Here is a 121,148-nt window from a genome sequence, read left to right as displayed (position 1 = left end):
TTGATTAATTAGTATCTTAGTGTCGAAAATTGAAAACTTGAAAGACTTTAAAATACGATCCTTCTTTTTGTAAAAACACTCGAATGTTAAAGACCTTCTCGTCTCCAAGTAATGAAACGTCACATCCAGTAAGTTAGGACACGACATCTCGAACTTTTGAGAATGAGCTTGTCTTTTATTTGAAATTCGTGTATTTTAACTTTTTTTTAAAAAGAGTATTCGATTATTTAGAGTAAATGAGAAAAATCGAAACCCAGCAAGTTAGGGCACGATATCTCGAACTTCCAAATACCGGATATTGCCTTTGTTTGCAAAAACCTCATCTCGAGGTGACAAGATGTCATATCTAGCAAGTTAGGACACAACACCTCGTATCTCCGAGGATAAGTATTTTATTCAAAACTCGTGTTGCGATTTAAGAAGATTATGTCGTTATTTAGGTTAAACGAGAAAAATCGAAACCCAGTAAGTTAGGGCACAATTTTCTCAAATTTTCTAAATACGAAGCTTGTTTTATTTTAGAAAATACAATTGTATGCGTCGAGTAAAAAATTAATGTAATCATAATTACATGGTGAAATAAGAAAACAAATTGCAGCATTAATATGCATAATAAAATAATAATAACAAAGGTGATGATATAAACACAATAATAGTAACGAATAACATAAACTTGCAGATATATAGAGACATATATGAATAAATGAATAAACATAATGAGATAATGATAATGAGAACAAAACGAAATAAAAATGAAATAAATACGATGATAAATGAAATAATAAAGCAAATTATAGTGTAAATTTAATTTTAAATCGGGATAAGCAAATGAACATATGAGTACGTAAATAGTGAGTGGAATTGTTTTTTCTTTCTTTCTTTCTTTTTTAAATAATAATAATAAGGATAATAATAAATATTACGTAAAATGTGTAACGAAACTTGTAATTTAAGTAAAAATGATAAAATAATAATAATGGTATAAATATAAATAAGTATTATATGAAACAAAATAATGATACAAAATAATAATAAAAATTCAAAGTTTGAAATTACATAAAAGTATAAACGAATAAATAATAAAATAATAAAATAGAAACAACATATTATATAAAAACGTAAATATATAAAAAACTATAATAATAATAGTAGTAGTTATAATAAAAGTAATAATAATACTAAATATAACAATAGTAGTATTAGTAATAAAATAATAGTGATAAAAATAAAAATAATGACAATGACAATAGAGAGTAATGGCAATAATAATAATAATAATGAAAATAAGAGTAATATTAGTAATACATTAAATTACAATAGTAAAGTAGTAGTAATAATAATAATAATAATAATAATAATAATAATAATAAGTTAAATTAATTAGTAATGAAGTAATAAGTAAATAAATATAAAAGGAAGGTATATGATATAATAACTATATGAAATTAATTAGTTTAATAATAAGATGATAATAATAGGGATAATAATAAAATGAAAGTAATAACAACAATATGTTAAGTTATAATAATAAAGTAAGAACAATGGTGATAATAATGTATTGGGTAATAATAGTGGAATAATAACGATAAATATAATAATATTAAACCAATTAATTTAATTAAAATATTGAATATATCGAAAAAAGGGCTAAAATAAATTTAAAATAAAAATTCGGGGCCAATTTAAAAATAAATAAAGACGAAAATGACCAAATCGAACCCTCAAACAACGAAGAGGGGCCAAATCGGGCAATAGACCCTTTCTCCAAAACGCTTAGGATCAAATAGGACCTGATTGAAATCCAAGCACAAATTCGGGGCGAATTTAAAAGGAATCAAAACTTAATTGCAAAGTCATAAAAAAACGGAAGGACTGCGAGCGTAAATAACCCAAAAACCAAAAACACGCGGATCCCTGGAGCGGGTCGGGTCAAGGCACGGGTCCTAGGTGAAACGACGTCGTTTTGGGGCTTTGGACGCCGGCCAAAACGGCGTCGTTTTGAGTAGCTATTTAAATCAGATTTTTTTTTAAATTTCATTCTTTCTCTGCTTTTTTTAAAAAACACCCCTCTTCTCCTTTCTTTCTCTGCAGCAGCCCTTAATCCGGCGAAAGTCCCGATCGTTGGCCGTCGCGTCGGCGACCGTTCGCCAGCGAACGGTGCCGCCGTATGCAGCGGCAAAAATGCCATAAATCCCCCCTTTTCAACGAGATCGAAGGTAAATCCCCCTTTTTTACTTTTTACACACTTTATATATATACGTATATTTATTGAAAAGGGGATTCAAAAAAAAGAAGAAAAAGAAAAAAAAAGAGATGAAAAAAGAACCTTTCTCACACTGTTTTGGGTCTTTTTGGCAGTTTTCTTGTTTGTTTATTTGAATCTATTTTGGATTGTATTCCAAAAAAAAAAGTCCTTTACAATGGATTTTTGAAGGCTTTTTATAGCCTTCTTTACACGATTTTTTTATTGTTTGCTATCTCTTCTTTTTTAAATCCTTGCAAGTGCAAGTAGCGGTGGTAGGTGGCTGACAAGCGGTGGAGCAGGTGGCTGACAAGGCTAGGGCGGCGGCTGTAGGCAGTGCAAGTGGGGTTAGGGTTTGGTATTTTTTGTTTGACTATGGTTTGGATATTGGGCTGCTAGGGGTTTTTTTAATTTTAGGTTTGTTTTGGGTTTTGGTTATTAGGCTGTAATGGGTTAGTTGGGTATTAATGGGCTCGGGCAAATTTGGGTACCTACATCATGCACGTACAAAGCATATCGATGTACGATTCCATTTTGTGCGGGAAATTATTGATGAAGGGAAAATTCATCTTCAGAAGATTAAGACTGCAGATAATCCCGCAGATATGATGACCAATGTGGTAACAGCAATCAAGTTCGAACATTGTTTGAACTTTTTCAATATCCTGCAAGTTTAACAGTTAAAGAAGGCACTATCAAGTATTGTTGTCAAAGGCAGAAAGAATTGTCTAAGATAAGATTATCTTAATCAAATCTTCAAGGTGGAGATTATTAGCAACTACCCATATCTTTGAAAAGTCAAAGATATGAGTGTCAGAAAATTTGGCATCGAAAATCAAAACAGTTAAGGCACTGAAATTTGGTTTGAAATTTAGCATGGGATAATTGCAATTTTGGTCCCAATTGTATAGGGATTTTTGCAAGTTGATCCTTGAACCTCAACTATAAATAGGCCTAACCATTTCTCATTTTCTTCATCTCATATTTGTTATTCTCTACTTAAGGCATTATTCTCTCTCCCTATTTGTAAATTTCACTTGTATTTTTGGAGTGAAATATATTTGGTAGTGCCCGAGGATGTAGGCAAAATTTGCCGAACCTCGTTAAAATTTTGGTGTTCTTTATTATTTATTTTTGCATATTTTGTGAGTGTGATTGTAGTGATTTATTGTGCTATTAAATTACGATAGAAGGATATTCTGGCTAAGAAAGACCTGGTACTTAAGTGATCCTCGTGATTCTCGTGATCCACCTCTCTTTCCTGGGAATTGAACTTAGTGTGATTTTTTAGTACAATAATTTTACTCTTTTACACGCTTCCGCGCTACAAGAACATTTACTCAAACACTTGGTGTGCTATTATTTCTTGTGGTTTTTCTATTCGATTCAACTTCATTTGTCTTTTCGAGTTGCTTCCATTTAGTTTCAGTGCCTTACAGAATTTTCTATGTGAATTCTCAATTTTCAAGAATTAGGCTAACTTAAGTGGATTTGAATTAAAGAAATTGCCTAAAGCCACACGGTTAGCCATACTAAAGTTCTAACCCTGTGACACTTGCATGAAAAAAATAGTATACTCAAGAAGAAGCTCTTAAAGCTAAGGTAAATAAAGGTGAGGTTTTTTTTTTTCATTTATTTGATAAACTACACCCAAGGTCATTAAACTATTAATAAGTTTATATTTTAGTCACTTAACTTTAAAAAGTTACAAAATCGTAATTGAAATATTCAGATTTTTCATTTAAGTTATTTGGACTATTAAAATCATTGTTGTATGACCTTCTCCATTCGTAATGCTGGCCTCAATCGGAAGCTCTTCTTCCCTTTCTCTTCTACAATTCAATTTTTTTCAGAAAACATCTTTAAACGTCATGAATTTGTGAATCAAAATTTTAAAAAAAAACTTACTTCTCCATTCTTTAACACTGACAGTCAAATCAACTCTTCTACTCGACAATAGATATTGATCCATTGTACTAATCATCAAATCATTACTTGAAGATCATTAGTTGGATTTCTATTTAAAAAAACACTTAACAACACAGTACTGACTTAAAAAAACTTTCAAACAATTTAGTAACTTAAATGAAAGTTTTGAGTAGTTCAATAACTATTTTGTAATTTTGAAAAGTTTAGTGACTAAAATATAAATTTACTAATAATTTAATGACTTTAGATATAGTTTATTTTTTTGCAAATGAATGAAACAAAAAGAGGTTCGGTTGACACTAGAAATGAAAAGAAAATGTATATTTTTTATAAAAGAATACTAAGTGGCTTTTTTTGATTGGCCACCAATTTTTTTAAAGTTAAAAATTGGATTAAAATTTATAAGGGATGATACTTTTAAGTACTAAATTAAGTTAAAAAAACTTTAAGTAGCAAAATTACGGGTGAATTAGACAAAAATTATTGTGAGAATGGAGGTTTAGAGAGAAATAATGCTTCATAATTTTATTCATTACCAATAAGCATGGATATGTAATCATTACATAAATTAAAGAAACCGCAAATGCCAAAATCACTCAACACGTATAGCCTCCTAATTCAGCTGATGCTGACGCTTTTAAGGTCAACAAGGAAAACAATTTCACAAGTATGGCGTAATAGACTGTTTTTTTCGCTATATAACTTTAAAATGTCTCACGAATATGTCTACTTTGAACGAGAAAGAGGATTGCAAATGCAATTTTGCTCCTTCGCCACTTTTGGACTGTTCCTAATGATGCTATTATGAATGGGAAAATGGTTAAAGTTTAGAGAAGAAAAATGAGTGCCTTGATGGAGCTTGTAACTATTGTCCCATGTTGTTTCTTCTTCATAGCTTTAATAAAGTTCCTTTATGATTACCTATGGATACCTCTCCGTATACAGCGTATGCTGAATTCACAGGGGATCAAAGGACCTCCTTACAGATTTATCCATGGCAACAACAGAGAAATCGCCAAAATGAGACAAGAAGCATCAAGCAAACCCATGGCCTTGACGCATGATATATTTCCCAAAGTGCAGCCACATATTTACTCCTGGATCAACAAATATGGTAAGATCCATGCATGTTTTTCACTATGGTTTCAATCTTCTAGTCCAAAGAAAAGATGGACCCCTTTTTTGCTTTTTGTTTGATTAGGGAGAAATTATCTTCATTGGGACGGTGTTCGAGCTGAACTTGTGATTTCAGAACCTGAACTAGTCAAAGAGATACTAAAAAATAGTGAAAAAACTTTCCCGAAAAGGAAGCCTACCATTTACCTTAGCAAGCTACTAGGGAACGGGCTTGTGACAGTTGAGGGTGGAAAATGGGCGAAGCAGAGGAAGCTGGCGAATTACGTTTTTCATGGGGAAAGCTTAAAGGTAAACCCCTCGAAACATGTGATTAGTTGTAAACTAATGTTAAAAGAAATTTATATTGTTTTGGCAGAACATGACACCAGCTGTAATTGCTAGCGTTGAAACACTGCTAGAGAAATGGAAAGGCCAAGAAGGTAAAGAGATTGAAGTGTTCAATGAATTTAGATTATTGACTTCAGAAGTGATATCAAGAACAGCTTTTGGTAGCAGTTACTTGGAAGGAGAGAAGGTTTTTGCCATGTTGAACAAGCTGTCAATAATTATGAGTCGAAATCTTTATAATACTAGAATTCCTTTAATCAAGTATGTTCCCTCTAAGCTTAATTAATCCAAGTTTTTCCTTAATTGTGTTTTCAACGCCCATGGATTTATTTTTCTCCTTAGATATGGCTAACATTAGTTTTCTCTTCTAGCAAGTTATGGAAACCTGCCGATATGCTAGAGTCTGAAGAACTTGCAAAAGAAATACAAGATTGTGTGATGAAGATTGTTAAGAAAAGAGAAGACAAAGTTGTGAATGGAGAAGCTGATAGCTTTGGCAATGATTTTCTAGGATTACTTGTAAATGCCTATCATGATTCGGACAAAAATAACAAGCTTTCAATGGAAGATCTGGTAGATGAATGCAAAACATTCTATTTTGCAGGACAAGATACAGTTAATGCCTTGCTTGCCTGGACAGTCTTGCTTTTAGCAATCCATGGGGATTGGCAAGATAAAGCAAGAAGGGAGGTGATTGGCATATTTGGTAACCAAAATCCACAACCGGAAGGCATTGCAAAACTCAAAACTGTAAGTAGACTTTCTAACCATTTAAGACCGCAAGCATTGTGTTACAGTCAATATTTTGTAGTTTCAGCTCTTTCTACATTGATATTCATTGCTAATATTTACCACAATTAATTGCGATAACATCCATTATATACAACACTGCCATAATTTAAATCCCTGGTGTATGCTAGCATGAGTTTAGAACATTAGATTATGTGATGTTAATCTTATATATTCTTATTCTGTAAACAGATGACCATGATCATTAATGAAACTCTAAGATTGTATAGTTCATCAAATGGAATGTTGAGAAGAGTTGGAAGAGATGTTCAAATGGAAAAGGTAGTCCTCCCTGCTAATATAGATCTTCTAATTGCAAATGCTGTACTTCACCATGACCCTCAACTGTGGGGAGAAGATGTGCATCTTTTTAAACCAGACAGATTCGCGGAAAGGATTGCCAAAGCTACCAATTACAACGCGGCTGCATTTTTACCCTTTGGATTGGGACCTCGAACTTGTGTTGGTATGACCTTTGCAACCACAGAAACCAAGATTGCTCTCTCCATGATCCTACAACGCTACGCTATTACACTTTCCCCTGCCTATGTCCACTCACCAATACCTGTAATTAGCCTTCAACCACAACATGGAATTCAAGTAATACTCAAGTCGCTGCATAGCGATGCTTGATGTTTCATCGTTGTTGTTATCAACAACCTGGAAAAGATGGGTTTGAATGCACTTAGCACGTATTATCCTTTATTTTTAAGAATTCAGGGTTATGAATGCTTTAGGCATTATATAAAATAATCTACATAACCATTAGAAATTTAGAGTTTAATAAAAATTTTCTATTTAATAAGTCTATTCTCTTCTTTTACAACCACTTTCTCCATTTCTCCATCAAATATGTGATCTAATTGCAAATACATACCAACCAAGTCCCCTTAATTACGTACGCAATTTATTATCAATTTAATCCCTTTATTTAATTTCTTTTTCCATTCAACACATTTAAGTTAAAACAGTAGTGCTATTTAAATAACACGTTTTATATTAATTTTAATTCGTAAATAAATTCATTATAAATTTTTTATTACATAATAAATCTATAAAAATTATTTTTATGTAATAAATAGATATATATTTATTGCAAAATTAATATAAATTAATAAAATTAACATTACAGGAAAAAAATTTATTATAAAATAAATATAATTTTAATAAAATTTAATTATTTATTACTTTCATAAAATTCTAATAAATTAAAATTTTATTATATAAATCTAATTTAACATTCTTAGTGAATTTTTTTCTCTTTATTCTCACTTTATTATTATTGCTGCAATTAAACACATATTTCATTATTGATTTTAATCTCGTTTTCTATAATTTTTATATCAATTCTGTCCTTCTTAGTCATTTACACACCATGGGCCGACTCACACTTCTCACTCAACATTTAAGAACTAAGCAGTAAAAAGGACAATTAATAACACCATTGAATAATAATAATAATAATAATGATAAAGTGCACTTTTTTAGTTGGATGTAGTGTTTAACACCGCTAGTCATAGCTGATATAGTTGATAGAGTGAAGTTGGCCGGGCCGAGCTGGTTCCAACAAAAATTCTAAATCCAAGCCCAGTTCGAAAAATAAATTTAAAATATTACACAAATCTAATTTAAATAAAAATATTAAAATTCAAGGCCGGTTCAATCTTTATGTATTTATATATATATATTTAAAATATAATACATCAAAAATATTAAAAATATTAAAATAAATGTTTCCAGTAAATTGAAAATAAATTTTAAAAATTGTGTATACTTGAATAACACTAAGATAGATACAACTTAACAAAGATTTGTGAAATACTTTAAAATAGTAACAAAATTAGCAATAAAATGAAAGTTATACAATATCCAAATAATAACAAAAATATAGTAGCAACATAATTATGAAATAGTAACAAAATAGTAAAAAGAAACAAAAAAAATAGCAAGAAAACAGTAAAAAAATAGCAGTTTCTTTTTTACATATTCGGGTCGGGCTCTGGCTAAAAAAGTCTTACCCGAAGCCTAGTCTGTTTTCTTAACAAGCCTTATTTTTTTACGTAAACTTATTTTTCGAACCTATATTTTTACTCAAACCCTCTCACTTTTCAAACGAGCCTTTAAGCCCAACTAAATAACCCGACTCATTAATAAATCTAGAGTGAAGGCAAAAAAAAAAAAAATAAGAAGGCAAATTTGAGACTTTAAGGAGGGTGAACTATTGAGGGAGGCAAAGATTATATACTAATAAAATTTCTCTTCATCATAATTAAAATATTTATTATTAATAGTAGTGATTAATCTTACAATTAATCATGGAAAATATTTTTTTATGAGCTGAAATTGACCCTCAAATCACTTAATTAAAGGTTAAAAGTCTTATGATTGGATACAAAAAAGATAAACCTCACAAATATCCAAATACAAAGTAGAAATCCACATCATCAACAAATATCATACAAGGGATGTTGAAAGGAATGAAAATATTAGTATATAATGAATAAAGAAATGAAGGAAACCGCAAATGCCAAAATCACTCTATACGTACAGCCTCCAAATGCAGCTAATGCCAACACTTGTGTGTTGATGAGATGGTAAATGATGTCGACAAATATTGGCACTTTGGATGTTTACGTAACTATCACCCTCTACAATACTCATTCATAAGAAAATGTTTTTTATTTGAAAAATCATTAAATCCTTTAATAAATTTTTATATAATTTTTTAAGTTTTGCACCATTATTGATTATAACGGTGGAGTCGATTATGTCAATTAATCAATATATTTAGACAAATAAACTTTTGAATTATTATGTAACTTGGTCATATTAATATATATGTACGTAACAAGTTACAAAAATAGATGATTTCTCTGGGCTGATTGAAAACGAAATATATAAGTTGTTGAATAATGAAAATAAAAAGCATATAATATATAATATTAATTATCTGTCTTCCTAATAAAATAATAAGTCAATAAATACATATCTAGAACTTCAAAGATCATGAAAGTCGCCTTCTGCAGTAGTTGACTTTCACAAATTAATTAGTTGTTTACTCGTTCAAAGATGCTTCTTTTTAAAATAAATAAATTTCTAATTATTGTATAATGATGGTCTCAATATATTAATTCTAAAAAAATGGGTTTAAATATTTTAGGATAAAGTCACGTAGTTCACCATGTTATGTTGGTAAATAATCTTGAAGCTATACTATTTTTAAAATTGTTTTTATTTTATATTATTTAAATAAAAAAATCAAGAGTTTTAACCTTTTAATCGAAAAGGGTGCCTTTATTGTCTAAGAAGTGCACAGATTTGTAGTAATTCCTTCACGTGAATCGAGTAAAAAGGTGACGTAAAATGGGGGTTCGAATCAATTTCTTCAAAGATGAGCCAATTCAATAAAGAAAAAGAGATGGTAGAGTATAGGGTATGGCCCAAAAACCCCCGCGACAGGAAGCCACTAATATATATATAGTTATAAACATAATGGTTCGTAGTTGTTGGACACTCAAATCTTATCATCTAATTTTAAAATGATAAAAACGAAAAATTAATTGTCAAGACCCTACAATTTGACAGGTCAAATAAATAAAATAATTCTAAATATCTCTTTTACTATGCAATAATCGTCAACCTAAACTCACCATAAATAGAAAAGCTAAAGGAGCATTTCAATTCATTGTTGAGAGAAGATAAAAATGAGTGCCTTGGTGAAGCTGGCAATTCTTCTCCCATGTTCTTTGTTCCTCGTAGCTTTGATAAAGTTCCTTTATGATTACTTGTGGATACCTCTCCGTCTACAGCACATGATGAATTCACAAGGAATAAAAGGACCTCCTTACGCATTCATATATGGAAACAACAAAGAAGCTACCAAAACGACAAATGAAGCCTTAAGCAAACCTATGGCCTTGAGACATGATATATTTCCCAGAGTGCAGCCACATGTTTACTCATGTATCAACAGATATGGTAAGATTCCATGCATGTTTTGCACTATGGTTCGATCTTCTGGTTCTAAAAAAAGATTGACCTTTTTTTTCAAAAATTTGATTAGGAAGGAATTATCTTGCTTGGGACGGTAAGCGACCTGAGCTGGTGATTACAGAACCTGAACTTGTCAACGAGGTTCTCAAACATAGTGTGACAACTTTTCCGAAAAGAAAGCCTACTTTTTTTCTCACTGGGATATTTGGGAACGGGCTTGTGACAGCTTTGGGTGAAAAATGGGTGAAGCAACGGAAGTTGGCGAATTATGCTTTTCATGGGGAAAGCTTAAAGGTAAAACACTCCAAACATGTGAATTAGTTGTCTAAATCTTCTTATATGTTGGAGTATTGACTGTGCAGAACATGACACCAGCTGTTATTGCTAGTGTTGAAACAATGCTAGAAAAGTGGAAAGGCTATGTAGGCAAAGAGATAGAAGTGTATCATGAATTTAGATTATTGACTTCGGAAGTAATATCCAGAACAGCTTTCGGTAGCAGTTACTTGGAAGGGGAGAAGATTTTTGACATGTTGAACAAGTTGTCAATAATTAGGAGCCGAAATTTTTTCGAAACTCGAATTCCTCTGATCAAGTATGTTCCCTCTAAAAGCTTAATTGATCCCTCGGTTTTATCATATTACTGACCTTGGTTTACTTTTACAGCAAGTTTTGGAAATCTGGTGATGTGCTAGAGTCTGAAGAACTTTCAAAAGGAATACAAGATTGTGTGATGAAGATTGTTAAGAAAAGAGAAGACAAAGTTGTGAATGGAGAAGTTGATAGCTTCGGCAATGACTTTCTAGGATTACTTGTAAATGCCTATCATGATTCGGATGAAAATAACAGGCTTTCAACGGAAGACTTGGTGGATGAGTGCAAAACATTCTACTTTGCTGGACAAGATACTGTTAATTCCTTAATTGCATGGATAGTCTTCCTTTTAGCAATTCATGGAGATTGGCAAGAGAAAGCAAGAAGAGAAGTGATTGAGATATTTGGTAACCAAATTCCGAATTCTGAAGAGATGTCTAAACTCAAAATCGTAAGTAAACTGACAAACCCTTTCAATATAATATCTTGTTGCAGCTATTATTTAATTTTTTTAATGCAATGTGACACGTTCCTTTTCTGGAAATAGATGACCATGATTATTTATGAAACTCTAAGATTGTATGGTCCATCAAATGGCATGATGAGAAGAACTGAAAGTGATGTTCAGCTAGGGAAGCTAATCTTGCCTGCTAATCTCGATCTTCTAGTTATACATTCGGCACCTCACCATGACCCTCAATTATGGGGAGATGATGTACATCTTTTTAAACCAGAGAGATTCGCAGAAGGGATTGCCAAAGTTACCAATTACAATGCAGGTGTATTTTGTCCCTTTGGATTGGGACCTCGAAATTGTGTTGGTACGAACTTTGCAACCATGGAAACGAAGATTGTGCTGTCCATGATTTTACAACGCTACACCATTTACCTCTCCCCTACCTATGTCCACTCACCAATACCTTATATCACCGTTCAACCACAACACGGAATTCAAGTAATACTCGAGTCATTGCATAACGATGCGTAATGTAACATAGCTGCTAAGAATTCGGGGTTTAATTTAGTGAAAAAAAAATTATTATATAAAATTTATATGTCAACAAGTAGTTATATTATGTGGCTAACATAAGCTCCTTTCAATTGGGAACCTGCAAAGCTACCAAGTCACCAAAATTTTGCTTAGCAGGGTCTAGCGATTTAGTTTTTACTTTACTAATAACAACACCAACTTATAACCACCACTTATAACCACCATTAAAGTATATGTAGATAACAGAAGTATTATTTAATAATAATTTGCTAATATTATTTAATAATATTTGAAGTTCTTACAATATGTCGAAGGAAGTCTTCATCACTACGACAAAATAACTTATCATATTTAGAAAACTTAACAATTTATTGAATATCAATTCCATTGGATCGAAGAAGTTTGATAGAATCAAAATATCTTTATGTGTCGAAATATGTCTGTCCACAAATTTCAACAAACTTCCACCATTTTCACAGTATCTGAATTTTATCTCCACAATTTTTTTAACATTAATTTTATTATACTTAAAACTATCCATAGTCCCTCTTTAACCCTTAGATAGAAGGATAATACACTTCAGTACACTCGGACCCATGCCCTCCTGCACTAACAATAATATCGATGCCAATCGAGCTAAAACTCTGATCACTAAAATATCACCATAAGCATAAATCTATAATCAAATTTATAATTAAAATACAAGTTTTTACAAATACTTTATAAAGAAAACCATACTACAAAATTAAAACAAAGAAAAAGAACACATAAAAAGAAGAATATAATAATATTTAAACAACTAGTAATAAAATATATATTTTCAAACACTTAAAAATAATATATATCAATATAACTAACAATAATATAAATAATAATAAACTAACACTAAAAATATTTTTTTACTTTAAAAAATCTTACAATGTCTTAAAAAACCCTAAAACCATAAAACTATAAAAAATTACAAAATGGACAAATCATAAAAATATCTAACACTTAAGGTAGATTTTGATACATCTATATATATGTTGTAACTGAGAAAATAGAAAACGAGAGAAGATGAAGTTGGGAGAATGAGCAGTTTGTGCATTTATATATACAAAAATTTAAAGGATTAAATTGCATAAGAATTAAAACTATTATTCAACAATAATAATATACCCAATTGCTTACTTACCACAATTATTTGGCCTGCATGATTATTGTTTCAAGACCATGCATGCTTGTTGCCACCTTGCTTTTATTTTTCTGCCATGCATGCTTGCTGCCGTTATTTTTCTGCATGCCATGGTTGTTGCCACCCTTGCTGCCTCTTATTTTTCTACCATGCATACCATTAGAATCCAAATGAAGTGCGTTTTAAAAATCTCTTATATTGGATCTTTACAAGCACCTGTCGAAATCAATCTTTAATCCCAATTTCATTTACTCTTTCAAGATTGTCCCTTTAGAGATTTTATGAAGAGAAGGAAAAACAATGGAATTGTAAAGATGGCACCCATAGAAACCTTAGAATGGTGGACGGTGCAACAGGCATAGAGCGGGTCTCCCTTGTCAATGATGAAATCACCTATATACTCTTTAAAGATTTTAGGGTTCTTAGTCTCGTCCCCAGAAGAAAAAGAATGAAAAGTAAACAGATTGGTTTTAAGGTATTGGGAAAGAGGAATTAGTTAATTAATTAATTAGAATTTAAATATATGTTCGTTTTCTTTAATTTAACTTTTTATTTGTAAATTTTAATATATTTTATATTTATAAAATTTTAATATTTTAAAATTTATATTACTTTTATACTTTTTTTAAAAATAATATAATGACGTCATTATGAAATCACCATTTTCACATGTCATGATCTAAGATTGTCACGTGTCTCGAATTTAAAGCTATTATAAAAAATCAAAAATATTGATAAAATAAAAATTAAAGTAGTAAATTGAGAAAAGAATAAATAATAGTTTAGGAGGAAGTGAGAAACACAAAGGCCAAATAAGCCTAACTAATATGATTCCATACATCTTGAGGTTAAAATTGAGGTTTAATTAAATTTTTTATAAAAATTATGTTAGGTCTAGTTGAAATTATAAAAAAAATTAAAAGATTTAATGAGATTGACAAAATTTTAGAGGGATCTATTAAAAACTTTGAAAGTTTTAATGTGAAATTCCAAATTTGGGACCTAATTTAATTTTTTTAAAATTAATGGTCTAAAAAGAATTCCAAATTTTTTTAAGGCCAGGTCCTGTTTCGCTTTGGGTTGATTATTTGTTTTTCAAAATTATAAAGAAAAAATTTTAAGGTTAAAATATGATCTAAGACATTATACACTTCGTATATTTAGATTTTAGTTTCCATACTCTTAATTTTAGTAATTTAATCATCTTTTCAGATTTAAAGATTTAGGATCCATTATTACAATTGTTAACATTCTTCTGTTAAATTCATTGGTATGACGTTTTGGAACTTAGCCTCCAAACTTTTATTTTTAATAATTTAATTATCTATTTTGAGATTTAAAATTCAAGACCTATTATTACCACCGTTAAAATTCTTCTATTAAATTTATTGGTGTGACGTTTTGGAATTTAATATATATATATTCAATTGGTCATCATGTAATAATAAAAATAACATTGAAAATACTAATTAAAATTTTTTCTTAAAAACACTCATTCAAACTCGCCATGATAAAATAATTTTTGGTGGGAATAGTTTTCTTAAAAAATTGACATCAACATTTTGATTGAAGTAGATCATAATATTACTGATTTAGACTCAATATTAACATTATAAAAATAGATGAGTCAAATTATGTTAAAATTTAAAAGATATATTATTTCTTAAGTTTCAACATAGTATAGGGTCAAACTGAAAATTGACTATAATATATAAAAAAAACCCAAGGCAAACTTCAGTCTCTAAGATGATTAGTATTCCAATTATATACAACCATTTAATATTTTAATAAAAAATTAGTTATATTAACTATTCGAACTAATTCATAACGTTATAAAAATATAAAGAGCAAATCAAGTTAGAAATTAAAGTATAGAGTTTAAATTTTAAATTTAGAAATAATAGAATCAAAAATGAAATTTAATCATTTTATAATAAAAAAGATGATGATGTTCCTGAGTTAACAAGGAAGTCCCTATTTATTTATATATATATATATATATAATCAACCCTCTATATAATAACCTCTCGTTATAATAACCAAGTTTTTAGTAGAACTAATATTTTATGTTTTATTTTAACATTTTATAATATTTTTTCACGTGTAACAACAATAACCATAGTTTTAAAGTACATTATTTATTAAAATTTTAAGTAAAATTAGAGCTATTTTTATAAACAATTCTTATTAATTATAATTTATTAAATAAAATTATCTTAACTAAAATATTATTTTAATAAAATATTTAAATTTCACATGAAAAGTCTATCAATCATATTTTATTAAATGAAAATAATTTTAATAAGTGGAATTAAATATATTGTATGAACAAACTATCAAGTTTTCTCGTTCATTTCTTACAATAAATTTTATTTTTATTGAATAAAAATTTATTATATGAATTCTTACCGCTCTCTATAATAAACAAAATCTTGACATATAAACGAGATTATTACAGAAGGAGTTAATATGTAACCAAAAATCTTATCGATTAATTTTAAAATGTTAAACACCAGAAAATAATTGCCAAAGAACCTACAAATTGGCAGGCAAATAAATAAATAAAATAATTCTAAATATCTCTTTTGCTATGCAATGATTTATGATTGTCAACCTAAATTCACCATAAATACAAATGCTAAAGGAGAATTTCCATTCATTGTTTAGAGACGAAAAATGAGTGCCTTGCTGAAGCTTGCAATTCTTGTCCCATGTTGTTTCTTCATCGTAGCTTTAATAAGGTTCCTTTATGATTACTTGTGGAGGCCTCTCCGTCTACAGCATATGATGAGTTCACAGGGAATCAAAGGACCTCCCTACAGCTTCATCCATGGAAACAACAAAGAAGCTACTAAAATGACAAAGGAAGCATTCAGCAAACCTATGGCCTTGATGCATGATATATTTCCCAGAGTGCAGCCATATATTTACTCATGTGTCAACAAATATGGTAAGATTCCATGCATGTTGTTTTCACTGTGGCTTCGATCTTCTAGTTCTAAGCTAGAAAAGATTGACCTTTTTTTGTTTATTGTTTGATTAGGGAGGAACTATCTTTCTTGGGACGGTAATCGACCTGAACTAGTGATTACAGAACCTGAACTTGCCAACGAGGTTCTCAAACATAGTGTGACAACTTTTCCAAAAAGGAAGCCTACTGTTTTTGTCAGTAGGATATTTGGGAATGGTCTTGTGACAGCTTTGGGAGAAAAATGGGTGAAGCAACGGAAGTTGGCGAATTATGCTTTTCATGGGGAAAGCTTACAGGTAAAAATGCTCTAAACATGTGAATTAGTTGTCTAAATCTTTCTTATATGTTGGAGGATTGATTGTGCAGAACATGACACCAGCTGTAATTGCTAGTATTAAAACAATGCTAGAAAAGTGGAAAGGCTATGTAGGCAAAGAGATGGAAGTGTATCATGAATTTAGATTATTGACCTCAGAAGTGATATCCAGAACAGCTTTCAGTAGCAGTTACTTGGAAGGGGAGAAGATTTTTGACATGTTGAACAAGTTGTCAATAATTAGGAGCAGAAATCTCTTCGAAACTCGAATTCCTCTGATCAAGTATGGCCCCTCTAAAAGCTTAATTGATCCCTCGGTTTTGTCATATTACTGACCTTGGTTTACTTTTACAGCAAGTTATGGAAATCTGGTGATGTGCTAGAGTCTGAAGAACTTTCAAAGGGAATACAAGATTGTGTGATGAAGATTGTTAAGAAAAGAGAAGACGAAGTTGTGAATGGAGAAGCCAATAGCTTCGGCAATGATTTTCTAGGATTACTTGTAAATGCCTATCATGATTCGGATGAAAATAACAGACTTTCAACGGAAGACTTGGTGGATGAGTGCAAAACATTCTACTTTGCTGGACAAGATACTGTTAATTCCTTACTTGCATGGATAGTCTTCCTTTTAGCAATTCATGGAGATTGGCAAGAGAAAGCAAGAAGAGAAGTGATTGAGATATTCGGTAACCAAATTCCAAATTCTGAAGGCATGTCTAAACTCAAAACCGTAAGTAAACTGTGAAACTCTTTCAATATAATATCGTGTTGCAGTTATTGAACTTCTTTAATGTAATCTGACATATTCATATTCTTCAAACAGATGACCATGATTATTTACGAAACTTTAAGATTGTATGGTCCACCAAATGGCCTACCAAGAAGGGCTGCAAGAGAAGTGCAGTTGGGAAAGCTAGTCTTGCCTGCTAACATAGATATTCTGGTTCAAAATATTGCATTTCACCATAACCCTCACCTGTGGGGAGATGACGTACATCTTTTTAAACCAGAGAGATTCGCGGAAGGGATTGCCAAAGCTACCAATTACAATGCAGGAGCATTTTGTCACTTTGGATTAGGACCTCGGAATTGTGTTGGTATGAACTTTGCAACCACGGAAATGAAGATTGTGGTCTCCATGATTCTACAGCGCTACACCATTTCCCTCTCCCCTACCTATGTCCACTCACCAATACCTTATATCACTGTTCAACCACAACACGGAATTCAAGTAATACTCGAGTCACTGCACAATGACGCTTAATATACATAGCTGCAATCCAATAAATTCATCTTTCACCTTCAACTTGTTTTGAGTTTTGATGTTTGCGCAAATGATCCCGATGAGTTTAGAGAATGTTAGGTTGGGATGGCTTGGTTTAGAATGTTTTCTACTTATTGGGTTTTTTTTTTTTTTAACTGTATTTTGTTATAGTTTGAGTTGAAATTTCTCTAAAAAAAAAATTATCTACTAAAATAATATGAAATCTACTATGAATATGAGTGTCATTCTTGTACTAAATAATTATATCCAAAATATTTTAGAAATAATTTTAAACTCAAATTAACACTTTGATAGAAAAGTTAACCATATTATCTACTTGAATCAATTAATAACATCAACAAAATTAGATTATGTAACTCCAACAACGTGGATGAAAACAATTATATAATATATTTATTTAAAATAGATGCCATAAAAATTATAAAATTGGAAGTGTATACTTTATTTTGTCTTATGTTCAAATCCTATTATAAGTTTGTATTTTTTTGGATTTTATGTTAAAAGATAAAAATACCTTCAAATTGATATTTATTGTTTTATTAAAATAAGAGCATTTGGATAATTTAATAATTGGGTTAGTGAATATAAATACTAACAATATGGGGGAAAACTTTTGTGTAATAATATTAGCTAATTGATTGTCTAAGAGTTTGAACTGATGATAAGTAGTACTATAAGAATGTTTACATTGCAAGAAAGACAACTTACTTCAGTAGATAATCTAAACGAGTTTGTAATCTCGTAAAAGAATCAAAGTGAGAATTTGCTTCAAATACTTAGAAGAATTATTATGTTGTCTACAATTTCAATTGGTGAGATGACTAGTCTTGACTATCAGAGCAACTAACTCCACGAGTAGAGACATATATGTACTAATTAGAAGAATGATACATTGGACTGGACCCAAGTTGAAATACATCTAAATTTGTTTGTGAATTAATTCACTTGTGACGTTCATTGTGTGACTTACCTGAATCTTGAGACTGACCATGCGTATGTAACTCATGTGCTTTAATATAAATGATGGCTTATACTCTAAAGATGATCGAGCTGATAGTCAATATGTTGGGTACATGACTTGTATATGGCATGATTTTACAACAATGGAATTCATAGCTCTATTAAAAAGTTAACGATATCCTCTCATTGGTATTGTGTGGATTGATAAATATGGAACGTGGTCACGGGTTGCTTGTTCTCTAACAAGTAATTTATCACAGTCATTAGTTACACAATGATCATATTAATCATTAAGAAAATACAATGGTGACAATGAGACAAAATATGATTGTATTGGGTGAACAAATTTAACTTAAAGGAATCAAAGATATCATATGAGAGTAACACACATGCTGAGGTCATTAGACAAAGTAGTTTGATGAATTGCTTTCGTAAATAGTATACAATAAGGAGTTTTCAATCATGGTACTTATTGTGGACTAACTCCATGATTAAGTAAATTGTAAATTATTAAAACGATACTTCAGAACATATTTGCAAGTACTCAAACCTAATTGTATATATATGTATGATTGGTCCATTCGCTAGCTCAACAAAAACTCAATCAGACTGCATTTGAATTAAAAGAAAATTCCTCGACTTTGGAAATAATTTAATTGAGTCGATTTATTCGATAAGGTATTAAATTTGATGGTTGTTTGAATTGTTCAATTGGAGAATTTGATTAAATGATTTTCTTGAAAAAATAATATGGAAAATCTTAGTGATATTTGAGAAAATTAATTTTGATCAAGTAAAATTAAATTAATCAAATTAATTAAAATAAATATAATATTTTTAAAAATTAATTTTCAAGTCAAACAATTGGTCAAATGGATAATTGAACTTAAAAATTGGACCCAAGAACCAAAACCAGAGACTGAAACCCAAAAATTGGTTGAACCAGACCCTGTGTATGAAACTGGATCAACAGTCCAACCGGTGGCTAGACCGAATTGGTTGGACCGTCACTAGCAAGAATCAAATTGGTAGCAGCCGAACCGGCCAGGCCCATTCAGGCAAAATGGTGATGGTTCGGGGTGCCGGGGAGACGTGGGATAAATAAAGGCACCGCCGAGCACAAGGGCAATCTGGCGGTCGGCGATCGGCAAATGGTAAGCAGTGGTGGTTCTTTGGTGGTAGAGCAGTGGAAAAATTAGACTCCTAATGGGACTCTACTAGACAACTTGATTTCAAATTAATTTTTCCAAAGATAATATTATTTTAATGAATTTAATATTAAATTTAATTTAATATTTATCTAGATATTAATATGATATTTAATTTAGTATTTATCTAGATAATATTTTATTAACTTAATATTAATGTGATTAATTCTAGTCCTAATTAAACTCTTTTAAACTCTCCATATATAAAGAGAGTTTGGGTCGTTATAATCACAAACTTGAATTCAAAAAAAGTAGAGAGAAAATTATTTGAAAAAATTATTTTAAAAAATTTCTAAAGATATTCTTGTTATTTACAACTTGACTCTAAAAATTTAGAGAAATTACAAAATTGTCCCACTAGTAATTTTGTGAAAATTTTTCTAATTCGAACCGAGCCCACACTCGACAGACTTAAGCTTGAGGATAATAGAGAAAACTACTCGGCCGAAGTGTACATCTTAGACGAATCATAAATATACAATTTTGATTAAGTGTTTATTACTTTAGATAACATAATTAAGTTCTTGTTTTGGAAAAAAAAATTAAAACTCTAATTTTCCCTTAAACCTATTCTCCGCTGCGTTTTTTGAACATGATTTTCCAACTTTTTGGTGTTGATTTAAGCCCATCAAAATTTGATCTTCAGTCATTTCGAAGATTTGAAATGTTGAACAAATCTTCCCTCTATCTTGATGCTTTGAAGTGTTAGGCGAATCTTGCCACCATCTTGAAGCTTTGAAGTGTTGAGCGAATCTTCCACCATCTTGATATGCTACTAAGGGTTGACTAGACTTCCCACCTTATTGATGCTACAAAGAGTTGAGCAAATTTCTTCATCATCTAGATGCATTAAATTTGGGGTGAATCTTCCTTGGTTGCCAAAAACGATGAGTGAGTTATCTTTCACCATCTAAGTGCCTTAAAATCTAGATGGATCATCTTTGGTGTGCATTGGTCATCTTTCACCTTCTTAGTGCATCTAATTCTTGGGTGGACTTTCCTTATAACATGTTGTACCTCTTGTCATGCTGAAGTTGCAAAGTTCGAGATTGTTCTTCATAGGTGTCACAAGTTCTATCTATGGCCATGTTGATGTTACAAAGTTTGGAATATGCCCTCCTCTTGTTGGATAAAATCCAGTTTTAAAACGATTTTCTGTCACAACGAAAAATTAAAATTTTTGAAAATTGAGTCAGTTCGTGATATTTATAGCAATAGAATTTTCTCGAAAAGTACTTATGCTTTATGCGAGACAGATCCTAGACGTTCTTGGCTTTCAACCGAACAACCTTCTCTGTTATTCTAGTACCACAAATCGCTTTAGGTGTAGGGCTCAAACAATCACGAATCAAACATAAAACCAGAAACAATTTTCTTTACTTTCAGTAGGAAAGTAAATATTTCTTTTAATAGAAATTGGTTGAATTTTTATACCTAAAAAATATAATTTATACTTAGAAATAAATTCTTACTATTTTCAGACAGAATAACAAAATTGAAAACTTCTTTTATTTTAGTCCTACCAGTGTCATCTATTTATGGGGAAAGATAGAAGAATCTTGGTTGAATTTTTAGAATACAAATAATATTTGTCTGAGAGAAAAACTAGTCCCTTAGTTCTACTAGGAGAGAGGGGTGGCACACCTCAATATTTAATTTGGGTATGCCACCCCATCATACATATTATGAGGAATTTTGGATCTCTCCTGTATTGAGTTAAATTATATGTGTTTCTTAAACTTTTAACCCAACACTTTATAATTTAATCCAACTCAATACATGTTTTCTATTTTCAAAATAAATACTTTTTATTAAATTAATTTAAATAATTTTCTCAACTTAATTCTAGTTCATTAAAGTCATGACAACTTTACCATAAATAATCTATGAGAAATATATTTAATTTTCATATTCAATGGATTCATTATGATCAATTAATTTAAATCCATTTTCAAACTTCAATTATTTGAAAATAATAATTCAAAAACTTAAATTAATTCTCAAGTAATTTCCATACTAAGTGAGAAATCACATGCATTTTCGAATGTAACACATTCCTCTAACTTTATCATTTCTATCCATTTCTGTTTATTTGATTCTAAATTCAATTCATTTCTGGTTTCAACGAGCTAATAGAGGGACTGATTGAGCATATATAATTAGGGCTTCAAATGATTTATAAAGTTCCAGCTTTTCCCCTATTAATTATGAACTTATTTAGGCATGAAGTCATTTCATTATAGTATTGTGACTGAGTTCTCCCTAATTACATACTACTACTAAAGCTACTTGATCAATACTCATCCAATGACCTTGTCATACGTGTGTTACCCTCGTAAGATATCCTTAATCTCTTTGGGATAAACTCGTTCTCCAAATATAATCCTATTTAATCTCATTGTAATCATTACATTTTCCTTCATGAAAATTTAATTACTATCAAATAGTAATTAAGTCATTCATCATAAAGACAAATGACTAGTGACCACGTTTACTTTTCATCTATCATGTAATGCCAATGATAGGATATCATTTACCTATTTGTTGGGCTTTAAATTTCACTGTTGTGAATTATACTAAATAAGTCGTATATCCAGCACATCAGCTTTCAATTCTTTATCTATTTGAATCCAGGCTTTTACTTACATCAAAATATATGAGTCACACATACATAGTTCATCATCCATTCAAGATTAAGGTTTGCCACACTATGAACATCACAAGTGGATAAATCTATAAACAAATTTAAGATCTATTCTACTTGGGTTTTGTTCGATGTACTGTCAGCTCAGTTAGTCACATTTATGTCTCTATCTTCTAGGAGTCATTCACTCCAATGCTCAAGACAAAGCATCTCCCCAATTGGACTTGATAAATGACATATTAATCTTTCAATTGGTTTGCTCATTTCTGATCAAACAAATGACATGTTTATATTCATCTACTAATACAAGTTATTTTTTCGTATTACGATCCAACCACGTAATATAACTTAGTATTAGTTAAACGTTAGACCAACAATGAGTCCAGTGGCGGAGCCAAGGGGGGCTGGCAAGGGCCTTGACCCCCCTAAAATGGAATATTTTTATTTAGGCCCTTTATAATTTATTAAATTTTAACTTAGTAGTGGTAAAATTATACTTTGGCCCCCAAAAATAATAAAAATTCGATTGAATCCTTTAAAATTATAAAATAAAAACTATTAAAATGGTGAAATTATAATTTTCACTATTGTAAAAGTATACAATTTAATTCCACCAAAAAAAAAAATTCTAGCTCCACCACTGAATGAGTCAATATTTGCTTTCATTTTACTTTGCATGCAAAAACAATTGATGATAATATAGAAAAGGTATTAATATGATTTATGAATATTTTTATTAAACTATTTTATTTAAAAAAATATAAGTATACAAACGAATATAATACAATTAGGGCTTCAGATCCAACACTTATTACCAAGTAGAAGTTGCAAAAGTTACTCCCCCATGTTGATGTTACAAAATTTGGAACGAGTCCTCTTTCCATGTTAATATTGCAAAGTTTGGAATGGATCGTCCCTCACCATGTTGAAGTCTCTGGCCATGTTAAGGTTGCAAAGTTCAAAATGAGTCCTCCTCTTGCCATGTTGAAGTTGCAAAAGATCTTCTTACCATTCAGAACAGATCCACCTTGGTCATCACAAATGTGGTTCACCTTACCACGCCAATCTTGAAAAAATCAAACCAATCTCTATCCCGCCATGTTGATGTTGAAAAAATCAAAACAAATTGGCCTTACCACGTCAGTGTTAACAAAATGGGAATTAATCTCTACGTCACCACAATATCATATGCCTCAGCCATTGCCAAAACCTTGACGAATGATATAGCACATCTTTGTGTCACTCCCAATATTTTCCGATGTCTCCAAAAATCTTGAAATCAACTCTTTCTCTCGTCCTAACGGTGCACCTTCGACTTTAATGGTTGATGAAGCTATTTTTCGTGGTCTTTAAAATACATGGTTGGTGGGCACCTCATTTTTTGCTTTCTGATGGCTTCGAAATCTTCAACGGATTTAGACTGTCATAGTCGATGCCTCTTTACCAACCGCAAATCTGCAACATAACTATGAAAAAAAACAAGATGCAAATCTCTTTCATGAATAGAAAAAATGCGAAAAAAATGAGGAGAGTCGAATTGCGTGGCGTGGTACCAAATTTTCCCCATAGAGTTGACAAGTTGGCATCAGCAGACCAACTAGCGGTAAGAGGGGTATAACACAAAGGTGGCCGTTGGATTTGGTGCTAACTCTAATCTCCATTTTCGCAAAATAGAGTTGTAGAGGAGTTAGGCCAGTTTGATTTAATACAAAGAAAGTCGACTGTTTGTTGAATTGTATTTGCTTTGCTGTTAATAATAGAGATATCTTCTCATTAGCCGCATTTAATTGTGAACAACCCTCAACCCAACGGAAATTTTGAATTAATTATTTATTTCCTGTTTAAATTATAATGTAAATACTAATTAAAACATTAATGATAGTACAGTGTATTTGTTGAATATGGAAATTACAATATAAATACAAATGAAATATCTGGATTCAGTGGTAAGAGAAGAAAACAAGAGTGGCTTGATGGAGCTTGTAATTCTTGTCCCATGTTGTTTCTTCCTCGTAGCTTTAACAAAGTTCCTTTATCATTACCTGTGGGTACCTCTTCGTATACAGCATATGATGAATTCACAGGGCATCAAAGGACCTCCTTACAGATTCATCCATGGCAACAATAAAGAAGTTACCAAAATGAGAAAGGAAGCATTAAGCAAAGCTGTGGGCTTGACAGATGATTTATTTCCCAGATTACAACCACATATTTATTCCTGGATCAATACATATGGTGAAGTGGATGCTTGTTTTTTCACTATGATTTATTGTAACTTCTGCTTATCTAGCTTTAAGAAAAAGATGGACACTTTTTGTTTTGTGTTGTGTGATTAGGGAAGAATTTTGTTTATTGGAATGGCGTTCGAGCTGAAGTGGTGATTTCAGAACCTGAATTGATCAAAGAGGTTATGAAAAATAGTGAGAAAATTTTTCAGAGAAGGAAGCTTACAGATGTTGGTGGGAAGCTCCTGGGAAATGGCTTGTGTTCATTGAGGGAGAAAAATGGGCAAAGCATCGAAAGCTGGCCAATCATGCTTTCATGGGGAAAGCCTAAAGGTAAATCCTCCAAATCTATAAATTAGTTGTAATTAATTTATAAGAATTATACATAAATGGCATGTAAAGTTTATTATTTAATATGAAAAATTTCTTTTTTTATCACCCAACTATGAAAAATTATAAAATAGAATCCAACTATTAGACTTTTTCATTTTTGGTCATCAATAGTTAAATTACTAGTAGGAAGAAAACTTGATTGCTTTTAAAATTAGTATAATAACAACTTTAGCCATCAATATTTATACATGTGTAATTCAGTCCTTTTTGTAGTTTTTATTTTCTTTGTGACATTAAGAGTTAATTTTAAAATAATAAAAAATGTGAAATTTATTATCTTGAATTTTTAGTATTTTTATTTTGATATATTTTCAATCAAATTTAACTAATAAATTTATTTTCTAGCTTTGTGAAAGGTTCACAAAGAAAAACAAAATTACAAAAAGATTAAATTACATAATATGTAAATATTAAAGGTTTTAAAATTTTTAAAATCAAGATTAAATTAACACAATGTAAAAATATTGAAGGTTAAAATTACTATTCTACTAAATTTAAAAGTTGTCACCCTATATTTCCGTTAATCATTTAATGGTGACTAAAAATATTTTTCAGTAATTAAATAATTATTTTATAACTTTTATTTGTGAAAACGAAAATTACCCATATTTAAAAAAAAATTGAATAGCAATCCCACGTGATAACAAAGAAAGTACCCAAAATATGTGTAGATTATGGTCCATGAAAATAAAAATTGTCAAAGAGCCCAAGACCGTACAAATTGAGAAATAAATAAATAAAGAAAAATAAATCTAATTATCTCTTTTACTATGCCGTACCTGTCAACCTGTCACCATAAATGCAAAAGCTAAAGCACCATTTCAATTCATTGCTGAGAGAAGAAGAAACATGAGTGCCTTGACGAAGCTTGCAATTCTTTTTCCATGTTGTTTCATCCTCATAGCTTTAGTAAAGCTCCTTTATGATTACTTATGGAGGCCTCTCCGTCTACAGCGTATGATGAGTTCACAGGGAATCAAAGGACCTCCTTACACCTTCATCCATGGCAACAACAAAGAAGCTACCAAAATGACAATGGAAGCCTTAAGCAAACCTATGGGCGCCTTGAGACATGATATATTTCCCAGAGTGCAGCCACATGTTTACTCATGTGTCAACAGATATGGTAAGATCTATGCATGTTTTGCACTATGGTTTGGATCTTCTAGTTCTAAGAAAAAATGGACCCTTTTTTGTTTATTGCTTGATTAGGGAGGATTTATCTTGCTTGGGACGGTAATCGACCTGAACTGGTGATTACGGAAGCTGAACTTGTCAACGAGGTTCTGAAACATAGTGCGACAACTTTTCCAAAAAGGAAGCCTACTTTTTTTCTCACTGGCCTATTTGGGAATGGGCTTGTGACAGCTCTAGGTGAAAAATGGCTGAAGCAACGGAAGTTGGCGAATTATGCTTTTCATGGGGAAAGCTTAAAGGTAAAACACTCCAAACATGTGAAATTAGTTTTCTAAATCTTTCTTATATATGTTGGAGGATTGATTGTGCAGAACATGACACCAGCTGTAATTGCTAGTGTTGAAACAATGCTAGAAAAGTGGAAAAGCTATGTAGGCAAAGAGATGGAAGTATATCATGAATTTAGATTATTGACCTCGGAAGTGATATCCAGAACAGCTTTCGGTAGCAGTTACTTGGAAGGGGAGAAGATTTTTGACATGTTGAGCAAGTTGTCAATAATTAGGAGCAGAAATCTCTTCGAAACTCGAATTCCTCTGATCAAGTATGTCCCCTCTAAAAGCTTAATTGATCCCTCAGTTTTTGTCAATACATAGCTGACCTTGGTTTGCTTTTACAGCAAGTTATGGAAATCTGCTGATATGCTAAAGTCTGAAGAACTTTCAAAAGGAATACAAGATTGTGTAATGAAGATTGTTAAGAAAAGAGAAGACAAAGTTGAGAACAGAGAAGCCGATAGCTTCGGCAATGATTTTCTGGGATTACTTGTAAAAGCCTATCATGATCCAGACAAAAATAACAGGCTTTCGATGGAAGACTTGGTGGATGAGTGCAAAACGTTCTACTTTGCTGGACAAGATACTGTTAATTCCTTACTTGCATGGATGGTCTTCCTTATAGCAATTCATGGAGATTGGCAAGAGAAAGCAAGAAGAGAAGTGATTGAGATATTTGGCAACCAAATTCCAGATTCTGAAGGCATTTCTAAACTCAAAATTGTAAGTAAACTGTCAAACGCTGGTGTATATTAATATGCCTCTAGTACATTAAATTCTTTAATGTAATCTGATTCATTCTTATTCTGCAAACAGATGACCATGATTATTTACGAAACTCTAAGATTATATGGTCCATCAATTGCCATGATGAGAAGAGCTGAAAGAGAAGTTCAGTTAGGGAAGCTAGTCTTGCCTGCTAATCTAGATCTTCTAGTTGTACATTCTGCATCTCACCATGACCCTCAACTATGGGGAGATGAGGTACATCTTTTTAAACCAGAGAGATTCGCAGAAGGGATTGCCAAAGCTACCAATTACAATGCAGGTGCATTTTGTCCCTTTGGATTGGGACCTCGGAATTGTGTTGGTATGAACTTTGCAATCATCGAAACGAAGATTGCACTCTCCATGATTCTACAACGCTACACCATTTCTCTTTCCCCTGCCTATGTCCACTCACCAATTCCTTATATCACCATTCAACCACAACATGGAATTCAAGTAATACTGGAGTCACTGCATAACGATGCGTAATGTAACATAGCTGCTAAGAATTCAGGGTTTAAATAAGTTTAGCTGCTATGAATTTGGGGTTTAAATAAGTTTATTCATGTATTCACCTTCAACTTGTTTAAGTCAAAATTTAGTGGAAAATAATTATTATTCTATAAAATTTATATGTCAACTAGTAATTATATAATACGATCAACATAAGCTCATTTCAGCCAGGAACCTGCCGAGCTAATAAGTCATAAAAATTTTGCTTAACAAGTACATTTTTTTGCAGAAAACTTATTAGTGAAGTTAACGTTTAAATCAAAACCTTCAAATCGATGGTACCATTCACCCTTTTAAATGCTTCCTAATCCTCCTAAAGAAGCACTTTGCTTATGTCTTTTCTTTGACATTACCTGAAATCATACAGCTAGAGCAATAAATTAATGGTGCTCATCTCAACATCTTCAATATCTTATGTTTATTTTAAGGAACTATAATAAATATCCTATAGAGTTGATCATGTAGAGAGTAAAAGAGCACCTTAGAAGATGGAGGGGGCAACGGTGCCTGTGGTAGAGCCTTCCCCGACTCGGTTAATTGTTGTCTATCTCGAAGCTGAGTTGCAATATCTTCCATTATTTGCAACTCAACTTGTTCCCTTCCCTTCTGGCCTGCAGGGAAGTTGAGCCTCTCTCTTCCCAGTTGTACAATCTTTAGCCTTTCTCTGAGCCACCCAACTTCATTGTCAATCTTTAACCTTTCATAATCAAAAGCCGACTTCGATTTTCTATGCAAATATTTTGGTTGTGAAGGATGAATTGGTGGTAATCCTTCCGATCTCTCTAAACTGTTTCCTTTCCTGCCAGGCTCAATTTCTACCCAACCGGGGGTTTGATTATCACATGCTTTAGGTGAGTTTGAGGAAACACCGATCAACTTCTTCTCGATTATTTTTTCACCCTCTTTGTTCTTCACATTTGATGCGTTGTTAATGACATGAACATCGAGTACATGGAAATCAGAACCAGAATCTGATCTATGTAAACCTTTTCCGAGTTTCTCCAATTTTTCGTTGATGTATGGGAAAATCATCTTAGCCTCAGTTGTCTTCAGTGCCGAATGTTGGTTTGGATTGGTTTCGTTGCATTGCTTCTTATCTTCTACCATGGTATTAATCTCATCGTCACTTCTAAACATATGTGCATCATTATTTTCAATACTCGAACTCAAAAAGCTGGCAGCTTTATTGAGTTCGGTGACCGCTATCCCTTCCACAAAATCGGTGTTAACTTTCGTCTTGTCCTTCTCTCTAAACAATTCATTGACCTGCTGAACTTGCAGTAGCTCCCACTCACTTGACATCTCTTGTTCCTCCGTGGCTGCAGTATCATACATATCAGCATCCAGCTGCTCTTTCCCGTATAATATTTGCTTGTAAGATTCAGTTTCCTTCTCCAAGAAATACTTTTCCTTTTCTCTCCTTAATAAGATCTCTTTGAGAATGTTCATTTCTTCAGCATCATATGTGAATTTCGCCTCGATCATCCTCCGGTATTGCTTAGCTTCCATCTCAATGGCTGCCTTCTCTTCTTGCAAACGTAGTATCATCGCCATAGCCTCATCAGCAGCAGTGGCAGCGGCGCTTCTCTCTTTCTCGAGCTCAATGTAAAGAGCAGCACAAGCAGCGTGCTCTGCATCGAGAGCTTGTCCCAAGACTCTGCCGCCATCAAAATCTTGAGCCGATGCCGAGCGCTTGATAACCATTGCTATTTCCTTTTCGTCCACCGATTTATTCTCAGCAAAAGAGTCATAATCCATTTGTGAACCCTGAAAATTTTGTTTAGGCCCTCCAATATCTTTTGCAGTTTCCTTACCATCTAAAAAGTACAGAACTATGAACACATTAGATGTGACATTAACATAATAAAAAAACCAAAGGAAGGTTTCGTAAAAGATCATCACCTTCGGAATGAACCAGAGTCTTACTCTCTTCGGTAACATCTTTGCCAAGTTTAACAAAAGTAGCAGAAGAATTGAAACCAGTTGGTGTCGTAATGGAAACCAATGGATCATTTGGAGAAGATGAAACTTTTCCACCAAGAAAACTATCAATTCTCTTGCGTCGCCTAAGACCAACTTTAGGCCTCCCTTTCCACTTATGAATTTGCCCAAAGTTTCCATTTTTCACACCAACAAAAGTATTCTTCTTCCCATTACATGAACTAGAAGAAGCTTCCCCCTCCATTTCTACTTTCCCATCCTGCCAATAATCCGAATTCAATTGGCTATCGCGTTGCTCATCATCATCGTCATCTTCTCCATCATCATAAAAGTTGTTCCAGATAGCATCAAAAGGGAGTCTTTTCATAATAGAATATTGAACGGGTGAGATTTTAAGACATGGATCATGAACTAACATGGCTTGGAAACGATTTTTCTTTTCCAAGTACCCAAACAATCCATTACAAGGACAAGGCAAAGACAGTCCAAATAAACCCAGAAATCTTGAAGCCAAATAGGCCAGAGTTGATCCACAAAGATATAAATAAGCTATGAATAGATCAAGGAACGCACCCACAATACCAGTGAATGTCCATGAATCCATCACATTGCACGCCATTGAAAAAGTACCAAGTTTTAGTATTTGGAACAGATAGTTAAAATCCGGGTAACTCACCCCATGTTGGTTTTGATTAACTCAAGTCATTTGAGACTAAAAAACACATCAAAAATTTGGTCCTTGAATCAACATAAAGCTTGAGGAAGAATAGGAGAGAAAGCGGGCTTCTTTTCTGAAAGTTTCTATTTTTATTTTGACCAATTGAATTGGATGGCATTTATGGTCGAATTATAATTGAATCGATTCAGTTCGAATTTTAAGGTAACCCCATATTCAAATGGATCAGCTCTTAGCATATATATATATATATATATATATAGGCCACTGATAATACAGTTGAAAAAAAAAACTACATTTTAGATTAACTAGAAAGAAGAGTAAAACAAAAAGGAAAAATAATAAGAGAAGGTACCATTTCTAAGATGGAAATGTCTTACAACTCAACTAATATTAGGCATTACCCACTCTATTTCTTGCCTTATGCCACCCAAGGGAAAAGAGTCACCGATACCAAATGGGGGCCTTGGCCTTTTCATTGTAACAGCCTGTGACCCGACACCCGTTTGTGACAAAGGGCTTCTGCTTGAAGTCAAGAAGCTTTCGATGGAGCAGTCACCAATTCGGGTTGGCATATTGGAAGCAGTTTTGTTCTCTAGAGCTGCAGTGAATTCAGACAAGGAAGGCAATTTTATGTTATCGAGAGGGATCATCCCTTGACAATCGTTAGAAACCTTGATAGCCAATTCGGAAAGTTCTTCTCTGGCTGCTTCTAGACCAGTAGAAGCAGCAGCCTCATCATTCAGTGCTGTACAAGCTTTCTCGAGTATTGACTGTAGGTATTTGCCTTGTGCTTCAATCCGGAGTTGAAGACGACGTTGTACCTGCTAAGTGAAACCGTTAGTGTGCAGAAAAAAACATGTGTAACTACAAGGGTGACAAACATCATTATGAGGTGACCAGAATTCTGACCAACCTCCAACTGTTCATGTAGTTTTCGTTGAACTTCCATCTGCACTCGAAGAGCTTCAGTAACCTGGTAACCACTGTTCGGAAGATGGAATCTAGTATTCATATGAAATTCAAGAAAGCTAACGAGATCATCAAGCAAGAGCAAAAAGAACATACTCATTCACGTCTTGCGCAATCATTCTCGAAGATGCTGTTGTAGATGAGCCAGTGTCCTGTCTTTCTGCAATTGAGGAAGCTGAAACACCAAGAAATATATCTTTGTCAGTCAACTAAGAATATGTTTAACAATTATCTGCCATCTATCAGTTCACATGAAATAATTCTCTGGACCTCCAACGAGAATCAATATACCACGTAAACATGGCAGAAACGAGAAAGTCATATAAAACCAAGTTCAAAAACAATTTCGGAAATTTTATGAAACCCTGAAGAGCACATAACTAAAAAAGTTCTAGTACAAAATTTGGAAGCAAAATTTGATGATTTATCAAACCCATGCCTATAAGTACCCCCGAAAGGAAAAAAGTTAATGTCTTCCTATGTGCAGTTTCTTCACTTTGTACTAAACCGGGCGCATATGATAGAAACATTTTGTCAACAGTCTCTTCTTGACAGAGTTGAAATAGTCAAATTGTCATAGTACTTGCTCATGACTCATTGAGCCAATCAAAGGTACAACACTAAAATATGGTAGAAGGAAGAAGTTACCATATTCATTAATGAATAAATTAATTAATAGTTTAAAGAGAATGAGTCTCCTACCATCCTTAGAGTTATCAGTTGATTCCTTGGCAGATTGTTTCCCTAGTCGGTATTTCTGCAAAAACAGAGGCAACGGTTTTTCAATTAGCTTAGCCGGTAAAGCCATCTCCTCCCAACAAAAACACATGCAGATATAAATGGGTGCACATAAAAGTTCAAACCAAGCAGAGGCAGGAAAGCACTAATATAAAAAGGGAACAACTTCATGTCGTGACCATTGATGAGGGTAACAACGAACCTGAAGATGTGATTTCAAGTGATAGAGGGTAAGGCCTTTTACTCCCATTGTTCTCATAATAGTCTTAGGGGTTGCTTCTGCAATGCATTTCAAGACAAACGAACTACGTTAGGTCAAGATTCATAACTTTATAACAACAAAATGCCAGTTCATACAAGACATGACAGAAGGGGGCATGAAGGTCGAGTCTTAAAATGCCATTGTTAATCAACTAGGTTGGTTCACATAGTATCACTCCAAGTTACAAACAGAGAAGCATGTATGATGTTTTTACAATTGTTTTTTACAATGCTATAATCCTATGGCATAATTTTAAAGGAAGAAAATACTAATACCAAGATTATTCTTGCAGACCAAGACAAAGAACCACAGTTTGCTCAAGTTTGTCTTCCAACAGGAAAGTATGGAGACCGAAATTATTGAACTTAATGGCTCCAAAACTATGTTTTGTCCTATTGGTCGTATTGTATGGCTAGATAAGTACCCCCAGAAACATAACGTGGGCACAAGAACCTACGTGTTTATGCAAATATATGTGGTTCATACAAGTAAAAGAAGAAAATCCATGGCAATAAAATATTAACAAGAGGCCAAAAAATAATAGAATTGGCAGATATATGATAGAAAGAACAAGACAATGGCAATGAGATAAAGAAAGTTCCAAGATGTCATGATCCATTTTCCAACGATATTAAATGGTGTGCCAATAGAAAACATGACTGTTAAATCATTACCAAACATTACAAAGAAAAAAACAATTGTGGCTTGTAATAAAAATCAAAGATGACATGAACAACATGGTAACAACACATCTTTTTCAACAATCAACAGGAGGATCAAAATGAAACTAAATTTAAAGACAATATAGAAACTAGAATTACCAAAATACAAATTAATAACATGTATCAACTTTAAAACCCAAGTGTTCGAAAGGCCAGTTCTCAAAAGCCAAAAATAATGCTATCAATGTCTCAAAGAACATAATGACTAAATCTCAAAGAAATAGGTTTTTTAAAGAAAAAAAAAGTAACCCATATTTCAAGAGAGAAGAGATACTTAAAGTACCCAAAATCCAGAAAGTTGATTTTTTTATTTTTTATTTTATTTTTTAAAAAGGAACTTTGATTACCACTAATATAACACATTATCATGACCAATCAAACAAATAAAAATAAGCAAAAAATCACATTTTTATAGCAAAAAGTAAAAGGAAAAGATAACCCAGAAACAAAAACTTACTGTCAGGGCCGCCGAGTTGAGTAACAGCATCGACAAAACGTTCATGGAGCTCAGCCGTCCATCGGAGTCGAGGCTTGGGGTCGGTTGTTAGGACCAAACAAGCATCACCGGGCAAGTTGGTTCCATCAAGCGACCCTTGATAATCCCCCACACATCCATCTAACGATAACGACCGCATACCCGAGTACATTTCTTCTGAAACTTCCTTTTTTTTTCCCGAGAAAGTGATGGAAAATGCAGAGGAAAATCGATGAAAACAATATGAGCTGAGGCCTTTACCGCGGTGACCCAAAACTGGTCAGAGAAGGAAGAAGATAGGAAGAGATGGAGAGAGAAAGAGAGACAGAAATTTAATAGGGAAGTGAGTGAAAATTGAGGCATGCAGAGATTAGGACAGCGATGTGTTGTTGTGTCTTTGTCGTTGTCTTTGTCTTTGTCTTTGTCTTTCACTTTCTGACTCTCTCTCTCTCTCTCTCTCTTCCATTTTCTTATTTATACTAAATAAATACATTTTTAAATTCATCTAAAATTTAAAATAAAAAATTCGTTGTTGTTATTTTATTCATTCCATGTGTGCATAAATAATAAGGCTGAATTATTAACAAGTCTATGGTGAGAAAATTCATATCTTTTAATTATTAAAAGTTAAAACAAATTTATTGATAAATTTTAAATTTTATGTAATTTTATATATTAAATATTAATTTAATTTAAATTTTATATATTATTAATATAACCTTATTTTATGTGAACATATTATATACATAATGTGAATCCACTAAAAATAATTATACACTTAAAAACGAAATATAAAATTCGTAATACAGGGAATAGGGTTAATCCCACGTGGATTAGTTGGGATTGGTTTCACCTCTTGTCATTCTACATAAAATAAATAAAGGGGATTAAAGTAATACAAAATTAAATAAATAAAAATCAAAGAACATTAAAACAGTAAATAAAAACTGAATTTGAAATTAGATAAAATAAACTCAATTGATGAATATTCTAGCCTCGAGGAAGATGTCTCAGAACTGATCATGAACTATATTCTAGCTCACTGGTAAGTTAGTTATAGTGATTGAATACATCCCAACCACTAACTATTCCTTAATTGTAAATTAACCGTGGCAACCGCTCAACGATTAACCTTTATCGAATGAATGACTCCGAAAAATGCTTCCACGATTTAATCCATTAGTAACTTTACGAACTAGAAGAACCCTATTTTAATTAATGATTTCAATCGCATGGATCATATAAACTAGATCATTTAATCTCAAAAGGTCACTCAATTGTACTCTCAATTAAACCGTGTCAACTTATTTCTTAATAAAGTAATTCAATGTCGAATTAATTGTACCACCTATGTATCATTTTCAATCATGTACAAAGAAAAGAATTATTATTGAAACAACGCTAAAAATAATATAATGGGATAATCTAATTTATCTCTTGAACCGAAAAAAGTACTAAAATGAAAAAAAAAGTTAAATACGACTCAAATACCAAAATAATTTAGATGAAATTAAAGAAAAGAATTAAAATTGAATGAAGTTAACAAAATAAAATAAAATAAATTTGATTTCTTTTCCCAAACCAAAAGCAAAAGCAAGGACGTGAATTGTTCCCCAATTTTCAGTTTTTTAAGCTGAAATTAATACCTAGATTTTACTTCTACTCAATTTCTTAAAAGATATATTTTATTTAAAAGAAATTTAATTTTAATTAAACTTCTAATAAATATATTCATAAATAATATTTATATAAAATAATAAAATCTTAAAATTTTAAAAATGTCAAATTATTATTCCTATGTGATTTCATATTTTAATTTGTTGTTGACATTAGACAATAAATATCAAAATTATTAGCATTAAAAATTTATCAAAATAAAATATATAAATATGTTAATTTGACACCATATCAATTTTCAAATCATTATATTTATTGAATTGATGTAATTTTTTAATGTGTATGATTAAATCGAATTAAAATTTTATTTATAAATTTAAAGCACAATCGAAATTTTATATGTATAAATCAAAATTTATATATCGAATTACACATTAAATCCATATTTATATATAAGTTTGAACATAAATTTAGTCATTATCAGATATGGAAGAATTTAAAAATAGAAAAGTGTATTTGAAAGAAGAAGTGGGACCAAGTATTTGAGTTGGTCCAATTTTTCAATTTTCTCTTAAAAGTTTACCTTATTTGGCCAAATTGAAATATTTAGGTTGTAAGATTCTATAAAAATGTGAACCATGTTGTCTATAAGTAGACGATGAGATGATATGTTTATTTGGCTAGTTCTCTTTGAATAAAGTAGGTAAGTTTTACTCAAGCTTTCCGTATAATAGTATGGTATATTGTACTATTAAGAGGAAGATTCAAGTTTGAACATTGAGGATGATATGCAAGGACAATGGCCAAAGATAAAATATAAATTATTAGAGGGTCAAAATACAATTTTATCTTTATACTAACATATAATTTTATAAAACTTTAAAGCGTCAAATGAAAAACCTACCATCTTAGAAACCAAGATCACTACCACGTTATTAAAAGAAATAACCACAATTCTCTATAACACTAAAAAAAGTAAATAAGTTATAACAATAGAAAAAAGAGTAAATAAGTTAATTTTTATATCCTCTCTATAAATATTTCTATGATTCAATATGTAATTAATTTTGTATTAATTTAGTTGATTAAATTTTAACTCAATTAGCACCGCCTTTTTAACAAAAGAACATGAATTTGAATGCGCTTAAGTGGACATTGTCCTTCAACTTATGGATGGAAAGTGGAGGTTACGAGTAGTTTAGTAATTATGTAATAACATATTAACTCCAATCATTTCAAATAGATTTTCTTGCATTTGTTGATTCTACTCTTGTGGTCGGTTTGATTAGTCTGTTAGGTTATCTTCACATCATCAATTCTGTCGCCTATTGGAGTAAGACTGGCTCCAGAGGCGATTGCCAGCCCCCGGCCTCCTCTAAAATAAAAAATTGTCATTTAGGTCTTCTAATTTTTTTAAAAATTTTAAATTAGTAAAGGTAAAATTGCACTTTGCCCCCCCTAAAATTATAAAAATTCGATTTAATCCTTTAAAATTTATAAAGATATAGATTATAAAAAATTAAAATTTCGTTCGGCCCCTCCTAAAAAATTGTTCTGGCTTTGCCCTTGACTAGGTCGTCTCTTCTTGCTAGATAGGGGGTTTTATTGTTGAGGTTCCCTTTTAACCCATAATTCTTCAATTATTTTCTCATTTCTTTTATTTCTTTTGTTGATCTCTTGCTTATGTTTTCTACTACTCTTGATCGAACTTTTGTTGTGTAAAGAGTTGTTCTTCTAACAGACTCATTATTTTTCCTACATTTTTATGAATTGTTATGAGCTTGAATAATAATTTCGAGAGGTCTATTCGCCCTAACAAACACTAATATTATTGTTGGTTTGAGGCTGGTTTTACACTACTCATGTTTATGTCTAAGTTTGTTGTTTCTGGTCTTAGTCTCTTTCTTCTACAATACCAAGGACACCAGTGGTTGAATGAGCCATGTCATCTACACTTACCACACTAATTGTAGATATCAAGAACTTGGGTGAATGAGACGGTGGTGATGAAAAAAAGGTTAGTTCACCCTTAGGGGGCAAAGAGCCATTAGGTGAAGGCAATAATGAACAAGGTAAAAGAGGAGAGGATGATGACTTAAAGGTTTAATGAGAGAATTGAGTGAAAACTGAATGAGGTTCGTTGTATTTATCCCTTCTCAAAGGTGAGAAGGGGTATATACATATGTATACTTAATGAGGCACGTGATGATTCCTAACTATAGTCTCTTCAAGAGCTTTAGCTAAGGGGCAATATGACATCATAGAGTATGCGGGTGACAAGTGATGCTCATTCCATCAATATAAATTACTCATTCAAAAGTAGTGGTTCATGTGTTCTCTAGGTACTGGTTGAATAGTACTATTAATGGAGGTACAAGTGATGCTTGTTCCATCAATATAAATTGCCTACTCAAAAATAGCGGTTCACGTGTTCTCTAGGTATGGGTTGAATAGTACTATTAGTGGAGGTATGTTGATGGAACTGATGGCATTTGATGGAGGTAATCTGGTAGCAAATATACTATGTATAACAAAGCTAGTAGATGAGTTATGTAATTCAATTTTGATTATTCAGAAATAAAGATTTCTTTAGTTTTCTCTCTTAATGAAAAAAAAAAAACTTGTTATACATAAATATCTTGATCACAACATTGGTCATACCAAAGACCTCTTTATACACACTTTTTTTTTTTTTGAAAAGCTTATATACACTTCTTAGTATTAGGGCATAGGGGGTTTTCTTCCACTCTTCCATTCTTCAGCCACCACAAACATCCTTTAGCTTCTTCTTCCACCATGGGAGCTCGTCATTACTTCTCCCTTTCACCTTAATCATTAATGCTCTCCGCCCTTCATGAGTGAACCATTTCAAGCCTAACCACCTTTTCCTTCTTGTAATCCTCCCTTGTTGAAATTTTGCATCAACAAATCTTTATTTTATTTTCTATTTCTTTTAACTAAGTTATGTCCTTGTTAAATTCCTTTGAAATAATTTTCACATTTTTCTTTCTATTTGTGTTGCATCATTGGAGAAAGCACATCATTCATGTGATGAATAGAGTATGCGTTTGTTGATAATTAGGTCAAATAATGGACTTGAGTTAGCTGCATGGTTTACTATTTGCAATTATATATATATAGGTAAACTACACTCAAGATCACTAAACTATTAGTAAGTTTATGTTTTGGTCATTTAACTTCAAAAGATTACAAAATGATCATTGAATTATTCTAAAGTTTTTATTTAAGTTATTGGATTGTTAAAATTGTTATTGTATGACATTCTCTATTTGCAATGTTTGTACCAATTGAAAACTTCTCTTCCCTCTCTCTTCTACAGTTTAGGTTTTTTTTTTATTCTTAAAATAGCTTTAAATATTACAAATTTATGAATCAAAATCTAAATAACTTTTTTTTTTAAATTTTCGGCATTGACTGTTAATTACTTAGATATATTGTATATTCTTCCACTTATCGATGAGTACTAATCTACCGTACCGATTGTTAAATAGTCTCTTAAAATTTATTAGTGAAATTTTAAAAAATCTTAACAACCTAATAACTTAAATAAAAATTTTAAATAGTCAAATCATCATTAATTTACCCATATAATATATCTATATATAGATATTATATGTTATTTGCAAGAAGGCAGGCAAAGGAGGGAGTGGAGTAGATGAGGTAGGAAGCTGACAATGGACATACGGACAAAAAGTCTACCAGTTTTCTCATAATAGTATAATAATACTGGACTGCTCACTTGCTCAGCTCTATGGGATTTTTCTAATATGATAATTAAATATAATATAAAATTTTAAAAATAATATAAATATGATGGATGACCATAAAAATATCTTAATATTTTCTAATATGAATTAAAATATATCAATTTTAGAACTCTATGTGATGGTGCAGTAGTAAAAGGTGTTCATTACTTGAGTTGTGGCTTGAGTTTAAATTATGCTAATCGTATTTATTATTATAATTTAAAAATATATATCAATTTTATATAAATATTTTGAAAAAAAATAATATGAATTATCATGTGTTGTGTACTATCTGTCTTTTAACTCTTTAGTGATTATATAGTTTTCTTTTATACTTCAAATGCAAATAAGATTTATGAAAATAATTTGTGTGAAATAGGTTTAGTATTTTAGATATTATAAAATTGGAATTTTTTTGTAATTTATAATAATTAAAAATAATATCATAATTATGAAAAGAACAAAAAAAGAAAGTGATTGCATGTCATGCACAGCAAATAACTTGGTGAAGCAGAAATGACATCACAACAAAATTTGACTCACTTTAATGTCACAGCTTTTCGCATTTATTGCTTGGAAATGTTAACAAAGTTGCCAACTTGCTTGCCCCCACCATTTTCTGTTTTCATGCTCTATTTTACTAACAATCCCGATCAAACTAATTTTTTGGTATTCGACAGTTATATTGGATCCAATTAAATTTTTATATTATGTTTTGCTCGTTTATTTGGTTTTTCATTTTTTTATTAAAAGTTATGATGAAGGTAGTTATCGCTGGCAGCAATTAGGGGTGGATCCGGGGGTGTAAAGACGATCGCTTCCCTTGAAATTTTTAGATTTTTAAATTTTATATATAAATTATAATATATTTTAAATTTAGTGTTCATATTGTATAATATTCATCCCTTAAGTTATAAAGTTATACTTTATATTAGCAATGTATTTTTTAGTTTTTTAATTATATAACTTTAATAATAATAATAATAATAACAATCAAATATTAATATATGATGGGTCTTGAAAGACTAAATTTAAAGGCCTAACATGGATTTTAAAGTCAAATTCTATAAGTAATTGATTTGATCCATACCCAGACATATTAAGTTAGTGAATTTCTTGTATTTTAATTTATATGTCTTGCTGAGGAATTATCTTCCTTTAATAAAGTGCAAACACTGTCGAGAGAAAAAGAAAGGAGTTTGATGCCAAGACTGAGAGCATAGAGTAAAAAAATATAAATTATCTTCCTCTCGACTCTTTACGCAAAAGACCTTTTAATAAGTATTTTTGCATAAATTATGCTCTTTATTAATTTAGCTTATTCTTTTTTCCTAATATGTTGTTGTTTAATATATTATTACAATCTTCAGGTTTTTTGATTAAATTATGGTCAACAAAAAAATCGTTTTTTTTTTAAGAAAAGGGTGTCAAAAAGCAATAATAATCAATCGGTTCCTCAACCTTTTGTTATTAGTTCGATCTTATGAAAAATCAAATGTGCAATTTAGGATGCTTAGTATCGATGAATAGGACTAAGGCCATGCTTTTTTAAATTTAATTATTGGAATTATAATGAATTTTATGAAATTTTTGTTATAGTATTAGTTATTCTTTTTTGGATATTGGAAAGAAATATTTAATTTTATATAATGTGATTTTTTTTTTCTTTTAACTTTTTTACAGTTAAACCATTCATGCTTTTTAAAAAATATTGAATTGATTAGTTTGATAAAAAAAAAGTATCCGAGAAGAATTAATACTTTTTTACATTAAAAAAAAGGTCGTTCGAATTTAGAAGTTTTGCCCTCCTTAGAGTAAAATCCTGGATCTGTCCCTGGTAACAATGATTAATTCCCTTGCTGCAAGTGCTTTTCAAATAAATAAACAGTTGATTATGAAATGTGCTATATTCTTATGAGCAGCGATCAAATCTCCAATCACATAGTTAAGGGATGAGGTGAGCAACTATCACACCTTATGATTATTTTAAAAAAAATTAATTTCATTTCTAATAATTAAAATTGAATGGGATGTAATTCAATATTTTTTATATAAAATCAAATTTTAAAATTTTAAAAGAGAGTAAAAATTGGTGATATTTATGCCAAAATCCTAATTTCTAGTTGAAATCGAATTACTAAATTTGGTAAATATGTATTTTGTTGTATTATGATGGTATTTAAAAGGGTAAACTACTAAAATAATCACTTTTGTTTCCTTCAGGTTACATTTTAGTTATTTATGTTTGAAATATTATGTTTTAGTCACTTACGTTAACATGTTGTAAAAATATTATTCACTGATCCGTTAATTACTGTTAACAGTGTAACAGTAAGCTAACGTGGCATGTTCAATCATTATTTCAAACAAAAAATTTAGGTTAAATTATACAATTGGTCCCGATATTTTTTTCATTTTGAGCAATTTATTTTTTTTCTTTTATGTTCCTTTAACTTCCCCCTCCTTTTTTTTTCTTTCTTTTTTCATTCTCTTATGCTTCTCCCTTTATTTTCCTCCTTTCTCCATCTCTTTTAACGTAAAAGAAGAAATTTAAGTTGCTCAAAATGAAAAAATATAGGGACCAATTGTACAATTTAACCTAAAATTTTTATTTAAAATGATGATTTAACGTGCCACATTAGCTTACTATTACCCCATTAATAACAATTAACGCTCAGTGACTAAATTGTTACAACACGATAACGTAAGTGACTAAAACGTAATATTTCAAACATAAGTGACTAAAATATCACCTAAGGAAAACAAAAATGACTATTTTGATAATCTTCCCTATTTGAAATGTTGTATATTTATATAAATTTCATACATTACTAATTTGAATTATATAAATCATTTTATGTCATGTTTTATTTTTTTAGTATCCTATAACCCTATCATATTATTAAGCATAACCATTATGGATTATGGGGTTTAATCATTTCTTGAAAACTTACTCTGTTTTTTATGTCGAACTTTGGGGTATTTTGGATGGTCTTATCCTTCTAAAAGAACAGAGATTGGAGAGAATTATGATTCATACAGATAATTTCGAGGTGGCCCAAGCACTAAGAACAGACACTCCAACTATTTCAACTTTCGCTCTGGTGAGGAGAATCCAAAAGCTACTACAACATAAAAAACATTGGGTGATTAAACACATCTCAAAGGAGGCTAATTGTATTGCCGACAAGATTACTAAATCGGTCTCTACTGATAAGGTGGAAGTTAACATGTTAGAAAACAAATTGTGCTTTTGATATTGTAGGACAAATTTAAGACGTTTTAGTATTTGTTTTACCAAAAAAATATTTATAATTTTTACAAAACATTAATTATTTTTAAAATGATTAGTATATCATAATAATGCATATTTGAGGCATGATTAAAGTATGCTTGCAAAAGGAAAGCCACCTTGTTGGATACACATTATTAAACTTTTTTTTTAAATATAAAAGGTAAGGTTAGGAACATCTTACCCCACACACACACACACAGAGAGACATATATATATTGGTATTATCTTATTAAAATATAGCCATAAAAAAAAAAACATGAAAAATAGCCTATTTGAACACACTTATCTAGATTTATGCCTGGTTGAGACTCGGTTCTCCTATAACTACCAACCTCCTAATAATTTTTACTTCACTTATAAACATCAATTATTCTTTTCATATGAAAATTAAAATTCTATATTTATGTATTCTAAATCATTTATAATAAAAAATTTGTAAAGCTAAATTAACACGTTCATGATTTGACCTTCGACAGATTAATTTAAAAATTAACTAAATTTTCTATAATAAAATATAATTTCATCGTTTTAATAATTTAAATCTTTGTAATTTTTAAAAATTAAATAAAATTTAATTATTAATCTTAAATGAAAAAATTAAATAAAAATTTAATTATTAATCTTAAATGAAAATTTTTCTATTTTAGATAGCTACATCCCTACTCCCACCCTTAATATATATATATATATATTCCATTAAAAGTACAATTGTTTCGTTAAAAGTGTTGAAAAAGAATATCGTTAGTACACAATAAATGTTTATTGCTTTGTTGATAGTATTGTACTAAAATGTGTACCAACACATATTACCACAAACTTACAACAAAAGTTACAAATATCTATCAATTGTGGGGATTAAAATGAAATCTTGAATTTGCACATGAATACATAGGGCATACAATGATTCTCTTCAACCACTTAATATGAAAACTTTAATATTGTCTGTAATAACGGAGTTAGGATATTAATCTCGAAGGAATAAGGTAAAATTAGACGTGCTATGTAAAATTATTAGTCAACCTGAAAAAAAAAAAAGAAAAAAGAAGCAAAATGATCGTAAACATCCATTTCCATTCTGATTTTCATGACATTCTCATTTCAATTTTATTTCATATTCATATCATAAATCGCATAATATAAGATTTTTACTTTTAATCAAATATACTCATGCCGTGCTTGTTCAACCATTTGACATCGTAGTATTCAAATTCAATTTAAAATCAAGAATTCACTAATTTTATAATTGAAATCATAATTTTCAATTCAAACATATTATTTTAAATATTAATTAAATAATTCAAAATTCACAAAAATAAAATTAATATAGCTAGATATAGTAAATCAACTACTAATGATAAACTTGTATATACATGGTTTATCAATGGTTTATCAAGTTGACAACTTAAGTTTCTTGATCTGAAATTCACATAACTTTTGACTCGAAAAAAACTACTTTTTATTCCGTTTTCACCCGAATGCTCATTATTTCATAAGCTATCATTTGATATAATTTTAAACAAAATGACCAAGTTTTTCTTCCTCACATTCACTTTGACCGAAACTTACTATAATATTATCTAGCTATTTTTGTTTCATTTTTACAATTCTAACAAGTTAGAAACCATCTCCTAATCATTTTCCATCAAAAAACATATATATTTCACTTAATTTTATAAGCTTCCATCAATATATGTAAAACAAGCTTCAAAGATTCAAAATCTATGAAAAGTTTGAAGAAAAACATATACTTAAAATTTGGAGGAAAAATGATGAAGAATTTTTCTTTTCTTTTCTTGCTAAGCACCAATAGAAGGAAAAAGATGATAAAAATCTCTTCATCTTTTCATTTTCTTTTTCTTTTATATATTATCATATATTACTTATAAAATATTATTATTTCAAGTGAAATATTAAATAAATATTAAATTATTATTATTTAACAAAAATATCATTCAAAAGTTATCATGAGTAATTTAACTTCTTCAAGAAGATTTTCTCTTTATTTTTATCAAGAATAAATCTTTTAATATTATTTTAATACTAGAAAAATATTGGAAGGACCTATTTATATTTTTAGGAGTGTTATAATATATATACAAAGGGAAATTGCAAAAATCTTAAACCTTGAGGAGATCTAGTTATATTTTTAAGAGAGTCATAATATATTTACAAATGACTAAATTGAAAAAATTTTAAACTATACCCCTGGCTGGCCTGTACGTGGCTCCGCCACTGACTGTCTGTCACATGCTCAAGCATTGTAAGACAGGCCGAGCTACTTAAAGAGCGAGTAAATGATGTTTCTCGGTTTCCATGTAAAACTTCTGCTCTATCATCGTAACTATTTTGGTGTTATGCTACACGCCCATGTTACGCTGTCTCATCATTTTTCTTGAACTACCCATGTTATACTACTTTCCTTGCCCAATATGGAAGCCAATCTTCCCAGCATGTCATGCCATGCATCTACAACTATCCTTTTGGCACACATGCCTCACCCTGGAACCATCGCTTCTTCTTCCTCCTCCTCCTTTGATTTGTAACTTAGTTCAGGCCAGCTGCTGCTGCTTCTCTTTTTAATGGGAATTGGAGAAGTTGGATAATGGCTTAGCTAGCTTTGTTAGGTGTTACAATTACTAATTTTCTGGGTTTTCATTTTGGTGATGATGTGCTTTCTGGGTTTAAGTAAATACGTGAAGCTGATTCAAAATGATGTTTCAGTCATAAATGATTGGTTCAGCCATTTATTTAATTTTTCGGTTAAACTTATATTTTTCTTTATCAAATCATCTATAAAAAAAATTAACATTTATTCACTTTGTTGACTTGGCAGTTCACATGTATGCTACGTTAGTAACTAATTAATTTTTAAAATTTTAAAATATTAAAAATATTATTCAAATATTTTATACTTTTATAATATTTTTAAAAATATATATATTTTTGAATTTTTAATTTAAAATTTTAAAATTAATTCATCCACTTGTATATCACGTTAGTAAATTTAAAGGATAAAATAGATAAAAATTAAATAGAAGGCTAAAATAACTTTTTGTAAAATTAGAGGTTCAAATAAGTCATTATGCATAAAAATTTGGTTGTTTAACTATCAATTAAAATAAATTAAACATTAATCATTATTCATATGAAAATGTAAATTAAACAGAGTTGGTGAAATAAATTAATTAAGTTGACTTTTTAATATTATGTGGTTGTGATAATAAAAATATTTTGTTTTAGGGTGTAAAAAATTCTTAAAATTAAAAAAAATAATTAAGTCTCTTTTTGTCTTTTTTCAATCAATTGAGTATTTGAATTATCAAAATGCATACAAAAATTCTTTAATCGTTAATTTTAATTATTGATAGTTAAAGTTAACCGACGCTAATTTTTTCAGTTAAAACCACCAATGTCACAACCACGGCATGTCATGTGAAAAAAATTATAAAAATTATAAAAATCGTAAAAATTATGAAAAATATTTTTTAAAATCATAAAAATATAAAATATATAGAAATATAGAAAAATTATAAAATTTTATAAAATCGTAAGAAAATTATATAAAATGTAAAGAAACATAAAATTAGTAAAAAATTATAAAATTATCGTACCAAAAAAAACATTTTATAATTTTTATTGATTTTTATTTTATCATTTTCACCGCATATTGTATTTTATTATTTTGGAATTATTTTATACAAACAATGAGATGGTTTGCTTATGTGACTTTTTTTTGGCATGTGTCAATTGGTGATTAGGCCACATCATCATTGAACAAGGTTAACTAACATAGAACTAATAGGGTACCAATGTGGGAAAAAAATATTTTAAGTACTTAATTTGACAAAAATAAAAATTAAGTACCTATTTAAGAAAACAAATATAATTTAGGGGGCAAATTTTATATTAAGCCTACACTAAATCGAGTAGTGTGAGGGCAAAGTTTAAGTTTAGGGTAGATGTGTTCATGGGGTAAATTGTGTCAGACTTAGGTTCGTCTTAATGTTTTCTTTTTCTTTTTCATTTTAGAATAAACTTTGGCATAATTATTTTCAAATCCCTTGATTTTTTTTCCTTTTAAAATAAACTTTGATATAAATATTTTCAAATCCCTTGATTTTGATTAAAATTTTTCTAACTAATAGAGCCACATGGAACCATACAATTGGTTGCATTAAAATGGATGTAAGATTTTAACTCCATTAGAAGGATATATCGGAATATTAAACGGAATTAAGGCTTAAGTATCAAAATTGATATTTTAAAAATGAATTAGATATTTTGATAAAGTATAGGGGTTGAATATGAAATTATCATTCTTTTATCATTACAATTTTGGAGGAGATAAATTACACCATACTTGAACTTTGCCATCAAAATACAATAATTTGGTCACTCTCATTGTGATTATATCCGCTTCAACTAGTGTTATGTTTGACTTCAAAATATAATAAAAATATAATAGAGAGGAATAATTTTGGAATTATTAATCCAAAAATAAAAATTACGAAAAAGATTATCTAATTAATAATTTCTCCGAATTCATTTTAAAAATTTTGCATTATAGTATTATTTGTTATATAAAATCAACAATAGATTTTGAAATTAAATTTTGAGAAGAATTCATCAAATTTTAAAATATTTTGGGGTTTAATAAGAATTTTAAAACTTTTAAAAGTTCAATTACAAATTTATAAAAATTTTGAAAAACTTAATGAGAATTTTTACAATTTTGAGAGAATTTAAAATAAATTTTAAAATTTTTCATATTTAATTTTGCTTTTTTAACTTTGAGCTTACTAGTTTGAAATATTATAAAACCTATAAATGGCTAGAATCATTTGAAATTATTTATTAATTCAATAAATATATTCTCTCCTTTAAGTTAAAAAGCTCGTATTTTTCTCTACTTGTTTAGAATCTTAAAATGATCCAAACGTGAGTTCAAGAGATCGAAGTTTCATTTAGAATTTATTTAGTTTTTTTAAAATAGAATAAGGAAGAAAATATTTTTTATTAATAGAAAAAGTGTTTAGTTTAATTTATTAATATTTTAAAATTGGCAGCTTAATATTATATTATTTAAGAAAATTTTAGAACTAAAAATTTGAAAATTTAAAATAAATAATTAAAAAGAAGACAAATGTCAAGATTTAATATTTAATACTTTTTAATTTTTAAAAAAGTAATTAATTTTACTAACTTGAAACATGTGTATTATCATGGATGTCACATCAACATTAATTATCCACATCATCAAAATTAACAACTCGTCCATTTTTCACCTAGTTCTAGATAATTTGATAAAAATTTAAAATTAAAAATTAAATGAAACAAAATAAGAAAAGGGTTTTTTTTTAATATTTCAAAACTCAACATTATATTCATTATTTTAGTGATAATAAATATCTTTTGTCATGAGAAGCTAGAAAACAAATTCTTCATTCTCATCTGTAATTTTAGATTAAAGTTGATAGGATAAGAAGCAAATAGAAAAGTGAATGATAATGATATGTGGTTACAAATCATGTTTCATGTAGCACAATCTTCTACTGCTCAAACAACTATCATAAACATAACATAATGCGAATAAGGATAACTACGGCCATCACCCATGTTTACCAAATCGACTACACCCTTTCACAGAACACAACACACCTCTCATCTTGCGCCCTCCCTATTTCTTAAACTTGAGTAGAATATCATTCAAATGCTTCGTTGGAGTTTTCAAAAGCAACCCCAGTGGACGGTAAAGTTGCATTCAGATTCTTTACATTCTACGGCCTGCCCATTGCAAATCTCACCACATACCTTACATGGAGGGCAATTCCAAATGTTTTTCACAAAAATGACTGGATGTTTATGACGATAAGATTTGAATTTGTTCCCAAGCTTCATATATGGGAGAACTCCAAGAGCACAATGGAGATGAAGAGAGTTATCACAATCAGCACAGTAGTAAAACCAACAATTTGGCAGTCTTATTTTCTCGCAGAGATCACAGTAATATTGAGGAAACTCAGAATCATCAGAATAAGTCAAAGTAAGAAAATGCCTGTCATACTTGTACCAACAAGTGAGTGGTAGCTTTGCACAACTTAAGTCTAAACTGAAATCACAGCGCTTCATGCATCTATATAAAACATCCCATGGAAATGGTACTCTGAAACAAGCACTGCACCACATTCCCTCATTGTTGTGGACAAGAAAGAGCGAATGCTCATGACTCGGATGCTTCAAGGTGTCCGAAAAATACATACATTGAATGTCAATTCTGAAGCTGCAAACTATTTCGTAGCATCGGTAGCTAAATCCTTGATACAACTGACTGCAAGCACTGCATACTGAATAACCATCCTCATCGTGTGAGTTTGAGAGAGTAAGCAAATGCTTGTGAAATGAGTGTGGCATTTTTTAGGCAATTCAGCGTAATCTTTGTGGAGAAAGAAATTGCATTGCTCACAACTATAAAAAGGAGTTGATATAGGTCTCGTGCACCAATCACACTGACTATCGTCATCTTTGGTCTTCCCACTAAAAGTGAGTCTTAAATTATGATCATGATAGGAATGCTTGATCTCACTTGCTACCATTAGCTCTCCAATACGAATTTGTTCAACAACATCAGTAATCAAATTCCAAGGTTCATGCACCACTTCCTCGGACCTCTCATCATAGCCTTCCGGCATAATTGTTCCATCCCAAGTTGCTTCATTGGTTGCACAACATACATGAGCAATAAAATGACATCTAGAACCAGGACAACGGTAGTTGCCATACCTTATATCAACTTCCTCGTAACAAATTTTGCACATCCAATCCTCAACTTGACTTTGTCGAAGAGAATGGGAGAGAGAAATCGTGTGAAGATGTCGTGTTATCATGACGTGGCGTGGCAATGAAATGCAATTCTTGTGGACAAGGAGGTGACATGTAGCACAGTAATAGGGGGAGTGATCCCCGTTAGTGCCACAAAAATCACAAACAAACGACATTTTTCTAGATATAAGCATTCATGACTTGCATCTGTGATTGTTGGTGGTGAAAGAAAATCATCAACTGAAAGGTCAAAGTTGCAAAGAGAGCAAGAATAAACAAACCCCTTCCATCGGATTCTGCACAAAGAGCAACTACATTTCTGGGGATGAGTAGGTGGTTGTGGCAAGAGAGTAAGAGGATGCTTACGATCGTAGGGGTGATTAATCTCAAGGGGTAGTTCAGCACATTCCTTATGAAGGTTAAAAAGTCTAGGATATGTGCAATCTGAATCTGAACAGTGGTACATTGGACCAGATATTGGTTTCTGACATCCGGAGCAATGAGGCTCGACTTCATTGTTATGATTTTGAATGAAGAACAATGGATGGGGGTGCAAAGAATTAGGAAAATTTGCAGCAATGGATGATTGAAGCAAAGCACAATTGATGTGCAGATCGAACGTACAATCATAACAATTATAAACAAATCCCTCAAATCTCTTATCACACAAATCGCACACCGAAGGATAAGGTGATTTTGGCAAAAGAGTGAGAGGGTGTTTGGGGTGGAACGGATGCTGAATCTGGGGGGCTAACTCTAACTCAGCACATCCCTTATGAAGATAAAAGTCACATTGATTGCAGCCGTAGCTCCAGCCCTCTACAGGTTTCTCACACTCAAGGCAAAGAGCTGCAACACTGTGATCTTGGATGAAGACAAAGGATGGTGATGGCTGAAATGTTGAATTTCCATCTCTTTCTTTCCAACTCTCAAATACTGTGACATTATTTAGAAGAAGATCAACAAAAATGAAACTGCTTCATCAAACTATTCCAGGCCTCATGGTTAGTAGATTCTTTTCTTGGGGGTTGGTTTTGGTCATCTTAAAGGAAGGAATATGTTGATGCTTTGCCCAAGTTTCAAGTGGCAAAAGAATTCTAAGAATATATAGAGAGAGATATAATTAAGAAAATAAAGAAAGAAAGAAAGAAGAAAGAAACATGAGAGGGAAGTAAAAGGAGGAAGGAAATAGGAGAGGATACTTTTCTTGGGAAAATTTCGTTGCTTGCTCTCCACGTTTCATTTCTCATCATCTTTACTTAAAAGAAAATGAGGAAAAGAAAATATCAGTAACAGTTGGCCTATAACAGATCAGGCCGTTAATTTTCCCTTAAGTGCACAGTTTCATTTAACCCGTCCCTAATCTGCACCGTTTAACTAATTCAATACGTACCATTTAGTTCTCTTTGTTTTATTTCTCTAGTTTTAAATTTATCCTGTCACATCTCAGAAGTTCTTTAACTTCAAATTATTTTAATTATATCTCTAAGATATCGAGGTTATATCAATTAGGTCTTCTTTTTATTAAAATCGTTAATTTAATTATTAAATAACATGTTAGATTTTATATGACATAATTTAAAATGAAAATTTTAAGAAAAGTGAATATTGTAAAAATAAATGTTTTAAAAGCATTCACTCTTCTTTTTTTTTACTTTATTTTTGTTCCTTATTTTTAAAGTTATACACGTTCTATTTCTTTAAAATTTTCATTTTTTAGGTGTGACAGTTAAATTAACGGTTTCTTATGGATATAAGGTTAATAATACACGAACAGGAACCCTGATGGTGCCAACTTCACATCAAAATAGATTTAACAATATAAATTAATAGATTTAACAATTTCACATCAAAATAAATAATAATAATAATGTGGATTAACTTGCCAAAAAAAGTCGATTCAATATTGTCGATTTAGAGGAAATTTGGTTCAGCTGCAATTTTCACCTTAATGGTTGAGCATCTATATAACAATTTTTTTCCCTAGAAATAGAAAAGAAGAGTAAACAATGGGAGCAGCAGCAGCAATTAAAATGCAGAGTCATGCACAAAAGGGTAATCATTACAACAGGAAACATCTCTCATCTCTCATCTCTTGGAAGAAAGAATGCAACCAATTACTAGATAATTCCTGAGCTAAAGTAGCAAATGTGACAAAACACTGTTCATCTCTAAACACTATGGCCGGCCCAAAATCCGGGCAAAATCAGGATGTGAACTCGAAAGGCTGAGGGGGCTGAGGTTCATCATCAACAGCCATAGCTGATGAGGAACTCTGTTGACCTGCTGCTGATCCAGCCGCTGGAGATGCTGCTAATGCAGGTGCATCTGTTAGGAACAGTGCCTCCGGTTCATCAGGGCGCAGGTCTCTAAGAAGAACAAACCCTGATGGTGCCAACTTCACAGGCGCATATCGGCTGTCTTCTAGAAACTTAATGAACTTCTCCTGCGCAGGAACCACTCTTGCTGGGTTGGTCAAAATCTCAAATGATGGCTCCGGCTCGGCTTTCTTCTCGGGAGGACCATCAACCTATCCAATTGAAAGATTCAATCAAAACATGAATCAAAAACACTAGACAACAATGCATTTGAAGTGAAATTTGGTGGTTTTATTTTTGGTTCCAATGAAATTTTAGCCTAATGCCTGACACAACCCAATGACAAGTATAAAAATTTCTAATATTCTGAAATTATATTTAAATCACCAAAGCAACTGAAATAATGACCAGTTCTCAAAACTCCCACCAGACAAAAGTTATTAGTACAATAAAAGATAAAGACTTCTACATATAGATGATATATATATATATATAGCCACAAAACAAGGATAACTTATGACTCCTACCTGCATAGCTTCCCCATCCTTCTCACTGCTTGATTTCCCTTTCCCAGTAATTGAAGCAGAAGATGAGGACTCTGCCCCAGATGATTTCTCAGCAATTGCCTTTTGTTCCGCCTCTTTCTTAGCCCTAGCTTTAGCCTTTGCTGATGTTGACAGAACAGCAGTTGGAAGTTTGACTGCTGATGTCGTGGTGGGAACAGTAGTAGGTTTTGGATACTCGAAAAGCGAAGGTTTTGCATGTGATAAGAACTCGAACCTTGGAACTTTCAGGTCGTAGTTCAGTCCAATAAAGGCTGTAGGTGAAAATGACAAGCTGACAAAATAAATGAGGGGATACCAATACCAAAACTGGCTAAAAACAGCAAGACCAACAACTGCAGTGATTTTGTCATGCTTTGTCTTGGAAAGCAATCTTATGGTTACATTTCTTCCACCAGCATCAAGGATCCCAGAGGCCAAGATTGCTCCCATCTTGCTCATTGTGTCTTCATGCTTATCCAGTATAATTTTTTCAAGTTGACGCCTAGATTAGGGGGACATAAAGCAATGTATATTTAGAATAACCACACATCGGAGGAAAAGAATGTTAATTACAACATAAGATGATAATATATACCTGAATGTCCCGACACGAGAATCACTTGCTTCATTGATCTGAATCATGACCATAGCCATCGCAATAAGAGCACCTTGGCGAACAAAATCAACAACATCTGATGTCAAGGGTTCTAACAATGATATGGCCTCACTCAATCCAGTGCCAGCACATGAAATACCCACTGCAAGTGCCGCACCATATCGAACATGAGGGTTGTAAGACTCTGACAGTAAGGAGACAATTCGAGGAGTCTGCAGTGTTGACCAGACAAAACAGTGAGATATTCACAAATTCATAGCCAAACGACTGATCCAAACCTACAATACAGTTAGAACAAGAAGGGAAAAGGTGCAACAAACATCAATCACAAACAGCTTAGTAAAACAGCACTTACCTGCTCCGGCTCTGAGTAAAGGACAAACCCCAGCGCTAAAACAGCAGTTCTCCTAACATCATCACTCACATCTGATACAGCAAAGTGCAGCAGCTGACGAATAGCCTTATTGTTTGCAGTTCCCCTATAGGCCAATGCTAATGCATACATACCACCATAACGGATAATAGGATCTTGATCCCGAGTCATCTGCTCAATTAATGTGTCTGCTTCTTCTTCCCTTCCATATACTGTAAGAGCAATCCCTAATGCTAAACCCCTGAAACCAAAGGGAAACAAGAGGGATTAAAGATCACTAACAGGATAAACCCAGTTTAATATCAAGATCGCAAAACCCCAACTTTACCTGATAATTTTTTCATGCTGTGTCTCATGTGCATAAGCAAGCATCTCGCTTGCCTTCTCGCTAGCAGTTCCAACCATGAGCAAACCTATACTGATGCCAGCAGCTTCACCGGCAACAGCACTGTCAGTATAAAGCACACTTTTGATGTCTTCATAGATTTCTTCATCAGCAGTTCCTAGAGCTGCCAAACCAAGTCCTAGGCATGCACCATGTTGAATAACCTGCATAAGAAGCATCTGATGTTATATTTCACATTTACTTCAGGGCAATGCTACTTTCTCCGACAATGGACAAATTCAACTCTCCCAAACGGACCAGAGGGAAGAAAAAACAAATTGACAACCATGTATTCTTTCAAGTAGGGTGAAGTCCGCACTTTAGCATCTCTTTACTTTCAGGCCACTTGGTAGAGAGGAAAAAGAAGCCATCACAGGCCAAGAAAATCATATACCTCAACATTAGTGTTGCGTAGGCTATCACGAAGGAATTGCTTAATGCCCTCACCATGGTTGGCATGAATGAGACCCAAAGCATATAATGCCCCACCTTCAGAATATGGACTCCCACCACCTCCAGCCCCACCCTGGGGCAAATATGGAGCCATTAGAGACCTGCCTTGCTGCAGATGTCCTCTGTGAATAACACCAAGCCCAGCTGTTGCACTGAATTTAGCCCAATTGGTAGCTCTACTCAGCCAGTCCTGATGATATCCGTAAAATAAGCAAATACAATATGATAATCAGCCTAAGGTGTGAATAAAGATCAAGGAAGACAAGTTTTTACCAGATTGTCCCTCAGGAATGTATCCACAGTTGTTCCAGCATGCATTATTGCATTAGCATAGATTGTAGCGCTGTGACAAACACTATTCCTCATTTCAACAGACTGCTTTATTGTCTTCAAAATTAATAGATCCGATCTAAGACAAATCACAATCAGTTAACAGTTCTCAGAAAGACATACAATAAGAATTTAGTTCCATCAAAGAATAATACAAAAGAAGCTGATGCCTCACTTGTTATGACTGTACAAGAATTGTAGAGTCAACTGTATCGAGGTCTCTCCAGACAAAATTCCTTTGACTTTCATCAACCTCTCAGCATAAGTAACTTCTTCAGGATCTGCCTCATGAACGTTTGTAGTAATAGCAGAAGACCCATCTGTCATCTGAACATCCCCTGAAGCAGTAGAATTTTCATTTTCAGCTGGAGAAGGGTTGGTGGATCCTGGCTGTACTGGTTCTGAAGGTAGAGATTTGGGAGCAGAAAGGCGATCTCTTACATTTAACAGAAAAGCCTGGTGCTCATTCTCCACAAGATCGAATGCAACTTGGAAAGCCAAAAGAGCATCCTCCTTATTTTCAGAACGGAGAAGTTTCTCCAATATATTTGCAACACCTTCAGGTTCATCCAAGAACATTAGGCACTGAGAAGTGCTCAAATAATCAGGAGAAGGCAGTTTTTGGTACACTTTAACAAGAAGCCGAAGCACCTGCAAGAATCAAAGATTAATTGGCATTACAGATCTGGTGGAATTTGCACTAAAATCCCGGGAAAAGAGTAACTAATAAAGGAATACAAAAATATTCTAATAAAAAATGTCAAAAAAAGGAAAAAAAAAAAGGGGTGACGGCATTTATACAAACTACAGAACTTTTATGGACTACTAAAATAACCCCCTTACCTCATGACGATATTCTCGGCGATATACAAAAGAATGAGAAACATGAGTGCAATATGCTAAGATTGCATGAACATTTTCACTCTTTGTTATTGCTTCCTCAAGTTTATCCAGTCTCCGGCACTCAACTGCAATTCCCATCGCTTGTTGGTATTTTCTATCCATAATACACCTAGACAAAACAACAGTAAGATACCTAGACTAACTCCAAAAATATTCAATCAGATAAGAAAGCATGTTCTACATACTTATCCAGCATTCTCTCCACAATCTCCTCCAACCTAGGGTCAACCTTCGCAGCTTCATCACTTGATTCAGCTGCCTTTGACCGAAAGCTGGCATACTCATCTATTGCCTTGGCTGAAATTAAGAGCATGACCAGTCAACTAGTTGGTATATCAAATTCAAAACAATAGAAATATAATAATCAACAAGCAAATATTTAGGCTTTCCTAAACCCCCACGTGCAGAAAAAATAAAATCACAATCAACATACTAATAGATTTCAATTAATCAAACTGTTATTAAGGTCACAAGATATATCAAACAAAACAGAGTTCTTACCAAGGAGAGTATGCACATAATCAGAATCCTCAGAAACATCAAAAAGAGGGCCAGCTCCAAGAGCATAGGACAACGAATCATTGAGTTCACCCAAGTAATAAAACACCTGATGGAAAGAACAATATAAACCAAATAACTAAAAGGCCACAAGTAAAATAAGATTATCGAGAAGGCATCTACTTCTACCACTTCTCATGTACAAACTGTAAATGCAAACAGTGTTCCAGAAACCAAACTGCAGCATTGTTTTGACATAATAAGTGTCCAATGAAATTTATATTTTTACATAAGTTTGTATACAAAGACATGGTCAGTAAATGTATCAAATAAGTTATTTTTTTAGAAGAAAATGATAATCAAAATCTTATTACCAACCAGTACTGACCATAACAAGCTGGTAAATCTGGCAGATGCCGGTAATACTGGTATGGGCTGGTACAAAAATCATAATGGTATGATACTGGTACCATTTCAAACCAATACAGGTACTGTACTGATGAAATTGGTTTCATGTCTATTTCTGGACACTCAAAACTGAAGATGATAATTTGATACTATTCCCTTTGTTAGTAATACAGGTAGCTAATGAAAACATTAAGAATTAGATAAATTAAAGAGAACATCAATCAGGCTAACTTCTTATTGCACCTATTGGTCTCAACAAAAAATGTACCTAGACACTATGGCGTAACACCTAGGCACATACCTTAACATAACTGCACAAGAATTGCTAATAAGCCACAAAGTTAAGGTACTTCACAAGCAACACCTACAAGCATATACATAGACTAAGAGGGACAAGAGAGGAGGACCTTTGAGACAAGAAGCGCAGCAAGTTGTCTCTGATGCTGGCCAAATTCTTCATCTTCATATAGGCTTTCTCTGAAAAAGACAAGCATAATATCAGTATTAGCATCTGAAACTCATATGGAATCACACTCCCGTTACAGGCCAGATAATATAGATACCATCTAAGCATTGTGCTATATAAACTTAAAATCTGCGTAAGCATACAAATGAAGACAAACCTAAGCATCTCCCACCCTTCTCCCCCTTCCTCCCCAACTCAAAACAGATACATTAGACTACAATAACTTAATTTAGAGGAAAAATTTAAAAGCCACCACAGTCATTGTTTTTATTCAATCAGAACTTAAAGACTTCCTAAGCAAAAACCCACCACATACATATTGCGCAATAATACATATAGATAATTTCTTTAAGTTCTTCCTAATCTGGAAGTTATATATCTTTTCCAGAACATAGAGATTGAATAAAGCAATCAATAACATATACCCAAAAAATTGATATAATTTAGTTGAATCTTAAATTTCACCCTTTGCCAGATAAACCTAATCGGAAAACAAAAACTTTGAAACATTCCCAAATCTCCACAAACAAATGAAACAACCCAAGCATACCAAAATTCCAAATTTACGCACTTAACTTACTGAATTCAAACTACCCTCTCACTCTTCCTTACAGTAGCTAAACCAAAACATCGAATTTCATTTTCTTCAATGTTCCCACCCACCAATCAGACCAAAACCTGAACCCAGCTAACTAGAAGAAGAAGAAAAAAATCAAGCTTACATTATAGGAACGCTGGTGGAGATCTCGGGCCAAAATTGATCAACGAACCCAATTAAATTAGTGAGAGCATGTAATTTCAACTGAGGATGGCTCTCGTTAAGCATCGCTAATAAGCCACCAGCCGAGCTGACCATCGTTGCCGCTGATGCCGCCATTACTATACTTTCCCCAAAATCAAAACCCAAACTTCGATGGGATTCTTCAGAAATAAAAAAGAAGATTTTTACTTAAGGTAACTTTCGCCGGCAAAAGTGAACCGTCGACGGTACCAATACTAACCCCAACGACGAAGCGACGACGAAGATTAAAAAAAAAAATGAAAATGTTTGCTTAAAAAATGGAAAAGGAAAATAAAAACTGTAGAAGCTGTTTTTATAGTGAACTTTGAATCTGGTCGAAGAGGCCAACAATAATACAATTATCTTGAAGGAAAAGAAATCGACTTTTTTCTTCTAAGTAAAAAAATAAGTCTGTGTTTTTTTTTTGGGGTAAATTACAAATTTAGTATTTATATTTATATTTTTAGAATTTTATTTTAGATTTTAAAATTTAAATTTAAATTTTAATATTATTAAAATTATTTTGTTAAATTTAAACTTATTATAACCTCAAATTTACTAGTTACATTGTTATTAAGTAATTTTTTAAAAAAATTATATTAATAAATTTAATAAAAGAATTAACAATATTAATAATTTGTTCTAAATTTTAAAATTTTAAAAATAAAAATGTAAATATTTATGATATATTTTTAAAATAATTTAATTACGCGATTAGGTCTTTTGATTTCTTCAAATTTCTCCTTCTAATTTTACTTTTTTCATTAATTAACTTCAAATATATTAATTTTAGTCTAAATAGCTTGAAGGATATTTTAAGTACTGTCATATTCTTTTAATAAAAACATTTTTAATTAAAAAATCAATAATAAAACAAAAGTTAATACAACTGAAATTATTTGGTACTCCCTGAGTTTGGGGTGTGTTTAGAGAGCTATTTGGAGAAAGTGATTTGTAATTATCTGGGTTTGATTTTGGAGTTGCAATTATTCATCGAGAGGGGATAGATTGTGCTTTACTCAATAATTCTACTAGATAAATTGTTGAATAAAATCATTATCTGAGTGAGGTTCGAGCATAGATGAATCTGAATTGCACTAACAAATATCGTGTGTTGATTCTTTATTTGCTTATCTCTTTGACTCACTTATGTTTTGGATTTGTTATGCAAATTCTCTAATTCTATCTTAACTTCTGTTCTAATAAAAGATAAAATAAAACTGTTTTGACCATTAAGTTGGAATGAAGTGCAAACTGAAGTCTTTTTCAATTGTTATCTAAGTAGGCTTCAAAAGTTATTGAAGACAATCCAATGTTTGGTTTATTGAAATCGAGCCCATGAGAAAAGGAAGCTAGTCTCACAAACCTTATTGCTTGTATGTTTGTCAAACTATGTCTAAGAAAGCTTGTATGGAGGCTTTTGTCTTGCCTACTGATATTACAACTTGGGAAGCTATTGAAAATGAGGGGACTCGAACTATTGTGACTATTGTTGATAGCACATCATCCCTTTGAATAACAATTAATGCAAATGTACAAGCAAAGAATGGAGTAAGGTGAGTAATTATGTTATTGATCTTTGGTTATACATTGATTGACTTATGATGATTGATTTCATGTAATGTTTTTGAGCGGAGAAACACTTAATGGCTTGGAAGTAGATCTTGGGGACATGCTATATTGAAAATTATGTGCTATATGATGTGTTAAATTTATAATCGGTAACTTGATGATGATCCTTAAGCTTTGCTTGATTGATTTAAATTGTTTCTGATTTGTGACATTAATACTATATATTTTTAGATAATTTTGCAGCATATAAAGGGGCATTTATCATTCTAAAGAGTGAGATTATGTTTAACCAAAATATTGTCACATTGGGTTAAACTATTTTTTTTTCTTTTACTCACATGATTTTTCTTCTTCTCTAAAAGAGTACTTTACTTTCTTTTTCTTTGAAGAAAACAATTTGACATATAATGTGAGGGTGAAGAAAGTCTAGTGTTGAATCAAGTCTAATGATAATTCAGATAACGAGTTTCCAATGGTCGATGCTAGTAGGGATAAGAAAAAGTTCTCATTTGAGCAAACTCAAGTCTATAGCTACAATTATTCAAGAGAAATATGTTGATGATATGATTGAAGGGATGATTGAAGATAGGTTCTATGACAAAAATACTTTTTATGAAGATGATGATAAAGTTGGAGGACAATTTGAAGGAAATGAGACTATCCTAAATCTTGTTATAACAAGAAGTGGAACAAAGCAAGATGAAAAAAAGTTGTCTTCTACGGAAAAATCTTACTCGGGCAATGAAGGTGAATCAAATCCTGATGGTGCAAGCTAATCAAATCCTGATGGTGCAAGCTTTCATATAGATGAAGCAAGTAAAGCTCTTATCGATTTTCTTAAGGCTATAAATGATAAAGTGAGACTCGTTCAAAAAGAGAGTAAGACTATGTTATGAACTGGCATGTGGAAAAGATTATATCAACAATTATGCTACTAATTTGGTTGTTGGTTGCTGCTTTTGTTGGTTGGTTATAGTGATGAATTCACTTTCTGCATATTTTATTTTCAAATTTGAAGTTGGTTGTGGTTGTGCTTGGTTTTGTTCTTAAACCCTGTTACTTTATTGGATGTTTGTGCATTTTGTTAAGATTATTTAGAGAATATCGTAAGGCAAGAAGAGCTTTTTTTAACATCTTTGAAAAAAAGGGGAAATAATAATGGCAAGAATAAACTGCCTTATGGTGCATGGTGATGATTTGATGACTCAAGGTAATATGAGGAGTTTAAGCAAGACAATTGGTGATGCATACTCTTAGGAGGAGTTTTGATTTAATTCACTTTATTTGCAATTTTTGGAAACTTTGACTGCTTGTCCCATTTCATGTTTGAATAAAGTTAGAACAAGCTAGTTTAGAACAATCAAAGTCTTTGTTTTTGCATGTTTAACTTTTGATTAAATCTTGTTAAAGCAATAGATGTGGAGATAGTTCGTGGCCCAACATTCTATAATCGTCATCATCTACTTATGTAACTTGGAGAAGAGGTAGAGAAGTTTGAAATACTTGAAAAGGTTATGTTTATCCTTATCTTTTGAGAGTTTTGAAGTTGATGGAAAGCTGTTTTGTAAGAGTTTTATTTGAATAATTTTCGAGATAATATTAGCATTTAAACATGTAATAATGGCGAATCGGAATTGATCGATATATTTCTCGAAACAAACGAAAAGGAAACGAAAGCTGAAACATAAATAGTGATTTTTAGGTTTTCGTGAAACAGGGCCAGAATGGTTTCTAGATTCCCTGTTCCAACTTTGGAAATTCATTATAAATTAACCAGAGATAATTAGGAGTCATGCCATATATGTATAGATTCCTCTTTGAGTCTAGTTTCTATAGAAACAAACGGCATCAGTATTGAAGCCCTGTACAGGGAGATATCCAAGTCGTAATGCGCGAAGGTCAGTGTAGTCGATCCCTGTAACATGGGAGACTTTAACTAATAAACTATACTAGTTGGCCCAACCAAAAATTCTAGAAAAAAATTTGTAGATGCATATATGAGTCTAGTTTCAGGGAAAAATCACGAAACTGATTTTCGAGTTGTGGAACTCAAGATATGATTTTTAAGGTGACAGTGACACAGTTAGCCAGCTGTCTGGAAATTTTTAAATGGACTGTGAAAATAAATATATTATGTCTGTTAGCACCTCGTGTTCGACTCCGGCCACGGTCTCGGGTACGGGGTGTTACAGCTTATGATTGACTTCCTCTTTAGCCGTTTTAGGGGTATGTTTAAACACTCATTGTTAGGGATTTTTATGGAGAGATATTGCATATAAGTGAGATATTTGGGAAAAAGGTGATTTGTCACAATTTGGGTTTAATTTTGGGGCTGCAATTATCTATTGGGAGATGGTAGATTGAGTTTTAACCAATGGTTGTACTATATGAATTGTTGAATAAAATCATTCTCTGAGCGAGGTTTCGTCCATGTAGGATTGGTGAATCCAAATTGCGTTAACAAATATAGTGTGTTGATTCTATTCTTATTTATCTCTTTTCCTCACTTATGTTTTGGACTTGTTATGCAGACTTTTCAGTTCTGTCCCAATTTCTGTTCCAACAAAAGATAGAACAAAACTGTTTTGAACATTAAGTTGGAACGAAGTGCAAACTGAAGGCTTTTTCATATTTTATTAATAATATTTGAATTATTAGTGTTATAGTTATTATCACTTAATTAGACATTGGATTCATATTAAATTACACTTATTATTTTAGAATAATTTATCACTTAGTTAGTATAATAATTGTATATTGATTAAAACTAAGATTTTCATTCAAGTAACATCTAAAGAATTAAAAAAATCAACTTTTAGTATTATTTTATACGTTTTCTTCTTTCACAAAAAAATATAATTTTTTATTATTTGATATTTTAACATTTTTCAACCGTTGAATTTATTAATATAAGTATACTTGTCATACATGTAAAATTTTGAATCGATATGATATCTCTATCATATCTATCTAAAATATAGTTACATTAATATATTTTTAATAGTTGATTTTTTTTACATAAAACAAATAGTTAACTCCAAACTGGATATGTATGATTTACACGAATGAAACATGAAATATGACGGCTAAATTATTAAAATATCAATCATACAACAATTATAAAAAATATCGCAAAATAAGTAAATTATAAAACACAACACACATCAAAATATTTTTAACTTTGTGTTTGTTTAATGACTCTATAAAGTAATTTCCCCAACATATTCCAACACAAACAAGTGACTGTGAATTAGAAAGAAGGATGGAGAGAAAGTGGGAGCTTTGAGTAGAAAGCAAGCAAGACAAAAAAGAGCAAATAAAAACCTCAACTTTGAATTTTTTGAGATGTGAAGGCAAGCATATATGCCAAATTTGCATGCCCCAACACCAACATCTAATGAAACACTTGAAATTTCAAGAGACAGCAAAGAGGAATTTTAATCCTTTTCAACTTTTTTTTTTATATAATGCCTAAAACTATCATTAGCCCCTCCTCAACATATAAATAGGAGGATAAAGCGTTTCAATACACTCGAACCTATGTCCTCCTACATTGACAATAATACCAATGTCAATCGAGTTAGGACTCAATCGACTTTTTAATCCCTTTTTTTTACTGTTCTTCATATTTACATTTTGACATATTCATGTATTAGTATCATGTAATCTTATTGTAAGTTGCTATTAGTTCCTATAAATTACGAAAATTTAGTCTCTATACTTCAAATTTGGTCATTTTTAGTCTATGTACTTTTTGGATTGATTAATTTTTATCCTTCTACTTTTCAAATTTTAATCATGTGTACAATTGTAGATTTAGTCTATATTCTTCAATTTTAGTCTTGATGCAAATGACATTCGTCAATCCATTAATTGGATTTTTAGCGAGTAATATGTGAAAATAACAAGTTGACATGACATTACATATACGATAATATGTTTATTGCATAAGATTTTGAAAATAGCATAACTTAACTCAATGAATTTAATAGTTATTTGTTAGGTGAAGACTGAAATTATAAAATTAAAAAAATACATGGACTAAAGAAGAAAACTAAAGTACAATAATTAAATCGACAACTTTCGTAAAGTATAAGTACTAATAGCAGAATTTAACCTAAATTAATAAATTTGCTTGAAGCTTGGTTCAATTAATCAACTTCTTTTCTAAAAAGATGGTGAAGAATAAAATCTTTAATGGGCAAACAAGCCACTTGTCCCCTTCCTTGCCTTGGCTTGTAAACTCTACACTTCTCTCCACTAGGGGCTGCTTTTATATATGTCTCTTTGTCAGTCTTCTACTCTTTCGGTAATTTTCTTTAGTGACTCGGAATTTGAACCAAGTTAAAACTGCTTTGTTTTCAGGCTTTTTATTTTGTCATTTGGCATTGCTGAAAACGGAGTTATGGGAAGCAAGATTTGCATGCTCCTCTATTCAACAATGGCGGCCACTCTGTTAACACATTGCGGTAACCTTTGTTTTGTTTCTTACAGATTATATTAGATTTGATTCTTTCCTCCTCCTCTTTTATTTTTGTCTCATACCCCTTTAATATTCTATAGATATATTGAGTTCTAACTGAATACGAAGTCATGTCAGATTATATTTTTAAATAGAAATAAAATTCTATCTGTATTAGTTGGCGACTTAGCTATATGCATTATTAACATATGCTCTTACTCATTATATTTTTAGTATATTTGAAACTTAATCATTTTATTTTTATTTTAAGTAATTCAATCCTGTTATTATAATTAGTTTTTTTTTGTTAAATTCAAATTCATAATAACTAAGGGCATAGTCCGGGAGGGGCGGCCCCCTTGTCCAAAGGGGTAAATTATTCTTTAGTCCTTCCTAAAATTTAAGAGCTTTTATTTAATCCTTTTAACCTTTGATTAAATGAGAAATTTGAAAGCTTATCCCTTTTCAGAAGTTAATAATTTAATTTAAGCCTTTTCAAATATAAATTTTTAGTTTCCTTAAATTTTATAATTTTATCTCAACTCCTCAAAACAATTTTTTTGACTTCACCTTTGATAACAACGTCATTTTTTTTAAATAGCTATTAAGTATTCTTTTTATTTCGAAAATTATATTGACAAGTGAACCTCAACTTTAAAATATGAAAAGTAAAAAGACTAAATCTAGAATGTACGAAAAGGGATTGAACTTAGAGCATATTTTAACCTTAAACAATAAAATTTATCTTTCTAAATGAAAATATGTGAGGTTGATTAATTCCATTGTAAATTTTTTTTTTTGGGAGCAGATGCAAGAACATCAATGGGAATGATGAAAGATCCAAAACATGGAAAAAGTTCAGTCATAAAGCACACAAATAAATTGCAGCTAATGAGTAAACTTATGAGTTTAGTGATGGAACAACCAACTGATAATTCCAATACTCAACCTTATGGTGTGAGTTCACCATTTTCTTTGCCACCTTTTGATTCTCTCCCTCCTCTAAATTCTCCTCCATACTTTCCCCCTCCACCGAGCACATCCGGGACAATTCCGAGCCCGCCTCAATTTTCATCCACCCCGAACCCACCGGGACTACTTCCAAGCCCACCACAAATAATACCGACACCAACGAGCCCATCGGGGCCCATTTTGAGCCCACCATCTCCAATAGGGTCGAATCCAAGTCCAACAGTGTTTTTTCCTCCCATTGTCTACCCTCCACCAACGGTTCCACCACCTCCGAACATGGCTCCAACCACAGCGTTGTGGTGCGTGGCTAAGCCCTCGGTACCTGACCCAATCATTCAAGAAGCTATGAACTATGCCTGTGCGGCTGGAGCAGATTGTGATTCGATTCAGCCTAGTGGGTCGTGCTTTCAGCCTGATAGCTTGTTTGCACATGCTTCCTATGCCTTCAATAGTTATTGGCAAAAATCTAAGCTTGATGGTGGTACATGTGAATTTGGAGGCACTGCCATACTTGTTGCAATTGATCCAAGTCAGTTTCTTAATTCAAATTCGAGTTTTAAACTTGCAACTACATCATTTACGGGTTGAAATGATTTATTAATAACGTCAAAATAATAGTTTTTTAAATTTCGTCAAAATTTTCTTTCATTTAAAGTATATGATAAATTTTAATTCTAATTATATATTTTAATATTTATATTATTACTGATATTTATATAGATTTACAAATTAAATAAAACCCATATTACATATTCTTTTTCACACATATATGTATTATTTATTTTAATATCATTATTCTTTTCATAATAATTTCTTTTATCTCATGAAATTTCAATTGCTTGAAATCTTCCATGTAATCATATTAACTAATTCTCCTTGTTTTTCTTTTTTTTGGTGTGCCAAGCAGGCTATAATGGCTGCCATTTTGAGTATCAGTATTGATTGGTGGAAGATACATGCCCTTCTAATGGCAGCTAAGCTAGAAGATTGATTTCTCTTTCCCTCTTCATTTTTTCTTTGCTTTTCCCTCAAATAAACAATGTTTATTTTCCTTCATGTTCCCATCACCCAAACATAAATTTTGTAAAGCTTAACTATAAAAAAGCCCTTCAAATTATTCTATTTTTAAACTAAATTATTATAGTTAAATTAGTCTTTTGTTGTTTTATTGTAGTCAAATGTTTTCTTTTTCAAACAAAATAAACACTAAGACTTGTTTAAGTATAATAAAAGTATATAATTTATGTAGAAAAATCATAAAGTTTATTTTTTAAAAATAAAATAAAATTTCAATTTTTTTTTTGGGGGGTATAATTATATAGTTCTTGCCTTTGGAATTTTTGTTTTGTAAATGAGATCCTATTTGTTGTAAACTCTTGAAATATACATAAATAATCAATAAAAGGGGATTACAGTGATTTATTTGCTTGTGTATTAGTTTGTGTGCTATATTTTTGTTATCCTTTCACTTGAATTTAAGACTATTTTTTTTTATAATTACATATATGAGGAGGTTGAGTTGAGAGAAAATTTTATTGTGAGTCAATTTTTGAAAAATAAAAAGTTTAAAATTTTTGTATAAACTAATATGTAATATTAGTAGTTGATAAGTTAATGTATAATATTAACAGTTAAACATTTTATGAAAATTCTTTCCATACCATTTTCATCTCTTGCTTTAAAAAATTTGAATTTGTAATTCTTCTGATGGTTAAACAATAAAATATAAATTTTTTCATAAAAAATAAAAACTCACTTGTGCTTTTCGTTGTCATGAAAATATAGTGTTGGGAATCGATCCATAGAAGTAATGGACAAGTAAAATAGAGAAGATTAAATATAAATTTTACGTAGAAAACTCCTTCGAAGATAATAAAAACCACAAGTAAAGGAAGTTTCACTTAATAAAAAAATAAACGAAAAGTACAAGATGAATAATGTAATAGCCCGATTTTGGGTCTAGTCGGAATAGTGGTTTCGGGACCACAAACCCGACGAAAAAAAAATTATTTTTATTATATTTTTATAGTCTATAAATTTATGAAAATATTTCGTAAAAATTTCATTCGAAAATTTTGACGTTTGAGCACTCAATTTAGTCAAAAGGACTAAATTGTAAAAAGTGCAAAAGTTGAGTTCTTTATATATGAGGTGCCTAATTGTTATGAGTTTCAAATTGAAAGTCCTTATGTGACAATTATTCCTTTAATAAGTTAGTGAATGGATATTTGTTTGGTATTTTGAAATTTGGTTGAAATAAAAGGGTAATTTTGTAAATTAATTAAAATAACCTAATAAGACAAATGATAGCTTGTTTCATTCTTTCTTCTTCAACCGTGGGAAAGAACTGAAAATGGCAGCCATGGATGAGCTCCATTCAGCCAAGCTTCTACGGATTATATAGGTACGGTTTTTGTCCCGTTTTTAATGATTTTCGTATTTTGAGATCCCGAAGCTTAAATTTTCTATTTCTACCAATTGATTGAAGAGAAATTAGAGTTTAAAAATTTACCCATTCATGATATGGTTGTGTTTTGATGATTTATAGTGGATAATGAATGTTTGATGTGTTAAATATGAGTTTTATTCAATGAATTTCGGTAAAAATGTCAAAAAGGGGTTAAATTGTAAAAGTTATAAATTGGTCATAAGTGTGTGAATTAGTGAAAATTTGGAGTTGCCATAGAAGAGAAAAATGTTCAGCATGTTTTAAACCTTATAGAAATTGAATAAAAATTAATTTACGAGCATTGGGGCAAAAATGCAAATATGCAAAAGTTTAGGGTCAAAATGAAAATTTGTAAAATATGATTTTTAGACCCATATGAATATTGTGACTGATTGGTAGGCTAAATGTGATGTTATAGATGATGAAAATTGAGACTTGGACCTAGAACGGAAAGAAATCGATTTATGGACGAGTACGTCCTTTTCACATTTGTGGTATCGAGGTAAGTTCATGTGTAAATAATGTAGCATAATGGTTATTTTAAGTTATTGATGTTAATTATATGTTATGCTGAATTTTATTATGAAATATATGCTTTGTGGTTATTTTCGAATAAAATGCAAATTAAGTGTATTATTTGTTAAATATAAAGTGCTACCGAGTATTGGTTTCGGTATTTTACGGAAGATAGCAAGGAGACGTGTTCGAGGAAAATCCCGTTTGAACCTTAGGAATAGATTAGGATACAAGTGACATGTCACTAGAATGGTTGAGCATCCGAACTCGTTGAGTTGAGTCCGAGTTCACTTATGGATGTGGAATGTCCGAACTCGTTGAGTTGAGTCCGAGTTCGTGAGATGTAACTAGGCATCCGAACTCGTTGAGTTGAGTCCGAGTTCACTTACGGATGCGAACGCCCGAGCTCGTTGAGTTGAGTCCGAGTTCACTTATGGGCGGGTTACATGGTAGCTTGGCTACAAATATGGCACTTATGTGCAAATTATCCATGTATCCGAGTTATATTCCGATGTGTTCAACGGGTAAAATTTCTAGTGGAATGGAAGAACACTTAAGATGTAGGTGACGTATTGGTAAGTATTGTGAAATGGATATTTTGGACAGGTATGTACTTAACCCTCGGGTTGAAAATAGATACAACAACGATAAGGTGGTAAGATCATGAATGAGTAATTTAGCCTTGATAGATTTGAGTTACTGCAGTAGTGTAACTTTGAAAATACACTAAAAATAGTGGAAAATGAGTTAGAGGCAGAATAAAATATGGGATTAAAGCTTAATGAGTCTATTTTCATATGAAAGAAACAGAGGAAGAAAAAGAATTCCATATTGTTTGATATTTGAATTCTTGTGAAACAGGGTCTGAATGAATTCGAGATCCCCTGTTCTAACTTTAGAAATTCACCAAAAATTGTACAAAAATTATTGAGAGTTATACCTTACATGAATGGATTCCTTATTGAGTCTATTTTATGAGAAATAAACGGAATGGTCGTTGGAATTTTGTACAGGAGAAATTCGGTTTGTAGTGCACAGGGGTCAGAGTGGTCATACCCTGAAACAGGGAGACTTTAACTAATAAACTGTACCATTTGGCTTAACCAAAATTCTGGAAAATATATGGAAGAAAGGAAAATAAGTCTAGTTTCAGGAAAAATTAACGGAACTTAATTCGGAGTTTCGTAGCTCCAGATATAAATAATTTAGTGACTGTTGCTCAGAAAGACAGCTTGTAGTGAACTTGAAAATATGTTGTAAACATTGATAAAACAAGTTAATGAGTTGCTTATTGTTTTCATATGAACTTACTAGCTAAAGCTTACCCCCTTCTTTCCCATGTTTTCTAGAGTTTCCAGGTTAGCTCGGGTTGGAGGCCGTCAGAGATATTATCACCCTATCGAGTTAACGTTATCGGAGTAAGTAAACTCAAGTGATTCGAGTCTATGGCATGTATAGGGTTTTAATGTGAGTATGTAATATTATGATTTAGCCAAAGGCATTGGCTTGTTATTAAGGTAGTATTAGTCATGTAAATTGGCCTATGTCGGCTAATGACATTATGGGCCCATATGATTATTCTTATGCATGTATGTTATTATCTCTTGTAATGTGGCTTACAACATGTATGCCTAGACATTGAATTGAGATTCATGGATGAGCTAGTAACTAATGCAGGATTAAGTGATTGGTAAATAGTTAATAATGCTTCATGAATGGTTTGTGATGTAATGATAGTTATGTCTAGTATGTGGTAATGATATGGGCAAATTCTATAATATTTATTACATAAGAAAATAACTTGAGCATATCATGTTTGTAGATGTTTAAGAGCTCATTTATGCCACGTTGTATGTTATTGGATAAGTATGTATCTATGCATGTGGTGTGAGAGTGACAAAAGGCTTGATAATTAGACTATTTCGCCACACGGCCGAGCACATGGGCGTGTGAAGCCTTAACGCAAGAGATTTTTCTAAGTTTTCATGAGTTCTCGATTGGGTCCCGAACCGCCTGAATGCATGTATTGGGCCTCGTAAGCTCGCATAAGGGACAAATTGCATGTGAAAAGAAAAGTTTTAATTATTTGAGATTTCATAGCTCTGCTTAGTATGGAAGTGTTAGTAAAAGTCGTAGCACCTCGAACCCGTCCGGCGTCGGATGCGGGCGAGGGTGTTACATTTAGTGGTATCGAGCATGGTTTAGTCGGTTCTCGGACTAACCTAGCGTAAGAGAGTCTTGTTATACATGCCATAGTATTACTCGTGATAGTGTGATATCTCTCTACCTAACAAAATTGTTGATTAAGACAGGAATGAGTTCCAACCGAGCAAATCTTGATAGAGATAAGAGTAAAGTTGAGATTATTGAATCATGCTTATGATATGCTGAAAATTTGGAAAGGTATGAAAAGAAATCCATGATTTTTTTTATATGAACTAGTTTTCATTATGTGATACTCTTGAGATAAAGTATGTGAAATAGTGGAGTAAAACACAGTTAAGTTGTGAAAAGCGCTTTTATGCATGTTAGTATTCATACGATGTTAAATGTCCAACTTGATTTGGCCAAGTGTTTAGGAAAAGAAAGAAATTTGCTTGAAATGACAGAATGTATGTATGAATGCTTTTATTGCATGATTAATAATCAAGATATACATGAGGTTGACATTTATGTCTAGATTGATGAAGTCAATATGCAATAATGTTATGCTTTATAATCTCGATTCATGTAATCATAAATGTCACAATAGCATGAAAGTTGTAATGAAAGATCAAATTGGGTGGAACGCAGGAATGAGTACGATCGTTCACTAATGAATTGACGGAAAAGACTATGGTTGGACCATGGCAATACATGAGATTTGTGTGCGTGTAAGACCATGTATGAGACATGGCATCGGCATTGAGACGAGGGCTAGTGTAAGACATGTCCGGGACATGCATCACCACGAGATGAGAGCGATGTAAGACATGTCCAGGACATGCATCGGCCTCGAGATGATAGCGATGTCGACATGTCGGGACATGCGTCACTACGAGATGTGCTAGTGTAAGACATGTCCGGGACATGCGTCAAGACGGTTACATGTGTCGATGTAAGACACATGTCGGGACACGGCATCGACACGATGGATGAGAGCTAGTACAAGACCATAGTTGAACTATGGCATCAAGTAAGCGATGTACTCAAAACCATAAGACGTTCTCCAATTTGATAAATATTGGCAAGTGATTAAGACTAAATATGGGAATTTGATAAAACATTAAGGGTAATTTGAGAAAAGAAATGAAAGTTTGAGTTATGATAAATTCACTTATGTTTAGCTAATATTCGCATGAAATAAAGTTACATGTATTATGAGATATGTGAAAATGTGTTTATAACAAGTTGGAAATTTGAAATGTTTGAATCAATATGCGTAAAGCTATCTGTTGTTGAATATGTATTTGCTTGAGAGTCAAAAGTTTAGAGGCTTTACAATCTTCGCCTTACCGTAATAGATTTATACGATGAGATTCTCGAGAGATATGTTGCATAAGATTGCAAAAGTGAAACCGAAGAGTACAAAATGGAATAGTATGAGATTAGCGAAGATGTAATTAGTTAGAGGAATAATGTCGGACTTGCACGGATGTCCGAGTATGACGATTTCAATTAAACAAAAGTGATGGCTATCTTTCTCTTCTGAGTATTCTATGTTTTCCTCTATTCTGGGGAATACGTATGGTTATCCCTTTCTAGTGGGAATTCTATTATGTGAGGATGCTGGAGACTGTGATATTAGATGAAAAGTTCTATTGGTCCGATTAGTTATGATCTACATTTCCCATCTCTTGATTTCTATTCGATATATTGGAATGAAGTTGATGAGAAAAATCTATGTAAGATTATTCGATGTTCTATTGATTATGGTTTATATATGCGAGAATTATATTATCTCTATTATGAGAAATTCTAAAGCATACGCATGAGTTTCCTTACGGTTTCTCTCGAGGGATTTTTCGGATCATCTTTATTATTTTCTTCTGGATTATATTCTCAGATTTCTAGTATAGTCTATATATCTTGGAATTTCTTATATTAGCTTTTCTATCGTTCTTGTTTCGAGAATTATCAAGCATGGTTTATCTTTACGAGTAATCTTTGACTTGCGATATTAGAATCATTATGATTAAGCTTCCGCTCGACCATAGAAGTGTGGGGATTTCAATGTCGAGATTTCTTTAAAATTTCGGGGTAAAGAATGGTTATTCTACAAAAGTAAATCTGAGTTATGTGCATTTAAGTTTATTCTCTGGTTCGAGAATACCGTTACGTGTTCTTTGGTAAGTAGTCGTACAGTCAGAAATGATGGGGTTTTATTCTTGAAAGTATGTTATGGAAACATATTAGTTGGATTTCTCTTGTTCGAGAGATGTTATAAGTATAGTTATCCTGATTAATAAAAAGACCACATCTATGAAGTTGGAATCATTTGATTCATGTTAGTAAAGTTTCTAAACAGTTGATGATCAGAGTATAGAAATGTGGCTATAAGTGGTAAATTAAACAAGTACAAAGATGATTCGACTTTTAATTTGGAATTGCAGGAGGATTTGATTTCGGTTTCTATTACTATTAATTGAGTAAGATTTCAAGATCTTGAGAAACTCGGGTATCAGAGAATTGAGTCTGAGTTCACAAAGATATCTTGTTTATTCGTTCAAAGGATGTCGAATTGTCTATAGGGTAAAGCCGAATATCAAATGTATTCGAGATTATTATTGTCGATGATGATGATGGGAAGAAAATGAGAAAGGACTGTTATGAATTTCAGATCGGGATGTCTCTCATTTCCGTGAAAAAGGAGAGATGCAAGTTGAATTGTGAAAGATTGATGATGGAAGTCTGCATGATTATTTTAGTATGTACAGATATATTATTCAAAGATATGGTGAGTTGTATGTTTCTAAGTTTATGGTTCCAAGAATGTCGGTCTCAAGTGTTTCAAATTGAGCTCGAGGTTTATACCTCAACTATGGAAAAGCTATAGGAAATCTTGAGTATGAGCTTGTGTGGAGTTGTTTTGTAAGTTGTGAGAAAAGATATAAGTGACTCGAGAAAGTAGAGAACAACTTTTTCGGTAAGATTTTTGGGACGAAAATCCCTAAAGGGGGGAAGAAATGTAATAGCCCGATTTTGGGTCTAGTCGGAATAGTGGTTTCGGGACCACAAACCCGACGAAAAAAAAATTATTTTTATTATATTTTTATAGTCTATAAATTTATGAAAATATTTCGTAAAAATTTCATTCGAAAATTTTGACGTTTGAGCACTCAATTTAGTCAAAAGGACTAAATTGTAAAAAGTGCAAAAGTTGAGTTCTTTATATATGAGGTGCCTAATTGTTATGAGTTTCAAATTGAAAGTCCTTATGTGACAATTATTCCTTTAATAAGTTAGTGAATGGATATTTGTTTGGTATTTTTGAAATTTGGTTGAAATAAAAAGGGTAATTTTGTAAATTAATTAAAATAACCTAATAAGACAAATGATAGCTTGTTTCATTCTTTCTTCTTCAACCGTGGGAAAGAACTGAAAATGGCAGCCATGGATGAGCTCCATTCAGCCAAGCTTCTACGGATTATATAGGTACGGTTTTTGTCCCGTTTTTAATGATTTTCGTATTTTTGAGATCCCCGAAGCTTAAATTTTCTATTTCTACCAATTGATTGAAGAGAAATTAGAGTTTAAAAATTTACCCATTCATGATATGGTTGTGTTTTGATGATTTATAGTGGATAATGAATGTTTGATGTGTTAAATATGAGTTTTATTCAATGAATTTCGTAAAAATGTCAAAAGGGTTAAATTGTAAAAGTTATAAATTGGTCATAAGTGTGTGAATTAGTGAAAATTTGGAGTTGCCATAGAAGAGAAAAATGTTCAGCATGTTTTAAACCTTATAGAAATTGAATAAAAATTAATTTACGAGCATTGGGGCAAAAATGCAAATATGCAAAAGTTTAGGGGTCAAAATGAAAATTTGTAAAAATATGATTTTTAGACCCATATGAATATTGTGACTGATTGGTAGGCTAAATGTGATGTTATAGATGATGAAAATTGAGACTTGGACCTAGAACGGAAAGAAATCGATTTATGGACGAGTACGTCCTTTTCACATTTGTGGTATCGAGGTAAGTTCATGTGTAAATAATGTAGCATAATGGTTATTTTTAAGTTATTGATGTTAATTATATGTTATGCTGAATTTTATTATGAAATATATGCTTTGTGGTTATTTTCGAATAAAATGCAAATTAAGTGTATTATTTGTTAAATATAAAGTGCTACCGAGTATTGGTTTCGGTATTTTACGGAAGATAGCAAGGAGACGTGTTCGAGGAAAATCCCGTTTGAACCTTAGGAATAGATTAGGATACAAGTGACATGTCACTAGAATGGTTGAGCATCCGAACTCGTTGAGTTGAGTCCGAGTTCACTTATGGATGTGGAATGTCCGAACTCGTTGAGTTGAGTCCGAGTTCGTGAGATGTAACTAGGCATCCGAACTCGTTGAGTTGAGTCCGAGTTCACTTACGGATGCGAACGCCGAGCTCGTTGAGTTGAGTCCGAGTTCACTTATGGGCGGGTTACATGGTAGCTTGGCTACAAATATGGCACTTATGTGCAAATTATCCATGTATCCGAAGTTATATTCGATGTGTTCAACGGGTAAAATTTCTAGTGGAATGGAAGAACACTTAAGATGTAGGTGACGATTGGTAAGTATTGTGAAATGGATATTTTGGACAGGTATGTACTTAACCCTCGGGTTGAAAATAGATACAACAACGATAAGGTGGTAAGATCATGAATGAGTAATTTAGCCTTGATAGATTTGAGTTACTGCAGTAGTGTAACTTTGAAAATACACTAAAAATAGTGGAAAATGAGTTAGAGGCAGAATAAAATATGGGATTAAAGCTTAATGAGTCTATTTTCATATGAAAGAAACAGAGGAAGAAAAAGAATTCCATATTGTTTGATATTTGAATTCTTGTGAAACAGGGTCTGAATGAATTCGAGATCCCCTGTTCTAACTTTAGAAATTCACCAAAAATTGTACAAAAATTATTAAGAGTTATACCTTACATGAATGGATTCCTTATTGAGTCTATTTTTATGAGAAATAAACGGAATGGTCGTTGGAATTTTGTACAGGAGAAATTCGGTTTGTAGTGCACAGGGTCAGAGTGGTCATACCCTGAAACAGGGAGACTTTAACTAATAAACTGTACCATTTGGCTTAACCAAAATTCTGGAAAATATATGGAAGAAAGGAAAATAAGTCTAGTTTCAGGAAAAATTAACGGAACTTAATTCGAGTTTCGTAGCTCCAGATATAAATAATTTAGTGACTGTTGCTCAGAAAGACAGCTTGTAGTGAACTTGAAAATATGTTGTAAACATTGATAAAACAAGTTAATGAGTTGCTTATTGTTTTCATATGAACTTACTAAGCGAAAGCTTACCCCCCTTCTTTCCCATGTTTTCTAGAGTTTCCAGGTTAGCTCGGGTTGGAGGCCGTCAGAGATATTATCACCCTATCGAGTTAACGTTATCGAGTAAGTAAACTCAAGTGATTGAGTCTATGGCATGTATAGGGTTTTAATGTGAGTATGTAATATTATGATTTAGCCAAAGGCATTGGCTTGTTATTAAGGTAGTATTAGTCATGTAAATTGGCCTATGTCGGCTAATGACATTATGGGCCCATATGATTATTCTTATGCATGTATGTTATTATCTCTTGTAATGTGGCTTACAACATGTATGCCTAGACATTGAATTGAGATTCATGGATGAGCTAGTAACTAATGCAGGATTAAGTGATTGGTAAATAGTTAATAATGCTTCATGAATGGTTTGTGATGTAATGATAGTTATGTCTAGTATGTGGTAATGATATGGGCAAATTCTATAATATTTATTACATAAGAAAATAACTTGAGCATATCATGTTTGTAGATGTTTAAGAGCTCATTTATGCCACGTTGTATGTTATTGGATAAGTATGTATCTATGCATGTGGTGTGAGAGTGACAAAAGGCTTGATAATTAGACTATTTCGCCACACGGCCGAGCACATGGGCGTGTGAAGCCTTAACGCAAGAGATTTTTCTAAGTTTTTCATGAGTTCTCGATTGGGTCCCGAACCGCCCCGAATGCATGTATTGGGCCTCGTAAGCTCGCATAAGGGACAAATTGCATGTGAAAAGAAAAGTTTTTAATTATTTGAGATTTCATAGCCCTGTTTAGTATGGAAGTGTTAGTAAAAGTCAGGTAGCACCTCGAACCCCGTCCCGGCGTCGGATGCGGGCGAGGGGTGTTACAAATAAAGTAACCTTAATGAGCAAAACCCAAAAACTCTCTATTAAATCTTATGTAAGAGATATTCTATCAACCTTTTAAACAGGGTTATAAAGACCCTTTAAATAGACTAATATTAAAGTACTAATATGACTAAAATATTCCTACACTAATCAAAGTTTAATTGAGAAAAGATAGCAGAGTTTAATATGTTGTGACGTCGAGAATCGCTTTATCGTAATGTCGTCTCTACTTCATCGTTTCAATGTTGTCGCTTTGTCCTGACGCTCCTCATTGTGATGTCAGGTCTGTTTTGGGCCCTCTTCAGTTCATCATTCGTCGTTCTAAGTGTCTGCAAAGAGTTCGATAGATACGAAGCACACCCACAAATAATATGCTAAACACAATATAAACACTAACACAAAATTCATAATAATTTCTAAAAAAGAAAAACTAAATTTCCATTAATTTCTTAGCAATTTCTTAATTTTGAATCAAGATTTCAATCAAAATCGAAAACTTATTTCGTTTCAATCACTAAAAAAAAACTAAGAAAAGAAAATTGAAAAACTGAATTGATTAATTATTTTTAATTGATAAATATTAAAAGGAAATTGAAAAATAATTTAAATTAAATGATTTTTTTTTCTTTTTAATACACATGCTGCAATATTAGTGGTTCATTAATACACTTGGCACAATCCAATTAGATAAGATAAAAATTTTAATGGTAGGTACCTAAAAAGATACCCTTTTTAACTTACTATTTTCAAAGTCAAGTATCAATTACAGCATGTTTGGTTCATATGAATGGCAAAGTCATTCCTTCCGTATTCAATAGCAAAACCATTCAAGTGTTTGGTTGTCTTAAAACTTATTCCATTAAATAGCCATTACAAGTTAATTCCTTAAAAACACTGAATAGCAATTCAGTACCATCTCTAATGAATAACTATTCAATGGTTCGAGGAATATACAAAATTATTTTTCTTCCTTTTCTAGCCATCTCACATCCTCTTGAAATTCCCATCTGAATTTTTTTCAACAAATCTCAAAGAAGTATTTTATTCATTCTTGATTTGAATAAAAAATATAATTGTTTTATTCATTTAAATATTTTTAAAATTTTAATTCATGTCTATCACATGACATACTGAGAGGTTATCACGTGTAACCATTGAATTAGTTATCAATGTCACATCAGTAAAAATTAACGATCTTAATGTGGAATTACCATCTTGGGTGATGGAATGCAAATTGAAAGGTGGTTTTGGGTGGAGTGCAGTGCGGTACGGTACGTTTAACTTATTCTTTGTCTCACATTATAATATTGCTATAATATTTAATTTTACCGTCACCGTTATTTTTTACACTAATTACATGTAAACATACAGTATATCTAAAACTATTCTAAGTATCAACTTGATTTAAAAAAAATTCAGATACTACTTAAGTAATTTTGACAAGGCCAGGGACAAAGATTTAGGCAATAACTCGGGGTATCGTCATGGAGACCAAGTCATCTCTAGACCTCTAAATGCCGGAGAAAAGCCCAGCCGCTCAGCCCAATAAGATAACGACGCCGGTTTATCTCCTTAAACAAACGGCGTCGCTTTGAACGATTAAAAAAAAAAAAAAACACTCCCTTCGAGCTCGTCTGCTTCGTTTCATCTTCTGATCGCGAAACACTCTTTTTCACTCTCTCAACAATCTATCCTCTTATAATGAAGATTTTCCATCTTTTCCTAATTTCCTCACTTCTCTTCTCATTTTCTAAGGTTTTCTCTATTTTTCCTTTCGCTCTCAATTTATTCCGCTCACAATTTAGATCTAATAGTAATAAATTCTTTTTAATTGATTTGAATTTTTTCTTTTGCTGATTTGTTGCTGTAGGCTGAATCTAATGGATCCGTTTTCTTCATTGATAGTTCAACTCATCAATTCCTTCGCGCACAATCCACCAACGATCTCGCTCAGGTTTTTAAAAACGTTTCCCTCTAATTCAATTCATTAATTTGTAATTTTATGGCGAATTTTAAGAATCAAGGGGATTATGGATGGTTTAGTTTAATTTGACCAGAAATTTTTTAAATTTGTATAGAATCTTCTGTCTTAATACTATGTATGACATCTTTTTTGTTTTTGTTATTATTATTTTCTGAATTAGTTAATAATAAAGATTGTACTGATAACTTTTTAACAGTCGGAGTTAATGCTATTACCGGAAGTTGGTGCAGCCGTATCAGTCTTGCTTGGTGTTGCCCCAACTGTAACGCTTTCAGCTTCTGGTTCATCTAAGGTCACTCTTTTAGTTATCAGTTCCGGATAGTTCTTTTTTAATATTCCATATATATGTGTGTGTATATATTGTAGAAGACTTGGTTTAAAGATATTCATGCTTTTTGCAGCTGAATGAGGTTCTCATTCCTAATCCATTTGATAGACCTCGAGCCGTTTTTATGTTTGAAGTCGGAGGAATTGATGGTACCTTCACTTTTTCTCGTATATTTTTCTCTTTTTTCTTTTTAGTTCTTCCCCTACTCCCTCCTCTGCTTTTTGATTAAACGAATGCTCTTTTGTCTTCAGATCCTCTTGTTGTCGAACCCAAGAATGCTCTCTTCAGCAAAGCCTTGAAGAATAGTGTTGATCTTGGTTCAAGTAAAGCGGACATATTGTTTCCAGGTGTCTGACCTTTTGTTAAGATGTAAAACTAGCAGATTGTAATCACAACTTTTGTTGCGTTTTATATTTCTTCTCTAGTGTATCTGTTCATTAGCAGTTCATTATATTGATTTTCTTGCAGATGAGGAGGAGTTATCCACGATCTCTTTGGACCACCCACTAGGAGACTACTGTGAAGAAGAGATCAATGAATTTGTTAGTTTTTTATTCTAGGCTCTATTTGATATTTGTGTTGTTTTTCTTCCAGATTGTTTTTTTTATACACATGTGACAGTGGTTTTATATCTATGTGTAGGCATCTTGGTTGGGTGGATCATATGCTACTGATGTTACAAAACCCTTGGATGGAGTATTGAGTATTCCCTTGGCAAATGGTGATAACATGAATCTTCATATGTCAAAGGTTTATGAATTGTTTTTGACTGACACTGTTATACCACTATTGGTAGTATTTTATCTTGAATTCTTATTTACATCATTGAGAGCTTTATGTTTTGATTGGTTGCAGAAAGTGCACAGGGAATTTGCATCAAAACTGTTTGCTCTGTACCGCAATATAAGGAAAGCAATGGAGAGGCATGAAGATTTGTCACAGACTTTGCGTAGACCTGCTGAGTTAATAATGGGTTCATTTGATGAAATTAAGGTACTAAACCTACACACTTAATTTGGATTTGGCAAATACTAACTATTAGTATTTTGTTTCTATTGATTAATGTCTTGCCTGAATATATATTGGTGGCTGTTTCAAGTAGATTATTTCAGCCCACTTTCCATGTGTAAAATTCGTTAATCCATTAATGAGGAAGAGAAGGCAGTTCTTTTAGATTAAAACTGATATGTAACTACCCTCTGACACGTTAATTCATGTTAATGGCATTCTTACCTGCCATGCTTGCTTGACTTTGCTGAACTTACATTATTAGATTAGCTATAACCTTTTAATATGTCTATATAGTTATGTATTTTCATGCATTGTTAATGTCTGTACTGCCTTTGTTTATCTTTGCTTCTTAATCAGTTACTTCCTTGCAAATCCTTCTAATTTTTCCAAAAAATAAATTTCTTTGTTTGTGCAGCATGACACTGATGGTTTTGATAAACAAGGAATAAGGCTTCTGCTTGCGACACTTAACAGGATATTTGATTCACTGCAGACAACTTATGAAGGTTGGTATTATGTTTAAGACTCCGTTGTAGTTGGAAAAAGACCTTCATTTTACTAAATTAAGAGTAATATGCAGCTATTCCAGTTTGTGTCCCCTATTTACATGCTTTCTGTATACAAATGCAAAGGACACTGTGAAACACTGAAACTTCTTATAAAGAAAGCATATATACATATGTTGCAACAATGAAACTGAACATGCCAATGTGGAAGTCTGCATGCATTTTTGCTGATGACAGTATTCTCAAAACTTGTGGTGAACGCCTATCTCCTGAGTTGTTGAAAGCATTTGTCTTTCTATCACCATTCTTCTCAATCCTGGCTTCCAGTTTATTTAATAAATCTAAACAATGATTGGGCAGGTCATATTGTGGGGGTTATTCTCTTTAATGGGGTACCTCAACCAGAATCCAAAACATTGATGAACATGATGTACAACTCTCGTCCATCTGCGCGCTGGTTGGAAGAAACAAAAAGCTCTCTTAATACCACTCTTGCAGCACAAATGCTGGTTAGAAGGACCCTTGCTTGGATAACTGGGGTTGTTCTTCTCATTGCAACTCTCTTGGGGGTAAGATCCATTTTATATATTAATTAAATTGGATGCCAAACACTACGTGGTACGACCTCTAGCGTGCTTTTTTAGCGTTAACTGTGATATTGAAGTTCGGTGAAATTTTTAGAATCCCATGGCATAAGACTAAACAGCCCTTAACCTTTTGAGGAACATTGAAATTTCCTCTATCCCAGTTTTTCCAGCAGTAGAAAATGTTAGACAAAGTTTTGTCTGGATTTACACATTTACTTTTTATGTTTTCCCCTTGGAGTTGTCTCTATCAAATATCCTTTTCATCCTTCCAATATCCGGAAAGCATTGCATGTATTACTGAACTTTGTATTCTTTAGTCTGATGCACCAACTGAAGAGTAGGATTTTCCTTTTCCTTTAAGATATGTATAGATTTGATGGTTCTGGTTTTCATTGTTTCTTTGGACTCTGGTTTTAAAAAAGATCTTAGGACTTGGTGGGTTGGAAGACTGATTGCCAACAAGATGGTAGTATCCAAGAGAAAGCAACAGAGCCCTTTGGGAGAAGATTCAAAAAAAAAAAAAAAAAACTTTCTAGATCATCAGTGGTGACGGTTATGGTCTATGTTCTCATTGTCCAAGAAATTCACATTATCTATTCTGTTGACTGATTTAGGAGTTCTCATGAAACTGTTCTTTACATTATTGTCTGTGGCTCTAAGACTGTTTACTCCATCGATTATCTTTTCTTGTTCATAAACATGACATTAATAGGTGTTTTCTTTACCACTGCAGGTTTACTTCCTTCTCAATATGCCACTGACGAGGGACACACTTTTGTACTCGAATGTCAAGCTAGACTGAAGCTGATATAAGGCAAAGTACAATGAACTTTTGAATTCTCAGAAGCGGCCTGGTATGATTTATCTTTTAATGGAGGGAAATTTTAGGGATATCTTATCATCTATAAACCTGTTTCATTCATTGGTTATTCAATGATGTTTGATTGGTTAAACTAGCTACCCAAAAAGCTGCATCAGTACAAATTGGGCCATATGGGATACCATTTGGCTAAGGGAGTGCAATTGAGAGAGAGAATGAAGCACTAAGGTTATGCCTTATCCATTTGATTTTTAGAATATTGCACCTTTACGTACTAAGTTGTTAATGTTATGTTTTTTTTTTTTTTTTAAATTCGTTAATTATAATGTACTTTGAAATTCCATGTAATAAAAATTGCTCATCAATAAGGAACATTGTTGTATAATCTATACAATTATATATTAAGAGAGTTTCATTTAAGAAGTTGAGAGATATTCAGGGTTAGAAGTAGTCATTTCAAAGAAATAAAAATAAGATTTGTTAAGGATTTTTGTTTTTGTATGTTTAATAATATTTCCTATTTTTATTTTTCTACAAATGTCTATTTCACATTTTTATACATGTTTGGATGGGGTAAAATCAGTTCATTTGGATGTTCAAGGGGTTGTTTTTCAGGTTTGGAATATTAACCAATTTGTAATGTATTTTTGGATAGGATTTGGACATTTTTTAATTGAGTTGTCTACTTACGGGTCGATTTTGTCTTTTAGCTTTCCAATGTATTTTGAAATGTGTCATATCTAAGTTCGAGAGTTTAAGTTATCATAATTTTATTTGAGCATGTGCAAGCAAAATTTTTTTGTAGTGTGTTTGAATATGTGAATTATGAGTTTTGAAGATCTAGATCAATTTTGGAATAAGTTTGAACTTTAATTTATGATATTTTAAGAGTTTGAATTATTTATTTTAATTAGGGTAATGTCATATTTGGTACTTATATTTCTATAAAATGTCCATTGTGGTATTTATGTTTTGAAAATATTCATGTGATACTTAAACTATTAATTTATGTGTTATTTGGTATTTATATTTTTGTAAAATGTCCGATGTAGTATTATATTTTAAAAATGTTCAATGTGGTGCTTAAACTATCAATTTGTGTATTATTACGGTACTTGAAATTAACTCTCTTAAGAAATGTTAAATCAACCAATAAAAATTTGGCATGTGGATCTTTTTCTAAATTATCAATTCCGCATGGGTAATATAAAAATTAAGTAAAACCAAAAAAATAAAATAGAATTAAATTAAATGAAAAAAAAATAACTAAACCTAAAGAGCACGAGTTTAACCTAAAAAAAAATCAATGCCATTGCTTGGGAGTTTTCTTCAAGGAGATTTGAAGAGCAAAGTAGTAATAGATTTTAGCTTGTAATTTTTAATTTAAAATTTCTCTAATTTTTTAAAACCCTAAATTTTTGTGAAATTTATATACTTGATTTATTAGCTTGAATGAAAGTTCGAATAACTTAATTTTGATTGCCATGATGATATTATCCAAATTTTACTTTGAAATGTTTAGATTTAGCTTAGACTAAGAAGGTGAAGTTTTTGAAAAAAAAATTGGTGAAAATCAAGATAAAAATTTTGCAATATCGATTCCATACAGAGGAAACTTAATTTCAAATAGGAAACTCTTTGAAGAATATGACTTTAATATTTACTTTAATGGAGAAAATGATGTTTTTGCTTATGTAAATTTAGTATTTACTTTTTATTCTTATATGTGGTTTAGTTTAGTTAGGTTTACAAAAAATTAACTTAGTTTAATCCTTTTGTTTTATACAGTTTTCAAACAATGATATATTCTTTATGTGGAATTGATGATTTTGGAAAAACAAAATTTTCCACATATTGAAATTTAATTGATTGGTTTAGCATTAATTAATAGTTTTAACTCCAAGTGCCACAATAAGACATAAATTGATAGTTTCAAGTATTACATTGGATTTTTCAAAGTATAGATACTACATTGGACATTTTCAAAGTATAGGTATCACATTAGATATTTTAAAAAGTATAGGTACCAAATAATACACAAATTGATAGTTTAAGCACCCCATTAGATATTTTCAAAATAAAAGTACCACATTGGATATTTTATAAAAATGCAAGTACGAAATATGACATTTTCCTTTTAATTATATTATGGTTACTTAAACTTATAGAATAAGATTATGACTAAGCAAATTGTTTGGAGGCCAAGTAACTGAAGTATATATATATATAGGATATGTTTTGTATGTTGAATATAATTTGAGAATTAATAAAATTCAGGGATCGTTTGGTATTTTGTAAGATTACTTATGGTAATAAGATTGCGTGAATATAAAATTACTTTGCACATTATTGAATATATTACAGTATTTTGTTTGGTTCATTTGGTTTCCTTTTTTAGATAATTTGGTTAGAATTTAAAATTGTGTTGTTTGATAGATAGAATGTAAGCTTACCTAAAAACATATTTTACTAAGAGTGGGTTTGGATGGGCAGTAGAGTGCAGTACGATGCATTTAGCTTACTTTTTGTCTTAAGTTACAGTATCGCTATAATATTTAATCTCACCACCACGGCTGTTTTTACACTAACCGCAAATAGACGCATCGTCCATCGAAACCCACCCTAAATCATCCTTATAAAGTTTACTTGTATTTTTTTTATTCTTTGCTACATAGTATTTTACTTTACTAGTAAAATAATGCATTTTTTAGTTAATTTATTTGATATTTTTTAAAATAAATAATCTAAAATTGAGGAGGAGTAATAAGTAGTTAACGCTTTTCTTTGATCCATGATAGAAAAATGCATTTTATATTGAACATTTTTAAAAAACATATTATTTGATTAATTATATTTTTAAAATTTTGACATTCTTTTACTTTACTGACATAATTTAGTATTTAGTGGATTTTAATAATGGTGTAATGTGAGAGAGATGGTCTCACTACTCAATTTAGATTAGATTTGATTATGGGTCGGGTTACCTGTCCAGGTTCGAAAGTCAATCTGGAAAGTGAGAGGGTTTGGAAAAAAATATAGGTTCGAAAAATATGTTTAGACAAAAAATGAAAACATTTTCTAAAGAGATCGAGCCTTATGTAATATTTTTTTGACCTAAGTCAGGTCAGGTTCAGATAAAATTTTAATCCCAATTTTTAGGTTGAGTCAAGCTTGAGTCTAGAAAACGGGCCAAAAATTCTATTGAAGCCCAACTCGACTCATGATCAACTCTAGTTTAGATGTTTTTTTTGGTGAATTTAATCAAAATTTGGGATGCTTTTAACCTATATCTTCATTATTTGGCACATGAATATTGAAGATAATTGATGTGGCAGGTGATATTCAGTCATCAATATGGTGTTGGAAGGGAGAAAAGAAAGAAAGACATAAAAAGAACACGTGGAATAAGCAAAGGTTTATAAATTTTAAAAATACATTTCTACATATTTTAGTTTGTTTTATAATATATAATAAGTTTAGGATTTAAGTGAAAAGTACAAAATATCTTCCACATAATAAATATTGCCTTTGATATTAGAAAGATACGTATTACAAATTTCTTACACATGATGTGGGATTAAAATTCTCTTTTACAGAAAAAACCAACAACAAATAATCAATTGTACTTATTTATAATGATATATTTAGTAATTAAAATTTCTTTTCTTTGGATTGTGGATTAGTGGCCTCCACCAAACCCTCCTCCTCCTACTTTTCCTCCAAAACCAAATTTAAAACCGCCACCACCAGCAAAATGCATTTGACCACCACCTCCACCATGCCCTTTAGCCCCACCATCAACATTACTGCTACCACTTCCACCGCCACCACCACCAAAATGCATATGACCACCACCACCACCACCAAACTGCATGTGACTACCACCACCACCACCACCTACACCATGCCCTTTAGCCCCACCATCAACACTACTGCTACCACTTCCACCACCACCACCAGCAAAATGCATGTGACCACCACCGCCGCCGCCAAAATGCATGTGGCCACCACCACCACCACCAAAATGCATGTGACCACCACCACCACCTCTGCCATGTCCTTCAGTCCCACCGTCAACATTATTACTACCACTTCCACCACCATCTCCACTAGCGTTTCCTTGTCCTTCTATTTTACCTTTAGCTTGAGCATTAACTTCAGCTTTGGCTTCAGCCTTACTAGAAGCACTAACTTTGCCATTAACATTATTGCTACCGTTTTCACCATTATTTCCACTTGCCTTTCCATGTCCTTCTATTCCAACTTTAGCTTCACTTTTATTTTTTCCTTCGACTTTAGCTTTAGCTTTAGCTACGGCTTCAGCTTTAGCTTCGGCTTCAGCTTTAGCTTTAGCTTCAGCTTCATCTTTAGCTTCGGCTTCAGCCTCAGCTTTAGCTTTAGCTTCTGCTTTAGCTTCGGATTCAGCCTCAGCTTTAGCTTCGACTTCTGCTTTAGCTTTAACTTCGGCTTCAGCCTTAGCTTTAGCTTCAGCTTTAGCTCCGGCTTCAGCCATAGCTTTAGCTTCAGCCATAGCTTTAGCATTAGCTTCGGCTTTAGCTTTAGCTTCAGTATTAGCTTTAGCATTAGCTTCGGCTTTAGCTTTAGCTTCAGCATTAGCTTTAACATTAGTTTCGGCTTTAACTCTAGCTTCAGCATTAGCTTTAGCATTAGCTTTAGCATTAGCTTCAGCATTAGCTTCAACTTTAGCTTTAACTTTATCTTTACTATTAGCACTAGCTTTCCCATCGCTATTTTTTGTGCTACTATGAGCACTATTTACATATGCATTAACACTAGCATCCCCTATACCTTTTCCTTCTACCCCAGCAAAAGCACTAGACCTACCACTTCCACCATTATTTCCATCGACATTTCCTTTTCCTCCAAAATTTCCTTCAAAAGTATCTTTGTGTTCACTCTTATGATATGATTTAGTTTCACTTTTATGAGATGATTTAGTTTCACTATTATGAGAAGCACTAAATTTTCCACTATGACTAAATTTTCCATTTGCACCGATAGTACCACTTCCAACACCTCCACTAGTAACACTAGTGCTACCACTTTCACCACCACTGCCTGCACCTTCTTGTCCTCCTATTTTACCTTCAAACCCGTTTTTAGCTTCACCCTTACTAGTGAAACTAGCTTTTTCATCACTACCTTTTTCATTGCTATGAATACCACTTGCATCAGAACTACCACTGCCAACACCTCCACCTTGCCCTCCTACGTTACCAACAACACTAGTGCTACCACTTCCACCACTGTTTCCACCAACCTCTCTTTGTCCTCTTATTTTACCTTCAAAACCTGTTTTACCCTCACTCTTACTAGTGTCACTAGATTTGTTATCACTACTCTTTGATCCGTTAAGATCACTGCTTGTACTAGTTGCACCATTACTAACACTTTCGGCTTGATCTCCAGCCTCTCCACCAACATTAGTGCCACCGCTTCCACCACTATTTCCACCAAAGCCTGCTCTTATTCCGCCTTTAAACCCAAACTTAAAACCACCCCCACCACCTCCTTGCCCTTCTACTTTACTTTTAAACCTATCTTTAGCTTCATCCTTACTAGTAGCACTAATTTTTCCATCATTATCCTTTTCATCGCTATGAGTACCACTTGCATCAGTACTACCACTGCCAATAGCTCCACCTTGCCCTCCTACCTTGCCAGCAACACTAGTGCTACCACTTCTACCATTATTTCCACTAACCTCACCTTGTCCTCCTACTTTACCTTCAAAACCAACTTTAGCCTCATTCTTACGAGTATCACTAGCTTTTTCATCACTACTCTTTGCTCCGCTAAGACTACCACTTGTACTAGTTGCACCACTACCAACACCTTCAGCATGGCTTGCAGCCCCTTTACCAACATTAGTGCCACCACTTCCACCACCATTTCCACTAAATCCTGTTCGCATTCCGCCTCTAAACCCAAACTTAAAACCACCCCCACCAGCTATACCACCACCACCACCACCTCCTTGTCCTCCTATTTTACCTCCAGACCCATCTTTAGCTTCACCCTTACTAGTAGCACTAATTTTTCCATCATTATCTTTTTCATCGCTATGAGTACCACTTACATCAATACTACCACTACCAACTCCTCCACCTTGCCCTCCTACCTTACCAGAAACACCAGTGCTACCACTTCTACCACTATTTCCACCAACCTCTTTTTGTCCTCCAACTTTACCTTCAGCATCCATACCACCACCACCTCCTCCTCCTGCGCCAGTAATGTTTCCACTACTCTGAAATCCACCTCCCACTCTTGCGTTTGCTCCTACTTTACCTTCAAAACCAGCTTTAGCCTCACTCTTATTAGTATCACTAGCTTTGCCATCATTACTCTTTGTTCTGCTAAGACTACCACTTGTACTAGTTGCACCATTACCAACACCTTCGACTTGGCCTCCTGCCCCTCCACCAACATTAGTGCTACCACTTCCAACCCTGTTTCCACCAAATCCTGCTCTTATTCCGCCTCTAAACCCAAAACCAAAACCACCCCCAGCAGCTATACCACCGCCACTGCCACCGCCACTGCCACCGCCACCGCCACCTGCATCACCACCACCACTACCTCCTCCTCCCCCTCCTCCTCCTCCTGTGCCAGCAATGTTTCCACTATTTTGAAATCCGCCTCCTACTCCTGCGTTTGCTCCTTCACCACTATGCCAAGTTTTACCAGCAGCCCTCGCACGTCGATGTAATGCATGTGCACCAATTATTAAAGGTAAAAGTGTTAGAGACCTCCTATTTCCTTTAGCTTTTAGCGTTTCCTCGGAAACATACAAATGATTGTCATTTTCATTAACATTATGATCATCAGCAATTACAAGACCATTCATTAAATGAACACACAAAATAATAACCATAACAAAAGATGTAAAAGGACCCATCTTATCTAAAAGCATAACCGGAAGTTAACTCACAAAAATCTGACTTCTAATGTGAATATAGTTTCAATATTTTGGAAATATTCAATCTAAAACTCTTTTTCTTCTATTTATTGGGTTGGTTTCCTTATTAAGAAATGAAGTTTATATAGAGAGAAGTTGAATCTACATAGAAAACGAATAAAAGGCCAAGCTTAAAGCAAGGGTATAAGAAATTATCAACTACATTTGTTCCCATTCTTTTGCTCAACCAATAATTGGATTTGATTTTATCAAAAAGAATGAAAAGGGAAAAAAAGATAAAGTGGGTTTGGCCTGTTAAAATATATTAAGTTAAATACATTATCTAGTCATATAAAACAAAATTGAGAATAAGTATATCAATTAAGCTTTAATTATTTGGTCTTTTTAAGTTACTACCCTTTTCCCGCCAAGGGAATATCTTAAATGAGTAGGCTAAAAGGAAAAATAAAAGTAATTTCACATTATAAAAATAATTTATTATAATTATGATAATAACAAAAAAAATTAAAAATTAATTAACATAATAATATATAAATGTGAAATTAATTAATTAACTTAATCCTATCTTTAAAAGTTCTACCAAAAAATATTATCATTTCATATATATATATATATACTGTTAATTAATGAAACTTTTAAGTCTATAAAACCATTGAGTAAATGAAAAGAATAAAGACCTTACATAAATGAGATTCAAATCTTAAATATGATAAAATTTTCTTAATCTAAAATAAAAATAAAAATTAAAACAATTATTTTATTAATAATGTTTTTATAAAAATAAAATAATTTTAATATATTTATTTTATAAATATTTTTTCATTATTAGTATTATAGGTTATTGTCAACTAAGTAGACTTTGGACCAATATTGAATTATACTTGATGTTGAGGCAAGTTGTGTGATTTCGGCAGTGCCCACTGCAAACTGCTACTGAGGTAGTGAAGATACTTCTCATATTTAAGTTGACAGCTTAATGAAACAAAATATTTGGACTACTTATTGTGTTGATACTATGAAGATACTATAGCTCGTCCATGAGAACCAATCTGTGGCTAGTGAAGATTGGATTGCGTTCGAATGAATCAAGACAACCCTTATTTTGTGAAGATTTGGTCAGGATTTGTAACGACCTCGAAAGTCAGTTGTTTCTTAAAACACGATTTTGGACCTCATTTCCATAAATCAAGCTTGTAATTATTTTAATAAAATATTTATAGAGTTATTGTATAGGTTAATTGAATTTTGGATTGTTAATTTTACGAATTAGTGATTAATTAAAATTTAAGGACTAAATTATAAAGTTCAATCATTATAGGTTTTTATTTAGTAAAAGGATCAAGGACTTAAATTGAAATTAACCAAAGATCTAAACTAGCAATTAGACCATGATTTCTTATTATATAGTGGACGGCATAAGCATGTGTTTATTATAATTGATTTTATTAAATTGCATTACATAGCATGGTAAGATATTGAGGTAAGTTGATATCGGTTATTTTAATTGAGTTGGCATGAAAATGTTCTATTTTTGAGATAAGGGTCTAAATTGAATAAAATTAAAAATAGTGTAAATTGATGGAAATACGAAATTGATTTTGAATTGTATTGATTCACGCAATTATATATATGGAATGACTATTTGGTTGATAGATTGAATATGATAAATTGTAAAATTGAATGGTTGTTACATTATTAATTGTTCGAGTAGAGTTAGATATAATTGACATGCCGTAAGATAGATAGTGTAACACCCCTAACTTGACCCGTCCGCCAGATTCGGATATGGAGCATCACAATTGGACCGAGTTTACCTATTCTTAATTTTTATCGATTATATAGACTAAAATAAAAACCAATAATAATTCTAAAAGATAAAGCCAATAATATATATATATATATATATAAACATAATTTGATGATGTTATTTTTAGAACTTTTAAAAGGTACAACTAAATTAACATCTCATTAATATATTAGTATGTTAATTAATAATTAATTAATATTATTTTTGTTATTGTTGCATAATAAACATTTTATACAGTTTTCACATAATAATTAGCGATATATTAATAAATTATTTTTAATATTGATTTAATAATACAAAAGTTAAGAGTATTTTTTTATAAATTATTATAGATTAATATAAATCGTTAGATAGATTATTACATAAGACCAAGGTAATAGTGTATATAAAAGATAAGGTGCTTCAATCCACCTAATATACTTCTTTTTTTTCCTTTTTTTTTCTTTTTGATAAAATCAAATTCGATTATTGGTTGAGCAAAACAATGGGAACAAATGTAGTTGATAATTTCTTACACCCTTGCTTTAAGCTCGACCTTTTATTCGTTTTCTATGTAGATTAAACCTCTCTCTATATAAACTTCATTTCTTAATAAGGAAACCAACCCAAAGAATAGAAGAAAAATAGTTTTAGATTAAAATTTTCCAAAATATTGACACTATATTCACATTAGAAGTAAGATCTTTGTTAGCTATGCCTTTAGATAAGACGGGTCATTTTACATATTTTGTTATGGTTATTGTTTTGTGTGTTTATTTTATGAATGGTCTTGCAATTGCTGATAATCATGATGTTAATGAAAATGACAATCATCCGCATGTTTTCGAAGAAAGGCTAAAAGCTAAAGGAAATAGGAGGTCTCTAACACTTTTACCTATAATAATTGGTGCACATGCTTTACATCGACATGCGAAGGCCTCTAGTGGTGCTGGTAAAGATTGGCATAGTGGTGGAGGAGAAAAAGCAGGAGTAGGAGGTGGATTTCAGAGTAGTGGAAACATTGTTGGCGGAGGAGGAGGAGGAAGAAGAGGAGGAGGAGGAGGAGGAGGAGGAGGAGGTAGTGGTGGAGGAGGTGGTGGTGGAGGAGGTGGTGGTGGTGGTGGTAGTGGACATAACGGTGTAGGTGGCGGTGGTGGTGGTATGGCTGCTGGGGGTGGTTTTAATTTTGGGTTTAGAGGTGGAATAAGAGCAGGATTTGGGGGAAACAGGGGTGGAAGTGGTGGCACGAATGTTGGTGGAGGGGCAGGAGGCCATGTCGAAGGTGTTGGTAGTGATGCAACTAGTACAAGTGGTAGTCTTGGTGGAGCAAGGAGTAGTGATGGAAAAGCTAGTGATACTAGTAAGAGTGAGGCTAAAGCTGGTTTTGAAGGTAAAATAGGTGCAAACACAGGAGTAGGGGGCGGATTTCAGGGTAATGAAAACATTGCTGGCGTAAGAGGAGGAGGAGAAGGAGGAGGAAAAGGAAGAGGAGAAGAAGGTGGTGGTGGTGGTGGCGGTGATGGTAGAGGTGGTGGAGGAGCAAGTGCAAGTGGCGGTGGTGGTATGGCTGCTAAAGGTATAGTAGGAGGACAAGGAGAGGTTGGTGGAAATAGTGGTGGAAGTGGTAGCACTAGTGTTGCTGGTAAGGTAGGAGGGCAAGGTGGAGGTGTTGGCAGTGGTAGTATTGACACAAGTGGTACTCATAGCAGTGAAAAAGATAATGATGGAAAAACTAGTGCTACTAGTAAGGATGAAGTTAAAGTAGGAGGGCAAGGAGGTGGTGGTAGCGGTGGTGTAGCTGGTGGGGGTGGTTTTAAGTTTGGGTTTAGAGGCGGAATGAGAGCAGGCTTTGGTGGAAATAGTGGTGGAAGTGGTGGCACTAATGTTGGTGGAGGGGCTGCAAGCCATGCCGAAGGTGTTGGTAGTGGTGCAACTAGTACAAGTGGTAGTATTAGCGGAGCAAAGAGTAGTGATGACAAAGCTAGTGATACTAGTAAGAGTGAGGCCAAAACAGGTTTTGAAGGTAAAGTAGGAGGACAAGGAGAGGTGGGTGGAAAGAGTGGTGGAAGTGGTAGCACTAGTGTTGCTGGCAAGGTAGGAGGGCAAGGTAAAGGTGTTGGCAGTGGTAGTACTGATGCAAGTGGTACTCGTAACAGTGAAAAAGGTAGTGATGAAGAAGCTAGTGCTACTAGTAAGGGTGAAGCTAAAGATGGGTCTAAAGGTAACATAGAAGGACAAGGAGGTGCAGGTGGTGGTGGTGGTATAGTTGGTGGGAGTGGTGGAAGTGGTAGCACTAGTGTTACTAGTGGAGGTGATGGAAGTGGTATTACTGATGCAAGTAGAAGATTTAGTCATAGTGGCAAATTTAGTGCGTCTCAAAATAATGAAAATAAATCATCTCATCAGAGTGAACACAAAGCTACTTTTGAAGGAAATTTTGGAGGAAAAGGAAAGGTCGATGGAAATAGTGGTGGAAGTGGCAACTCTAGTGCTTTTGTAACATTCCGAAATAGGGCCTAAACGGAACAGTGGTTGCGAAACCATAAATTCAGGGTAGAAAAAAAAATTATTTTATTATTATTTTGAGGTTCATGGTATGATTACATGATTGTGCGAAAATTTCTTGATAAAATTCTATGCATAAAGTGCTTAAATTGAGGTTAGGGACTAAATCGAATAATTTGCAAAACTTGTATTCTAGAAGTTTTAGTATGAAATTATTTTGGAATATTAATTAGGAGATCTTAAATGGTAATTTGACCAATTTTAAGTTCATGGACAAAATTAGGACATGGAAGGAATTTTTGAAAAGTTTAGTAAGGAGGGCATTTTGGTCATTTGGTTATTAACATTAATAAAAGGTAAAAGATGATAAAATTGTATCATCTTCTTCAAGTTACCAGCAGAACCTTACCTCTCTCCATAGCTGGGGTTTCTTCAACTTTCAAGCTTCATAGTAAGTGATTCCAAGCCCGTTTTAATGATCTTTACGTTTTGAAGTCCCTAGCTCGATAAAGCTTATGCTAGCAATAATTTAAGTTAGGAATCAAATTCGGAAAAATACCCATAGGTGAAATTTGTGTATTTTGATGTTTTATGATGGAATATGAGGTTTTAAATTATGTTAGACAACTTGTGCTACTTGGTTTTAAGTGAAAGCAGTAAAAGGCTTAATCGGTAAAAATACCTAATAGTCATAAGTACATGTTAGTGTGTGAATTTGATGTTGCCATAGAAGGAAAAATGATCAGCATGTCATAAAACATAAGAAAATAGGATGAAGTTTAATTTACGAGCCTTGGGGCAAAAGTGCAAATATGTGAAAGTTTAGGGGCAAAATGTAATTTTGCCAAAGTTTGAGTAAAGGGTTGTTTTGATAAATGTTGATATTAAATAAGCTAAATTTGCTATTATAGATCAAGAAGAGCGAAATTCGAGAGTAGATCGGGAAAAGAAAAAGTAAAGGACTAAATTGTAAAGTTTAGTCACATGTTGTATCGAGGTAAGTTTACATAAATAAATGCAATATTCTTTTATTTTACATTATTATTGTCAATTTCCAGCATTTATATATTTATGTTATGAAAATATTTAAAGTCGAATTTAAGGTGAAGTGACAAAGGAAAAGTGTTAGAAAGCCGGTTGAACCCTAGGAATGTTAGGATATTAGGGTTGATGATGATGTAATGAAATGAGCCATGTAAGTCCATATTAGAAATATGGCTTTGGAGACAGGATTGAGCCATGTAAGTCCATATTATATATGGCATTGGAGACAGGAATAATTCATGTAAGTCCATGTCAAAGACATGGCATTGGCGAGATAATATTGATGAGCAGAGAGCGACCCTAGTATCCTTAGTATTCCGAGTGGTTCAACGGGTCAGGATACGAGTTAAATTACAGTGAATTAACAGCAAGGGAAAAGTAGATTATATTTATGAAAAAGGAAAGGTCAGGTAAGAAAGAAGGTAAGGGAATAAAGAAGAAGATAGAAATTGAGAAGTAAAGAAATTTATGATGTTAGATGATATTATGCATAATTATCCATTATGTTGAATGTTGTGATTTATTTGCTTGTAAGCTTACTAAGCCTAGCGCTTAATCTCTTTATTTTCTTCTTCTTATAGTACTTATCTAGCCACTCGGGGATCGAAGGAAACGTCGGAGGCCGATCACACTATCAAAGAAATAACTCGGTATAATTAGATGTTTTGTTTTGTGTATGGCATGTATAGAAACTTAGCTACTTTTGGTATAATATGAGCAATGAATGATGTGTAAATACTTGCTAGTGATTAGCTAATAAAATAGCCGATGATATACATATTTATTAATATGTATGATTGATTGATGATTATCACATGAAAATTATGAAAAATGTGAAAGTAACCTAAAAACAAATTCAAGTAACAGAAATGACGTAACTTTGAAAAATCACTAAAAATTGTAAAAAACTAATTAGAAGGTGTAATTTATATGGTTAGAATCCTTGTTAAATCTAGTTTTTATAGAAACAAACGGTTTAGTCATATGAATTTTGTACAGGAAGAAACATGGCTCGTAGTAAGAAGAGGTCAGTGTAGTTGAGTTTTGAAATAGGGGAAACTTTAACTAATAAACTGTACTAATTGGCCAAGTCAAAAATTCTAGAAAAAAATTAGTAGATAGATATATGAGTCTAGTTTCAGGAAAAATTTACGGATCTTAATTTCGAGTTTCGAAACTCAAGATATGAATTTTTAGGCGACTACGACGCAGAATGGCAGTACATTCGAAAAGCTTAAATAAATAATTTAAACCTATTTAAGTGATAGATTAAGTTTAGTAATGCCTCGTGCTCGATTCTGAAACAGTCTCGGGTAAGGAGTGTTACATTTATTGGTATCGAGCAGGTTTAGTCGATTCTCGGAGCAGTTAGTGTGAGAAAAGTCTAGCTATACATGCCATACTTGTATTTTGATAGTGTGACGACTCTGACGATTTTTTAAATATTTTGTTTTATAGTAATGGATCGGGCGGCCGGTGATGATGATGTAGAAAGTAATGCTTTGCTTCCACGGAAGGGCAGCGCCATCGAGAATAGGCCAGTAATAGTTGATCGGGAGGAGTGACTCGAGAAGCTCTCTTAGAGCTTTGAATGATTTGTTTGCCGAGTTCGTTCGTGCACGAATCCGTGATTAGACCTCCACCCCTCATGATTCTCGGGCTACCCATGTAGCTCAAGCTTCCCGATCCACAGTGCAGTGGTAAGAGAAAAACCACCAGTTGATAGAATCAGAAACAAAGGCGAAGAGTTCCGAGCAACAAAAGATGATGATGCAGAAAGAGCGAATTTTGGTTAGAAAATACTATCGAGTCTTTGACGAATTATCTTGTACACCGAGGAATGTATGAAATGTGTAGTATCACTTCTTAGAGACTCACCTACTATTGGTGGAAGACACTTGTATCGGTTGTACCGAAAGAGAGGGTCACTTGGGATTTCTTTCGGGAAGAATTTCGTAAAAAGTACATCGATCGAGGTTTATTGACCGAAGAGAAAGGAATTCTGGAATTGAAACAAGGCAATATGACGGTGACCGATTATGAGCGTGAATTTGTCGTGCTCGATAAATATGCTCAAGAATGTGTGTCCACAGAGGCTATCCTGTAAAAGATTTGAGGATGGGTTAAATGATGATATTCATTGTCGGTGGGTGTCCTAGAAATAAAAGAGTTCGTTATTTTAGTTGAGAGAGCACTGTAAGGCGGAGGAGCTATTAAAAGGAAAGGCAAAGTTGAGACAGAGACACAAGATACAAAGAAGAGACAGATGAGCGAGATCATTTCGGGCTACATCCAAGAGGCCCAGAGAGTTTTCTACGGATCTAGCTTTTCGGCGAGGCAATCTAGTCGAGAATAGAGGTAGCAGATTTAAGGATCCGAAGGCTCGGACCACCTCGACTACGAGTGTAGGTAATGTCAGACAGGGTAGATCAGGGTGTCCACAATGTGGTAGACTTCATTATGGTCCTTGTCGCAAGGTGAAAATGTTTGCTATAAATGTGGTGCTCCAGATCATTTTGTACGAGAATGTCCAGAAGTGGCTAGCCGAGAGGTAACACAGAGTGCTAGATCCGGAAATGCTCCTACTAGAGGCAGATCACCGAGGCAACCGGGAGTAGGAGCAAATAATGAGGTACCTTTAGAGATTCGTTGTGAGACCAGATGTTAGAGCCCCTGCAATGACTTATGCTATTCGTGCACGCGAAGAGGCATCCTCCCCCGATGTGATTACGGGTACATTTTCTCTACATGATATTAATGTCATTGCTCTGATTGATCCGGGTTCGACTCATTCTTATGTTTGTATGAAATTGATGCCTAGTATAAGTATGCCTATAGAATCTACAGAATTTGTGATTAAAGTATCGAATCCATTAGGCAAGCATGTATTAGTAGATAAAGTATGTAGAAATTGTCCTTTAATGATTAGAGGCTCTTGTTTCCGGTGATCTCATGCTATTACCATTTGATGAGTTTGATGTGATTCTTGGTATGGATTGGTTGACTACACATGATGTGATAGTGAATTGTGGAAAGAAATTCATTGAGTTGAAGTGTGAAAATGGTGAAATTCTTCGGGTTAATTCGGAAGAGTCGATAGTTTATTTCCATAATTTCATTATGTCGCTCGAAATGTTTGAGAAAAGGGTATGAAGCTTATCTTGCTCTTGTGTTAAACACTAAAGATCCGAATTGAAAATTGAATCGATTGCTGTGGTATGTGAGTTTCCCGATGTGTTTCCGGAAGAACTACCAGGTTTGCCTCCTGTTAGGGAAGTTGAGTTTGGTATTGAGTTGATTCCAGGTACCACGCCCATTTCTATTGCTCCTTATAGAATGGCTCCATTGGAATTGAAAGAATTGAAAGCTCAGTTGCAGGAATTAACAGATAAAGGCTTGGTAAGACCCAGTAGTTCACCATGGGGTGCACCAGTGTTATTTGTGAAAAAGAAAGACGGATCGATGAGATTATGCATAGATTATCGGCAACTTAACAAGGTAACAGTAAAGAACAAGTATCCATTGCCTAGAATTGATGATTTGTTTGATCAATTGAAGGGAGCTACTGTGTTTTCGAAGATAGATTTGAGATCCGGATACTATCAGTTGCGAGTTAAAGAGTCAGATGTCCTGAAGACTGCTTTCCGGACTAGGTATGGTCATTATGAGTTCCTTGTGATGCCATTTGGCTTGACTAATGCTCCTGCCATTTTCATGGACTTAATGAACCGAATTTTAGACCATACTTAGATAAGTTTGTAGTTGTGTTCATTGATGATATTTTGATTTATTCTCATGATGAGGCCGAGCATCTTGAGCATTTGAGAACAGTTTTACAAATTCTGAGAGATAATCAGTTGTATGCCAAGTTCAGCAAAAGTGAGTTCGTTACGAAGTTGGTTTTCTTGGACATATTGTCTCAGGTGAAGGTATTAAGGTTGATACGAGTAAGATTTCAGCCATTGTTGATTGGAAGCCTCCTAGAAATGTATCGAAGTTAGAAGTTTTCTTGGTCTTCTGGATATTATAGGCGATTTGTAGAGGATTTTCCATGATAGCTACCCGTTGATGAGACTGCTACGGAAGGATGTTAAGTTTGAATGGGTGAGAAGTGCCAACAAAGTTTTGATAAGTTAAAGGCATTGTTGACGGAAGCTCTATCTTAGTACAGTAGGAACCGAGTAAAGAATTTGTGATTTCTGATGATGCATCCTTGAATGGGCTCGGTTGTGTACTCATGCGGGAAGGAAAGGTAATTGCTTATGCCTCTAGACAATTGAAGCCACATGAGAAAAATTATCCGACACATGATTTAGAGCTAGTTGCTATTGTATTTGCATTGAAGATTTGGAGACATTATTTGTATGGTGAAAGGTGCCGGATATTTACCGATCATAAAAGCTTGAAATACTTGATGACTCAAAAAGATTTGAATTTGAGGCAAAGAAGATGGTTGGAATTGCTTAAAGATTATGAGTTAGTGATTGATTATCACCCAGGTAAGGCAAATGTAGTTGCTGACGCTTTAAGCAGGAAACTTTTATTTACATTGCGAGCTTTGAATACCAATTTAGCCATGTCAGATGATGGTTCTATTTTAGCTGAATTTAGAGCTAAACCGGTATTTCTTGAAGAGATTTGTGAAGCTCAGAAAGATGATAATGAGTTACAAGCTAAAAGAGTTCAATGTGAGTCAGGCATAGAATCAGATTTCTGGATTGGTTCTGATGGTTGTTTGATGTTTAGAGACAGAATTTGTGTACCAAAGAATGATGAGCTTATTCGGAAGATTTTACAGGAAGCACATAGCAGTTCTTTATCTATTCATCCAGGCAGTACAAAAATGTATAATGATTTGAAGAAATTGTATTGGTGGGTAGGAATGAAAAGAGATATTTCAGAGTTTGTTTCTAGATGCTTGATTTGTCAACAGGTAAAGGCCGAACATCAGGTACCCTCAGGATTATTGCAACCTGTGCTAGTTCCGGAATGGAAATGGGACAGAGTTACTATGGATTTTGTGACAGGATTGCCGTTAACACTGAAAAAGAAAGATGCAATATGGGTTGTGATTGATAAGCTAACTAAGTCAGCTCATTTTATCCCAATCCGTATGGATTATTCACTTGACAAGTTGGCCGAGTTATACATTTCAGAGATAGTTAGACTACATGGAGTGCCATTATCGATCATTTCAGATAGAGATCCAAGATTTACTTCACGGTTCTGGAAGAAGTTACAAGAGGCTTTAGGTACGAAGTTGAGTTTTAGTACGGCTTTTCACCCTCAGACCGATGGTCAGTCAGAGAGAGTTATTCAAGTACTTGAAGATATGCTTAGATGTTGTGTATTAGAATTTCAAGGTAGTTGGGAAAAATACTTACCATTGGTAAAGTTTGCCTACAATAATAGTTATCAATCAAGTTTGAAGATGGCACCTTATGAAGCTTTGTTTGGACGTAAATGCCGTACACCTTTATATTGGATGAGCTTAAAGAAAGCCGATTCTGGGGTTGATCTAGTTAAAAAACGGAAGAAAAGTGAAAGTTATCAGAAATTGTTTAAAAGCAGCTTCAGACAGGCTGAAGTCGTATGCAGATTTAAAAAGAAAAGAGATCGAATATCAAGTTGGTGACAAAGTTTTTTTGAAAGTATCCCCGTGGAAGAAAGTTCTCAGATTTGGCAAGAAAGGCAAACTAAGTCCACGTTTTATTGGACCGTTTGAAGTGATTGAGAGAGTCGGACCATTAGCATATCGGTTAGCTTTGCCGATTGAGTTAGAGAAGATTCATAATGTATTTCATGTGTCTATGCTACGTCGTTATCGTTCAGATCCGTCACATGTGATTTCTCGACAGAGGTTGAGATTCACGGACATGACTTACGGTGAAGAACCCAGTAAAGATTCTAGCTCGAGAGGTAAAGCAATTAAGGAACAAAAGTATTGTACTTGTGAAAGTACTATGGAATAGACATGGGGTAGACGAGGCTACATGGGAACCCGAAGAGGCTATGCGAAAACAATACCCATATCTCTTCACAGGTAAGATTTTCGGGACGAAAATCCCTAAAGGGGGGGAGAAATGTAACATTCCGAAATAGGGCCTAAACGGAACAGTGGTTGCGAAACCATAAATTCAGGGTAGAAAAAAAAATTATTTTATTATTATTTTGAGGTTCATGGTATGATTACATGATTGTGCGAAAATTTCTTGATAAAATTCTATGCATAAAGTGCTTAAATTGAGGTTAGGGACTAAATCGAATAATTTGCAAAACTTGTATTCTAGAAGTTTTAGTATGAAATTATTTTGGAATATTAATTAGGAGATCTTAAATGGTAATTTGACCAATTTTAAGTTCATGGACAAAATTAGGACATGGAAGGAATTTTTGAAAAGTTTAGTAAGGAGGGCATTTTGGTCATTTGGTTATTAACATTAATAAAAGGTAAAAGATGATAAAATTGTATCATCTTCTTCAAGTTACCAGCAGAACCTTACCTCTCTCCATAGCTGGGGTTTCTTCAACTTTCAAGCTTCATAGTAAGTGATTCCAAGCCCGCTTTTAATGATCTTTACGTTTTGAAGTCCCTAGCTCGATAAAGCTTATGCTAGCAATAATTTAAGTTAGGAATCAAATTCGGAAAAATACCCATAGGTGAAATTTGTGTATTTTGATGTTTTATGATGGAATATGAGGTTTTAAATTATGTTAGACAACTTGTGCTACTTGGTTTTAAGTGAAAACGAGTAAAAGGCTTAATCGGTAAAAATACCTAATAGTCATAAGTACATGTTAGTGTGTGAATTTGATGTTGCCATAGAAGGAAAAATGATCAGCATGTCATAAAACATAAGAAAATAGGATGAAGTTTAATTTACGAGCCTTGGGGCAAAAGTGCAAATATGTGAAAGTTTAGGGCAAAATGTAATTTTGCCAAAGTTTGAGTAAAGGGTTGTTTTGATAAATGTTGATATTAAATAAGCTAAATTTGCTATTATAGATCAAGAAGAGCGAAATTGAGAGTAGATCGGGAAAAGAAAAGTAAAGGACTAAATTGTAAAGTTTAGTCACATGTTGTATCGAGGTAAGTTTACAGTAAATAAATGCAATATTCTTTTATTTTACATTATTATTGTCAATTTCAGCATTTATATATTTATGTTATGAAAATATTTAAAGTCGAATTTAAGGTGAAGTGACAAAGGAAAAGTGTTAGAAAGCCCGGTTGAACCCTAGGAATGTTAGGATATTAGGGTTGTGAGATGAACGAAATGAGCCATGTAAGTCCATATTAGAAATATGGCTTTGGAGACAGGATTGAGCCATGTAAGTCCATATTATATATGGCATTGGAGACAGGAATAATTCATGTAAGTCCATGTCAAAGACATGGCATTGGCGAGATAATATTGATAGAGCGAGAGCGACCCTAGTATCCTTAGTATTCCGAGTGGTTCAACGGGTCAGGATACGAGTTAAATTACAGTGAATTAACAGCAAGGGAAAAGTAGATTATATTTATGAAAAAGGAAAGGTCAGGTAAGAAAGAAGGTAAGGGAATAAAGAAGAAGATAGAAATTGAGAAGTAAAGAAATTTATGATGTTAGATGATATTATGCATAATTATCCATTATGTTGAATGTTGTGATTTATTTGCTTGTAAGCTTACTAAGCCTAGCGCTTAATCTCTTTATTTTCTTCTTCTTATAGTACTTATCTAGCCACTCGGGGATCGAAGGAAACGTCGGAGGCCGATCACACTATCAAAGAAATAACTCGGTATAATTAGATGTTTTGTTTTGTGTATGGCATGTATAGAAACTTAGCTACTTTTGGTATAATATGAGCAATGAATGATGTGTAAATACTTGCTAGTGATTAGCTAATAAAATAGCCGATGATATACATATTTATTAATATGTATGATTGATTGATGATTATCACATGAAAATTATGAAAATTATGAAAAATGTGAAAGTAACCTAAAAACAAATTCAAGTAACAGAAATGACGTAACTTTGAAAAATCACTAAAAATTGTAAAAAACTAATTAGAAGGTGTAATTTATATGGTTAGAATCCTTATTAAATCTAGTTTTTATAGAAACAAACGGTTTAGTCATATGAATTTTGTACAGGAAGAAACATGGCTCGTAGTAAGAAGAGGTCAGTGTAGTTGAGTTTTGAAATAGGGGAAACTTTAACTAATAAACTGTACTAATTGGCCAAGTCAAAAATTCTAGAAAAAAATTAGTAGATAGATATATGAGTCTAGTTTCAGGAAAAATTTACGGATCTTAATTTCGAGTTTCGAAACTCAAGATATGAATTTTTAGGCGACTACGACGCAGAATGGCAGCACATTCTGAAAAGCTTAAATAAATAATTTAAACCTATTTAAGTGATAGATTAAGTTTAGTAATGCCTCGTGCTCGATTCTGGAAACAGTCTCGGGTAAGGAGTGTTACAGCTTTTGCTGGGGTAGAAGGAAAAGGTAGAGGGGATGCTAGTGTTAATGCATATGCAAATGGTGCTCATAGTAGCACAAATATTAATGATAACAAAGCTAGTGCTAATAGTAAAGATGAAGTTAAAGCTGAAGCCGAAGCTAAAGCTAAGGCTGAAGCCGAAGCTAAAGTTGAAGCTGAAGCTAAAGCTAAAGCTGAAGCTAAATCTAAGGCTGAAGCCGAAGCTAAATCTCATGCTGAAGTTGAAGCTAAAGCTAAGGCTGAAGCTAAAGCTGAGGCTGAAACTGAAGCTAAAGCCGAAGCTGAAGCTAAAGCTGAAGCCGAAGCTAAAGCTAAAGCTGAAGCCGAAGCAAAAGCTGGTGCTGAAGCTAAAGCTAAAGCTAAAGCTGAAGCCGAAGGAAAAGCTGAAGCTAAAGCAAAAGCTAATGCTGAAGCTGAAGCTAAAGCTGGAATAGGAGGACATGGAAAGGCAAGTGGAAATAGTGGTGAAAGCAGTAGCAACAATGTTAACGGCAAAGTTAGTGCTTCTAGTGAGGCTGAAGCCAAAGCTGAAGTTAATGCTCAAGCTAAAAGTAAAATAGAAGGACAAGGAAAGGCTAGTGGAAATGGTGGTGTAAGTGGTAGCAATAGTGTTGATGGTGGGGCTGAAGGGTATAGTGGAGGTGGTGGTGGTGGTCACATGCATTTTGGTGGCGGTGGTGGTGGTCACATGCGTTTTGCTAGTGGTGGTGGTGGAAGTGGTAGCAGTAGTGTTGATGGTGGGGCTAAAAAGCATGGTGGAGAAAGTGGTGGTGGTCACATGCAGTTTGGTGGTGGTGGTGGAAATGGTAGCAATACTGTTGATGGTGGGGCTAAAGGGCATGGTGGAGGCGGTGGTGGTGGTCATATGCATTTTGCTGGTGGCGGCGGTTTTAAATTTGGTTTTGGAGGAAAAGTAGAAGGGCGAGGAGGGTTAGGTGGAAGCCACTAATCCCCAATCCAAACAAAGAAATTTTAATTACTAAATATATCCTTATAGAAAAAGAGGATTGGTTATTTGTTAATTTTTTTTCAGTAAAAAAGAATTTTAATCCTACATCATGTGTGAAAAATTTGTAATACATATCTTCCTAATATCAAAGTCAATATTTATTACATAGAATATATTTTGTACTTTTCACTTAGTCCTAAACTTATTATATATTATAAAAAAACCTCATTCTTTTCATTGTTACTTTGTTTCATGTTTTTGTTTTAATTATGTCTATACATATTTTATGTCCATAGAATTTTCCATTACATTTCTATTATATTAACTCGAGAGATTATATATTCAATTAACTTATTATTGCATATTTTTTTCTAATATTTTGAAATATATAATTCTTTAATTAAAAGCATAATATTTTTTTAAATACAATGAAATATATATTTAAAACATGTAAAAATGTATTTTAAAATTTATAAACCTTTGTTTTATTTCACATGTTCTTTTATATTTTTAAATATACAAAACATAGTGCGCAACGAGTTTATCATTGTTACATAACTTTCATAGATAATTATTCCAGATTTGGATATGTTTACCTATTACACCGCAAAAAGTGGAACTTTTGAAAAATTAAAGAGTTTTCTGCAGAAGTGGAGAAACAATTTGGTTTATCAATTAAGACACTTAGATCTAATTGATATGGCCGGGCCGGGCTTGGGCCTATCATTTTTTTCTCGGGCCGGGCTTGGACAAAATTCTAGGCCCATATTTCGGGCCAGGCCGGGCCTGGGCCTTGAAAACGGACCGAAATTTTTTTATGGGCCCGGCCCGGCCCGACCCATGCACACCTCTAATCCCGTTGACTACATCTAGAACTCCACAATTGAATGGAATGATAAAGAGAAGGAGCAAAACATTACTTGACATTGTTCGTTCAATGTTAAGTTATTCATAACTGTCAGTATCCTTTTGGGGATATAATCTACAAACAACTTAATTGCTATATTCTAAATGATGTGCCAACCAAGTCAGCACCTAAAACTCCATACAACATGTGGCACAACAAGAAGCTCAACCTAAACCATTTTAGGATATACGGATGTCCTAAACATGTACTAGATAATGATGCAACGAAGTTGGATTTACGGACAAAATTTAATTTATTAGGCTGTTCTGAACTACAATTGTCGTCACCTGAACTTACCATAAACTAAAATTTGTGTAGTCATTGAACCTTTCGATATCAAACCTCATTGCCATCTTTGAACGTGTCGATCTACAAAAGCTAAACCAAACTTTGTTACCAATCTGTTAGGGATCGACCCATATATGCAACGAGAAAATAAAAGTAAAAGTAGAGAAGATTAAACACATAAATATTTACATGAAAAAATTCCTTCGAAAAAAGAGAAAAAAAAAACCACAGGCAAAAAAGACTTCACTAAATGAGAAAAAACTTGAAAGAGTACAAGATGGAGATAATCTGTAATGGCCTAAATTCAAGGTTATCGGAACAATGGTTTCGTAACCATAGATCTGATTTAAAGAGAAATTTATTTCAATATTTTTGCTTGAAAATTTATATGATAGGAAAATCGTATGAAAATATTGATAGGAAAGTTTTATCGATTTAGTGATTAGTTAGAAAAAGAAATTATTGAAGAAATTGGGTAAAATAAGGTATCGGGACCTCTATCTCGTAAAACCGAGTCAAAAATAATTTTATAAATATTTATGAAATGTTATTAATGTGGTATTAAAATTTCGTTAGGAAATTTTAATGTTTGGGTAGTCAATTAAATGAAAAGGACTGAATTGTAATAGGTGTAAAAGTTGCTAGAGTGATTAAATAGCTTATTAGTCTAATCAGAAAGGATATAAAAGGAAATTAGACCCAAAAGTTATTTGGGCTTGACGGCAAGGGTATGAAATCAGCAGAAAAATTGATAAATTAAGGGTAAAATTGGAATATTGCAAAATTAACTAAATAAAACTAGGACTAAATAGGAAATATCTAGATTTCTCTTCATTTCTCTTCAATTCCAGCAGCTAAAAACGCCATAGGAGGGTTCTATAAGCTGGTATTTCATAATTTTGCACCAGGTGAGTTAATCCTTGCCTTTTCTTGTAATTTTGTGTTTCTAAGACTTTTACAACTAGATCCTACTATTAAATTCATTAGTTTTTGATTTCATGGATGAAATTTAAAGTCACCATGGTTGAGTGCTGTAATTTTATGATGAAATAGAATGAAATTAAAGCTTTAATTTGTTTATGAGATGATTTTATTAGGCAATTTCAATGGAAATTGATTTTGGGACCTAATTGTGAAAATGTTTGGAATTAAAGTCTATTGCTGAAATTCTGATTCCTAAAGGTTGTAAACTAGTTTAAGGTGATAGAATAAAATGTTAATTGAGAAAAATCAGCTCAATTGAGAGGCTAATTGAGTAGGGACGAAATTATCATTTATTAAAAGCTTAGGAGAAAATGGTAATAAACAGCTTGCACTAAAACAGTTTGGACAGCAGCAGTAGACTAACTTTGAAAAATCACCAAAATTGTAGGAATCGAATTAGAAGATGAACAAAATATGGAATTAAATATTATCGAGTCTAGTTTCTCATAGAAGAAATATTGTCAGCAATGGATTTGTAAATTTTGAGATATAATGAATTTTGTGAGACAAGGTCAGAATGAATTCAGGTTCCCTGTTCTGACTTTGAAAAATTATAAAAATTTAATAAAAATAATTAGGGACTTAAATTTATATGTATAGAATTATGAATGAGTCTATTTTAATAGAAACAAACAATAACATCATTTGAATTCTGTATAAAGAGATAATTTATTTTAGTGAAGAAGGGTCAGAACTGTTAGAGAACAGAACAGGGGTGACTTTGAAGAATAAACTGTACTGATTGGCTAAACCAAAAATTCTGAAAATTTTATGGTAAAAATATATATGAGTCTAGTTTCAGGGAAAATTAACGGATCTTAATTTGGAGTTCCTTAGCTCAAGTTATAAATAATTTAGTGACTATGACTCAAATAGACAGCTTTGAATGAACTATAAATAATAGTTGAATTATAGAGAATGTTGCATATGAACATGAAATGTATTAAATTGAAATCCAGAAGATTCAAATACGAAGCTAGATCGAGGAAAGGAAAAAGTTCGGGATTAATAGATTTTTACTGTTTACAAACAAGTATCAAGGTAAGTTCGTGTAACTTGAATTATATTCTGAAATGCTTGAGATTGTATGTTATTGATGAGAATATGATTTGAGTGTTCATTGTATGAAAATTAATGAAACATTGATATATTTGATAAAATGGGAAGAAATCCCGTTTGAATGAAAGGAAAATTCGATGGATCTCTGAAAAGGAATTGACGGTAAAAAGGATCTAGCCCGGACGGGTGATCCTATCTGATATAGCCCTCCGAAGAATATGTGTAAAATGGATTTAGCCGGACGGGTAATCCGAATTAGGGTCCAATTTAGCTTTGACTGGTAATTGATTCAAGCTCTTTATAGTAATTGTCGTTGCGAGGATTTAGCCTGGGTGGTAATCCCGACAATACTCTATGAGTTTATATTGCGAGGATTTAGCTCGATGGTAATCCCATTGCAAGGTTGAGGTTCAGGAGTGTGCTCTCTGAAATGGAAATGTCGCATATGAATATGAATTGACGGACTGGAATTGTACAATAAATGTGTACCTCTGAAAATCCATCGAAATTCCGATAAATTCAACGGGATAAGTATAAAAAAATAACAAGGATATGGAAATTATGATATTGATGAGCTCATCAATCATGGTATATATTATTGGTACATGGAAATTATTGTACTAACTTGAATGTTGAGTTTGTGCATATTAGGGTAATAATGCATTGAATGGATATATGGATGTTTAGTGTATTGTATTGAAAATATTAGGTAAGTATAATTCTTGTTACATGAGCTTACTAAGCACAAAGTGCTTACCCCGTTTCCTTTTTCCCTGTTTTGTAGTGTTAAGAGCTCAGAGGTCAGATTTGGTCGGAGACACATCACACTGTCAACCTCAGGATTTCGGTATATAAAGAAACTTTATTTTGGAAATCAATGGCATGTATAAGCTAACAAAGTAAATGTTAACGTGAAATGAATGTAAAGTTAGCCATTAGTATGGTTAACAAACCTAGTTATAGATATGTGATGACATTATCTTATATAAATGCATGAATCTATCATGAAAATATGTTGAATTGATTTGGTTGATGTGGATTGGTCTCGATTTAATATTACAGGGAAGGTTAGATGTTTATAAAAGGGCTATATTGAATATAAAAAAAAAATTTAATTCGTAAACTCCGGTAATGCCTCGTACCCTATTCCAGCAATGAATACGGGTAGGGGTATTACATAATCTCAACAAACAACCCTAAATCCCAAAAGAACAAATTACTCTGGCTAGAACCCGAAATTCCTCAAAACTCATAAAACTCTCTCAATCTCAAAGATAATGATTAGTATTATTCTAGGTTAAAACAACCCCTTTTATAGGCTAAATTCATATATTAAATATGACTAAAATGACCTAGACTAACTAGAGAATAACTGAGAAACAATAGTAGAGTTTACCTAGGAGAAAAAACTCGATTGAATGGAGAAACACGTCACCACGTTACAACGTTGCATGTTCCTCGTCAATACGCCGTTTTTCGTGTCATCGAGACGTCATGGTCATCTCATCACAATGCCAACTCTTCTGACGTACATTGCACATATTTCAATCATTTAAGGTACGTCAAAGTTTTTCTTCTTTTTTTAATCTTCAAGTTTAACTAAATTAAAATTTTATATTTAACATTTTTATTTAGATATAAAATTAATTTAAATGCATATACGTTAACTACGGTTAACTTAAGAATATCAATATTGTTTATGTTTGTTATCATATATATTTTATTTTATGATTTGATGTATATATAGTTTAATATTCATGGAAATTAATACTTTTTACATTATATGTTTTTAAACTAATAAAATATTTAAAATTACAATATTGTTAAAACGTGTGTTAAATTTTATTTAGTGTTTATAATGAACATTATAAATAAATAATTATTTTAATTTACATTTTGTAACAATTATATATATTTTTCAACTAAATTATATCTTATTGTTTATAATATACATTGTAATTTTTTATTCAATTGTTATTTAAATAATAACAATTTTATATAATATTAGAATAATTCGTATATGGCACGAGAAAAAAACCTATTTTAATCTATTTTAAAACATTTTACCTAGTCAAAGACCACATCAAATCCAATGACTCAAAATCGATGTAAAAATACAACACGTCAACACCTCATCAAATACATGTGATAAATTGCCCTTTTGTACGGATAAATTGCCCTTTAGTCCCTTTTCCACTTCCTACAATTTTTATTTCGTTCATAGCACTTAATACATCAAGCTTTCCATAATTTACACTTATCACCCATAACCGTTAATTATTCATGCAAAATTTTGCATTTATGATATTTCTCAATAAAATTGAAAAACTACTTTTTTTAAAAGTGATATTCATCATATTAATACATTGTATAATGTCATTCTCACGACCAAGAATAATTATTAACTCCTATTTCCTAGTATAAAGTCATTCTCACGACCAAGAATAATTATTAACTCCTATTTACTCAATTTAGTCAAAATTACATTTTAGTCTCCATACTTTTCAAATTTTACAATTAGATCTCTTAAATCAAAATTTCATATTCACAATCATTCTCATAAATTTTCTTTTTCAGAAATCAAATTAATTCATTAAGACTTCATTTACTGCACTTAGTTTCAAATTCCCTCATAATTTCACTACATTAAGTTTCAAAACAGTACCATTTACTGTACTGGAAATTTGAGGTGCTATAGCTCCAAATGTTAAAAATACGTATGTCCATGAGGCCCAACCTTGATGAAGCGTTGCTCTTGGCGAGGTCGCGGGCGACGAAATCTTGTCATGAACAACTAAAGGTAGCAAAACCTAAATAGGTGAGATACTTATAACCAGTGGCAGAACCAGGCGTTAGCAGGTGGACTAACTTCCCCTAAAATGAAATTTTTTTTTATTTAGGATCTTTATAATTTATAAAATTTTAAATTAGTAATAATAAAATTACACTTTAATTACCGCTTTAAAAATTTATTTAATTTTTTAAAAATTATAAAAATATCAAATATTAAAATGATGAAATTATATTTTTATTATCGTAAAAATATACAATTTAATTTTGATCTCAATTTTTCTAACTCTTCCACTGCTTAGAACAATCATCTGTATCCATTGTCACTTTCACCCTCATCAATATCAACCTTTCAGTATTCGCATAGCCATCACCGCTACACCCTAAAATCCCCTCAACTAACCCTTATCATCTATACACCACGATCTCTAAGCTCATCTTGTGACCAAACCCTTCACCTTTAACCCCTCATTATTACCTGAATCCACAAGCATTCAACTCACGAAATACTCACCAGTGAACCCTTAATTCCCTTACCCGTAGCCTTCATTATCATCTCCATTACACACACAACCATCATCACTAGAGCTCAATCACCATTCATCGACATCAAGAACACCACTCTACCTTGAGTCACTAAATCACCGAGACCAACAACAGAAAGCATTTACAATGGAGACTCGTATAACGTACAAAACCCTTGGAACCCAAACCTGTAGCAAAGGAAGAGAGGAATAAAATAACCAAATTTAGTAGCTAAAGAAGAAAAAAGAAGCCTGGAGAGAAAGAAGCCACCAGCTTCGGCTAAGACTTTATGAAAGCCAATTGGGGTCTTCATTTAAGGATACCAACAGTCTCAAAAGAATCATTGACAAGGATGGAGGAATACTAGAAAACCAAGATGATCGAGCGGTCATCAGAGCTAGAGTAAAATCGTCTTGTTTGAAACATTAGTTTAAAGTTCCATCAGTTTTCTTTTGCCGTACTTTCTTTATTTATTTTTTCTACTTTTCACTTTTCTTTGTTTTATTCCATATTATTTCTTCTTTTTCGCAATTCATTCTTTCTTAAGTTAAGAATGTCGAGCACAGCAAGGAGAGGTACCATCAGGGACATGTTATGAGCTTAAAAGCTAAACAACAGAAATGGTGCGTTTTGGCTATAAGTGAAAAGGGGCGCATTAGAGTTTTAGTTTAAAAGGAGCGTTTTGGGACTTAATCAAATGGAGCGCTTAGTCTGAGTCAGCTTATGTAATAACCAACTTTGGAACCGTTATTTTGTTTGTTTGTTTCCATGTTTTCTTCTTTTGTCCTTTTAAACCAATGTCTGTAAACAGCGAAGCAGAATATGAAAATTATGAAATTTGTCATACACACATACACCCTCTCTCTCGTCTTCTCTAATCTTTCTCTCTATTTATTCTTTTCCCTACTTTATATTTTAAAACTTATCAAAGGTATCAGAGATTCCGTTCCTATGGCCGGAGATGGTGTTAAGGTTAAAAAAGGATGTCACTATTTTGCAGCAAGAGTTTCAGAAAATGCAAGGAGAGTTCTTGCAGTTACATGTGAAAATCAACATAAGGTTAAAGGCTCTTTGCAAGGTTTTAAAGATGACTTTAAGGGAGAAATCAGATCTGAACTCAATACTCTCAGATCTAAACTTCATGGATTATTTGAGCAGTATTTTGGCAGCCCAATTTTCTCTAGTAGCATTGATGACGTCACGAACTAACTAAAGTACAACAAAGGCAAGCGCACTTATCAAACGATAGTATAGTTATCGTGAGTCTGGAATATCGTATCCACGAGGACTAAAAGTACTAATAGTTACTATCTTTTTATTATTTAGCCGAATAAATTGAAGGAATTTAATTTTACCTAATATTAACTAACCTAATTACTAAGACGAAACATAGAATAAAGTAGGAAAATATTGAAGAAAACCGATGAGATAGACAATACCCAGGAAAGAATCCATCTAGACTTCACTTATTATTCTAAATCTGAATTAAACGTTTTATTCACTTGACTTGATCCGTAGAAACCTAAATTATATTAATACTCTTTCGAGAGTAAAAATAACTGACTCTAGGTTAATTAATTAAAAATCTCTTTCTAATTAAAATCTCTATCGTCGCATTAACTCGATCTATGGATTCCCCTATTAGATTTGACTCTAATCAGGTAAATTTATGTCGTCCTATTTCTAGGACTGCATGCAACTCCACTCAATTATGTTAGATCTACTCTTAAACAAGGACTTTTGCTCCACTGAATAAGCACATCAATCACGAATTAATATCTAGAAAACATTAAACATGAAGGTAAGTAAACATAATTGAGATCAAGAACTACAAATATTTATCATGTAATTCAGAAAAATCAAAAAATAAGATTTGTCATAGGTTTCATTTTCTCTAGGTATTTAGGTAATTTAGTTCATACTTGGAAAGAAAAACATCTCAAAAATAGGAAAATAACAAAATATAAAGATACGCAAAAGCTTCTAAAGAAATTGAATGGAGATTTTCAGTTTTGAAGGAGATCCTGCTTCTGAGTTGAGTCTGTTAGCGTTCTTCGAGTAATTTCTGCATTTTACTCTGCGTGCCCCTCTTAGGTCCTCTTCTAGTGTGTATTTATAGACTTTAGAATGCTCAGAAACCCTAAAAATTGGGTTTTTTCGCGTAACAGGGAAGCAGGGTGCAAAATTAACACAGGCTGGCACATGGGCGTATGGCGAGCCGTGTGGAAATGCCCAGGCCGTGTGGGTCCTGAAAACAACTCTTTTTACTCGATTTTGGCTTGCTTTTCACTCCTTTCGCTCCCTTATGCTCACCTAAGTATAGAAACATGAATTTAAAAGATTAGGAGCATCAAATTCACTAATTCATATAATAAATCATCCAAATTAAAAATACATCAAGAATGAGATTAAAAACATGTTACTTTTATGGCTTATCAAGCATTGCTACACAGGACCGAGAAAAAAGAGTAATGGGAAACAGACCACCCCTTTGAATTTCCTAAATCACTTGTAGTTGTGAGTCTCCCTAATTCACAAAATTAAGAAAAAAAGTGTCAGATGGGGCTGCACATGATTTGATGGGCCTGATTTCCGAGCTTGGTGGTCTAAACTTGAACAATTTTTTGAAGTCGAGGGAATTTCTAATAATGACAAGGTTTGAACAATAATGCTTAACATGGAAGGAAGAGCTCTGGATTGGCATTATTTTCATGCTCAGAAGCATAAAAGCCTACAAATGCTTAAGTGGCCAGAATATGCCATTAGCTTGAGAGAACTGTTTGGTTCAAGTATGTTTGCAAAACCCATATTCGAGTTGGTCACTCTCAAACAGCAAGGCTTAGTGGAGCAATACCATGATACACTTGTAAGTCTCTTGAATCAACTGAGCTTACTTGAGTTTTGTGCTTCATGCATTTTTACCAGTAACTTAAAATAAGATATAAATTAGTACATGGAGTTGCTTAGACTTGACCTTGGTTGAGGTCTTCCATTTAGCTAGGTAAGTTGAATGTATACTGCATACTTTCTCTAAACAGGGTTTCCTTGCTAGTCCAAACTCTATTTCTTGGTATGTTTCACCAACCACCACAACAATCACTCATAGAAAACCCGTTTCTGATGCGGTCGTTGAGAGCACCAAAAATAACCTATTCCCTGTAAAATAATAAAAATAGAAAAAGAATAGTAAAGGGAAAGTAGGGTCGAATCCTCAGGGATCGGATTATACGAATGCTTGTTTCTCGAAATCCTGGGCAGAATTGTGCCCAAGAAAACCTGCGTTCCTGGAAAAAAAATAGATTTTAAGAATTGATTTTGGAAGCGAAAATAAAATTAAAACAGATTTTAAAGTTTACTGAAATTATGATTACGAAAATAATAAAAATAATAAAAAGAGTTTTAAGTGAAAAGAAATTCTTATGGGAAAGTTCCAGCCTCCAGTTGTCTCATTCCGCCTTGGGCTCAATCCTTGGCTTTCGGATGATCCTTCTTGACTCGAGTAAGCCAGTTATAGTGGAAGAGAACGCTTACGACCACCAGCTCCAAAGATTAGACTTACGATTTTTAGGGAACCTGACTCTAGCCAGTAATCTATGCTAGATCAACGCTTCTCAATGACAAATCCCACGCCATTTTGTCTCTTTGGCTTGCCAACCTCGACGTGATCGATTAACGAACCGACTATGCAATCCTTCTAAAACATACAAAGTGGTGCCTTTGCATATGCTTTGAAAAGCTTACTTTAAGGGCCATGGACTGAGCGTCACCCGTAATCTGAGAAACGATGAATACTTGGCGAGAAGGCTAAGTACTGATTCTAGGCCTCAAGAACCTTTTTGGGGAAATATTGACAACTTTTGGCTAGAAGGGTTTTAGTGGCTCATGATAATTGTGGGAAAGAAAATAAATAAAAATATGGAAAAGAAATTTTATTGAAAAGAAATATGAAAGAACAAAAGACTTTTGGGGGAGAGTGTTTACAGAAAAAGATCCTCCCAAATAGAGTCACTTCACCCCCTATTTATAGTGCTAGGGAGATTCTAATTGAACTTAAATTCTAAAAAGATAAATACATTTAATTAAAGATAAACAAAGATAATTAAAATAAAATCCTAAATTTGAATAATCCTAATAATTATCTTAATATTAATTATCCTAATAGCATAAAATAAAATAGAGTCTTCCAAAATAAAATCTCTTCTATTTGCTTTTAAGTCCTTGTGCCTTCCATGTTCGCACTTTTGGCACCATATTTGTCCCACGTTGCATATTGGCCCATTTAATCTCCAAATTGACGCTTTTTCCCTTGAATTTACTTTTCGCCTCCAATTTAGTCCCTAAAAGATAAAAAGACATAAATAGCTCATATTAGTAGGCTCAAGCTCAAAATAAACACATGATATAAAAACACGTCATTTTAGAGTATTATCAGTTTCAATGCCTAATAATACTGTTCCTGCCAATGACCTTAGTGCCACAAAGGGGTCCTCCAAAGGGATCAATCCTGCCTTGATGAATGAGAGGAAACAAAAGGGGTTGTGTTTTTGGTGTGGTGCCAAGTGTCAAATTGGCCACAAGTGAGTAAAACAGTAGCTATATCAAGTATTGATTGACACACAATCTGATAGAGATTATAAGGAATTCCAAGAATTCACTAAATATTTGGATGATCCTCCCCTTGATGAACAACCTCAAGACTTGGTGACATCCTTTCATGCCATAAAGGGATCCCAAGACCTACACACTATGAGGTTTAAAGCTCTAGTATGAATTGCTAAGGCCATTGTTTTGGTGGATTCTGGCAGTACTCATAATTTTATGGATTTCAAGTTGGTGAGTAAGTTATCATTACCTATCTGTCAGCAGGAGTAGTTCAAAGTGATAGTGGCAGACTGAAGGAGCTTAATGACCAGGAAAACTTGTAGGAATATTCAATTTAAATCTCAAGGGTTCAAGTTTGTCATAGATTTCATGTTGTTGCAACTTAAAGGTTGCGATATGGTACTAAGGATACAATGGTTACTCTCTTTAGGATCCATCATTTGGAATTTTGGCTTTTTGACAATGCATTTTGGTCAAGGTGAAGGTTTGTGTATTCTAAATGGAATTCTTTTGTGCATTCTAAAGGGAATTCTACCTAGCAGTATACAAATCATGTTAGCAAGTTAATCTAATAAGGATCTTCTTATGGCTAATCAGCTTCTATGCCCTTACACTAAACTCATGGTTTCCACAATTCAACTTACATAACCACATCTCCACCTATACAAAAAAGATTTACAAAAGATTCTAAAAGAATTTGTTGATATTTTTAGCACCCTTACTGGCTTACCACCACCAAGGCCCCAAAATCATAGAATTCTTTTGTAAGATGAGAGTGCATTGATTAAAATTAAACCCTACATATATCTTACCGTACAAAAGTCAGAGATAGAAAAGATCATCCATGAGATGTTGCACACAGGGGTGATTAGGGATAGCACAAGTTCTTTTGCTTCTCCAATAGTGATGGTGAAGAAAAAAGGTGGAAGTTGGAGGCTTTGCATGGATTATAGGTTGCTAAATCAGCTGACTATTAAAAATAGGTTCCTCATTCCCATCATTAAAGAACTATTGGATGAGTTAAACCGTGCTCAAATTTTGTCAAAATTGAATCTTCGATTAGGATATCACCAAGTAAGAATGCATGAAGTTGATATCCACAAAACTGCATTCAAAACTCATGAAAGGCAGTATGAGTTTCTAATGATGCCCTTTGGCCTCACTAATGCTCCCTCAACTTCCCAAGCACTCATGAATGCTATTTTCAAGTAGCTCTTGTAAAAAATAGTGTTGGTTTTCTTTGATGATATTTTAGTGTTCTCTATAAATTTGAGTGATCATTTAGAGCATCTTAGAGCAGTTTTTAATATACTAAGGCAACATCAACTCTATGTCAAGAAAAGCAAGTTTTGTTTTGGCACCGAGCAAGTGGAGTATTTAGGGATGTAATAGCTAATGGAACTATGGCTATGGACAAAGACAAGGTAGAATATGTAGCAAACTAGCCAGCACTACTTGTATCAAGGGCTTAAGGAGTTTCTTAGGTCTTACAGGCTATTATAGGCATTTTATTAGGAATTATGCTCTCCTAGCTAGGCCACTCATAAATCTTCTCAAAAAGAATGCATGGAAGTGGGATGAGCAAACCACCTTAGCTTTCCAACCCTTGTACTTACTTTTCCCAATTTTCAAATGGAAATCTTAATAGATACATGATGTGCATGATAAATTTTATATTTATGATTGATCGTACTTGAAAACTAACTATTATCACGATAAAGGCAAGCGCACCTATCGAACAGTAGTATAGTTTATAGCAAGACCGGAATGTCGAACCCACAGAAACTAAAAGTACTAATATTAACCTTCTTTTTTATTATTTAGCCTAAAAATAAGGGGATTTGTTTTATCTAAACTAATTAACTAAACTAAGAATACACAGGAAGTAAATTGGGGAAATACTTTTAGGAAAACTGATTGATTTAGACAATACCTAAGGAAGAATCCACCTAAACTTCACTTGTTATTTGTCACTGAACTAAACGATTTATTCACTTAACTTGATCTGTAGAAATCCCTAATTTATATTATTATCTCTCTCGAGACTAACAACGTCTAACCCTAGGTTGATTAATTGAAATATCTTTCTAATTAAAACCCTTAGTGTTGCATTAACTCGATCTATGGATTCCCTTATTAGGTTTGACCCTAATCCGGCAGATTTATGTCGCCCTATGTCTAGGGGTGCAATCAACTCCGCTTAATTATGCTAGATCTACTTTTAGACAGGACTTTTGCTCCTCTGAATGAGCACATCAATGCTTGAATCAATATCCTAGAATATTAAATCTAGAATTAAGAACACATAATTAAGAACATCAAGTATTTATCATATAATTCAGAAAATAATAACAAGATCCGACTTAGGTTTCATCCCCCTTAGGTATTTAGGGGATTTAGTTCATATATGTAAAAGAAAACATCTCAGAAGAATAATGATAACAAAACATAAATAAAACCTAAAAACCCCTAAAGGAAATTGAAGGGAGATCTTAAGTTTTGAAGGAGAATCCAGCTTCTGAGATGGATCAATCGGCTTTCTTCGAGTAATTCCTTGCCTTCTACTCTGTGTGTCCCTTTAATCCTCCTGTCGACTGTTTATATAGGCTTTAGAATGCCTAAAAACCCTCTGAAGTGCCCTTTTCCGAATAGAACTAAACTTGGACTCAACAGGGACACGACCGTGTGCCACGCTTGTGTGTCAGTGCTTCAAACCATGTTAAAGTCTGTTAAGTAGGCATGGGCGTGTGGTATACCCGTGTGAGGAAGTCCAGGCCGTGTTGATTTCCCACGTTGGCCTATTTTCTCTATTTTTGGCCCGTTTCTCGCTCTTTTTACTCTCCTATGCTCGCTTAAGTATAAAACATGAAATTGATCAAATTCCATAAATCTAATGATAATTCATCCAAAAATGTGCTTAAGCATGGGATAAAATATGTATAAATTATGACTTATCAATACAGATGCTTCAAGTCTAAGGGTAGGAGTTGTGCTTCAACAACAGGGCAAACCCATAACCTTTTTCAGCAACAGGTTGGAGGTAAGGCACCAATATTTATCAATTTATAAGAAGGAAATGTTGGTTGTGTTGTTGGCAGTCAGGAAATGACATGCCTACTTGGTAGGGAGACACTTCAAAATCAAAACAGTCATCAAAGCTTGAGGTTTTTTTAAGACCAACAAGCCATCACCCCTTTTCAACAAAGATGGGTGGCAAAAATGTTGGGATACGATTACGAAATTTTTTACAGAAAAGGGTCAAACAATGTTGCAATTGATGTACTCTCGAGAGTAAATTCTGTCACTATTGGTCAACTGTGGCAATTGACAGGAGTTGCTATGGTTTCTGAGCTACTAAGCAAGGTACAAGCCCTCTATCTTTCTGATCCTAAACTGCATAAATTGTGTGCAGAAGTCCAGAATCAGTCATCACCATACCCCAAGTATGTATGAGATGGGAAGTTCTTAAGAAGAAAAGGGAAGATAATTGTAACACCCCTTAACCCCAACCCGTCACCGAAATAATGTTACGAGGCATTACCGAAATTAAACATTAATAACGAACAACACTGAGTTATAAATCTGTAATATCTCGAATTAGGGCCTAATCAGAATAGTGGTTTCGTGACCACAAATCTGATATAGAAATAATTATTTTATAATTATTTTGATTTTTATGATATGATTGCATGATTGTGTGAAAATTTCGTGATGAAATCCTATGCCTAAAGTGCTTAAATTGAAATTAGGGACTAAATTGAATAATTTGTAAAACTTGCATTCTAGGAGTTTTTAGTATGAAATTGTTTTGGAATATTAATGAGGAGGTCTTAAATAGAAATTTGACCAATTTCTAAGTCTATGGACAAAAATTGGACATGGATGGAATTTTTGGAAAGTTTAGTAGTAAGGGCATTTTGGTCATTTAGTTATTAAAATGAATTAAAAACAAAATTAAAAGCCAATTTTTGTCCATCTTCTTCATTAGGCCAAAATTTCAAGGGTTCTCCATGGTTAGGGTTTGTTTCAACCTTTCAAGCTCCATAGTAAGTGATTCCAAGCCTCGTTTTTAATGTTCTTTACGTTTTTAGAATCCCGGTAGCTCGATTAAGCTTATGCTAGCAATAATTCAACCTAGGGTTCATATTTGGAAAAATACCCATAGGTGAAATTTGTGTATTTTGGTGTTTTATTATAGAATATGAGGTTTTAAATTATGTTAGACAACTTGTACTACTCGGTTTTAAGCGAAAACGAGTAAAAGGGCTTAATCGGTAAAAATACCTAATAGTCATAAGTACATGTTAGAGTGTGAATTTGATGTTTCCATAGAAGGGAAAAATGATCAGCATGTTATAAAACATAAGAATAAGGGATGAATTTTAATTCCCGAGCCTAGGGGCAAAAGTGTAATTATGCAAAAGTTTAGGGGCAAAAATGTAATTTTGCCAAATTTCATATTAAATGCTGTTTTGATGAATGTATGTATTAAATAAGATTAATTTGGCATTATAGATCAAGAGAAACGAGATTCAAGTCGCAATCGAGGGAAAAATAAAATTTACGAAGAATAGGCTCGATTGCTAATAATTTTGTACCGAGGTAAGTTCATGTGTAAATGTAGTAACATAATTGTCTTTTTAAGCAATTTAATGTTGTTTATATGATATGATGCTTATTATTATCATGAAATGTTATGTTTTGTGGTTATTGTTGAATAATATGTAATTATGTGAATTACTTGATAAGTATGAACTATCACCGAAGTATCGATTTCGATATTCCGTGGAAGATGGCAAAGATGTGTGATCGAGGAAAACGACCGTTTGAACCTTGGGAATAGATTAGAATACAAGTGACATGTCACTAGGATGGTTGAGTTCCGAACTCGTTGAGTTTCGAACTCGTTGAGTTGAGTCTGAGTTCGTGAGATGTAACTAGGCATCAGAGCTCGTTGAGTTGGGTCCGAGTTCACTTATGGGCGGGTTACATGGTAGCTTGGCTACATAAGTTCTGCAGGCTATTGAGTTTGTCTAGCTGCGGGTATGGCTCTTATGTTCATGAGATCCGCGTATTCGAATTATATTCCGATGTGTTCAACGGGTGAATCTTAAGTGAGTAAGAAGAAGACCTAAAACGAAGGTGACATGTTGGTAAGTGCGATAAATGAGAAAATTTGACAGGTATATGCTTAAACCCTCGGGTTGAAAACTTGGTATGATGAAATCGTAGAAAGATATTAAAAGTAAATGAAACATGAATGTCCTGGTGTTGTTTATGCAAATGATGTTTTATGTGAGACTGTGTGATTATGTTACTTGCTATTTGCATGTGAACTTACTAAGCATTTGTGCTTACTTCCTCCTTTTCTTTCATTGTAGTTTTGACAAGCCGGCTTGAGAATCGGGATAGGTCGAAGACTCGTTCACACTATCCGAAGGCTTAAATTGGTAAAATGGCTTGTGTATTTTGAATGTGGCATGTATGGCAAAACACTCACTTTGTGTAATTGATCTTATGATATGACTATGGTTTGGTAAGAAAAGGGTTTGTAAATGATTAGCCATTGGAATGGCCAATCTAAGTCATATTTGATGTTATGTATGTTTAAAATGCTATTTAGTCCATGAAAATCCTTAGTAAAGTGAAATTTGCCATAAAATAGAATCTGACACAGTAGTGATGTAAATTTGAAAAATCACCAAAAATAGTAGAAATGGAATTAAATGATGAGTAAGTTATGAAATTGAAGCTTAATTAGTCTATTTTCATATGGATTAAACAAAACAGGTATATAAATTATATTTTATGAGATATTTGAATTTTTGTGAAACAGGGCCAGAGTGATTTCTGGATCCCTTGTTCTGAATTTAAAAATTCATCATAAATTGTAAAAAATTAGAAGTCATGCTTTATATGTCCAGATTCAATATTGAGTCTTGTTTTAAGAGAAATAAACTTCATAGTCAAATTACATGCAGAGAGATATCGATTAAGTAATATACAGAGGTCAGAGCAGTTGAACCTTGAAATAGGGGAGACTTTAACTAATAAACTGTACTAATTGGCTTGACCAAAAATTCTAGAAAAAAAAATTAGTAAATAGATATATGAGTCTAGTTTCAGGGAAAATTTACAGAATTGGATTTTGAGTTTCGGAACTCGAGATATGAATTTTTAAACTACTGTGACGCAGATTGCTAGCTTGACTGGAAATTTTAAAAATAAATTATTTGAGCTGTTTAAGTAATGAATTAAGTCTGTTAACACCTCGTGTTCGACTCCGGCGACGGTCTCGGGTACGGGGCATTACAAAATCTGTATTTCAATTTAAAATTTCTTAAATCCCATCTTTAAGACCCTAATATGGACCTACGAGGCCCAAAATATAATTAAGAAGTGTTTTGGGATTAAACTGGGAACTTTGGAAACTTTTCCTTGAGAATAGGGGCACAAGCCCGTGTGGCCTGGAACATGCCCGTGTGGCCTGCCCGTGGGCAGATCTGACTTACTCACACGACCGCTGGACTAACCTGTGGGTAAATCTGACTTTGCCACACGGCCTGGGCACACGCCCATGTGACTTGGCCGTGTGAAAACATGATTTTTCACCATTTTTAAGCTATTTTCACATACTAAACACACCTAATTCATGCCCAAAACATTTACTTATAAATCTTGATCAAATAACATTCATCAAACCTTTCAAACTTAGCAAATTTTCATTCATTCATTTCATTACCTCTTAAGGATTATGCACCACATTTACATTCAAAATACAAAACATTTACAAGTGATAAACACCAAACCTAATACATGCCACATTTCTAAAAGATAGATGCATCACCAAAATTGAGCTGAGGTCGGGATTGACTCAGATGCTTAACTGAATTTCAATTTTACCTAACCTGTGCACGGGAAACAACCGTACACTGAGTATTGGAAATACTCAGTGGTATTATCATAATTCAAACTATAACAACAATAAAATATCATAACATACATAGATAATTAGCAAATCATACATACAAATCATATATATAAATTCATACCAAACTATCATATTTCCATTATATCATTTCCAATGATAGATCCAATAAATCATCAATGAGATTTCAAATAACTCCTGAACCTTTGATTCATCTCTCAACCACATATAATTATTCAATTCACATTTCAAATATAAACACTTCATAAACCTTTGGTTCATGCCTTCAATCTCTTTACAAATTTCATCTCACATTCCATCTTACAATATCACATTGTCATTTCATTCAATAGCTCAATTAATCAAATTCATTTGATTTTATTATTTCACTTATTTTCCCCTATTAACATGACTCGGACTTTGGCGGATACATAGATCCAACCAAACACACCAGAATGGTGA

The 121,148-nt window shown here is 32.7% G+C and overlaps 14 protein-coding genes, 4 long non-coding RNA genes and 1 pseudogene across 19 annotated transcripts; 12 read left to right on the top strand and 7 right to left on the bottom strand.

The window, feature by feature from the left end:
• The first annotated feature begins 4,836 nt into the window (after positions 1–4,836).
• LOC108475557 (cytochrome P450 CYP749A22-like) lies at positions 4,837–7,229 on the top strand. The gene is made up of 5 exons (XM_017777534.2): positions 4,837–5,285; positions 5,373–5,596; positions 5,664–5,896; positions 6,007–6,385; positions 6,617–7,229. Exons 1-5 carry the CDS (start codon positions 5,012–5,014, stop codon positions 7,055–7,057), a joined length of 1,551 nt encoding a protein of 516 aa, XP_017633023.1. The 5' UTR covers positions 4,837–5,011; the 3' UTR covers positions 7,058–7,229.
• A 2,830-nt stretch (positions 7,230–10,059) lies between these two features.
• On the top strand, positions 10,060–12,060 carry LOC108476003 (cytochrome P450 CYP749A22-like). The gene is made up of 5 exons (XM_017778039.2): positions 10,060–10,402; positions 10,488–10,711; positions 10,780–11,012; positions 11,084–11,462; positions 11,559–12,060. Exons 1-5 carry the CDS (start codon positions 10,129–10,131, stop codon positions 11,997–11,999), a joined length of 1,551 nt encoding a protein of 516 aa, XP_017633528.1. The 5' UTR covers positions 10,060–10,128; the 3' UTR covers positions 12,000–12,060.
• Positions 12,061–15,852: 3,792 nt separating this feature from the next.
• On the top strand, positions 15,853–17,730 carry LOC108475304 (cytochrome P450 CYP749A22-like). Its single transcript, XM_017777271.1, has 5 exons — positions 15,853–16,126; positions 16,220–16,443; positions 16,514–16,746; positions 16,818–17,196; positions 17,290–17,730. The coding sequence occupies exons 1-5, from the start codon at positions 15,853–15,855 to the stop codon at positions 17,728–17,730; spliced, it is 1,551 nt and encodes a 516-aa protein (XP_017632760.1).
• Positions 17,731–24,378: 6,648 nt separating this feature from the next.
• On the bottom strand, positions 24,379–25,110 carry LOC128290689 (uncharacterized). The gene is made up of 2 exons (XR_008280477.1): positions 25,015–25,110; positions 24,379–24,663 (listed from the first exon to the last, which is right to left on the bottom strand). It is a non-coding gene; the product is annotated as an uncharacterized LOC128290689 (long non-coding RNA).
• Positions 24,489–25,214, top strand: LOC108475303 (cytochrome P450 CYP749A22-like). Its single transcript, XM_017777270.2, has 2 exons — positions 24,489–24,798; positions 24,900–25,214. The coding sequence occupies exons 1-2, from the start codon at positions 24,489–24,491 to the stop codon at positions 25,145–25,147; spliced, it is 558 nt and encodes a 185-aa protein (XP_017632759.1). The 3' UTR covers positions 25,148–25,214.
• Positions 25,215–25,935: 721 nt separating this feature from the next.
• LOC108476002 (cytochrome P450 CYP749A22-like) lies at positions 25,936–28,049 on the top strand. Its single transcript, XM_017778038.2, has 5 exons — positions 25,936–26,307; positions 26,394–26,617; positions 26,690–26,922; positions 26,998–27,376; positions 27,470–28,049. The coding sequence occupies exons 1-5, from the start codon at positions 26,031–26,033 to the stop codon at positions 27,908–27,910; spliced, it is 1,554 nt and encodes a 517-aa protein (XP_017633527.1). The 5' UTR covers positions 25,936–26,030; the 3' UTR covers positions 27,911–28,049.
• Positions 28,050–28,259: 210 nt separating this feature from the next.
• Positions 28,260–30,682, bottom strand: LOC108476001 (uncharacterized). Its single transcript, XM_053026344.1, has one exon. The coding sequence runs from the start codon at positions 30,053–30,055 to the stop codon at positions 28,358–28,360; it is 1,698 nt and encodes a 565-aa protein (XP_052882304.1). The 5' UTR covers positions 30,056–30,682; the 3' UTR covers positions 28,260–28,357.
• A 148-nt stretch (positions 30,683–30,830) lies between these two features.
• LOC108476004 (protein PHR1-LIKE 3-like) lies at positions 30,831–34,173 on the bottom strand. 2 transcript variants are annotated; one of them, XM_053026030.1, is made up of 6 exons: positions 33,703–34,173; positions 32,464–32,540; positions 32,226–32,280; positions 31,620–31,698; positions 31,468–31,537; positions 30,831–31,378 (listed from the first exon to the last, which is right to left on the bottom strand). In XM_053026030.1, exons 1-6 carry the CDS (start codon positions 33,890–33,892, stop codon positions 30,935–30,937), a joined length of 915 nt encoding a protein of 304 aa, XP_052881990.1. In that variant the 5' UTR covers positions 33,893–34,173; the 3' UTR covers positions 30,831–30,934. The 2 variants fall into 2 exon arrangements, with proteins under 2 accessions (XP_052881990.1, XP_017633529.1); XM_017778040.2 differs by having other exon boundaries at positions 30,831–31,375.
• Positions 34,174–47,836: 13,663 nt separating this feature from the next.
• On the bottom strand, positions 47,837–49,505 carry LOC108475702 (uncharacterized; annotated as a pseudogene).
• On the bottom strand, positions 49,455–50,461 carry LOC128290618 (uncharacterized). Its single transcript, XM_053026343.1, has 3 exons — positions 50,421–50,461; positions 49,500–50,192; positions 49,455–49,458 (listed from the first exon to the last, which is right to left on the bottom strand). Exons 1-3 carry the CDS (start codon positions 50,459–50,461, stop codon positions 49,455–49,457), a joined length of 738 nt encoding a protein of 245 aa, XP_052882303.1.
• A 670-nt stretch (positions 50,462–51,131) lies between these two features.
• On the bottom strand, positions 51,132–57,702 carry LOC108476115 (26S proteasome non-ATPase regulatory subunit 1 homolog A-like). Its single transcript, XM_017778211.2, has 13 exons — positions 57,236–57,702; positions 56,455–56,524; positions 55,643–55,748; positions 55,327–55,438; positions 55,082–55,250; positions 54,414–54,889; positions 54,182–54,317; positions 53,850–54,098; positions 53,399–53,619; positions 53,053–53,311; positions 52,677–52,909; positions 52,064–52,583; positions 51,132–51,748 (listed from the first exon to the last, which is right to left on the bottom strand). Exons 1-13 carry the CDS (start codon positions 57,388–57,390, stop codon positions 51,425–51,427), a joined length of 3,030 nt encoding a protein of 1,009 aa, XP_017633700.1. The 5' UTR covers positions 57,391–57,702; the 3' UTR covers positions 51,132–51,424.
• Positions 57,703–63,088: 5,386 nt separating this feature from the next.
• On the top strand, positions 63,089–65,422 carry LOC108475845 (leucine-rich repeat extensin-like protein 5). The gene is made up of 3 exons (XM_017777818.2): positions 63,089–63,335; positions 64,137–64,829; positions 65,208–65,422. The coding sequence occupies exons 1-3, from the start codon at positions 63,272–63,274 to the stop codon at positions 65,240–65,242; spliced, it is 792 nt and encodes a 263-aa protein (XP_017633307.2). The 5' UTR covers positions 63,089–63,271; the 3' UTR covers positions 65,243–65,422.
• Positions 65,423–66,580: 1,158 nt separating this feature from the next.
• Positions 66,581–68,970, top strand: LOC128290447 (uncharacterized). Its single transcript, XR_008280298.1, has 3 exons — positions 66,581–66,704; positions 67,168–67,251; positions 68,615–68,970. It is a non-coding gene; the product is annotated as an uncharacterized LOC128290447 (long non-coding RNA).
• A 3,785-nt stretch (positions 68,971–72,755) lies between these two features.
• LOC128290448 (uncharacterized) lies at positions 72,756–74,840 on the top strand. The gene is made up of 3 exons (XR_008280299.1): positions 72,756–72,899; positions 73,364–73,447; positions 74,811–74,840. It is a non-coding gene; the product is annotated as an uncharacterized LOC128290448 (long non-coding RNA).
• Positions 74,841–77,183: 2,343 nt separating this feature from the next.
• Positions 77,184–81,420, top strand: LOC108474618 (uncharacterized). The gene is made up of 11 exons (XM_017776600.2): positions 77,184–77,401; positions 77,517–77,600; positions 77,827–77,922; positions 78,032–78,107; positions 78,210–78,305; positions 78,427–78,500; positions 78,601–78,708; positions 78,814–78,951; positions 79,385–79,475; positions 79,836–80,044; positions 80,796–81,420. Exons 1-11 carry the CDS (start codon positions 77,348–77,350, stop codon positions 80,862–80,864), a joined length of 1,095 nt encoding a protein of 364 aa, XP_017632089.1. The 5' UTR covers positions 77,184–77,347; the 3' UTR covers positions 80,865–81,420.
• Positions 81,421–84,561: 3,141 nt separating this feature from the next.
• Positions 84,562–87,804, bottom strand: LOC108475302 (uncharacterized). The gene has a single exon (XM_017777269.2). It carries the CDS (start codon positions 87,802–87,804, stop codon positions 84,562–84,564), a length of 3,243 nt encoding a protein of 1,080 aa, XP_017632758.2.
• A 2,587-nt stretch (positions 87,805–90,391) lies between these two features.
• On the top strand, positions 90,392–92,131 carry LOC108475301 (glycine-rich cell wall structural protein-like). The gene is made up of 2 exons (XM_053026342.1): positions 90,392–90,620; positions 90,756–92,131. Exons 1-2 carry the CDS (start codon positions 90,392–90,394, stop codon positions 92,129–92,131), a joined length of 1,605 nt encoding a protein of 534 aa, XP_052882302.1.
• Positions 92,132–94,620: 2,489 nt separating this feature from the next.
• On the top strand, positions 94,621–102,603 carry LOC128290617 (uncharacterized). Its single transcript, XM_053026341.1, has 2 exons — positions 94,621–94,701; positions 101,614–102,603. Exons 1-2 carry the CDS (start codon positions 94,621–94,623, stop codon positions 102,601–102,603), a joined length of 1,071 nt encoding a protein of 356 aa, XP_052882301.1.
• Positions 102,604–105,729: 3,126 nt separating this feature from the next.
• On the top strand, positions 105,730–106,865 carry LOC128290449 (uncharacterized). Its single transcript, XR_008280300.1, has 2 exons — positions 105,730–105,823; positions 106,626–106,865. It is a non-coding gene; the product is annotated as an uncharacterized LOC128290449 (long non-coding RNA).
• The last annotated feature ends 14,283 nt before the right edge of the window (positions 106,866–121,148 follow it).

The sequence above is a fragment of the Gossypium arboreum genome, chromosome 3 (genome assembly GCF_025698485.1).
Source record: "Gossypium arboreum isolate Shixiya-1 chromosome 3, ASM2569848v2, whole genome shotgun sequence".
Classification (NCBI taxonomy): Eukaryota; Viridiplantae; Streptophyta; class Magnoliopsida; order Malvales; family Malvaceae; genus Gossypium; species Gossypium arboreum.
Note: the sequence above shows the minus strand (reverse complement) of the source record. Positions and strands in the feature narration are given on the sequence as shown.

Excerpts from the sequence above, each read along its gene's own strand:
- LOC108474618 (XM_017776600.2), top strand. The coding sequence starts at position 77,348 with ATGAAGATTTTCCATCTTTTCCTAATTTCCTCACTTCTCTTCTCATTT. Across the intron at positions 77,923-78,031 it reads CAGCTTCTGGTTCATCTAAG|CTGAATGAGGTTCTCATTCC; the intron begins GTCACTCTTTTA and ends TGCTTTTTGCAG. Across the intron at positions 79,476-79,835 it reads ACTGCAGACAACTTATGAAG|GTCATATTGTGGGGGTTATT; the intron begins GTTGGTATTATG and ends ATGATTGGGCAG.
- LOC108475304 (XM_017777271.1), top strand. The coding sequence starts at position 15,853 with ATGAGTGCCTTGCTGAAGCTTGCAATTCTTGTCCCATGTTGTTTCTTC. Across the intron at positions 16,127-16,219 it reads CTCATGTGTCAACAAATATG|GGAGGAACTATCTTTCTTGG; the intron begins GTAAGATTCCAT and ends TTGTTTGATTAG. Across the intron at positions 17,197-17,289 it reads GCATGTCTAAACTCAAAACC|ATGACCATGATTATTTACGA; the intron begins GTAAGTAAACTG and ends TTCTTCAAACAG.
- LOC108475303 (XM_017777270.2), top strand. The coding sequence starts at position 24,489 with ATGAAATATCTGGATTCAGTGGTAAGAGAAGAAAACAAGAGTGGCTTG. Across the intron at positions 24,799-24,899 it reads TTCCTGGATCAATACATATG|GGAAGAATTTTGTTTATTGG; the intron begins GTGAAGTGGATG and ends TTGTGTGATTAG.
- LOC128290618 (XM_053026343.1), bottom strand. The coding sequence starts at position 50,461 with ATGAAACGTGGAGAGCAAGCAACGAAATTTTCCCAAGAAAA. Across the intron at positions 50,193-50,420 it reads ACGAAATTTTCCCAAGAAAA|TTTCATTTTTGTTGATCTTC; the intron begins GTATCCTCTCCT and ends TTGATGAAGCAG.
- LOC108475302 (XM_017777269.2), bottom strand. The coding sequence starts at position 87,804 with ATGGGTCCTTTTACATCTTTTGTTATGGTTATTATTTTGTGTGTTCAT.
- LOC108476004 (XM_053026030.1), bottom strand. The coding sequence starts at position 33,892 with ATGTACTCGGGTATGCGGTCGTTATCGTTAGATGGATGTGTGGGGGAT. Across the intron at positions 31,699-32,225 it reads AACTGATAACTCTAAGGATG|CTTCCTCAATTGCAGAAAGA; the intron begins GTAGGAGACTCA and ends TTGGTGTTTCAG. Across the intron at positions 31,379-31,467 it reads AACTACATGAACAGTTGGAG|CAGGTACAACGTCGTCTTCA; the intron begins GTTGGTCAGAAT and ends GGTTTCACTTAG.
- LOC108476002 (XM_017778038.2), top strand. The coding sequence starts at position 26,031 with ATGAGTGCCTTGACGAAGCTTGCAATTCTTTTTCCATGTTGTTTCATC. Across the intron at positions 26,923-26,997 it reads ACTCGAATTCCTCTGATCAA|CAAGTTATGGAAATCTGCTG; the intron begins GTATGTCCCCTC and ends TTGCTTTTACAG. Across the intron at positions 27,377-27,469 it reads GCATTTCTAAACTCAAAATT|ATGACCATGATTATTTACGA; the intron begins GTAAGTAAACTG and ends TTCTGCAAACAG.
- LOC128290617 (XM_053026341.1), top strand. The coding sequence starts at position 94,621 with ATGGATCGGGCGGCCGGTGATGATGATGTAGAAAGTAATGCTTTGCTT. Across the intron at positions 94,702-101,613 it reads GCGCCATCGAGAATAGGCCA|TCTCGGGTAAGGAGTGTTAC; the intron begins GTAATAGTTGAT and ends TTCTGGAAACAG.
- LOC108475845 (XM_017777818.2), top strand. The coding sequence starts at position 63,272 with ATGGGAAGCAAGATTTGCATGCTCCTCTATTCAACAATGGCGGCCACT. Across the intron at positions 63,336-64,136 it reads CACTCTGTTAACACATTGCG|ATGCAAGAACATCAATGGGA; the intron begins GTAACCTTTGTT and ends TTTTGGGAGCAG. Across the intron at positions 64,830-65,207 it reads ACTTGTTGCAATTGATCCAA|GCTATAATGGCTGCCATTTT; the intron begins GTCAGTTTCTTA and ends TGTGCCAAGCAG.
- LOC108475557 (XM_017777534.2), top strand. The coding sequence starts at position 5,012 with ATGAGTGCCTTGATGGAGCTTGTAACTATTGTCCCATGTTGTTTCTTC. Across the intron at positions 5,597-5,663 it reads TTCATGGGGAAAGCTTAAAG|AACATGACACCAGCTGTAAT; the intron begins GTAAACCCCTCG and ends TTGTTTTGGCAG. Across the intron at positions 5,897-6,006 it reads ACTAGAATTCCTTTAATCAA|CAAGTTATGGAAACCTGCCG; the intron begins GTATGTTCCCTC and ends TTTCTCTTCTAG.
- LOC108475301 (XM_053026342.1), top strand. The coding sequence starts at position 90,392 with ATGAATGGTCTTGCAATTGCTGATAATCATGATGTTAATGAAAATGAC. Across the intron at positions 90,621-90,755 it reads AGTAGGAGGTGGATTTCAGA|GTGGCGGTGGTGGTGGTATG; the intron begins GTAGTGGAAACA and ends ATAACGGTGTAG.
- LOC108476001 (XM_053026344.1), bottom strand. The coding sequence starts at position 30,055 with ATGGAAACTTTGGGCAAATTCATAAGTGGAAAGGGAGGCCTAAAGTTG.
- LOC108476115 (XM_017778211.2), bottom strand. The coding sequence starts at position 57,390 with ATGGCGGCATCAGCGGCAACGATGGTCAGCTCGGCTGGTGGCTTATTA. Across the intron at positions 54,318-54,413 it reads TTCTTGTACAGTCATAACAA|ATCGGATCTATTAATTTTGA; the intron begins GTGAGGCATCAG and ends GATTTGTCTTAG. Across the intron at positions 52,910-53,052 it reads TTTACTCAGAGCCGGAGCAG|ACTCCTCGAATTGTCTCCTT; the intron begins GTAAGTGCTGTT and ends TCAACACTGCAG.
- LOC108476003 (XM_017778039.2), top strand. The coding sequence starts at position 10,129 with ATGAGTGCCTTGGTGAAGCTGGCAATTCTTCTCCCATGTTCTTTGTTC. Across the intron at positions 10,712-10,779 it reads TTCATGGGGAAAGCTTAAAG|AACATGACACCAGCTGTTAT; the intron begins GTAAAACACTCC and ends TTGACTGTGCAG. Across the intron at positions 11,013-11,083 it reads ACTCGAATTCCTCTGATCAA|CAAGTTTTGGAAATCTGGTG; the intron begins GTATGTTCCCTC and ends TTACTTTTACAG.